At 40.9% G+C, this 144,179-nt stretch overlaps 2 protein-coding genes across 9 annotated transcripts; both read right to left on the bottom strand.

Annotated features, from left to right (window-relative positions):
- Positions 1–32,439: 32,439 nt before the first annotated feature.
- On the bottom strand, positions 32,440–101,707 carry ATE1 (arginyltransferase 1). 8 transcript variants are annotated; one of them, XM_077182802.1, is made up of 13 exons: positions 101,261–101,453; positions 100,330–100,393; positions 99,921–99,983; positions 99,343–99,446; positions 98,334–98,606; positions 95,621–95,850; positions 93,825–93,953; positions 92,795–92,923; positions 83,579–83,611; positions 77,995–78,176; positions 75,069–75,168; positions 50,866–50,986; positions 32,440–35,837 (listed from the first exon to the last, which is right to left on the bottom strand). In XM_077182802.1, exons 1-13 carry the CDS (start codon positions 101,361–101,363, stop codon positions 35,659–35,661), a joined length of 1,710 nt encoding a protein of 569 aa, XP_077038917.1. In that variant the 5' UTR covers positions 101,364–101,453; the 3' UTR covers positions 32,440–35,658. The 8 variants fall into 8 exon arrangements, with proteins under 8 accessions (XP_077038917.1, XP_054493116.2, XP_054493115.2 ...); XM_054637141.2 differs by lacking the exons at positions 93,825–93,953; positions 101,261–101,453 and adding an exon at positions 101,554–101,707; XM_054637140.2 differs by lacking the exons at positions 92,795–92,923; positions 101,261–101,453 and adding an exon at positions 101,554–101,706.
- Positions 101,708–102,609: 902 nt separating this feature from the next.
- On the bottom strand, positions 102,610–112,861 carry NSMCE4A (NSE4A component of SMC5/6 complex). Its single transcript, XM_054637529.2, has 11 exons — positions 112,244–112,861; positions 111,030–111,110; positions 110,361–110,491; positions 109,222–109,370; positions 108,810–108,909; positions 107,444–107,534; positions 106,875–106,969; positions 106,046–106,094; positions 105,295–105,386; positions 103,205–103,296; positions 102,610–102,704 (listed from the first exon to the last, which is right to left on the bottom strand). The coding sequence occupies exons 1-10, from the start codon at positions 112,446–112,448 to the stop codon at positions 103,213–103,215; spliced, it is 1,077 nt and encodes a 358-aa protein (XP_054493504.1). The 5' UTR covers positions 112,449–112,861; the 3' UTR covers positions 102,610–102,704; positions 103,205–103,212.
- Between the last annotated feature and the right edge of the window lie 31,318 nt (positions 112,862–144,179).

Raw genomic sequence — 144,179 nt, 5'->3', positions numbered from 1 at the left:
GCCACAGAAAATCAATACTTTACACTTCTGTTAAATACATGTTGTACACACAACTCACCTTGGCAGCATTCATGCCTTGGGCTCCCTTTCAGACCAATCACTCTTTTTGAAATCTCCATATCCCAAGTTCTCATGGTGAGAATTTCACAAGTGCTTTGGATGTGACATAAATCCCTACCCAGCACTGCATGGGCAGTGCTGGGAAACCTTCCCCAACCAGGCAGGAGCATTTCCTGGGCCAAGCAGAAGCAACTGCACATTCTCAGGGTGATGCTGCCCATTTGGGTTTATTTAGCTGAAACCTTTGGAATGAGGGAAAGGAATTGGGATGTTGGTGAGTGTCTGGTAAGACCAAAGTTCAGAATTCATCTCTGCCCCATTGAGACACTGCAAAAGGCATTTCATTCTGCTTTTCAGGTCCTCTCTGTAAAGGAGGAGCAGTGGGATTCTTCCTCCCAAATGGAGGGAGATGCAGCGGCCAGGTCATCACCACGTGGCAGATGCTGCACAAATGTGGACAATGGTTGCTACAGAGAAGTGCTTTGAGTTAAGGTCCTTTAAAATTCTCTTACCAAATGAAGGCTGAGATACACTTAAGGCTTGAGGAGGAAATTTAATGCAATATCTTCTAGAACTGTCTGTAGGGAGGGGTAGGACAGTTTCTCACCCATTGCTCTCATCAGGGTAGAGCCTGCACCATGGATGCTGCAGACCAGCAAAAGCTGCACATCCCTGTTCTCTGCAGAGTGGAATTAAAAGACATTTCTTGCACTTCAGGAATCGTGAACTTCAGCAGGCACTCCCTGCACTCTCAGCCTGCTGAATACCTGCCAAAAAAAGAAGCCTATCATTTCTGTAACAGCATGCATCTTTTGTTTGCCATGGTATTTTTCAGGGGGAGCATTGAATCTGCTTTAGTAAAAAATTAACATCTGGAGATTCTCAGTTTTGAAAGAGCAGGTGATGTGTTTGGCAAAGGACAAATCCATGACAAAGAATTTAATAAAAGAGGGAGACAGGATAGCTCATGGGACCATTACTCTAAACTTCCAACTGCAGTGTGAAATGGTGCTTACCAATAGCAAATGGTGGAGTACTGCTCAATGCTAATATCCTCTGCATCACACCACTGTCCTCCTATTTACATATATATTAAAATGAACACCACTTCCCTGTTTGTGCTTTCTTGCTGGAAACATTCTGGGGAAACAAGATTATTAATGGAAAATTCATAAAACCAAGGAATCACATGGAAATATAGGAGGGCATTTTTAAAATGTGAGTTCCTGACTCACAAGCATTCCCATTTTCTCAGGAATTCTGCTCCCAAGGGTTGCCTTTGTGACCAGTGTTGGGTGTTCACACAAATACACAATATATCCACAGTGATCCATTGCCTGGCAGCACACAGGAGCCTGCAGGGAAGGGGAGTTTGAAAGTGTAAGGCTGCTGTAATAAATAAACAGCCAGCCTATCTTAAGGATTTATCTTCCTTTATATAGTCTTGCAACAGTTATGATATATTTAATTTGCTTGTGGATAACATACATGGCAACTGAAAAGTTCAGTTTTGAATTTCTGTTTTGTACTTGCTCTGGACAAGTAAGTACCTTGGCCTTTGTAGCCATGGATTGTCTGGGACAACCCAAGAATCAGATCAGGCTCTTCCATCCCAAGTACAGACAATTCCTTGTGCACTACAACACAAAAAAATGTAATTTTACCCCTCCTTTTGCAGCTTCTTTCTGCTTTCAAAGGTTAGACTGGAGCAAACCTTGTGTATTTAGGAGCCTTGAAAGCACGCAGGACATGTAATAAAGATTGTTTATAAACCAAATTCATCTGGCATCTCCTGCCACAAGTGAGGAGATTTCCTTGGTGGATCCATTTGGCTCCAGGTGCCTGCAGCCACTGCCATGAGCTGAAATGTGTCCAACCCACTCTCACTCACCCATCTCCCATGTGCTCTTCCAACAGGACACTGGTCCAGTGGCCACCCTCCAAAGAAGCTGCTCATTGTCAGGGGCCACCACAGCAGAATCACACTCTTGCTGTCTGAAGGACAGGTGAAAGCAGAGAAGCCAAGGTCAAGACTTTCCTTGTCAAAGGAAAAGGTGAGAATGACATTTTCTCTCTCCCCTTTAACTGGTTTAAGGGAGGAACAAATTAACTTGGGCTACAAAATTGTTCCTAAGCCTTGGAGACCGTAGGGAAAGAGAAGGAACATGTTCTGTCATCTGAAAAACCAAATGAAGTGAAATGCTAAAACCACAAGATTTGTTTACTACAGGAAGCACTTACATTTCCAGACCTGAGAGCAGTTTCTTCACAGCCCTGATTAAAATTACTCATCAAATCATTACACAGATTCAACTTCATTTCATACGGTGTGCAATTATGCAGTTTGGGTGGAGTGGAAAATATCCAGAGTGTTATTAGTTGTGTTCAGCAGAGGCATGTGGTAAAATGTCTCCATTTTCCTGTCTAAGAGCTGAGTGCCAACGCAGACTTTTACCAAGAAAAGCAAAGGTGAGTGGGGATGAATAGGAGCTGGAAAAGCTCAGACTTTAAAACAGCAACACAGGAATGAACAGCACTGAAACAAAGAGTTTTTCAAGCACAAGTCTTGCTCCTTGTTCCTCCTATAAACCTATTTCAGAACCAAACCAGATAGACAAAATAAGTTGTGTGGTGCATGATATGAATAGCTTCTTACAGAACAAGCAGCTCTTTTTTCACAAATTCTCTTGGATGCTAGAGACAGGGTTTAGGTGAACCCTCCTGTCCTCAGCTCCTGCCCATGCCATGATGTGACAACCCCATTTGAAAGAAAAATCATGCATTTTGACTTTGATTAAGCTATGTTTGTGTCCTCCTCTAGCAAAGTCACAAGATGAGGTTCCTTACAATGCCTTTGAGTGGGGCTAAAGAAAGCTTGACAGGCAGCTCATTTAGGAAAGAGAAACACAGAAAATAGATCCAGTGCAAACTCAGGCATGGCTGGGACCTGACTCTTCTGGTGCTGCTTGTTTTAGTAGCACAGCTTGGACTGGGGCACTGTTTTTTAGGTAACTATTGAAATAAGGCACTATTTTTCTAATCCAGAATGGATTAACATTTCACCTAAGGCATAAAGGCTTATTGTCATAAATCCATCACAAAATTACAGCAATTATAAATGAGAAATGCACTTGGAGAAAATGAACTTATTTTAGGCAGGAGGGGGAATATTTACTAGGGCACCACAGCTGAAAAAACCTCATGCTGACAAAGCATGTTAAAGATTTCATGTAGAACTCTTATCATAGCCAGCTCGTGTTTGCACAGCCTTTCAGTCAAATGGGTTTTACTAAAGGATATTTGAACAAGAAAAGAACCCTTGAATCAGGCAGACACCACAGATGAAAGACTCACAATTTTGACAAAGCTCACACACACAAGCTTAAAACAAAAGCATGAAACTCCTCCAGCTTTATAGCCAACTTTATTCCTTTCATAGCACTGGCTTTCAAATACTGTGTGAAAAAAATGTTGTCATAACAATAAAGCGTGAATAGGCAAATCCATGTATTCCCAGTTGTTGTCCCAAGCAAACAAGAAAAACATTTCACACTTCACGATTAATACAATGTCCCTTTGTCCCAACACATGAAAGAGCTATTTAAAACAAATAAATAAAGAGATAGCTACATTTTCATGGAAGTCTGGATTTTTTTTTTAAATATTCAATGTATTTTCACATTTTGTTTTGCAATTGAATCCTTTCCACCAGTTCCAACCACACAATACCACCAGAAAATGCCAGAGGAGCTATAGAAGAGCAATATGTTGTGTGCTGCAGTTGCCTGTCATCAACTGAGAATATATTAAGGTAATTAAAAACCCTGCTAGGAAACCCTGGGGCCTCTGCCCTCGAGTGGTGAAGACTGGTGCCAATGCATTGACAGAATAAAACCCAGAATTTGCCCCAGGATGTCAATCTGTAAATAGTTATTGATATATGGCTTTATTGACAAACTGGCTCAGACAGGAACAGCTTCAGTCTCTTCCAGCTGGGCATTCCTGGGGTATCCACCAGCACAGCACCACCCTAAGCAGCACTTTAAAAGTTAATGTATGGCTTCAGCTGGGATTTTGGAAGACCAAGGCCCACAGGGTGACTGACAGCCCTGAAATCCTTCCAGCCTTCCATGCTGTGACCACCTGAAATGCCATTTTCTGTGCATGGAATGGTGGTGGTGGTGAATTCCCTGGAAAAACTCTGCTCTTCTGCCCCAGGAAGAGCTGAAAACCCATCAGGCAGAAGTTTGGGAAGCTGAAGGTCCCAGTGCCAACGAGGACAGGCAGAGCTTGGCTGGTTGCACAGGTGTTAGGCTTTTCTTCTTTCCACAGACATTTAAATACAAGTTTTAGTGTTCAGTTAATAAATACACACTGTTCTTTTGTTATTACTCTGCTGCTAAGCCAAACATCGGAAGGGGGATTAAAATAAAGGGATTCTGCATTTTTCTCCTACCTCTCCCTTTCTTTTGTGCCTTTGCAAAGCAAATAGCATTTTACAGAGTCACAGTGTAGCTCACCTGGGTCACAACCAGAGCAGCCAGTTCTGTGCACAGAGCACAGCTCAATGCAGCATGTGTGCATTTGTCTGAATGCTGTCTTGTTTCCTGATTTTTAACATTTTAAGTATTCAGACTTTCTTCCTAAGCTCACTCAGAATTTTTAAATAAAGATGATCCATGAGTACTGAGGAAAAAAAACCTGCTTGATTTACTACTCATTGTTCTCATTACCTGCCCCTGTGGTCCTTACTTTTATGCTCTACCTTCATGCTTTATGCTGCCCAAAGTAGCCAAAAATTACTATTGTGAAACTACACAAGCAGGCAAAGATCAGCATTGATGAAAGCTTGGCCTGCACCAATTCTTCATTCCTCATCCTTCATTTTCTTGCTCAATACAACCATTTTCTTCCTGGCATATTACTCTTACTTTACTGTGTGGTTAATGACACATTAAGTCTTACAAGAATCCAGACTTTTTTCCTTGCTCCAACATAACATATAACATAACAACATAACATTTAAGAAAATTTAAGAATGCCCAAAGAAGCTGCCCCATCCCTGCAGGTGTCCCAGGGCCAGGCTGGACAGGGCTTGGAGCATCCTGGGATAGTTGAAGGTGTCCCTGCCCATGGCAGGGGTGGAACAAGGTGACCTTTACAAGGTCCTTTCCAACCCAAACCATCCTGTGATTCCATGATAACAAACTCCATGAAGCAGTAGAGCTACAGCTTTTATGGCCACAAGACTTTATTAACATTCAACACAGATTTCCCCCCCACCAATTCTGAACTGGATCCAGGTGGAGGAGTTCAGAAGCCGGAATGAGCTGGCCCTTTTTGCCCTGGGTGAGTCACATCTCAGGGCTCCTCTGTCCCTCCTGTGTGAGACAGAAAGAGCAGGAATTCCCAGTTCTCTCCTCCAGGAGCTGTTTGTGGGGTTACACGCAGTTCCTCCTGCCCAGGCTGAAGCTCTATGAGTTAATTAAGCCTCATCCAGGGGGGATGTGGAGCAGTCAGAGCCCCAGCACCCCAGAGCCCAGCCCCCATATGGGCAGCAGTGAAAGCCCAGCGCTCAATGAAGACACTGGGAGTTCTTAAGACATCTTTTGAAAGAGATTAAACAGACCACATTGGATTAGAAAGATGATGCCTGACACATTTAGTTTCCGTTACCTTTTGTGTGCCCGCTCAGCTCGCAGACCTGCACCAAACACTGCATTATAATGCAGATTTCCCCGAATCTCTCTGGGATTTCACAGAATCCCTAAGACCTTCCCAGCAGGAAACTCCATTCTTGCTCTCCTCTGCACATATCCTGCGTAAGCTGTGCCTAAGGGCCATCTAGAGGATGCTGAGCTAACCGAAAGCGAAGGGGTCAGGGGTTTGTGGTGAGAAAAAGAACTTTAATCTCGGGTGCCAGAAAGTGGGAGTGAGAAAAGCGCCTCAGCATTCCTCAGTTTTCCCTATTCCTCCATCTGCTGAAGTGTGTTGTGGAGTAAATGAGGAAAATTCCCAGGCTGGGTTGTGTGATTAGGAGAAATTATTTGTTGCCAGAGGAATCACTTCATCTAAAAGTGACAAAGAATAGATAAGACTGAGCAAAATAACCCAATAAAATACTACGATGAAGCTCCCCTCAGCGAAAACATTTTAATGTACTTCTTTTCTACAGTGCAAGGCAAAGAAGGCTCTGATGATATTTCCAAGAGAAATATGTATTTAATAGCTCTCATGCACTTCCTTGAAGGAAACCACTCAAAAATCTGAACCCTGTCTTTTAAAAACGGGGGAAGGGGAAAGAAGTAATCACGCAAACCATTTATCTCACATGTGCTGCGGAGAAGGAACAGCTTCTGCCCTCAGCCCACGACCACAGAGTTCTTTTGAGGGAGGTCTGCTATTCAAGCCATGCTGCTCTCGTATTTTTACTGGCACTGGGGAGGCAGGAGGTTGTGTGTGGAAGGGAAAGGTTTTTGTGCCTCTGCTGGAAGTGCCAGGAGAGGAGACACGGCCGCCACGCAGGCTCCAGCCCCGCTCCCACCAGCCAGGCTCACATCCAGCCCTGGCCCAAGCAGCCGATCAAACTCCATTTGCTTCAACCAATACATAAAAATATTATAAATTTAAAGTCAACCAGCTGGCTAAATCCAAGCTTAACCCTCGGCATCTCCACATTTTCTCCCCCAAGCGCTCCACCCAGAGGGAGTCTAAGCCTGGTGGGAGATGCTCCACAACTTTCCTGCTGAATGAGCCAAAGCAAACAGGGAAGGGGGAGCTTTCAGAGCCCTCCCCACAAGCCTTGCGTAAGGCAAACAGAAACAGGGCTTTCTACACACCTCAAAATCTTGCTTTTCAGACTTTCTGCTATTCTTTCTTGCCCTTGATTCATTTCACGCTCCAAGTGATGCTGGCAGGCAGAAATGTTAGTTTAGCTGTCATACCCTGCAGGAAAAAATAAAAAAAAAAAAAGAGGCAGAGTGGTTCGTTTTCTCTACTCAAGACGCAGAAAGCTTGCCACAGACAAAGCTTTAAAAATAAAGGAGTGGACAAAGCTTTATTCATGGATTCATATTTATTCACTGCCATTAACTGAATTCAATGAGAAGTAGAGAAGTTCATTTTCTAGAGCTTCAAAGCCTAGGCAAAATCTGACAGGACAAAACAATCACAGATTTCAGTAGCTGTGTAAGGGACACTCATTGCATCTTCATTTGTTGATTCTACTCCTTTTGTACACCTTCACACACACACATTCTGTGTTCCTCCTTGGCTACTTGGCTTTAGAGGCTCTTGAGTTACTGAAACCTCAAATAAAACAAACAGAATTTAGGTGTAGTCTAAGAAGAACATAAATCTCTTAGATAAGGTGGGGTTTGCATGCTGAGAAACAAAACATGCTGTGTCTCATCCTTCTTGGCTCCCTTTAATAGGATGCTAATAAAATATAAAGAGATGGAGGGGTAGAGAATTGAAGGCGTTTCTGGTGAGCCAAGGAGAGAGCAGAGCTCAGAAGACACCTCTTCCAGCATCCCTAACCTCATGACCATTCCTGGAAGAAGATTTGGCACTGCAGTTGCTTGTTCTGCCTTCCCATGCCCTCACAAGGTTCATGAAGCTTCCTTGATAAAAAAGCATCGTGAATTCACTTTATAATTGATACTAATATAGGTCCTGTGTAAAGATTTTCCTTTGATGTGTGTTTTTTTCTGGGTGACTGGTCTTTGTGAATAACTCTTGAGCAACGTTGCCCTCCAAATGCGGATTTTGGTTTTTAAGCTAGAGTACATTGCAAATTAACCCAGTGGAATTCACAAGGGGCTTACAGGAGGTGTCAGAAGCAGAGCTATTGTATCTGGGCTGATTTATGACCATCTTTAAGGCTCCACCTTGGCTGCACTTAGCTCAGGGAAACCTGCTGTAGCAGGGAATCAGACGAGGATGCGAGCAGAAACCAAAAAAAACCAAGAGTTGAGACCTAACCTAACCTTGTTTGATACATTTTACTCCCCACAAAATCAAATAACAAAATGTGCATATGTGGAGGCTCCTTTCACTTGCAATTGCTTTGCAGGTTCAGCAGAACCATCTGGGACTGATAGTGAGTAGAAAGCTTTTGAGGATAACAAATTTTGCACTAAGCAGATACTGCCAAAAGATACAAGAATTGGTTTTTCAACCCCTCCAAGTGCTCAGTAGGATGGACAAATAACCTGTATGAAAATAGCACCTGAACCATAAGTCACTTTTTCCACCAATATCCACAAGACCTTTCCAAGAGAAATCAAAACAAGCATCCACCTGTGACCTGCATGAAGGACCACTTGGCAAACCAGAGGGTGGAGGACTCAAAAAGGGGATCCTAATTCCCTCTGAAGGCCAACCCCACATCTCCCCTCCTATATTTAATTGAATCAGCTTTGTTTTCCATAAGAGGTTTCACACTGACTCCTTATGGAAGGCTCCATGTTCCTGAGCCCACACTCCAGGGCATGGTGGAGCTGTGCCAGGAGAGAGCAGAAGAGAGAGGGGGAAATGAATAATGCCTTCCTGGGACAAAGGCCAAGATTTATTCCTTACCCTGGCCAAAAGGCAGGAAGAAAACTCACTGTTACCCCAGTGGGCATGGGCACCCCTGGGGACATGGCACTTCTGCCTCTGGAGGGGACCAAACCAGGATGCCACAGTGTGCAGCACAAATTCCAGCTCACCTGCTCAGTGATGCATCTAAGTCCTGGTCAATTCACAGAGTTTACTATTTTCTCTTAAAAAAAAAAAAATACAGGAACGTCCATCTGAATCCTGATTTAATTTTCAAATCCAAGCAATGTAGTGGGAGAACAAAGGGCACCTTCATGGTCCAAGTACTGGGCAAAGTCTCCCAGATCAATGGTTCAAGGAAGATTTAATTCCTTTTCTCTATCTATAGCCCCACAGAAGGCACCTATGGGAGCTCAAATTGGAGGGAAATTTTGCATTATCTGTGTATTTTCAAGGGACATTTGTTTGCTGCCATTCTGTTCCTTTAAGGCGCCATGGATGAAAGAAATACAAAGAAAGCTTTAGTCCAAATGGACTCTTGAGTTCACAGAATATGTCATGTGTACATTACTATTTTAAGGCTTATTTTTTTCCTTAAATAAATTGCCCTGTGGGAAAAGCTGGCTGCAAGTCAACACCACAGAAACCTAATTTTAACTCCAATGAATACGACTATTTACAAGGCCCCCTTTCTGCAAAGGAAAAGCCCTGCCACTGCTGGCAGTTTTGATGTGATATGAACACATATTTCTAAGACATTCAAATGGACTGGGCTTAACAAAATACAGTGTTTTTACTCATGCATCTTTAATGTTCAAACTGTTCTTGGCAGCTCCCAGTCAGAAGCACTGTCATTCAAAAGAAGAGAATGACAGACATTAATATGGAAACATTCAAGCTCTTAACTGAGCCGGAACAGTAATTATGCCATCCAATTTTATTTTTGAAGAGTATTGACCTTGGTTTCCACGAGCAGAAAAAGATCCAAAAGACAAAGATATAAAGAAGTGTTCAGGAGAAGAGAAGTGGAAGTTTTCTGAGCCTTGCAGAGCATCAGAACCCTTGTTTGAAACTAAAAATATCATTTCAGGGGCTACCAGGGGATTCATGGCATGACACAACAGTGAATCAAGTCTTTACTACAGGAAACACCAAAGCTCTGCAAACACTGTGCTGACACATCAAGGAAACAGCCATCGAGAGGGGAATTCAGCACTGCACAACCTACACCAGGCTTCCCCTAAATATGAATAAATTATAGCAACATGTGCTCCCTACGCTGCTCCCAGATGCTGGAAGTGCAAAGACCAAGAATGGGGAGCGAGGCTGGCAGGGAAAATCTGTTCTGAAATTCCACATTCAGGGAGCGTGGAGGGGGAACAGCTTTTAGTGAAACAGCTCACAGCACTCTGAGAGATGGGGAACAGCAACAGGGAATGCTGGAGCTGAAAATCCAAATTTTCACAGCCACAGGTAGAAGGAAGGGCCATAACCCCCTACAGTCAATGAAACTGTGCTTTATTACAGCTATAAAAGGGTGCAAGTCTTTTTTCTGAGACAATAAACAGATGGTTGTCTTATGCTCAGAGGCAAATGGGATCAGGTTCTTTAGTGCAGGCATTGGGTGCTGCTGCTATGATAAATTATGATGTATTTGTAGGAGGGTTTGGCCAGCCAGGGTTGTATCCCAGTGAAGCAGAACCTCCTGCAGCATCAGAGTGTCCATCACACTCTCCTTAACAAAAGGAGCGGGGACAAGGGGCAGGGGCATCCAACATGCAGAAGTAGCAAGGAAAAAATATCAAAAACCACCAGAAAGATTATTGAAATTAGACTGTGATCACCTTTATGATCTCCACTACACTTGCCTGTTCACAGTCCAGTGAACTGTCTGAGCTCACCCCTCCAGCCCAGCTCTGAATGACAGCTAGTGGGTTTTTAGTGCTAAGGGAGGGAAAATGCTTTCCACTGGCTTGAATTGGGCATTTGCAAACATTCTGTGCTGCCTGTGGCCCTAGTGACTGACAGTCACTTATAAACCGTGAGGATAAACCCACAAGGTAAAACAAATGAAATTTTCCCTCTGTGGGTGCATATGCTACTGCATATGTGTGTGTGCTCACAGTGATGCAGCAGAAATCTCTGTCAGAATCTGAATTATGTTTCCAAGTTGCAGCACACATTAATTTGTCAGGATTTGGAAGCAGGCACTCATCTTGTCTAGACTAGACTATCCTAACTCCCTGACAAATGGCATTTTTTCCAGCTGCTTAAACAGCCTCCACAAAAGTCCTGTCTCCTTGTGCTTTCCTCCATCTGAGAGAAACTTGAAAACACTTCTGCCTCTCCCCATTTTCTTCCCTTTTAATCTTGCAGTTTACAGACAGCCACTTGAAATTGCATATGTGTACAAGAAAATCACCAGGAGCCCAGATACTGGAGATCTTTGTGCCTGGGCTTAACCTGCAGCACAGAAACAGCAGCATTTCCCTGAAGGACACTACTCACACATTTAACATGATTAAGGATTTCCAGGATTGCAGCCTGAAGATGCAGCTTGTGCACAGGCTTGTTTTTAAACCCACACACCCAAAAGAAACTGAGGAACTGTTGCTCAGAGAGGCTCTTGTGGCACAGCAAGGCTGGGTGAGAAGAATAATAAAACCAAAGAAAGGGCAGAGTCAAAACTGAGACTTACTGACCTAAATTTTTTGGGAGCCCCAGCCATACCATGGTGCAAGTTATCACTTTTTGGATCTACTCAGCTACTCCTGCTCTTTGCCAGTTCCCTGGGGAGATGGTGGCATCCTCCAGGCAAAGCATTTCCAAGGCACCCTGGGCAGGGTTTGGATGCAGGATGTGAGCAGAAGTCAATTTTCATGTCTGGAAGTCTCTCTGGAAAGGTTTCAAGTCACTGCCATTTTTTTGCCCCAGACTGTCCTATCTAGGCAACCTCCAGGGAGTTTAAATAATTTCCTCATCATTTACTAATTCAAATGCATTCTTCACCTTGATGTGCAGCCCCAGTGAAGTCTTCTCTGAATTCCTAACTTCCTTTGAAGACATATCTCTATAATCAGCCTAAAAAGTTTCCTGACTCCTCCATGAGATGACAAACTTTTTAAATCAGCATTTCTGTCTGAGATCTCCATTGCAGCAAAGCTGGAAGGGAAAAATCTTTGCAAACACCCCGGGAGCTTCCCATGCTATAGGAATGCAGTCATCCTTTTTTTTTTCTTTTTTTTTTTAATAGAAAGACCTTACCAGACACAAACAAAACAGAGCTTCATCTTCTAGTAGGTGTGTAAAGCAAGTACAAAAGAAATACAGACAGAAAAGGGGGTAAAGAGGAAGAAACAACAGAGAACTTTGAGAGTTTGAATTTTCAGGGTGGGTAGCATTACTTCCTTTGGATGAAGAAAATCAGGTTTACTTGTCTGTAAGATTGTACTCAACAACACTACAGCAGTTTTTCCCAAAAGTTTTTCCCCCCAAAATCCCAGTTCTTAACATGGTTTGGATTTGCTTTGTTCATCAAGCAATTCTTTATTACTGGCAAAGAGCTGAAGCTGCAGGAGGTGGAGAGAAGCAGTATTTTTAGGGAATGGGCATCTGGCACCTTGCATAAAACCCTGCTAAAGTTGCAGAGCTGTGCAGAGCATCATAAAAAGGTTGGTTTGGGAAGGACCTTAAAGATTTCCCATTTTGCTGGGGATGGAAGGGCACAAACTCTGTGTCAGAGACAGAGGATCTGCCTTTCCTGCTCCTGAAAAACACCGTGGCCAGGACAGGAAAGGTTCTGCAGACAGGCACAGAGGAAAAGGAAAGGGGAAAAGGAAAGGGGGGAAATGGGTAAAAAGGAAAAGGGGAAAAAAAGGAAATAAAGGGGAAAAAAAGGGAAAAAAGGAAATAAAGGGGGAAAAAGGAAATAAAGGGGAAATAAAGGGGAAAAAAGGAAATAAAGGGGAAATAAAGGGGAAAAAAGGAAATAAAGGGGAAATAAAGGGGAAAAAAGGAAATAAAGGGGAAATAAAGGGGGAAAAAGGAAATAAAGGGGAAATAAAGGAAATAAAGGGGAAATAAAGGAAATAAAGGGGAAATAAAGGAAATAAAGGGGAAATAAAGGAAATAAAGGGGAAATAAAGGAAATAAAGGGGAAATAAAGGAAATAAAGGGGAAATAAGGAAATAAAGGGGGGAAAAAGGAAATAAAGGGGGGAAAAAGGAAATAAAGGGGGGAAAAAGGAAATAAAGGGGGGAAAAAGGAAATAAAGGGGGGAAAAAGGAAATAAAGGGGGGAAAAAGGAAATAAAGGGGGGAAAAAAGAAAATAAAGGGGGGAAAAAAGGAAATAAAGGGGGAAAAAAGGAAATAAAGGGGGAAAAAAGGAAATAAAGGGGGAAAAAAGGAAATAAAGGGGGGAAAAAAGGAAATAAAGGGGGGAAAAAAGGAAATAAAGGGGGGAAAAAAGGAAATAAAGGGGGGAAAAAAGGAAATAAAGGGGGAAAAAGGAAATAAAGGGGGGAAAAAAGGAAATAAAGGGGGAAAAAAGGAAATAAAGGGGGAAAAAGGGAAATAAAGGGGAAAAAAGGGAAATAAAGGGGAAAAAAGGGAAAAGGGAAAAAAAAGGAAAAGGGAAAAAAAAGGAAAAGGGAAAAAAAAGGAAAAGGGAAAAAAAGGAAAAGGGAAAAAAAAGGAAAAGGGAAAAAAAAGGAAAAGGGAAAAAAAAGGAAAAGGGAAAAAAAAGGAAAAGGGAAAAAAAAGGAAAAGGGAAAAAAAAGGAAAAGGGAAAAAAAAGGAAAAGGGAAAAAAAAGGAAAAGGGAAAAAAAAGGAAAAGGGAAAAAAAAGGAAAAGGGAAAAAAAAGGAAAAGGGAAAAAAAAGGAAAAGGGAAAAAAAAGGAAAAGGGAAAAAAAAGGAAAAGGGAAAAAAAAGGAAAAGGGAAAAAAAGGAAAAGGGAAAAAAAAGGAAAAGGGAAAAAAAAACGGAAAAGGGAAAAAAAACGGAAAAGGAAAAAAAACGGAAAAGGAAAAAAAACGGAAAAGGGAAAAAAAAACGGAAAAGGGAAAAAAAAACGGAAAAGGAAAGTTTTTAAGAAAGGAGCTTTAACACCTGTTTGTCTGTGCCAGTTTCCTTTTTTCCCCTGGCCTGCATTTGGACACTTCCATTTTCCTCCCTTGGATCCCTTGGCACGCGTGCCGAGGCTGGAGGGGACGGTGACTGGGGCTGTCCCTGTATGGATGTGCGGGGCAATGAAATCCCCCGTGAATTGCCAAATTCAATGGGGGATTTCATTGAAATGAAGGGGAAAACGAGGGCGTCCCTTGAAAGGGGCGTGCGGTGCCATCGCTGCGTGGGACGCAGAGGGGCAGCAGCCCCGGCCCTTTGCGAGCCCATGCGGGGGAAGATGCACAAGAGATGATGAGAAAATCCCGTGTGTGCGGCTGCAGATCGCGAATTCTCTGCCTGCAGGGATTGGGGACGCGGCTGCGCCAGGGGAAAAGCCCCAGCCGGGATTTGGGGCAGGCCAGCTCTGCCATCGGCTGTGATTAAATTGTTATTTCTATCCAGCAGCTCGCTGACTCCTGTGCGCTCATTATTCAATTACCATTCCAACAGGTTTTGGCTCACTTTTAAAGCAGCAGTTAAGAACATACCCTGAAACAATGTGTTCAATTAACTGAAAGAACATTGCTCGCTCTGAAATTCACTTTTTTTTTTGCATCCAGTCTTATTAACACGTCCGAGAAGAAAACAAACTACCTGTGATTCTTCCCACCTTCAAAAGCTGTACTACAAAGGATTAGAGGAGTGTTAGCAAATCCTGATGCTTTCTTAAATGCCACAGAGGTTTACAGAATTAAGGAAGATGTAGGGCACACATTAAAGAAATGGGAGGGAAATAGGGGAGAAATAGAGCAAGGAATATGGGGAGGGAAATGCAGAGGATTGTTAGCCAGTTTCCACAAGATGATCTTATACATTATTTCTCAAGCCCACGTGTGATGTGGCATCAGAGGGCAGATGGGGTCTTACATAGGAAGCTATGATATGAAAATCAGGATTATGTTGCCTACAAAGAGGCCAAATTCAGGTTTAGGGTAAGCACAGTCTTTGGGAGGAAAAATGGGACAGTGAGGGGACCTGATTTTGGCCTTTCTGATTTGAGTCTGATAAAAAAAACAAAAAGAAAAAAAAAAAAGAAGCAAAACAGAAGATATTTTACGTGTCTGACTGATTTAGGAGTGCAAATCCCATTCATTTCCAACCACTGCATGCCTTCCCAAATCCTGCTCTGAGCCTGAGGATGAGTGTGAATGTGTCTCAGTGTCAGATCAGATTTCCAGTCAGACCCACATAGCCCCAGCTGCCCAGGTACACAAAGTTAAGGGAATTTGCACTACATGCCATGAAACACACAATGTTGTAGCTCTCCTTTCTGAAACATGTCTCTAACAAAGTCAGCTCTCACTGCACACCTCATGAAGTGTCCTGTTAACTTCATTTTTTTTTTTTAAAGCTGTCTCCATCTGCTTTGTTGGCTTTAAAAAAGCACCTGAGTCTGTTTACAAGTCCCACAGAAAACCAGGCTGTGACAATCCCCTCCCTGCAAAGCATCCTCACGGGGCAGGAACAGAGGAAAAGGTTACAAAAACACCTCTGGGAATCAGGAAACTGCTAAGAACCCATGAGGACCACGTTAAACTGGTGACTGTGGGACAGGGCAGCTGTGAAGGGTGAGGAAAATGGAGCTGTGAGGGGGCAGAGGACACAAGTCCAGCCCACCCTGCTCTCCTGGAGCAGAGCTGCTTCTCTCAGTGTCCATCTGAACTCTGAGCATCCATCAGAACCCAGAGCTGCTCTCTGAGCATCCATCCACACCCAGAGCTGCTCTCTGAGTGTCCATCCACACCCAGAGCTGCTCTCTGAGCATCCATCAGAACCCAGAGCTGCTCTCTGAGCATCCATCAGAACCCAGAGCTGCTCTCTGAGCATCCATCAGAACCCAGAGCTGCTCTCTGAGCGTCCATCCACACCCAGAGCTGCTCTCTCAGTGCCATCCACACCCAGAGCTGCTCTCTGAGTGCCCATCCACACCCAGAGCTGCTCTCTGAGTGCCCATCCACACCCACAGCTGCTCTCTGAGCTTCCATCAGAACCCAGAGCTGCTCTCTCAGTGCCCATCCACACCCAGAGCTGCTCTCTCAGTGCCCATCCACACCCAGAGCTGCTCTCTGAGCATCCATCCACACCCAGAGCTGCTCTCTCAGTGTCCACCCACACCCAGAGCTGCTCCCTCAGTGTCCATCCACACCCAGAGCTGCTCCCTCAGTGCCCATCCATACCCAGAGCTGCTCTCTCAGTGCCCATCCACACCCAGAGCTGCTCTCTGAGCATCCATCCACACCCAGAGCTGCTCTCTCAGTGCCCATCCACACCCAGAGCTGCTCCAAGGGGAGAGTCACAGGTGCCAAACCCCTGAGGTGGCTTTAAGTCAACACCAAGCAAAGCTGCTTACATAGAAAGAGCCAATTCACTTAGCAGGAAAAGGAAAAAAAAAAAAAGAGTATTTGTTCAATTGTGTAAGGATTGCAGCGTTTGGGCTTTTAAAGGTACATTAGCACTCCTGTAGGAACAAGTGTTTACTTTTGCTGTCCACCTCATTTTCTCCATTACTGAAGATCCCCAGAGTCTTATCTAGACCCCAGTGGGTTTATTCATTAACTCTCAACATTCCATCTTAAAGCAGAGTTTTAAGAAGCCTCTCCACTCCTTACATACCAGATCCAGGGCCATAAAGAAATGTGTGAAAAAACTTTGCTTCACAAAGACAACATATTCCTGCTTCCTGACCTATGAATTGGAATAAAACCCCATGTTTCATTTTGCCACAACAAATTCTTTAAACTTGTTGGGAAAAGGATCACTCTCTTTGAAGCATTGGTTTTCCAATGCAACCCAGGGGTTTTTTCAGTCAAAAGCAGTCAAGTATTACTTTCCAAAGCAAAGTTTATGTTAGGATTGTCATTCAGGAGCAGCACAAGCTAAATTAAAATCAATGCAATCAGACTTCTTGGTTCGTTCATATGCTATTGCACACCAGAAATGTAACATTCAATAATTTCATGTATGTACCATGACATTCAAATAAAGGACATTGTCCATGAGAACAGTGTCTAGAAAAATCACTGCAAATCCAGTATTTGGTAACATATTATTTCCATTTCATATTTCCTTCCTTCCCTTAAATCATTGACAAGTAATTCAATAGTCAACAAACAGGAAATACAGATCACAAAACCAACTTGCTATTCTGCATAACATTTTATCCCTCAATCTGTTTAAAAACAGCAGAAAAATAATTCCTTATGACCTCATTTTCTACATCCAAAGTGACAGGCTTGCTGGCCTATACCCTACAACCTACCTAAATTTTTCCTCTCAAGTATTGCCAAGGAGGTGTTCATACTTTTCCAAAAGTGAACATCTCAGGCCCCTGACTGCAAGGCTGCATGCTCTGGTTAAATAAAATTAGAAACCCAGCCTAAAAGAAATCAAACATGTCACAGACATCTAGACATGATATTCCATTACCAAAATTACTTGGAAATGCTACGGTTTGGTGCTGTGGTTTCCTTCATTTAATTTAAAATTACCTCAAGAATGTTAATCATCTCACAGCAGTAAATCCAGAGGGTTTTCCAGAAATCCTGGAACTTTTTGTTCACACTGATTGGGATCTCCAGGGGATTAGGGGGTCAGTCCATAGGAAGGAAAATGAAGGAGAATCATTCAAACCAGTCCTTGAAGATGACAATGCCTCAGAATCTGCCACTGACACCACAATGGGGATCAGCAGCGAGGATTCACCTGGGCATGGTTTAGGCTGCTTTACCTGGCTACAGGTGTGGTATTTATTGACTCAAAGCATCACCTGAGGGCTACAGCTGAGCCTGCCCCCCCAGGGGCTGCACAAGCCCCAGGTGAAGCAGAGTCCCTGCCCTTGAGGGAGGTGGAGCAGCTCCCATGGCTGAGCTGGCCACAGTGGTCATGGAGTGGGCAAAATGCTCAGGTGCTGCTCGTGGTCACACTGGCTGATGGAGCAGGACATCCCTGTGGAATGATGGAGCAGGAGATCCCTGTGGAATGATGGAGCAGGACATCCCTGTGGAATGATGGAGCAGGAGATCCCTGTGGAATGATGGAGCAGGACACCTCACAGGGCTGATGGAGCAGGAGAACCCTCTGAATCGATGGAGCACGACATCACTCTGGATTGATGGAGCAGGAGATCCCTGTGGAATGATGGAGCAGGACATCCCATGGGCCTGATAGAGGAGGACATCCCTCTGGAATAATGGAGCAGGAGATCCTTGTGGATTAATGGAGCAGGACATCCCTGTGGAATGATGGAGCAGGACATCCCATGGGGTTTATGGAGCAAGAGATGCCTCTGGTTTGATGGAGGAGGAGATGCCTCTGGATTGATGGAGCAGGAGATCCCATGGGGCTGATGGAGCAGGAGATCCCATGGGGCTGATGGAGCAGGAGATGCCTCTGGATTGATGGAGCAGGAGATGCCTCTGGATTGATGGAGCAGGACATCCCTGTGGATTGATGGAGCAGGAGATCCCTGTGGATTGATGGAGCAGGAGATCCTATGGGGCTGATGGAGGAGGACAATGCACAGGGCTGATGGAGCAGGAGATCCCTCTGGATTGATGGAGCAGGAGATCCCTCTGGACCCCAGTGCACCATAACCTCCTCCCCAGCAGCTGAGGTGCTGCAGCTCATTCCTCACTCACTTTTATCCCACAGCAAAGGCAAACAATCAGATTTGGTGAAACACCTCAGTGCAGAGCAGGCTGAGATGAATTGCACTGTTCCTGCAGGAGGCCAGGAGCAGGGGTGAGGTTTGTTCCCAAATCCCTGCTGAGCCAGGGGAATTGGGTGGTGTTGGAGCCCTGGTTCCCTGTGAGCCAGCCTGTATGGTCTGTGAGTGTGGGGCTTCCCTGTCACATCTGTCCCACATCTGAGGGTCACAGACAGAGGCATGGCAAAGGCTCTCACTATTGCATCTCCTAAAGAAAACAAGTTTGGACTCAGCCACGTGGACTCAGACTGCCAAGGAACTGGAGCTTCCTGAGTGAAAACACTTGTGCAAGCAGTGGAAGCAAGAACTGACTTCACGGCTTACCAGGAGAGAAATAAAGAGGAGAAAAGGAAAGAAAAATTTCTTTCTATCTCACAAGGGGAAAGGGAAAAGAAGTGGATGATGTGCTACTGCCAGGATTAATGAGCTCTAGAACACCTAATAAAAGTGTTCAGGGACTTGTGCAATCTCAAACAGAAAGAGGCTGTAGAGAGATTTCACTCTTCACACATCCTACAGAAAAATCAGGAAGAAAAGGAAGGGATGCATACTTGCACTGCAGAGCAGAACATGCTGGGGCTCTGTCTTTAATTTGGAAGACAGAACAGTTTGCCAGACAGGGGTGGGAGTTCTCAGGAACAGAGGACACAGGAACAGATTGCCTTCAAGAGGAGATGTTTTTAAGAGGAACTGTCCCAGGCTGAGAGCAAAGCCTGTGCATTGCAGTGGCAGCTGGGTGGCACAGGAGGAGAGAGGGCCAAGAGCCAGCAGTGGGAACAGTGTGGGGAGCTGGGGTGGAGGTTTGTGGGATGGACACAGATGGAGCAGGAGTATCATGTTGCAGGAGAGTTTTCCATAGTTGGAGAAAATGTCTGGTGAAGGACTGTCAGAGCCATATCAGAGAATGAACCATAAACTGGTGTGGGTTGGGAGGGACCTTAAATCCCACCCAGCGGGCAGGGACACCTTCCACTGTCCCAGGTGCTCCCAGCGCTGTCCAGCCTGGCCTTGGGCACTGCCAGGGATGCAGGGGCAGCCACAGCTGCTCTGGGCACCTGTGCCAGGGCTGCCCACCCACAATTCCTTCCTGATGTCCCATCTCACTCTCTGGCAGTTTGAAGCCATTCCCCCCTGTCCTATCACTCCAGACCCTTTTCCCAAGGCCCTCTCCATCTCTCTTGGAGCCCCTTTAGGTGCTGGAATGTCCTAAGATGCCCCTGGAGCCTTCTCTCCTCCAGGTGAGCACCCCCAGCTCCCCCAGAGCACAGGGGTTCAGCCCTCAGAGCATCACCTGAGGGTGAAACCAGCCCTGAGCAGAGAGGGAACTCTGCTGGGCAGAGCTGCAGCACAGAGCTGAGCAGGCACAAGGACCCTGGGGTGACCCTCAGTAAACTCAGCAGCTCCAGGGCAGAGCAGGGGCAGCCACAGACTGGGGACAAGGAAGGGAGGGGAAGCAGCAGCAAGGAGAGACAGGCTGGTCCCAGGTGAAGAAAACAGGAGACAGATCTGCAGGGCTGTGGGAGCAGGGGAGGAAAACAGGGATGTGCTCAGGGAGCCTTTGCCAGAGGCTGGGAGAGCAGGGAGAGGGGGCCATGCAAACAGCCAGGGACTGGGTGTCACAGACACCTTTTATGAGAAATCCTTTCCTTAGGATTTTTTCCTCCTGAGAAGCTGAGAGGCCTCAGGAACAAAATGTAACCAATGGTTATCTGCTGCTGTGGAATGCAACAGGTGCATCTGGGATTGGGCTCATGTGGTTGTTTCTGATTAATGGCCAATCACATTCAGCTGGCTCAGACTCTGTCTGAGACACAAGCTTTTGTTATCATTCTTTCTTTTTCTATTCTTAGCCAGCCTTCTGATGAAATAATTTCTTCTATTCTTTTGGTATAGTTTTAATATAATATACATCATAAAATAATAAATCAGCCTTCTGAAACATGGAGTCAGATCCTGGTCTCTTCCCTCATCCTGAGACCCCTGCAAACACTGTCACAAGTGGCCACCTATTCCCATATCTGCACATCTCAGGGAGGATCCAGGCAGCCCAGCAGCACCTCACACTGAGCAGCAGGACAGCAAACATTCTCTGGAGCTGGCCAAAACTCATGGAGTGCCATGAGAGGCAGGAGGAGGGGGCAGCTGCACCTCCAAGCCCAGATGTTACTTGAGGGGACGTCACAGCAAGCTCAGAAGCTGAGAGAGGTGACACCACCATGAGGGCAGCCAGAGGATTTACCTGCTGGCTGGTCAGGCAAGGAAGGAGCAGAAAGTGGATGTGACTGACAGGAGGATGAGTCTGGGCAGCAGCTTTGAAAAACACAGCCCCAGGAAAATCCTGTTTGTTGGGATGGAGCCTGTTCATGCGCCCAAGGTGACGGCACAGGGAACCAGCTGGAACGTGGCAAGCACCAACCCTCAAAAACCAATCAAGGCTGACCAAAAGATGGCATGAGGGGCAGGAGAGAAAAACCCAGCCCGGCCAGCACAGGAGTTAGAAGGAGTTAGAAGGAGTTAGAAGACACAGAGTGAGCTGTGGCTCCACAGGGAGTGGAGCTACACCATGGGAGCAAGGCCCACAGAGAAAACTGCCCAGCACAGCCAGTTCTACAGGAGAGAGTGAGAGAACTAAAAAAAAAAAAAAAATAGTCACTTTCAATCCACTTCCAAAAAGCCCCTTTAAAATTCAGTTAAATCAAGTGCATCTCCTCCTTGGCTCATGAGTTCTGGGAAATGAAAACTGTTGTCATGTAAAATGGACTGTGTTTACATCTACATAACAATGGTATTTTACACACAAAACGTCAAGAAAAATACAAGTGAGAAAAACATATTGTCCACACTCTACCAATAGCAGGTGGCCACCTGACACTTCTGGAAATACCTTTAATTGCACCTAATGCATTAAAAAGGCCTCGAGCTTGGTGTGTTTGTGGCTGGGCCTCCCCTGCAGAGGCATAAACCTCCCCAGTTTCCAGCTATTCAGCAGAAAAGAGCCACAGCACAGCTAAACTGGCTTGTGCTCATTCCTGCCGACCTCACAGGGAGAATAAACACATTGAACATCAAGAGGAGTCCAGGTATTACTCCAAGCAGGCTCTATATAATTACTAAAAATAGATGCTATGGAAAATCCCTGTGCTTGAGGCACTGCAGCTTTGGGCCAAATTCCAGAGGCTGTCACAGCTGACAATGTGCACGTTTGTTCAGCAGCAGCAGCAGCACAGGCCACACTGAGCTGATTGGGGACACTATAATGTATGTTTTACTAATGAATTTAGTGCTGGCCCTGCCAAATCAGAGAGTTTATTTGGGCACATTCCTGCAGATTGTACATCCACTTGGAGCAGAACGGGAATTCTTCACTTCTGCAGCGCTGTGGAATAAAGGGGATGTGTTCTCCCCGTCAAGGAGCGCGTTTGGCACGCTGAACAAGGCTCCTGAAGGCTTTGGGGAGGGCCCACTACAGCATAATTAGAGTCTCCTGCATTTTGGAATGGACTCTTTGGAGGAGAAAATAGTTTTTATGTTGCATTTCCAAGATAATCTTGGAGGCGGGGGGGGAATAATAGAAAAAAATCTTTTTTTGCTCACAAGAAAATGTGTTTGGAGCCCAGTGTTGTGTTGTGTCCATTAAAGAAGCAGGAAAGAGGGTTCCTCTCACTGCTCCTGCCCATCACTGCCCTCCTCTCCCAGCTGTGGATAAAAGGTGATTGTGTCACTGAGGCTGCGTTGGGAGCTCTGAGCTGGGGCTCTCCCATCTTCATCCCTGTCCAAACACCCCTCCCTCTCCTGGGTGTCTGGTGGCTGCAGCCTGGCATTAAACAAACCAGGGAAACAAACCCATTGCTCATCTCACCTGTGCTGGAGACAGGAAAATGCAGGAGCAGCTGGGTGAGCAGGGATGAGCAGGGCAGGGACCTGCATTTACAGCTCTGCTGCATTCCCTCTCAGGGCTCTCAGAGCCCAGCCAAGAGAGAAAACACAAATATGATCAGGCTGGGAGAGGAGTCAGCATTTCCAAGTGAAAACTTGTCCTGTAGGCACAGTGCAAGCAGGGGAGAAAATCTCATTTCATACAATTTGTCACTCTCCTTTGATTAAGTCTTAAGTTTTCCACGTTCTTCACCCTCTGTGCTTCTCCATCCCCGTCTCCCCTTCCACAATCCCCAGACTGTGCCTTTAAACAACAATACCCCATCTGAAAGGCTATTATGCAGATCCATGAATACATAATTCAAAATCCAGCTACCACAACAGCCTCCCTTAACTTTTTTAACCCCATTGTGGGCCGGGTGGCGACGTTCAGCTGCGAGAGCCCGACGGGGAAACGCGACACACGCAGGTTTTCCCACAGCCTTTCACCCCTTCCCCAGGCTAATCCCATTGAGAGCACAATCCAGCCCCAGCACAATGCAGGGATCCCCACTGAGGGCTGGGGACTGGCCACAGCTCAGCCACCCCGTGCCAGGGGCATGCCCTGCCATGGTTTGGGGTCTGGGGGGGCAGGAAGAGCCCCTGAGCTGGGATCCAAGCCTGGCTGAGGATGGCAGAGCCTCTGAGTGAGTTTGGATGGGAGAAATGTTCATTTGTGACTGCAGAAATGTCTGCTGTGAAATGAAACACCAGAGAAACCCTACAGGGTAAATGTCCCAGTGCTCACAGTGGTTTGTTTCTGCCTGATATTTCCCAGTAAATGTCCCAGTGCTCACAGTGGTTTGTTTCTGCCTGATATTTCCCAGTTAATGTCCCAGTGCTCACAGTGGTTTGTTTCTGCCTGATATTTCCCAGTAAATGTCCCAGTGCTCACAGTGGTTTGTTTCTGCCCGTTGTCTTCCATCTTTTTAGAGAACTCTGCAAAGCAAGGGTTCATAATCAGCATCCACACACCTCCAAACCAGAAGCAGTTCTTGCAGGGGTAGCTGGGTGTATTTTGCATTTTGTCACGCAGGTAGACTGGCCCAGGGTTCCAACTGGAATCTGGCTCTGCACGAATCTGCCCCCCTGTTAACTCACCCAACAACCCAAACACATCCTCAGTATCTGTGGAGCAGCCCCTCTCATTTAGCCCCTAAACCACAATTTCTGATGAATGCCAGCCCAGTTTAGTGTGCTCAGTACTTTGCAGGGGTTTCCCAGGCATTCTCTGGAGAGCAAACAGTCACCCCCAAGGTAATTTTGGCATTTAAATTAAACCACACAGTAGCTGTGAGCCTTTTTTGCCTATTTCCAGACAACTGTAGTCAATGGCAGCACAGCTACTCTGTGTCCTGTAAAGATCCCACACAAGAGAATGGGATAACCAACTCTTCAGCCAGTGGATTAGCAGATTGTGAAAAGCCCGTCTCTAAAATTCACCACAAGCATTTCTAATGATCCATGGACTGATTTTTATTAAGTTTCCCACAAAGGTGAATGAGTGTCTTTCACTATGGCAACAGCAATAAAAGGATGTAGAATGAATCCAAAAGGTCCTGGCTGCTGGGGAAATTGGTTGACATTCTGCAAACCTATTCAAGCAGGAAAGGGTTTCAGTGCGTGCTCTTCCCCCAGGTTGGTGGCTCCCATCACGCGTCAGCCCAGGGATGGGACAGGGAGAGTCCATCTTGAAATCTCAGCCCTAGAACTGCAGAATGATTGAGGTGGGAAGGGAGGTGGTCAGCAGGTCCAGCTCCCTGTTATCCAAACATTTCCACTCAGCCGTGTTTTTCATTCACAAAAATACTCAAGCAATTTGTCCTCGAGCTTCACCTCATCTGTCATTTTCCTGATGGAGCAACTCCTTGCTGGGCTTTGCCCCACCCTGCAGCACCCACAGTGGTTCTCTGCACTTACAATCCCTTCATGGAATCACAGAATCACCAAGGCTGGAAAAGCTCTCTATCATCCATCAACCCAGCACTGCTAAGGCCACCACTGTCCCATGTCCCCAGGTGCTGCATCCACATGGATTTTAAATCCCTCCAGGGATGGGGACTCCACCACCACCCTGGGCAGCTGTGCCAGGGCTGAACAGCCCTTTCTGTGAAGAGCTTTTTCCTAATATCCAATTGAATATTCTTCTGTGAAGAGCTTTTTCCTAATATCCAATTGAAACTTCCCCAGCACAGCCTGGGGCCGTTCCCTCTGCTCCTGTCCCTGTTCCCTGGAGCAGAGCCCGACCCCTGGGCTGTCCCCTCCTGTCAGGAGCTGTGCAGAGCCACAAGGGCCCCTGAGCCTCCTTTGCTCCAGGCTCAGCCCCTGCCCAGCTCCATTCCCTTCCCTGGACACGCTCCAGCCCCTCCATGTCCTTGCCTGAGGATGTCAGAGCTCCTGGTGGGGCTCATTAAATATCATCCCCTGTTTTTCAGGAGGAGGAATGGTGCATCCAAGGGATTGAGTGGCTCAGCACATTCCTGGTGTCAGGCCTGGCCTCAACACAGCAAAATGGAGCAGCACAGCAGCTCTGGGGAGCCCTCAGTGCCAAAGGGGAGCACAAGCTGCTCCACCAGAGCAAACACCAGCAGCAAGGAGGGACCAAAGCAGGGAGAAGGAGCTGCAAGGAGTGCTTGAGGTCACAGCCTGAGAGCCCTAATCAATAAAAATTAATGGTAATCCTCCCCCAAGGAAATGTTCTGTACCTTTCAGTCTTGTTTTGTCTGGGGTTGATCTAAGCAGAGGGGAAAAGGCATTGGCTCCTGTGACTTTTATTTACTGAAATGCTCTGTGCACTGACTGTCTTAGCCCATCTTACCTTCCCTGAAATTCCTCCAGTTTGATAAATGATTTGTCAAGTGGGCCAGCATCACTTCTTCATTTTAGAGCACCATCAACAGAATATGCTCCTAAAGCATGGATCCCCCCAACAGGGGGAAGAAAACCTTCCAGGATAGCAGCTGCACACTGCATATGTGCAGTGTTTATGGAAGGAGTAAACATGAAAAACAGACGCATTTGGGTTTAATTCACTTTGACTGACCCAAGGAGTCCTCCCCAGAGATAATACTCAGGTCAGCACATAAAGTTTCAAGTAAGTGTGCATGATTTTCACTGCATGTTCAAAAAGCCAGAAAGATGTGTGGGGAAGGATTTCTGAGTACAGACACTGACACAAAACTGGTAATATTTGTGGGCTAATTCACTGTCAGGACCCAGCACATCCCTCTGGCTGTCCTGAGCAGCCCAGACCCCTGCCAGGGGGCTCAGAGACCCTGGCACAGAGCCCAAAATGCCCCTGTGGTTTTGATTATGACCTGTGGAGCAAGTTACCAACCTTAGATGGAGATCTGCAAGCCATGACAAATTAAGTAGAATGATAGTGAATTTATCACAAGGTGAAAAAGTTGATTTTGGGGTTTTTAGAATGGGGGTTCAGGAGGCAAGATGGAGAGATCTGGGCATGTCCAGCCTTTCTCCTTCTTCTTCTTCTTGGCCTCCATCTTCTGCTGTGATGTTGGCATTTTTAGATTGGTTTAGAGTAGAAGTTCACTGTCTAACATAGGTGATGGGTATTGGGAAGTAATTGTAAACATTTTACATGTAGTTTTTAGTATAAAGACATAACCCTGCCCTGGGGCAGGCAGAGTGCCTGGAACTGTCCTGCTGGACAGACCTTGGCTGGACAGGAGAAAGAGTTTTATAGATAAGACACAATAAACAACCTTGAGACTGAGAACTGAAGAGCTCTGACTCCTTCTTCAATCACCAGGCTGGGAAAAGAGACTTTGTAACTTATCTCGGGGTCCCTGTGAGCAGCGAGAGACCCCAGCAGTTCACCAGCCACGGCAGCAGCTCTGGCCATGGCCCGGCCCAGCCCGTGTGAAACCTGTGCCTGTGGCAGGAGCGCCTCGTGCCACCAGAGGCAGGAGCCAGAGGCTGAGACACAACGCTTGGAATAATCTCCTGCCCTGCAAAGAGCCCCAGTGCAGCCAACAGATGAAATCAGGGGCTCAGGTATCGTTCAACGCCGCTATCGCAACCTGAGCCGCGATCGCAGCTTCTGGGAAAGCGTTCCCACTTCTCCCACCCAGCCAACTTCCAGGCAGTTGGGGGCACACTGTCACAGAAGAGCAGATTTTGTATTAGTTTTATTTTATATTAGTCCTTTGTAGATACGAAAATCTGGAAGCAGGTCCCAGAACACGGTCCTTTTAATTATAACCAAGTTGTTGAGATGTTTTATGTCCTCTGCTGCAAGGCTGGACCTCACTGTGGTGTCCTGGCTCTCCTGGAGTCCACCTCATCAAAACATTCCTTGTGGGTTTTGCCTTAAGCATCTGTTTATGTGTTCTGCTGAGCCCAAGCCCTGCAAGGCAACTGCTCCTTTTCTTGATAATGGTGAAAGTTTCGGTGCTTTTTAAAAAGACACTTAAGTGGCCCCTAATTCAAATCTCTTAGACTGCTTTGAAATTTGAAAATCCCAAATTCACTTCTAACAGAGAGGTAGCTGGAAGCACAGGAGGACAGCCCTGATGGCCACCAATTTATCTTAATTCTCCAAATTCAAGCCAACTGCTCTCAGTATTATTCCACTGAGGAGGTGATATTGATGAAACTCAGCCAAACATGAGGGCAAAACCCCTTTTTTCAATTAGATTTTTTTTTAACATCTCCAAAACAGAGTTCCACCATGCGACAACATCTTGAATTAATTGAGCTATGGGCAATCCCAGTTCTTTTTTGTGTACTATGAAATGTAGGAAACACAGATGCTGCCTGTTTAAACTGTCAAACAAGTTTCCTGATGGTAGCTCTCGTGTCTGCTGCAGACTTGTTGCTTTAAGAAATGTTGTGGATGCAAAGTCGGAACATGTGTGCAAAATATTCCAAGCTACAAGCATCGGAATCATCAGAAACTTGGTGAAGGCTTGCACCAACTCTAACAGCTTCAGATTTTACCATTTTCTGTTTCAAACACAACCACACTCAACTGTGAAAAACCTCCTCACCCAAAACTTGCACAGAACTGCAGGCAGCTAAGTAAATAGTTGGCACATAAAAAGCCCTCCATTTTTCTTAGTTCAATTCAACAACAAAAACAATAGTGCAGGTAATTTATGGCCCTCCTTACCTCTACAATCCTTGAAAAACAGGAGGATTAACTCGGTGAGAGCATTGTGAAATCTCAGGTAATGTATCCAATGGCCAGATACCATCTCTGCACACACATTCCATAGGGGGAATTGCTGAGCAGCGTGCCAAGCATGGGATCCTGATGGACCTGACACACCAAAGGGAGCAGGGCAGGTGTGCAGCAGGAAAAGGGACAAAGCCACAGGTGAAAACCCTTAGAAAAGGGTGAAATCATGAGAGATGTGGTTATTCTACCAGGCATGTGATGTCAGAGGTAACACAATTAAGACAAACCATTGAGCTTATAAATTCATGTTCCACTCTATTTCAACTTTTTTTTTGGAGGACAAGTGTTTACAGCTTGGCTATAGTACGTGGCTACGTCTCGATCCAGAGGATTTTTATTTCCAGTAAAAACAAGATGTATAGACAATTATTAGCTGTATTTTTAGTACCACCAGAAGGTTCAGGAGATTGTAAACCTGATTTTACTTACTATAAAATACAATAATGAACATTGGTACAGAGAGGTTTGGGAAGAATCCCAGATGTTGGCTGGAAGAGGAACTGGGAAACCACTTTCTTCTTATGTCAAATTTCTTATTAAATATCCAACTATTAATGTCAGAATTGAACTTTTTATTAAATACCCAGCTATTTCTACACATCACCAGTGACTGCAGGGCTTCCAAATGAGGATGAACTGCTGGCTTTTAAAGCCACAATGTCACTTCTGCATGATGCAGAGTAATAAAAAATGAACATGCTCAGTGGAGCCCATTCATGAGGAGCCTGGTGAAGGCCCGATATGGGTGAATTTGGCTTCCCTGACCTCACTTTTAGGAAAAGTGGATTCACTTCTAAAGCCCTCAACAAATAGAGAAGGGGAGGAAACCACTCCCACTCAGCAGCCTGGATTTCAATTTCTTACCTGGCACAGGGTGACACTTAGTGAGAGGGATTTAGTGATGTTGGAAAGTTCAGAACACTTTGAAGAACCAGCAAATTGCAAAATGAGGTGCCCATGGGGAGTGCCACGACATTGAGAAGCTGCAGCTCCGAGGGATTTTTGGATCAATGCTGCTCATGGGGCTCAATGAAACCATCAGAGCCCTCCTGCTGATTGCCTTTGCTTTGCCCCACAGTCAATAGATTATTTATCCATTATCCACTGCAAATGTCACCGTGCTCCTGCTCTCTCCCAGGTCACTCTGAACAGCACAGAGCTCTTGGCTAAACGTGCTCCTGAGCTCCTGTCACTGATCAATGTCTCCCTTCCTAACAGGTCTGAAGAACTGGAACATGTGCCCAAGAAAAACTGAGGGCACAACAGCAAAAAGGAAACACAAAGGGGGTGGGGATGGAGAAGCAGCTGTTTGAAAGCATCAGAATCTTCAGGCATACAAAGTGCATTCCTCTCTGCATATGGGAGGTGTATTTTGGCAACTTCACTCCTTTGGACTGATTGGGATTTTTAAAGAGAGTTCTGTCTTTTCAGGAATGTCCATTTTTAATTTTAGCAAATATCATTTTTCTATTTAATTGTTCTATTGTTCTAATTTTTCTATTTGATTATTCCATTAATCTGCTTTTCCTCCACAGTGTAAATACTAAGTATTTATATTTACAATACAAGGCAATAAAAGAAAAATATAGATTTAATGTATTAAAATCTGACCAAAAGAAGATGCAGAAGCTCCAATTTCATCCTACTGCACTGGATTCCTGGAATATCTCCATCCCATTAAACTGGATGGACACAGGATGAAAACTTCCTGGACACAGGAGGTTTGAAGGGATCACCTGGGTGGGTTTGAGGTGAGGGGTGTCAGGAATGACCCAAGGCCAGGCTGGATGGGGTTTGAGCAGCCTGGTCCCATGGCAGATCTCCCTGCCCAGGAAAAGCAGTTTTTCACTCCCTTTAGCACAGCCAGCTCAGGAAGGAGAATGTTCAGCACATCTGGGATTTCATGGACTGCAAAAATGTCAGGGATGAGGACAATCTCAATTTGAGGACACACAGAGCAGCTGCTGCAGCCAGGCCTCCTCCAGGTTTCTGGGGGATACAATAATGTATTTGTATGAAAAATAATAATTAATTTAAAATTGGGAGCCTTGCTTTTTCAGCTGATGTGTCTTTGCTTTCACCTTGAGCAACAGAGACAAATGTAGTCACAAAACAAATGGGTTGCAGTGCCCTTCATGCAATGAAGTGCTGCAGTCTCCTGACCTCTGATTTCACTATTAGAAACCTTATTTTGACATCAGTTAACTCTCTGCAGAGGTGAGAAAAAAATCCTGGTATCAAAATAAGGTTAAGAATGAAAGAGGAATATGGATGGAGCACAAGAATAATGCACATTAGACATTGTGAATGCTCCAGCTGCACGTGGTTTGGGTGGAACATGGAAATAAACAGCACCAAGAACATTTGGGGACAGGTAAATCTGCCAACTGACCCCTCTGTAATTGTCCTATGGATCTTGATTTCAGTAATTTACTGGTACTAGAAAATATCTAATAAATTCAGCATTAAAAAAATCGAGATTATTTTTCTTGAAACAGCTTTTAATCCTGAATTTTAAATAAATTTGTGCTCCATTCAACTAAACACCACTTCATCAACTCCACCTGACAATTTTAATTTTTTTTCCTCATAGACCCAAATTAAAAGCAGAGTAAAAAATTAAACTCAGAGTGAGACGTTAATAGAAGAGACTCAGAAAATTTGGATACTCAGACAAGAAGTGACTTTAATGCTGCAATGACCTGCACAGGCTGGAAATGCCATCTGGTGGTTGCAGGTTCAGAGCAGTTGAGGAAAAAGAAAATTCTGTTTGCTGGGACAGCGAGGGTTGGATCTCCACCATCTTTTACTGAGGTGTGGTAAATAAACAGCAAAGAGGGATCTGTGTTAAACAGAAAAATCAGACAGAATAGTGATCATAACTGTGAAAAAATTTAACATTTATTTGCCAATGTAAAACACTGAAATAATTATTGCTTCAATTACTGGGGCAGCTGGCATGAGGGCAAAAAAAGTGGATCATTGGGACAATATTTAAGAAAGCTCAATAAATTATCTTAAACCCACAGATTTTGGAAAGGTAATTGGGATTTGTTTAGAGAAAACACAGCAGGATGAGCTGGCACCAGTCTCCAAGAAGGGCTGGAGCTGCTGCAAAGAGGAACCTCAGGGGTGGCTCTGCACGGGCAGCACCAACCAAAGCAGGGTCACTGCAACCTAAAGATCAAAATTGGAGAGAGGACATTAAAACTGGCAATATTTCAGTATTTACTGCTATAAATAATACTATAATACTATTTCAGTATTTACAGAATCAGTCCCAGGAGCTTTGTTAGAGATGGATGCACACAGTGAGGAATCCTCTCGGGGTGGTGGATGTGTCCTTGCTCTGCTCCAGCCTGCAGGAGACAGGGGAGAAGCAACAAACCCTTCTTGGAAGCCCCATCCAGCCCCCATTCCCTGCTCCTGTGCAGACATGGAGTGAGAATTCCAAGGGAATCCGTGTGATTTCATCCCTTAACTCAAGCCTGCTGCCACAAACGCAGCGCATTTATTAATTTATTTTCCTGTTCCACAATGCCCCATTGATTCTCCCTGGACAATGACAATCAGATGTCACAGACAAAGGGAAATGAATGAAATCTGACACATTTATTTAAGCCTGCAGTGGACTAAATTATAAATAAATCCTGCTTTTTCTGCAGCACAAAGGTTGCAGACTGACTGTCCCTGTGGACTCTGCTCTCTTCTCACTGCTTAACAGACTTTCCAACACTTTCTTTTGTCCTGATAGCAATCTCTCAGCAGGACTTTTGGCAGACACATGTATTATGTGTCAAAACTGAAGTGGAAATAACTGATGGGAAGTACAAAAATCTGATGGGAATAGTTCTAATAAGGAAATGAATAAACATCAAAACAGTAAAACATAACCAGAAAGAATCCAGCCAGAAAGCTTCTGAGCTGCTACTTGCCAGAGATCAGCAGTAAGGGCATTTTCAGAGTTAAGATTGTTCTGTATTAATGCAGAGAGCATTAATATATGCTGAACTCAGGCTTACATGTTAATTTAATTAATTCCCATTCTTATTTTAATGCTGTTAGGAAACAAAGCTCTCACGAGATGAGCTTTAAATGTACTACAAAATGCATAGAGTAGATTAATTTCTAAAACACTTTTAGAAACCCACTGACCACAATTAGCTACATTTAGGATGAGTTACTATTGTACATCTGCTCCTACCATCCTTCACTTTGACTAACTTAAAAAACCCCAAATAATTTGGAAAATGCAAAAGTAATTCAGCATTTTACACTCAGCGTGACTGAAGGTGCAGCTCTATAAATATATTGGTGTAAGATGGGGCTACAATGTTTTGGGAAATGTTGGTGAAAAGTGATGATTTCTGCCCTGAAAATTGCCTCCACCCTTCCAAATGCAGAGAGACCTTAAGGCTTGGGTAGAGAGTCTGATCAGGACAGCCCAAAATCATTTCTGGGTGATTATCTGGGACAACCATGATGAGAGGGAACTCAGAAACATTGATTGGCTGATCAGGCTGGAGCTTCAGAGTGATCACCTGGCAAGGAAATTCACAGAATCTCAAAAAGATTGATGGATGTGGACTCTACAGGAGCAATGGAACAGAAAAAGTCCCACCAACATTTCAAGCCATGCTGGTGCTGGGCTGTGAGAAAAGTCTCCTTCAGGAATGCAGAATTAGCTGGAATTCTGCCTTATTCAGTCAGAAAATGATGCAATGTTGGGTTATCTTTATGCACACAACCCACATTTCTGTGTTTGGCTGGTTTGGCTCCTCAATTCAGAGACAGGTTTTTGTTCAACCAAGCTGAATTCAAATAAATAGCTGGTCCTGTCTAGTCTCCATTTGTAAAAAGTCTCTTTATTTTATTTTATTCTACTCAGAAAAGAAGCATCAATTATATTTCATGCAATCTCTTCATTAATCTGCCTGGCTGGAACTAAAACTTCATTCCAAAACAGGTCATGAGTTTTGGACATGATTTTAAACTTGCAAGTTCTCTCTTCTAAAGGCTGCTACCCTTTGATGGATTCTTTGATTTTGCTGTTCACTGGACACTTGGTCAATCTCCAGGATTATGAAATTCCTACAAACTAATGCAGAAATCGCATTCAGAGCTATTATTTCTTATAATAATTCACAGAGACTGGAAATAACTTTATTTTCTACACTTGTAAGTCAAACAGGCCTGCTAAAAAGCACTTACAAACTCTACATGCAGGTTCTTGAATTTACTGACACGTGTTGATGCTGGACATGTGGAAGCTTCCCACTTCTTTCCAACTAAAACAAAAAATGGCATTTTTCAGCAATGGTCACAACTCTGCATTTTCTTACCACCATTTTATGCTCATTTATCAACAGATGACAGGACAAGGCAACCTTACATTGGAGATGGACTCTCCCAAACCAGCTACACACACAAAAAACTTTTATAAAATAGTTTGTGCTAAGTTAAATATCTCTAAATTCAGTAATTGTCAATTACAATATATTAAATAATATTGTAATAGTAGTGAATTTTCAGCTCCACTGAAGTCACAGGCAAAATTTACAGAACTTCATCCTCAGCCTCTGTCTCCCTTCCAAAAACAGGGATAGAGGCATCAGTCCTCAAAAATACTGCCCCAGTTTCCTTCTAAAATCACACTAAAATGAGTCAGATCTCAGCAAACCACAGGAGATGAACTCAGTTTGGAGTCAATCTCGGTGTTGCCTGGTTTTGCTTTTTAATATAAATCCATATTTGAGTTGAGCAGGGGCCAGGAGCCCAGCGTGCTGTGGTGCTGCAGTCCCAGGGGTGGTCAGAAGGTGAAAGCACCATTGCAGACTCACAGGAAATGCTCATTTGCCTCCAGTGAGTGCCCACACCAAGGACAACCTCAAGCTGTGCTCAGTTCTTAGGTTGATACTTCTCTCCCTTTCCTTTAACTGCAGTCCTTAAAAGCTCCCCAGGAGAAACAGCATCAGATAAAAGTCTAATCAAAAGCATATCAGTGACAAATAGGGGCACAAAGAGATGGAACTCTCAGTGGGGACACTAAGTCTGCTCCCTTGAAACTGAACAGAAATTGTAACTTCTCCAGGAGCTCATCATTAAATGGCTTCAATAACCTTCAAGATTTTGCAATTCATAGTGAAATTCCTCAGTGCTTGTTAACTGATTTTGTATCACATAAAAAGGTTTTCTCATTTATTTTGGTTGCAAGCCATATGGGCATCACCACTTTTCAGCACACTGTGTAGGCAGGAAATGTTACACTGGTTAACAGAGTGGTAAAAGTATTTTCTCCACAGAAAGGAACTCTTCATAACAATCTTCATGAGGATTATTCAGTGCTTCTCCACATGGCAGGAGGCTGAGGTAAGGCATGGACAAACCAGAAGGTACAGTGCAAAGAAACCTCTCAGTACCAGGCCACAGATAAACACACACCAGATATGATGCTGACGTGAATGACCATTCTGGGAGCAGATCAATTCTGTACAGCCCAATTAATAAAACATAAAATGACTTTTTAAAGTTGCTATTGAAGCTGTACTATCAATAATATTGCAATATACACTAATTTCATATCTAACAGATATGAAAAACAAAGTTAAACCTGCATTGCACTTGATTCCCCCAGTTCTTACGTCTGCTCCACATAAAAATTAATGATTAATAACAGTGGCCAAGTGTTTAAAATTAAATCAATGAATGTATGAATGACACGAGATGTAACCCTCAGAGGGTAAAACTGAATTTGTTTCCTTTCTGGGGGAAAACCACCCACATATCCTTGAATAAGAATCTTTGTTCAAAGGCTAACAGGAAACTCCAAGTGGATTCAAGGTAAATACCAGCCCCTGTTATCCAAGAAGATAAGAAGCACAAATGCATTGGTAATGTTACAATGCTGTAATACATTACTGAATTATACAACAGTGTTATTTCCCCAAATTCCTCCAACTTATGTGACTTAATGGGGACACAGACAACGCTCATATATATGAGATAATAAAGTGCTTTCATAAAGGATCACAACTTCCTGTGTTTCCAACAGAAGTATTTACTAAAATGTTATTAAAGGTGTTAACCCATGAGCTGCTGCACCAGAAACAAAACAGTCAGTAAAAAAAGCTGGAATATGGTAGTTAAGTCTTCCTGTACAATTCTACAGAAAAAAAGCACCTGCAACAAAACCCAGCAGTGGTACCTTTTGTCTTGTTTTTGTTAGCATAGTTCTGAAATGTGCACTGAGAGCTGCAGGATAAACCTCCTGAGCTCTATTTCACATCAGCCATGTGCATTGAAATACCCACTCTTGTTAGACAAAGGATAAGGCTTATACCAAAAACCACTGTGCCACTTGGCTGCATATCTTTGGTATATTTATAGTGCAACTGTTCTGCTTCTTCTCTGAAGGGAAAAGTTTTCCAAAGCACTGCATCCCCTGCCACTGAGAACCTACCACGAACTCCTACACTCACTGGGACCTCTGACACTGACTTACTGCTTTAAACAAATGAAGAATGTGCAGAGAAAATAATTCCTTCCTGTTTTTTAAACATACTGCTGAAATAAAATGGTATCATGCTGGAAAGTAATAGCACGTTTCAGTCCTCTTGCAGGATTTTAGGAGCATACAAATGCAAGCACAAATTTCACAGCAATTTTTAACAACAGATACCCAAGGTGCTATTTGAAAACATCTGTAACTTAATGATTCTTAATCTAGATTTAGTCAACCTTCATCTCTACAAAAGAAAAAAAAACCAAAACCTGTTTTTCATTTTGCTTAGATACTTAGAATGATTCATAATGCATAGAAAGGCTAGAACTACTTAATTAAAATATACTGCAAGCGTGTTTTTCTAAACTTATATTGCTAAAGCCTTGCTGTACTGTAAGATTTATTGGAGCTGGCCTTTACACACAGCACCATGTATTGACACAAGCCTGGCTATATACCTGTGCTTCAGCCTGTCTGAGTGGGCACACCAGCACACGACTATGGTACACATCACCCAGGGGCAGTGCAATGAAATGTGGAGCCATTGAAATGCCATCTCAGGGGGTTTCAGCTCCTGAACAGCAGCATTCTCTCTGAGCAGGTCTGTCCCACCAGGCTTGCATATTGCTGGACACTGGCTTCATCACTGGGCCCCTTCCTCCTCTTCTTGTACACGCTGTAAGGCATCACGGTTCTCTTGTGCAGCACTCTCACCCTGCCCAGCTCCTTCAGGCGACCTTCATCAACTGCAGAGGCAACCACAACACAAAAAAATGTTATTTACAGCGTCCACAGCACCTTAATTTATGCCCCTAACTTCAATATGCATAATGAGAGCTGCATGAAGTGAGAAATGTCATCTGCAGATGGAAGCTGGGCTGCAGAGCGTTCCTGGATTGTGGCTGGCACCAAACCCAGCCTGCAAAGGAACTGTGGCTGCAGGGTGTGGAGAGGTAAATCCTGCATCACATGTTTCTCATGGTGATGGATGGCATTTCTGAAAACACCTCTACTGCTGCATTTAAAAATTCACATTCATTTAGTGCTGCTGGAGCCAGAAGGCAAACTCTATCTGGGAAAAACTCAAACAGAACTGACCAGGAGAGACTTGTCTTTGCAAAACCCCTTGCAAAACCCACCACACCAGCTGGGACAAAGGTACTGAAACCAGCAGGAAGCCTCCAGGCTGCTTCCTCAGGTAAGCATCAGGCAATAAACCACCTTCCCAGGTGGAACTCCCTGGCCCTCCAGCCATGTCCTTACCTAAGTCTGATCCCTGAGCTCTGTAAATCAACAGGGTGAGCAGTGCAAGCACTCCCTGGGTGGGTACAACACAATTCCTCTTCAAAAATACACACACCACAATTAAAACTTATTTCCTTCACATCCAGGCCCCTTGTGCCTTAATTTATCCAGAATCATACATATAAGAGTGTGACTGAACAAGTTAAAATTTCCTTATTTTTATGAATCCCATTGATGCTCCTACTGCTGAACAATAATACTATATAGCTGCTGTGTGTCAGAAAAATTTGCACTACAGTGCTAGAAAACTCTTTAAAGAAACTCACAGAATGTGCCACACATCAGAAGGCCACTGCAGGATAAATTAGTAGAGTTATTACAAAATAATAGGAAAAGAAATCTTGGACTTTTCTGAACTTTAGGTTCAAAAAGTCACCAAGAAGAGTCAACCTAGAATCTGAAACTTCAGTTTGAGAATCCGTTTAAGCATCTCCAGTAATAACAGAGATGCTTACTGGAATGTCAGTATTTTGGGACATCAACTATGCAAAGACTTCATTTTGGATCTTCTTTCTGCTTTTAATTAATGCTTCTTTATGTTTTAAAGGAGGCCATGAAACTCTTTTCTGTGCAAGACACACTGAAGAACCTGCCCCTGTTCATCCATAGAAATTTCTATGGTCCAGAAACTTTTTTCCTGCTGACTGCCTGAATTTAGTATGTGAAACTTAATGAAGGCTGCTTTACCAAGTTTGGAATGACTTCATTACTTTTATCTGTGTTTTGATTCCAGACATGAAAGCACAATGTGTTTCTTAAGACTTAACTGGGAAAACACGGTTTGAAGGAAGAAAATCTGAGCAGTACTTGCTGAGATTGTGCTCCCCACTAATTATTGTTGGCAATTGCTTTAGATAAACACCAAGTCAAAAACACTTTATGGCTTTCTCTCCCTCTGTGAAATCCATCAGGTTTTTGATGTGTGGCCAACACCTCCCTGATATCCCAATGGGTTGGTTGGTTTTACCACCAGCCCTTCTGCCTCTTCTGTTACATCCTCCTCCTTGCTGAGAGTTCACCAAGGAAAAAATCTGCAAGTTTAGCTTCTGGAGGTGACACAAGCGTAAAGTTATTTTAACTTCTCAAATTGGAAAGTTTCTATTTACTGAACCTCTAGACTGACTCCCAGTCTGTGCCCTGGGATGGATTTAGGCCAAGCTGAGCCCTCACAGCTCTGTGCCAAAAGCATTTCAGAGTTGGTCCCTGCTCACTGATACTCACTGATTTCAAATACTCCCAAAGCCTGATACTGTGGGTGAGTTCATGTCCTGGCTTGCAGTGCTGCTGGCCCCAGGTTTGATTTCTTTGAGAGACTAAAGCTACTGTACCTTGGTTTCACTGCAGCCCTCCTGGCTCAGCTGAACTCTGTTCTCGTTCAGCATTTGTGCCCTTCCTCCACTTTTACTCCTTGCAAAGAAAAATAACATCCCAAATTTCTACAATGATTACCTGTTCTTCCACTGATTCCCCTCAAAATCAAAGCTTTCATAACAAAAATAACCTTCTGTAAAAGTACTTAAATGTATGTAACTTAAACTCCATCTGTAAAAGAAACCTTTGACTGAGATGTTAAGTAAAATAATCTCAAGTACCAGTTAAGCTTTTAGAGATGGCAAATAGGAATTTGTGTCACCATCATAACAAATCTGAAAGTCAGAACTCAGCCACTTTTCAGTTGCTGCTGGTCTGGAGGCAACATCATGGGAATTTAGGAAACTATTCCCTTTAAACACAATTTAAATATAAGCAGAATAAATGTAAAATAATTTAATGTAAAATAAAACAGATTGGGCTCTGGCACACTTCAAACAAAGAAATTATTCTTCCAATAAGAAAAATTAAATATCTGCTCCTGCTGAGTGGCACATGGTAAAATCTGCTCTCTATTCAAGATGATGCCAATTGAACTCAAGCAGGCCTTCCCTGTGTGGCTGATGCTGGAATACAGCAGCAATCATAATTCAGAATGAGACCAAATGCTTTATTAAAAAAAGCTCCTTGCTGAAAATAAGAAAAAAACCCTATCCTTTGAAGCTTTAGTGAAGAAATTTTATTTAGTGACTTCCATTTCTGGAAAGACCCTGACTGATCACATAGTGGAACAGCGTATTAGAGCAATTTTAGTCATTTCTGCAATTACTGAATACAGTACTGTTATCACTAAAAAGTTTTTTAAAAGTGCTTATTTTTTCTCCTCACACTCTCATTTTTCACCTCCTGAGCTGGTGATTTATTATAGTCTACAGAAGAGACACTGTCATTTGACACAAAAAATATACAAGGTTTCATCCCTTAATTCAGTTACATCTATCAGTATAGTCTGGATGGTAGATACACAAAATATAGAGCAATCAATTATGTAGATTGAAAGTTCCTGTAATTTTAGAAAACTGGGCAACTGCAGCTCCAACTGAAAATAGAAATATTATCCTGTAAGTCTCAGAGCTAAAAATACAGGTGAATTCTTACTGAATAAATTACCTGTCACTTCTTTTTCTTCTCCCCTATACTCCTAAAGCAGCGAATTATTTATGCTGCAGTTGCCTATTGAAATTTGAATATAGGAGAGATTTCACTTCTAATTCAACCTTGCCTCTGTGACCCCACATAAAGACTGCACAGAGGTGTTAAAATGTTCTGTTCCCAGCCCCAAAACCCTGCTAAATGGAATCCACACATGGAGGATTTCCTCTCTGAGAACAAAAAGGGTATCAGGCACGTTTCTAAATGCCAGCAGAAAACAAGGCAGGGAGCAGGAGTGACCCAGAGCCTCTCATGCAATGGTCTGCTCTGAGTTCCTGACCCAGCTCACTCATCCACCCTCGCCTAAAGGTAAAATGGTAAAAATTTGCTTTCTATTCAAGAAGGGAATTTGCTTTCTATTCTAAAGGGCAGCCTCAGCCTGCACTCACCCCAAAAAAGCTCCCCCACGCCAGGAAAGAGGAGGAACATGAGCAGCAGGAAGCCAAACAAACTCCTGTACAGTCCAGTCCTTATTTCTCTGCACAACAGAAATCAACTTCCCCCTAAAACTACAAGCTCCCTCCCAAGCCAAAACACAATTTTCAAATGCTGATAAGCATTCCTGCTGAAACACCAGCATGAAATAAGGAGGAGTGATTTCACCTTTTTTTATTCACAGCAATAGCAATGGCTTTATTCATAGCTGGACAGCAATGTGCTCTTTAAAGAAATCCAGAATTTCATGGTCTTCTCCTTACAGCTCAGGGGTGGATTAGCATTTTCCTAACGTTATTTGGGGAAGCTCACATCCAAATATTTTTATTCTTCACATGCATTAAGCTTTATTATTACTCCCTAATATAAGCTGGAGTGCAAACCAGCTCCATCTGCTCAGAGAGCTGGGTAAGCACGTGCAAAGCTGGACAAGTGAGACTCGGAGTGCAGAGTGAGCTCTGCAGGAGCCTGAGAGCCAACACCACGCTGAAAAAAGGGTGATGGCTCAAAGTTTCTGTAGAAAATATTACTAAACCAGCTTTTTGGTGGTGGCTGAGCTGGGCCAAGGGGGTTTTGATCAAGAGTGATGTGGAAGGGCAGCCTGAGCTGCAGCATCCTGTGCTGCTCCTCTTTTGAGCCCTCCTCCCCTTGGACAGACTCCTCACAAAAATGACGTTGCTTCATTTCTCAGGGGTGTAATCTAGAGATGGAAGCAATCTAACTTTCCTTTAAAGTGCTTTTTTTCCACTTATAGGAAAACAAGTGAAAAAATAATTAAAAGTAAAGTGACAAATGTATTGACTTTCCCATTTTCTAAATAGGAGAAATTTTGCCAATTTCCAAAACAACCCGCATTAGTCACAGGAAAATATTTCCTATATTTTCTGTACAGAATGGACTCAGAATTAGCAAGAAACCTAACTGAGGACTGGCATTTCTAACTCACAAAAAGAAATGTGGTACTCCTGCTAAACTCTGAAATGATTCTGTTTCTGATCATAAGTTTAATTTTCTTTAAATATTCCTTCAACTCCCTGGAATCATTAAACTATTTGGCCATCATCACTTTGTTATTCTGCATCCATACTACACAGAGAACCTGGATTTTTTCCCCCATCACAGCAGGATAAAACAGTGGAAGAAAGAAAGGAAAAGGCAAAGAACCAACTAATTCAAAAATTAAAATATTTACATCTGTGTCATTAGCTGAAACCTGTGATTCACTTTAAAAGTAGACAATGAAGGAAACTCACACTATAAATTAAATTTCCATTTTGCTTAAAAATGGAATCTCAAAAGAATTATTTTACCTCTAAGCATTAAATCCACAGAACAAAAAGTCTGAAGATAAACACTTGACAACTGCTGCATTTCCAGCTCATGGATGTGCTGGGGTTTAGATTTTGTTTCATGTTGTTTGCAGTTTTTAATTTTCAATTTTGAAGCATTTAGGATTGCATGGTTTTTAAAAGATGAGCAGAATGTTCCCATTTTTCAATTGAAGAAAAAAAATTAAAATTAAATTTCAAACTAGGTGTAAAAATGGCAAAAAGAAGCACCATCCCTTGCTGGTTACACTATGGTGATGTTAATTTTTATGAGAAACACTACAGCCTTGTTGAATATTTTTTTAAAGAAAAGCTACATCTGGTTTACATGACCTTGTCACAGTTAATGATCAATGATTTTAAAACAAAGAAACTGCAAAAGGAAGAAACACATTAACTTTTCAAATTTTATGACTGAAACATAGGAGATATTAATTACTGGAAATCAAAAATTATTTCACCGCAATCAGAAGCCAAATCTTTCTGACCTTTGAATTTAAGCTCATTTCTTACCCAATTTAAAGCATAATTTCTTTTGTTCACCAGCAAAGTATAGGATGTCATCCTCAAAAAGAAAAGGGCCAATCAGCAATACCCATTAATAGCCATATTTGTATAAAACAGCGAGCTAAAATGTGCTTTTTCTCATATTGCTTCTTTCAAACTAGACTCATACATTAAGGAATATTAAAGACCCCTATGCCTTGGGGTACAAAAATACTAACTCAAACCAAAATAAGAGTACAGTTAAAATGAAGCATAAACAACAACACAAAAAAAAAAAATCCAATGAAAAGAATTCTTAATTAAAACCAGAAAGCACAAGTCACAAAGGAAGTACAGTAAAATGCTCAGGATATTCTCAATCAGCCAAATCTTTGCAGTTACTCTAACAAAAAATAGGAACTTTTGAAAGCACTGATCAAAAAGAACACGTTTGTAAAGTATCAAAACACTGTGGATGATCCTTAAAGCAGGGGAATTACAGTTTTACAGGTATAGGGATCCTTCAAATGGGCAAAGACAGGAAGTTGCAACGAGGAGAAATCTTAAAAGCATCTTCCAACCCAAACTTTTGGGCTTTGTGCCTGAACTCCTATGAGTGGTTTACGCTGTGGAGCTCCACGGCGAAGAGCGGTGCACGTAAAACAACGTGCATGAAATTCCCAGTTTAGTTGAGAAGCTCTCATATAATACATTTATTCTAGCCTACCTCAATATATTGTCCTGGAAAAAGGTGACTAGAAAATGTCTACTGAAGGACAAGATTTAAATCATGGAAGCACAGAATCATTCTGGTTGGAAAAGCCCTCGGAGACCATCAAGTCCATCCATTAACCCATCGCTGTCAAACCCACCAAGCCATGTCCCCAGATGCCACATCCACAAAGCTTTTAAAACCCTCCAGGGACTGTGGCTCCAGGGCTGGACAACCCTTTCCATGAAGAAACTTCTAATACCCAACCAAAATCTCCCCTGGTACAACTCAGTGCTGTTTCCTCTTGTCCTACCAAGGACTGGTACTGACATTCCTCCAAGGACTTGCTTTTTAGGAAAAAAAAGCAGTGCAAAAAATATGATCTAGTAAATGGCAAGTTGACAAAGATAACTTTTTTTACTTTTAGATGTTCTTCCAGAGGACAAAATGAAGTAGTCACTTCAAAAGAAGTTGAATCTTTAATATTGTTCTTGATGACTTCAAATACGAGAAATGAGAATGTGAACTGCTAATGAAGAATATTAACTGCACACCCAGGGCACTTTGGGTTTGGGATTTTTTTTCTGTTTTAACTACACTTTTTGGTTATCTAATCAACTGCCTTCAGTTTAAGTGCACTGTGCTGACAAGGGCCCAAAGCAGGGCCACAGCACAGGTTTAACTCTGTTTTGAAGGCAGGGGCACTGTGAGATGTTCTCACATCTCTGTGATTCTCACCTTCCTGTGCGTGCTCTCCCTAACCCAGCTTTCCTGACTGCAGATCCAGGCCCTCAGCAACCTGCACAAGGCATTTTTGCAGATCAGAACTGGCAAAGTCAAAGCTTTACAGGCTCATTCATGGCCTGACCCATTTCTGATGGACCCCACGGGCATTTCTAATGCGCAACTCTGATTCTGGGGAGTTTTATTTACTCTGAGTCAGCACTGAGGAACCTGACCAAGCGTTCTGCTGCATCAGATGTGTGTCCTCCACACTTCTCAGAACCTTTGTTAGCTGAGCTTTTCTGTTCCTTGAAGCATCCAAGCTATTTAAAAGAACACAGAAATGTTCTGCATTTTGAGTTATTAATTTCTCTTCAGAGACAGGGAAATCACAGTAAAATCACAGAGAAGGGAAAATCACAGTTAAAATCCAACAAGCACTTGGAAAGAGCACATGAAAGCAACTCTAAATCACTGGCTAGAAGGGAATGAAACTGCACAGATACCTTTGCAGAGGCTTTAGCATGGGACCTGTCATCTCAGGAACATAATCAAAATGACTCTGTTACTGGTGGGAGAGACATATCAAACACATTATTAAATCTGTGAATTAATGGTTGAGAATTGTAATGCATCTTAAATGGGAAAGATTGGGGATGTTGATAAGAGTGGAGATGACAGGACAAGGGGGAATGGCCTAAAGCTGCAGGAGGGTTGGATGTAGATGGGATATTGGGAAGGAATTGTTCCCTGTGAGGGTGGGCAGGCCCTGGCACAGGTGCCCAGAGCAGCTGGGGCTGCCCCTGGATCCCTGGCAGTGCCCAAGGCCAGGCTGGATGGGGCTTGGAGCAGCCTGGGACAGTGGAAGGTGTCCCTGCCATGGCTGGGGGATTGGATGGGATTTAAGGTCCCTTCTAACCCAGACCATTCCATGACACCATTCTTCTATGAAAAGCCAGTATAAAAGACAAAAGTTAGAGATAATGCTTTAAGGAGTTACAGTTCCAAAACAATGGTGAGAAAATAGGGAAAAAAATCTGAAGGAGCGAGAGACTTATATACTATTTATTAATATATCTGAACTGCATAGAAGTGAACATGGCAGAAAGCAGCCAGAGGATTTTTCAAAAAGAAGGGCAAAGTCCTCATTAAGACTGACATGCGAGGAGGAAAAAAAACAGAGACAAGAGTCAAGCTGAGAATTACAAATGCAAACATTACCATGAAATAGGAAAAATTGAAGCAATTGGCAGTAGCTTATCAGCTAAATAAATCAAATTACAGCAATCAATTTGCTGGCTAAATTAATTAAAACATGGAATCAATTAGGTTCCATGTGAGGAGCTGGGATGATGTCACCAGAGCAGGGAGTGCACGAGGATCATTCCAGAAGGTCTGACCCTGGCACAGGTTTCCCTGGTGGATGCTGGAGTGTGGCTCAGCACATGCCTGTGGTGTCCCTTCCATGGCTGCTCTGTGCCTGGGCCTAATTACAGCTGTTAACTTTTATCACATTTGGAAACCAGTCCCACACACTCATTGTCCTCAGCACGAAATAAATCTGCATGATTGCTCTACTTGTCCCACGTTATTGAACTTTTAATTTCTGCTCTTGTGCTTCTGACACCTTCTGCATATGGAAAATGGTTTCTACAGGATTTGGCAGGCCTTGCCTTTCCCCACATTCTTCTGAAACTTTACCAAAAAAAAAAAAGTTAAAGCAGAATTATTCTGCTGGAAAATCAAATATCACAACATTCAAAAGGTGCAAGAGTATCTTGAGCATAAACCCATCTAAGAATCATCTCTTCAACACAAAGAGAAGTGAAGCATGCCAAGATATCTTAATTTTTCAAGGAATGTCCACCAAAAAAAAAAAAAAAAAGTAATTCCAAAATACATCCATTTGTTTCACAATCTCTATGATGGTCATTGTGGATTAACACATTTTTGAGAATTTTGCAGTCCAAGCCAAAGGTTTCACAAACCACACCAGAAGTCAGACAATTATGCTGCTCAAGGGGCACTGGTTTAGTCTGCTACATATATGTTAAAAGCAATCCAAACTTTTAAATCACAAATATTTATTAAAAATTGCATTTTCTAACCCCGATACCAATTCACGTTGTGGCAGTTGCTTAGGACCCACAAATTAAGATAATAACATTTCCTTTGTATTACAGAAGCATTGCATATGAGGCTAAAACCCCATGCCAGTCATTTCAATTTAATCCAAACACAGTAAAAAGTGAGGGAAAAATGTGCCTGGCTACACCTTATTGGCATTATCTTCATTGTTTAAACATCTTGTACACTCAAAGATCACACTGGATTTAGAAAGATGCATTCTGATGGCTCAAAGTGTTCATGAACTTAATTAGAAACAGAGAAACTTGTAAGATGTGTCTGTTCTAGAGAAGCTGCTAGAAAGAACTGGGATGTCTGTCTTTTTTCTTGCAGAATTCAATTTCTTTTTCTTACAGAATTCAAATTTATTACCTATAGCTGTGATAATAGTGGAAAGTTACTTCTTTAGAAGACTTTAGTTCGTGATCCATCAGAGTTTATTTAAACTGTTTCCCAACTGTCTGAAGTACACAAAACTATCTTTAAAAAAAAATAAATTACAAGCAGCAGTTGTTGCAGAGCAAAGCAGCAATTTCTCCCAAATCAGATGATTGCAAAGTTCTGAACAATTGCTTTAATGTTTTCCATCTGTGACAGTTTTGCGACCACATTTTCATCCTCTCGAGAAGTTCAGTGCATTTATCCTTGTAAACATTAATCTGCATCACACCACCCTTATAAACACTAACACATCCTGGCCTTTGCATTAATCCCTCTGCCTACACCCAAACCCCTCTGCCTGCATCCATCCCACAGAGACAGAGCCCTTTGCCAGGGACCTGAACTCTGGGACGTGACCAAATGGCAACCACAGTTCACTCACAGGACATAAATATGTGATCGTGGCTCTTCTGTTCAAAGGAGGAGGGGAACAACACCACTATCACACTAACATACTAGATTTTAAAAATATATTGTAAAATTAAACAGTCTCTGTACTGGATGGGAAAAAAAAGTCAATAAAATACTTGTGCTCAAATACATAATAAGTATAAAACCTGTTTGATATACTCTTTGGTATCATAGTGCAATAAAAATTGTACATTAAATGTTTTAAAAACATAACACTAGAAATTATAGTTATTGAAATAGTTGTGACAAACTGTTTTCCTAGTGGAAGCATTATGCACAAAAACATACATTTAAAATAAACAGTTTTGTATAACTGCACATGCCTGTAGATTTCTGGTTTTATTTAAGTTTTATTTACTAGAACTAATAACACTCAGTTGCTTGAAAAAAGCAGTAAGATAATGCAATCACTACTAAGAGGATCCAGAAGTTGTTAAATACTGGGATTTTTATTTGCATTTTGCTACTCTAGTATTTTACTTTGCATTTCACTATTTTGCATTTTACTACGAGCAGGATAGATAAATATACATATAAAGATGTATTTCTAAAAAAACCAGTTTTTTCAGCTAAAAGCTTTAAAAATCTGGTAAAACATATAATAAATGTTACAAGATTAATACAGAGAAGGACTGGAAACCTGAAGTAATTTTCTTTAGTTCAGTAACTCAGACATGAATGATCTCCTATGAACTCAGGAGGAATTACATGGAATGGGCTTTTTATAGTGATTCTTGTGAGTGCGAAGTGAGGATTTTCTGACCTCTCCATAGCCTTGTGTGGTGTTCCAGGACTTAGTGTTGGCTTGGGTTTAACTTTTGTTTTATTCTCATGGCTAAGGCTTGCATGTGAACACAGGGCAATTTCAAAAGCTTTTTGGATGTCAACATCTGTCCTTTGTGCAGCTGCAGCCTGAGCACTGGAAAGCACAGACCAGACAAATCCTCTCCTCTGGATCCCACTTTGGCTCACACCAGCTGGACACAGCTTAGAGCCTGAGCTCTGCTAAGGACTTCCACTTCTTCCACTCTGCTGGAAGAAAAAAGGTCCTCAGTGCTGTGCAGAGGTGGCAGATGCAAAGCCTGGTCTGCAGCAAGGAGTGCAAGGTGGTTGCTGAATCATTTGGCTTTGTAGTCTCTTTAGATGGTGTATCCAAATAACAGCCTCCCTTCACACCTCCACAAATACCTAGTAAGATGCTCAAGTTTGAATCCTACCACCACTTATTTCTTGCTCTTGTCAAGCCCTTCTTCTCATTGTTCTACCTGTATGAACTACAGCAAAATTCCTCCCATCCTCTATCCATGTCTCTGCCAGCTCCCACACCCTGATCACATCAGAGATCCTCACTTGTAAAGCTTCCCTCACTCTGCTTCAGTCCATCTTCACCCTAGCACCTGCAGGCAGCAATCTGCCTGCAGTTCCACCTCTGACTACAGCATCTTATCCCAGACAAATCTATGCTTTCAAGGAAACTGCTATGTGTCTCTCCATATTCTTAATTTCTCCTACAACTCTCACACTGCAAAAGATTTCTCTATAAACTCTGAAAGACAACGAAGAAACTTGCTTAGATCCCTCTCTTGGAAACTCTCCTTCACTGCAATGTTTACAAAAAGGTCAGTTCAGTCTAATACTATTTAGTCTATTAATAGACTATAATTTAGTCTACTATCATAATTGACCAGGAAACCCAGAAGTGCCTCTCTCTGCCTTTATCCCACCCTTTTGCATCCATCATGGTTTGTGTTAACCATACCCTCTGCAGCAAAGAGTGTCTTGTCTCCAAGAGCACACAAAGGCAGAGGAGCCTGTGTTATGCATTTGTTATGTGCAATTTTTTTTTTAATGTGCTGAAGAAAATACTTTCATTTTAATTAATGTATTCCATTCGGTGCCATTTTGATTTCACTCTATTATTAGATCTGCAGGAAGTTGAACAGATGTGTATTAGCTTAGCCAATTTATCAACTTCAGCAAACAAAATGGTTAAGACAGAAAAAGCACTGAAGTCCTTTTGAAGTGCAGCTCTGAAAGCTCTGCTCACACAATTTCTGCAGACACAGGAAGGTGGGAAGCAGCTTCCATCACTGAGATTGCTGTGGGCCATGCCTAAAAATTTGGATAAAGCTTTTTCACCTGGGTAACAGCCCCATGTTCACCCTGGCTTCGCCAAGTACACCCCACATTCTGTGACACAGTCATGTAACTATGAAGGCTTTGAAGCCACCACTCTCAGACTGGGGTTGTATCTGCCCTCATCTGAAGTTGCTTTTTAAACATCTTGACAGTCCAGCACTGATGGGAAGAAAGATTTGAAGTTTCCCACTAATTTAATTACCATCCCAAAAGTAGATACTTTGCTCCATGAAGATATTTTTCCCAGACTTCTCCCAGGAGCAACAAACTGAAAATCTCAACCGATATTAGAAAGAGAGAAAACACGACACTGAGTTAGTCTAGAAAATGGAAAGTGGAAGGACAAAAATATTGCCAGGATACCAAATAAATGATTTATAGATCTTTCCACAGAGCTCTTATTTCATGGGTAAAGCTGTTAGGGAAGACTCCAATGAAGTCAAACCCTGAGGAGCAGTTTTGGGAGGGGGTCAATGGGTGTGGCAGGCAGACCATGGCCAGGAGTATTTCAGCAAATGCTATCATGTGACTGACTTCTGCTCATCACTTTGATGTGTTATCAAAGTCACCGACCTGCAGAGCAACCTTTTAATTAATTCCTCTTTTTTGAGCCTATCTCCATCTGCACTTACAGCTGATGGCCATTAAATAAAGTTCAGCACTATCTCAATTTCCAGATTGCATCAGTATCCAAACCCTCCATTAGTGCACCACCTCACAAACTACTCAGTTCTAAATAAATGCCTGGCTACTGGTTATTAATATCAGAATCTTCATTAATCTCTCTCATTTATAAGATGATGCCAGGTCTTCTAAATTTTTCAAAGTGAACAGAACAAAAACGAAGAATCGGTTCCACGGCATGAATTATGCAAATTGATACTTTCTTATGCTTTAAAATAAAAAGCCACTTTTTATGAGTATCTTTTTATTTTTATTCCAGAAAAGTAAAAGTAGATTTTATTTAAGAAGGAGCTCTGCAATGTAATGTCTATGGATACTCAAAAATCCTTTTCATACTACAGAGGCTTGAAAGATCAAAACACATAACGCACTCTACTGAACCTGCAATTGGTAAATTTATTATGTCAATTTTTATGATTTTTTTTTAAAGGAAAGCACATTCAAAAATTCAGAAAATGCTGAAAACATGAATTGTGTCTCATACTAATTATGAACAAATTGTTGTGAGACAGTATTTCCCAAATTTTCTGCCATTCCAGACAGCAATAGAAGATGGCCATTGCCAGTGACTGCTTCACTGCCCCAGGCAGCAATGAAAGCCACACCATTTCTCCCAGTTGTTTACTGGCTCTGGTTATTGCCCTGGGTTTCAGTGCTGGAAGTCCCACTCCTGCTAAATCATGCCCCACTTAACAAACACCATTACAGACAGTGCCACAGAAAGCTGATTCAAGGGGAATAAAGCACACCATCATTTGTATTGCTCTTTTTAAAATTCACTGTAACTTCATTAAACTGGTATTAGTGACTGTTGCAGAGAGTAAAGAATGAGGATTTCACTGGTGAGAAATGGCTTCCTCTGAGCAGCAACCCAAACCCCCAAAGCCCACGAGCTCCCAGCAGGCCCAGAGCATCTCAACGTGCAGCTATGTTTTAATTTCCTTAAACCACAGGACACAAGCCCCAGCTCCAGTAGTGTCTGGAGTGAGATATTCTGGGCTGATAATGATGCAGAGCTTTGTTTCCTGTGGTTTCCAAACGCCTGCTATGCCACAGGGATTTCACACCATCCACAAGATGCTGCCCCTCTGCTGGCACAGGGTTATTAACACCTTCACAGGCACCAGTTCAGCACTCTCTCCTTTCTGAACGCCAAAAGTTTCCCAAACATCACTGGCCTCCAAAATCATTCCCTTATTCCTCCTAATTTTGTAATTTTTTTTTCAATTTCTCCTCACCAATCTAACAATGATGGATTTATTTGAACCTTGCTATTGTAGTTCTTCTTCTTCTTCTTACTGTTTCTATTGAGCAACCAAGTAACAGGCAGAGGGTGAGGAAATGCAAGGAACTCAACAGCATTTCTAGAACTTCACAGTCCTGCTTAAGCAGTCTTTTCAAATTCCTTTAATTTATCTGCATCCTGCCCTTTGAGCAGTTAACTGCCATGGGAATCCTACTAAACTGCAGTAAAAAGTAAAAGGATCAAACAGAAAAAAAAAAAAGTAAAAATAGTAAAAAGAAAAACATGTAAAAAGAAAGAAATAGCTGCTGAAGAATGCTGAGACTCTGTGTTAGGTGTCTAGAAACAAACCACAGTCCTTTTAACCTGAATAATGCCACACATCTCTGAATAATATCACAGCCACACTCAATTGTTACTCACAGGAGAAAGAAAACTTCAAAAAGAGGATGTTCAACAAGTTGCAATTAATAGCAAAAGTTAAGTTATTCCTTTTCCCCCAAGCACCACACTAAGCATGGTCTAACACAGCTCCCTTGGGGCCTGCCATTGGCCCACAGAGTCAGTAACTAAAGCAAATTAATGATTTTTTTCATGTGATTGCCTTGTTTTCCAGTAGCATCACTGCACTGTGCTCTGGTCAGTAACAATTTCAACCAGTCAGTGCTGGTAAATCACTAAGTACCTGCTTTACACAATGTGTAAAACTGTATCACATTATGTCAAGATGTTTAAGGTGCTTCTGCTGTTTATTGTGTTCTTCACACCCACACCAATTAAACTGAATGTTTAATTGATTTTGAAGCTAAATCTGCCACTCTGTTTCTTAACAAAAGCACCTGATGCCTTTAAGCCTCTCCACTCTTTCCACTTCCCTGTATTGATTCCAATTTAATTCCTTTATGCATTCATCCAACAGAAATGCAAGCAAGAAACAATTATTTTATTGGTTTTGTTCATGCCCAGAATAGCAAATACAATTTGAAAATAATCTGAAAGGCAGCAATATGTACTAATTTAGAACTACTTACAGCCTATAGGACAGAATATACTTAAAATGTGCATTGCTTAAAAGATAAACGTTTGCTGCAGGAGATGTGAATTGCACACTTTTTATCCTTTACAGGTAAGATTTCCATGCTGCCTCAGCAGCAGATGATTCTGGTTTATTAGAAGCAGACAGGCAAATCAGAGCTGTTTCATTTGTGCAGCCTCACCTGCTTTTCCATCCTGGTTGAAGCGCGAGTACTTGGAGTGCTCGAGCAGGGGCAGGCATTGCTCAATGGGTGTCCACACGTAGGTCTCAGGGCACAGCAGGTCAGAGGGCCTGTACTGACCCTGCCAAGGGGAGAAAATGGAAAAAAAATGGAAAAAAAGGCACCAAAAAGACAGCAGTCATATCAGTTGCACGAGAACTTTGGCTACAACGCGATTTTCCAAAGAGCAAGAATAGTTTTTAATCTAATCTACACCAAATGAGTGCTCAGTGAAATCACAGGCTTTAGTCATTTCAGCACCATCTCAGGAGCACAAACTCAACCTTGGCACGTGATAAAAATGTAAAATTAACATAACACACTTCCATGATATCCAAGATGAACTCGGAAAGTTTTGGCTTTGCTTACTGGAACTCTGTATTTAAGTTATTCTCTGGAGTTCTGCTGAGCTGGGGCCAGCACTAAAAAACTCAGCACCTCCAAAAGCAGCTCATCTCAAGTGTTGGTAATTCTACCAAATAATGGAGACCAAAAAGAAAAAAAATCTAACAGAAAAACCCCACTGAACAGTAAGCAGGACGCTGTTTTTATTACATTAGTGATGGAGCATTTATTTCATTGCTGCTTAAATAATAACACTTTAATTCATGGAGCTTTTCCTGGATTAGCTTACAGGTAATGATTAGTGAAATTCTACTATTTTTAGTTGATTTATTAAGAAGATATTCCTTACAGACATTCCCAGAAACTAAACAGCCTTAATTATTTTCCCTCCAGCTACACAGAAAATCACCACCTCAGCAATAATAACCTCCCCTAATCAGATCTTCATCTGATTTAAAATAAGATTATTCAGCAGCCTATAACTTAAGTCAAAATTCTATCTTTGAAGCATTACTCATGCAATCCAAACACTCTCAACATTCACAGCCATATGGTGGCAATAGCAAATTAATTTTTCACTTGTAAACTCATTACACAACTCAGCTTGAAAAACAGCCATACAGTAAATAGAATGAAAAGGTTTAAATATACAAATTAAAAATTAAAAAACTCGGCATTATCTGAAGTCACCTTGCAGTTGATGCCATTAAGAGTTCTTCACATCAATGACATTAAATGGGTAATTAAAAAAAAAATTAAGATTATCATCTTAAGATGAAGTTGATTTAAAAGAAAGCCTTCCATGAAGCTGAGCAAGGTTTTGGAAGGGACAAAGCAAAGTTCCCGTGGCCTGGAGGTGAAGAAATTCCTTTAGGGACACCTTTAGGCACTAACACCCAGTTCTGGAGAATCAGAACCACCAGAAATTCTCAGTTCCTTTTATGCTCTTACTGTTCAACTCTTCATGATATTTAAAGAAAAATTCACTTTTAAAAAACATTCCCCACCAAGAGTAAACAGCTGAGAAGGAAATACAAGAATTGTCTGTGATAAAAAGTCACCACTGTCTGTGCAAAAAAGATAAAAATAACCAAGTTTCATGCTGAGCCTTGTCAAATACCTGAGGTAGATTTCTGAAAAGGTCTGTCTGACTGATTATCTCATTTGCAAAACATCCAGGACTGACTTGTAACTACTACTGTTGGTTTTGTTGGGGTTTTTTTTTAATTAAAGGCAAATTTTTATATTAAATTAAAACAATATTCCTCCAATTCCATTCAGAAACTTAAACCTCAAGGCCCTAGAAAATCCTCTAAAGCCAGAGAATAGAAGTGACATTTTAAAATAAACCACTTTGAAATGTTATGCTCTCTAAACAGAAATAGTTGAAAGCTGTGTGAAGGTAGTGCTTAAAGAACTTTTAATCATCATTACCCAGATGAAACAGTTTAAGGACTTGGGGAAAAAATATGCCTTTTCAGTCATATTTTTAAAAAATTAGAACATAATTACTTGTTGATTTAAAGACATTTTCTCAACTGGCCAAGAAGGCAGAAATAGCCAAGGAACTGTCTTTCAGAGCTGTTGCTTGAACACAGAAAATACAAGTGGCAAATTAATCTTTCCTAGCAGCATGAATTTAACTCATGGCTCTAAGAAAAGACAGCCCAGGAACTCAGTTTCTGAGATCCTGCTCCCACATCTTGAAATTTATCACATTTGTGAATCCCACACATGAAAGTCACTATGCAGCCCTATTCCAAATTTCCCACTTCCTTCTGTAACATTACAGAATTCTAAAATTAACTGCATTGCAGCATTACTGGTTTGGTTATAATTTTAAAAATCCCTTCTTTAGCACTGAGTAGCATAGTAATGGGAAAAAATTGATTATCCAACCCATCACTGTAGATTCAATATTTATTTTGGGCATCAAAACACCATAATTTGGAGAGGAAAGGGAAAAAATAGTTCTGAGATGACTTCCTTTAGGTGTTTTCTTACCCCAAAATTTAGGAGCTTGTTAATGAACTTCCCTGGATGCACAGGAGGCTGTGGGGGTGGCACATCAGTGACCCAGGACACTCAGCGGAACCAGAGGCAAAAATGAAAGAAGCCCTTGGTTCTCTTTGATATCCTCCCTCCCCAGAAGTGTTTCCAAACCCACCAGAAGAAGAGAGCTCTCCTGTAGAGATGTTTTATTTACTCTGCTGCCCAAACCCACATCCCCTGAGTCACCCCAGAGAGGAAGGGGAACCCAGGACGTGCCCAGGTGAGTGTGAACAGTGTTTGCACTGTGTCTGTATTGAGGGAATTAAAAAGGGAACCCACAGGACTTCATTACATCAAATGAAATTATTTCTGAGGGCTTTTGTCCCCCCCCCACCCTTTCCATAAGCACTTACTCTCAATTTACTTACTTTCTTCAGAATACTTAAAACCTCAGATTTGCTTATATTTAAAATCAATATATTTATGTATTTGAAAATAAACCACTACAAACAAATCCACCTCCTACCCTTTTCCTCTCTCCCTTTATTCCTGGACTGCAAAACCACCTAAACCTGAGAACCCACACAGATTCTGCCTCATGTACATGAGCATCTGTACTTCAAGAAAAATGTTCCAATTTCATTACTCATTCTAAAGTACTTACATCATCTAAATAAATTGCCTCTGAGCATACTATTTATATTCCTTCTTGTTCTTAATATTGATTTGCAGCATACACCCAACATAAATCCAAAATAGAAAGGGGATCTCCTAAAAGGAAGTGCTGCAAAGGGATTTATCACAGAAGAACTTAATCAGATTTACAAAACTGATTTTGAAAATCATTTCTCTTTGCCTTCAGATTAAGTCAGCATCCATTTCAGAAGAGGTTCTGTCTATGCTAAGAGTTCACAACTGAAAACATTTTGCTTTCTTTTATTTCATTATATACAAGCTCTAACATAGAAGAACTGTTTAAGTTGTCCAGACCATGCAGGGAATATTTAACTACCAGACTTTCAACAAAAAGTATCATCTTACAGACCATCCCCAAGCACTTGTCTCAGATTTCAGCTTCTCAAACCCAATACCACCTGCAGATGAAATGAACTCTGTCAATACAAAACAACTGCACATATTTCTCTCTCTGCATCTACATTTTGCCAAGAAATATCCAAGACACAAAGTTTGCTTTTTTGAAATGTTTTTGGAATTTAAAAACTCCATGTCTTGGAGTGGAAGGTGATGGGAGTGGACGATCTCCAAGGTCCTTTCCAATCCAAACCATTCTGTGCTATCTCCACCAGACTGAAGGGAATTAAATTCTTTACAGCACTATGAGGTGAGGTATTCCATACCTTTAACCATCCTGGTTAACCTGCCCTTTTACCAATTTTGCTTTTTTTTTTCTTTGAAACAGGGCAAAGAGCCACAGGGGAAAACCTTTTAAATTGCATTGTTCAAGGAGCATAACAACCCAATGTGTAACAAAGGTACAAATTAGATTAAAGGTACAAATTAGATTAAAGGCACAAAAAGATTAGATAAACATACAAAAAGATAAATATCTGACTAATCTATCAAATGGCTTGGCTAAAAAGCAATTCTGAAAATTAGTATGGCTAAGAAATTCCTGAGCACACGGTTCCTTCTACCAATTCACCACATTGCAACATAAATGTGACTGGTTTTTAGTAAAAAATACCTGCAAGATGTTTTATTGTCACTAGTATGTGTGGCATTTGTCTTCCTACATAATAAAAAAGAGAGAACCTTCAAGGTCCTTTCCCTTATACAATTAGACATGCTGCATTTTAATTGGAAGCTTCTGGAAATAAATTTTACAGAGAGACTGCCAAGCCTAAATTAATACTTCACACCATGATGGTTTCTGTTTTACAGTTTTCAAATTACAATCAGCCAGAACTTCTCTGAACTTTTGTTCTACAGGAAGGGCAAAGGTTTTAATGAGACTTTAGTCTGGAGATTACTTTTTAAATATTTTGCAAAATCTGAGGGATTTGGTAAGCACTTGAGATGAAAAACACCAGCAGAGTTTGTTTTTGTAGTCTAAGTAAAACTTAAAATGTAAAACTACCAAGAAAGACAATAGTCTCAAAAATGAAGGTCAAGCACCAGTAGCACTGAAAAAACCAAACAGGAAGGTTAAACTCACATTTAATTCTTTTACCAGGTACAGTTTACATCTGCATTCTATTTTTTCACAATAAAGCTATTGATCTTTTATTAACAGTGAATTAAGACCCCATTTCCAGCCAGCTGCCTAAGAACAGCTCTGGCTACACAAACAAATCAACCCCAAATGATCAACAGTGACCCCTTAGAGCTGGGCAGCACTGCCCACCCCAGGTTATGGAATTCAGCTTTTCCCCTGGAAGCCCCAGCAGTGCTGCACAGCTCCCTGCTCCTTGATTTCATTCCACAAACAGAGCTGGAGTTTGTGGATGCCCAGGAGAGCCCTTGGCTGGGAACCTGACCTGCTGTGCTCTCCCAGGTGGACAAAAGCTGCACATCCCAACCCCTCTGTGCTTCCAGCCTCTCTCTCACAGGGCATCCAGCTGTGTGAGGCCTAAAGGACTTCAGAAAAACAACAAAATCCCACCCCTCCGTGCCCCAAAACTACCCCCACAAATTCACTCCCACCTCGTAGTCACTGTTTTAAACATCTTTTTAAACAAGCAAAAAACCTGTAAGCAATAGGCACAGAATGAGGCAAGCAGCTCTGTTTATCCAGGAGACATGGCTGGAGACTTCACCTTTATCATCAAAAAGTATTCAGCTTACAAGAAAATCTACACCAAACAGGGCTTACATCACTGGGTAACTGAATTAACAAGTTGGATCTCACCAGGCTGCCTGAAACTGCAGTGCCAGCATCAAACAAGCTGAGTTTGTCCAAGCTGCAAACTTTGAAATTTTTAGGATCCCAGAGCTGCATTCCTGAGAGCTTAGCCACCTTTCTGTTTCATTAAAGAATAATGTGTTGTAATCCTTAAAAGATGTTACAAATAATAGCCAGAATTTATTCTGCAGCTCACAGAACTCGAGTACATGAAGTGCCAGTCCTTGCTCTTCTGAAAGCGGTGTTCATTCTCATTTAGTTACATCATCACAAAAGCTGTGTAATGGGAATTTTACAGGCAGCCAGGGAGCTATAAGGTGCTTCCCAAAGCACCTCAAACATGGAAACTCAGAGCAAACACCCACCTTCTCACAAATTTTTTGGAATATGAAATTCCAAAGTAAATCTCCAAATTCCTGTAAGTGAAATGTAAATATAATTTGATGTTGTATTTCCAACAGAAATACGGAATCACAGAATGGTTTGGGCTGGAAAGGACCTGTAAGGCCATCTACGGCAAACATTTATCTAGATCCATTAATTACATCACTATTACTTTTAATTGTCTTTCTAAATGTTCCTCAATGATGTTAACTGACTGTTCAAAGCAAATTTCTAAATAATTTGCCAGCTTGCACCTCTTTATTATTTATTTCCCAAGTCCCTGTAATGTATTAAGAGTAATAACTGATGATAAACCCAAAGTGAAAATAGTTCTGACATTTGTTTCTACATGTCAAACAAAATAACTTCCTACAATTATTGACTATACTTGGCAGTACTTCACTAAATATTAAAAAAAAATAGCATTTCAGAAGGTTTTCATAGTGTCCCCCAGGTACACAGAATATTTCAGGTAAGTGTAAAGCAGATTAAAATAATGATTGAAAGTCAAAAAGGAAGGCAGCCAAGTTTCACATTCACTATCCTACAATTATCATGCAATTATCTGGCTATTAACTACCTGCATGTTCTTAACCCACCACAAAAGTGGAATTAAGTTTATCTTAAATTTCATTGAGATTGAAGGTAAATCTCAGCACTTTATTTGCCTAAGGTGCTCTGCAAAGAAGCACTTTTAAAGAAATGCTTCTCCTCCCCCCAAAACACCTTCAGAAACTTTTACTGTTTCTTTGTTTTCCCAACACATGCTACTCCTGAATTGTTTGGATTTTGCTATCTCCATAGCTTAGTGCACACTCCAAATAGCTGCTTTCCCCTTGTCCTCTTTCCTAGAAATGATCTGAAATATTGAACACTTTCAAGCTTGTTTTTGATACTGGGAAACAGCCAACAGGTGTCTGAAAAGGCTCATGGGCTGCCAGAGAAAAAACTGCTTTCCACTGAGGCAAAAAGGGAACATTTGGGACAGGTTTTGATGGTTTTTCCTTTTCCCCTTTAGTCTCAAAGTCTGTGCAGCTCTTCTTCCTCCTTTTTTATGCCAATATTATCTTTCCCTCCACTCACTGAGTAGAACAGGCCAAGGGAGGCTCTGGGTGCTTATGCTGAGCTCCAAGCTACAACCTGCGGCACATGAATATTCAAACACTCCATCCACAGCATCCAAGAAACCAACAAAGTGCTGCTGGAGATAAACCACATCCATGCCCACACTCCAACAGTTCTCCTCTCTCACACCACTGTATTCATCAATGAGATAATTCTGGTTTCAAGCTGTAAAGTGAGCAGTAATTAGCATGGTCGAGAGCCTTAGAGAGGGCTGCTGCATCATCTCTGCCTTATCAGCCTGGAATGCAGCTGGAGATAAGACACAGCTCTGGGCATCCTCTCACAGCCACTTTCCTGCCCTGCTCTCTCTTCCAAGACTTCTTGCTAAGAGTTTGTCCTTTGTCATTTATAAAGAGCAGTGAAGTGAGAGTTTTGTCTTTGTTCTAAGCAACTAAAGCCACTCTCTTAAAAGTCACAGCATCAAAGCCACTGGGTCTGGAATAAATCTAGTGATAAGGCTTGCACAAAAGAGAAAAAAATATCTTTATGTTCAGGAATTACATCATAAAAATTTGATGACTAGATAGACACACACATGTTTACATGAATACTTATGAAAATTTAATTGAAAGATTTGTAGTTGTCAATCTTTTATATTCCTGTTCTTTGCGCTCAGGGATTTACTCAAACCAGTGGGTGTCCAGGTACAGTGACAATTCTTAATTCAGACACAAGACATGAAATGTCTGTGCCTCCTCCCACTCCATTCCTCTTACTCTCAGTAAGAAAGATGGATAGATATATTCCCACAAATTCTACATTTGTGATTCTTAAGACTTCAGTAGCAGTCACAATTCAGATTCAACCCATCAGGCTGAATTTGCCCTGGAGATGGTGTTTCACACTGCAGAGCCAACAGTACAAACATTACAAAATGGTCCCTTCAAGATCAATAAAGTGCATTATTTACCAAGGGTTCTAGACCTTTAATGACAGCAACAGCAAATTTGTGGATTCTGAGCTGCCCTAGGATTACTGTTTATCCAAAACTGAAATAATAATATCCAAATCACAGATAAGTTTGAAGACAACTCTGAAAATGAGAAACAAAGATAAATACTACAACTATGGAGCTTACATAAAGTTAGGGCCACTTTTAAAGCATATTTTCTAAATAATTTTACATCCCCAAACTATGATGTGTCTATTTTTGCACTCTTTACATTTCCCAAAGCTCCTTTCTTTTTTCCCCCTGTTTTTATCTCCTAATCTGTGCTATACACAATGGTATTTTTATTAAAACAGACTATTGAAACAAAGTTTAACTTTCAATATTGTTGCATAAACTTTGTGTTTGATGTACACAAAAAAAAAAAGGCTGATATGAGATGGTACTTACAGGAAAACTCAACTGGATGGAATTCTGCCACCAGAATATTAAGAACATTAGAATATTAAGAATATTGTTCAGAATATGAAAAGTTTCCATAGCTTCAAATATTGCCATTTTATCTCTCCCATGCACTAATATTTAGTACAGTGACACTAAACTGGCAGAACAGCAACATCCACATGAGACTGAGATTCCAAGGAATGTTTCTAATTCAAGGTGGATTTGTGCACATTTAGAGACTGAGATTCCCTATGAACTCAAAAGGTTGTGTGTTCAAAACACTTCACAGGAAAAGTGACTTTGTGACTGTAAATAAAATATATAAAAGCAGCTAACATTTACTGGAAATTGCAATCTAAAATTCAGTTGGGAATGAGCTAATTAAAGACAGTACCACACAGATTGTTCTGGAGCTGGAAGCCAGAATTTGTCTTATCTGTAGAGAGGCTACTCAAGAATGCTAAAAAAAGCAGCACAGTTTGAGAAACTTCAGTGAAAAACAGTAATAAAGAAGAGTTAAGCCTGTACATTTGAAGGCTATTAGCTTCCTTGAATTTTAGCCAACTTTTTCAACAACTTGATATTCTTAAAGCATATTACAAGGAAAAAAAAAAGTAATATTAATTGCAATTTTATTACAAAAAGAAATCAAAGTGTTTGAGGGAATAAAAATCATATGATTACTGAAATGGACCTTGTTTACTTTGAATCTGCAGCAGACATTCTTAAGGAGACCCTAGCATTAAACTTGGAAAGGGAGATTAACAAGAACTATGACAAAAAGATAAAATCCAAGTGGGGGCCTCAAGAAGAATGCTTCATTAGAGACACACCAACTCTGTTGACTTAGGTCTATCTCAAAAGGAGTTTATTTTGGCAGCTGGAAGAAGCAAAAAAATAAAAAAAAAACCCAAAAAAATAACCAGAAAAAGCAATGAGTGCTTCAATCATGTGGATCCCATATCCTTCTCTTGAAGGGCTGCCATAAACTGACAGTATTTCTTGAATTCATTAAATTAAATGTATGAAATTAAGTGTTAAAGTTTGTTTTCTTATATTTAATATAAGATGAAATATTCACAGGAAAAATATGCACAACCTAATAGATCATAGCCGTGCTTTACCCTTAGAGGCACAGAATTGCCACGCTGATATCAAATAGCTTTAAACATTCATTAATTCATTAAACATTCATCATTAATACCTCACTAGCTGGAGTCACATCTACAAGAACAGCTTTCATCTGTAGCTTATGGACATTTGCCACAGGAAAACGAAATTAATTCCCTGTCAAAGTGGCTTCTGTTATGTAGTTATCAAAGTAAAAACACCACACACCACGTTTACTTAATAGAAAAAATAGATAAACAAAATTAAATTTAGAGAATTTAAATGAAAGTGAGCATGTTTTAATTTTTTTCTACTATACGACTACGCAGTGGGAAGCAGAAAATTGAAATTCAACAGAATTAAGAGTACCAGCATGATAGAAATGGGTGTGAGGGGTGCACAATCTTTTATTTTCATTTTATAGAAACATTGGCTGTGGTTATGAGGTGCCAAACAGTGAAGCAAGGTAAATTAGTTTCTTATTCTTCTGTGAAAATGACAAGAAATTATTTTGTGACATGAGACTCACTTCAACTGCAACCTGACTTTCCTCACCCTTTTCTAAAGGACTAAACAAGAGGAAAGCAGGTATATTCTATTATAGAATATAGGTATATTATATATATAATTTTTATTATCAGGTCTATTATATCTATTATATCTGCATATTCTATTATATCTATAATATCTATCTATTATTTTTCAGGTATCTATGAAGTCTCTTTTTACTCACTTTACTCATGCACATCTCCTGCATTGCTCTCACAATTTCATCCAACTGCACATTCCCTGCTCCTGGATAAAACTGTCCAGGACTGTGCACCAACAGGGCACATGGAAACCTGCTCTTCCTACCAGTTTCTCTGGATTTTTGACCTTTTTGACCCTTTTTTGCCAGCATGTCTGCCTCCAGAGATGTTGTGTTCTGTGCTTACTTCCAAGCTCTTTTTCCTCAGTGTCCATCAGTGTCCAAGCTTTCTCCATCTTTCCCAGTGTTTCTCCAGTGGCTCTGCAGGGAGTTTTGCCTGGAGCCCCAAACCTTCCAAAACTCAACCCAACCCTTCATGCCACTCAGAGCCCCCTTTTCCAGCTCAGCTCTCCCTGTGTGACTGCCCACACCATCCACACCACTCCTGTCCTGGACTTCCCCAAAGTCCTGCTCCAACAGGATTTAAAAAACACCTAGCCAAAAGAGAACTTGCCAAAAATCCATCCAGACTCTGAGGACAAGAAAATAAGACCTTCCCAAGGAAGTCTGGGTGAGGGTAGCCTTATACTGAATAAATAATTTCATGCTTCTCATGCCCAGCTACCGACTCAGCCTGTGGAGTATTTCAAGACATAATAAATAACAGACTAATTGACAGCTTTGCAAATTGTGAAACACTGATATTCGCAAGTTGAAATATACTCCTAATTAAGAATTCAGATGCATGATGTTGGCTTTAGATTAAGATATGCTATGTGGGGTTTTCAAACTTTTCACAATTAGATCATGTTGAAAAACAAGGTCACTTTAAAATTTGTCAGTCCAGCTTTTTTTCATTTCTAGCTGCTTTCATACATCTAAGAACAAGAAATAATATTCTGAAGCCAGTAATTCAGAACAGTATGAGATTTTTAACTTCAAGGCTTTCTACCTATACATAGTACATCAGACAAGTTTTTTAAGCCCAGCAATGAAAAATTGAGTAAAAGCCAAGTAATTTATCTTTAGTCATTCAACACTGAAATGCACATAGCCCAGCACTGAAGAAACAACCTCAAAACCACTGGCATATACAGGCAAATAGATATTAACAGTAACTTTAGGATAGGAGAAAAAGAGTGAAGCTGTAGGACAAAGAGAGACAGCAGCACAGAAAAGTTCATTAGTGAAACCTACATTTTTGCAGGATCCTGACTAAATAATATTGTGGAATTCATGGTAATGTATCCCCAATGCACACACAAACATGTTATTCAGACTAAAAAGCTGAAGGAGGAAAATGGGCAATGATAAATCTCAGTCTTTCAGTGTCTACAGTTTGTATTACAAAGATAGAGTAATGCATCTCTGCCAAAAAATCTAAACCCACTTGTCTCCCTTACATCTGCAGATTAAAAACTGAATAAATAAATACAGAGGCTCACTTTACCAGTGTTCCAAGCATGTGTTAGAACTTAAACCTTAACAGCAACCAAAGCAACAGCTATCTGCACAAAAGATCAATGAGTATCTGCACAAAAATTCCAGACCATCAAAACACGTGTGCTTTAAAAGAAGTTTCTCCTATTGTCCCTAAAAATGTTTATTTTCATAGTAAGTTTTCATTCATGAACCAAGCACTCTAATTTTAGGTCCATTTTGTTTGTGGAGGGTTTGTTAAACAAGCCTGCTTTGTTTGCTGGGAGAGGGGAATTTGTAAACAAAGGCTCTGTGTTCTCCCAGGCGTCCCTGCTCAGCAGGAGAGCATCCGACCACCTTGGGACCATCCTGGCACCTGGAGCTCCAGCCACAGGGCTGAGCTGAAGCCATCTGACCCTGCACCAGGTCACAACAGACAAAATCCTGGGGTGGGTGCAACACCAAGACAGTTCTGCCACCCCAGAAGGGATGGCTGGTGGTGTCCCAGCCTGGAAAAGTGGGGAGTGAAGTGGGGCCACGTCCACCTCCAGCCCAACCAGCTGTGAGAGGCAGCAGCCCCAGAGTCCAAACAGCCCCTACCAGCTCCCACCATCCTGCAATCACAGAGCCATGGGATGGCTTGGGTTGGAAGGGACCTCAAAGCTCAGCTCATTCCACCCGCCAGCCATGGGCAGGGACACCTTCCACTATCCCAAAATCTTGTCCAACTTGGCCTGGAACTCCCAGAGATGGGGCAGCCACAGCTTCTCTGGGCAATCTCAGAGTAAAGAATTTTTTCCCAATATCCCCTCTAACCCTGCCCTCTGGCAGTGGAAAGCCCTTTCCCCTGGGGCTGTCCCTCCATCCCTTGTCCCAAGTCCCTCTCCAGCTCTCCTGGAGCCTCTTCAGGCACTGGAAGAGGCTCTGAGGTGTCCCCAGAGCCCTGGACATATTTGCCTCTCCTCTCCTCTCCTCCTCCCCTCTTCTCTTCCACTCCAAACTGAAAACCAGGCTGTAGTTGTCAGAAAAAATACTGAAGTGAGAGAGCTCTCTGCATTCCCTCTGAGACCATGCTAGATGTAAGAAACTGATGAAAGAATCCAAGAACAGGGACACTAAACAAAGGGAGGAATAAGACATAAAACATGGCTAGATAGAGATGTACTGAATTTTTGTTAAGCTGTTTTGCAGGAAATAATAACTGCCTGAGGACACAATACAGTAAAAATAATTGTATCCTTTCAACATGTTCTTTTTGCCGTTGACTTGTTTTCAAACTCCTCCTTATGTTATTAAACTCTGTCTCCATAATTATAAACAAAACATAAAACTTGTAATCCTAGAATTCTTGTCAAGTAAGTTCATTTTTATCACACAAGCTGAACAAAATGCAATGATATGGAAGGTTTTGCAGCAGTCACTCCTTGTGCAGCTTTGCATCCATTAAGGCTGTGGGCCTGTAAAACTGACCAACACTTCTCTCAGCTGGGCAGAACACGTTCCCCATTATGCCTCCATCTGAATTATTGCCATTCAAGGTACACAAATGTCTACTTGCATGTTTAGGAAAACAGACTGTTTAACATTATGCATCCCCAAAGTCTTTGAGCTGAAACATCAACACTTCGGTTTGAATGCCAGATGTTTGAAAACTTTGCTTTATAAACACCTGAAAACTTTGCTTTATAAACACCTTCACATTGAAAAACAAGTTTGGAGGCAAATGGGCTGGAATTAGTAACTATACTATAGGCTGTGTAAGTCCTGATCATTCCAAAACCTGGTAATTCAAGGGTGTATTAAACACCCACCCAAATATAGGATTAGGGGAGTATTAAATTAGAACTCCACTTACAGAGGTTAAGCACTTTGTTGCCATTCTAACAGTTGACAATCCCTGCTTTTCAGAGTTAAAAATAACTCAAAATTGCCCAGGCAATCACCCTGCTTTATTTGAAAATCAGTAAGCTGCACCCTGTACTCACGTGCATGCATATCTGGAAACAAGAAAGCAGCTTCATGCACTTCCCTGCACTTCTAACACACTTCTAAAATAGACAGCAAAGTGCTATAAACACTTGTATGCTTAGCATACATTAGGCCAATATTTATTGGCACAATATAAGTTTAAATTACAAAAATTTTCATCAGTTTGAGTCAAGTACGTTGAATGGAGATCTGCACATCTAAAGGATAGCAGCCAAAAATGTTCCTAAATACTTCTGCCTCAAAACATACTGTAACATCTCTCCACCTTCCTCCCTTTTTCCTGAATGGAAGATAGTTAAAAGTAATTAACAAGCCACACAATGCCAACTGATAAAGACTAAAATGGAAAGAACATAAGAAAAAAAAAATCATTACATGAATTATGGATACACTACCCATACTATCACTAAGCACCCCTTGAGAACACTAGCCCTAATAGCTTAAATAAATAAATAAAATCAATCATCAGTGGAACAAAAAGCTCATCTTGTCTTCTGTCCATTCACAGAACAACAGGGCATTTGTGTTGGGACAAAGATAGATTTTGGGTGCTGTGTACTTTTGCTCCACAGATCCATTCTTCTCCAATTAATGAACAATGGAATCATTTTCACACCCTGTTTTGTCATCCCGTCTCAGTGTTATTTGTGAAAACGTTTTCATTCTGAACAAGAGAAGGGGAAGAAGCAAACAGTATCTGTTAAAAAGGATGATCTACTTCCCTGAAACCTTTCTAGTAAGAATCCCCAAATTGTCCAACACATCTAACACAGCAAATAACTACTCTGAACAGTTTCAGCCATTCCTTCTAGAACAGTTCCATTCTTCAGCTGAGAACAACTAAACAAAATAAAGTTTTTGGCAGTGGTTAATTCCCACAGGACAAGCAGAAACCTCGGGGCAGTGTCTGAAAACACCAAGGGCGACTTTGAGGTTGTTATTTTTGTTTATTTGTTGGTTTGTTTTTTGTTTTTTTTAATTTGCACTGGAAAAGGCAACAACTCATCAAGCTCCCAGGTCTCCACAATAAGGCAACATTTTAAAGCCTTTGGGAACTAAGTTTATTAGACTGAGAAAAAACTTTAAAGAAGCTGTAACAAAAATATTTCACTTCTCCTCTGACCCTCCTGCTTGGGGCCCTGCTCTGTGCAGCCTCCCAGAGCCCTCAAGGAACTTTGGGAAAACTCAGCACCACCCAAGAGCCTGCTAAGCTCCACAAACTTCAACTACTGTCTCCAATACCAATTAAAGAAAATACAAGTTTGCTTTTAAATTACTTGCATCTAAGTAACAGTGGTGGCTACCACAGGATGCCATGAAATAATCTGGTCCCCTACCAGGGATATGCTGGTGGTGTGAAAACACAATTAATTACCATCATCTGCAACCCAGTACTATCATAGCCTTGCTCTAGGTTTTAATTCTTCATTTTTTACTTTGAGCTGTCTCTTCAGGTATTTACTGTAATACTATAAATAATAATTTACTACTATAAGGAAGATAAAATTCATCCAGCAGATCTCCATAAGCACTGGAAGGAAAAACCATAAAACCCTATATGCCCTGTCAACTCATTTAATGCAATATTCTCTCCTGAAAGAAGAAAAATGCAAGTTTTAACCCAGACTTAGCTAAAGCAGAATGGACAGCAGAGAAATTCAACAGCATAAACACATTTTCTTTCACAGTCACGTAGTCACGAACCTTGACACTAAAAATAACTCAGCCCACATCCAAATTTAGCCCATTCTAAAAACTTTGTAGTTGCACAATTCCCTTTTCTTCTCCTCTTTTCCACCCTTTCCCCTTGCCTCCAGAGGTTGCTATCATCTTCAGCACAATGAAGGCAGTAACTCATATTATATAAACAAATGCTAGGAGCTGACCTCAGCAGCTCAGGACCTAATTTTAGCCACCATTCTCTAGGACAAAAATACATTGGTTGATGAAAATCTTCTAGGCTGCATTAAAAAATTACAAAAAGCTTAGAAAATGAGAGCTGGAGAAGGAATTGAGGGGTATTTTTGGTGGATGGTTGATTGGGGTTTTTAGAGAAGCCATGAAGAGACATGTTGGTAGCCAGGTTTAAAAAGAAAGGTGTTGCAAAAAACCTATAAAATTAAACACAACAACAACAAAGAAATAATAATCTTCTTCTTTAGGAAGAAAAAGCTTAGGTGAGACATTAAGAAAAAGAATTTCAGTGGGATGACCACTAAAGAACAAGAAAAGATAAGAACATGTTATATATTATATATTATTATATATGTTACACATATTATTTATGTTATATATTGTTATATACTCACACCAAGGCAGAGATGTGCAAGAGTGTGTCAAGGGAGGCCCTTGGCTCACATCCTACAGCTTTTAAAAGTTAACACAAATATAACTGAAGCTGTACTGCAGCAAAGGGATGGACTACACCATCCATTATTCCACTCTTCCCTCCTGGCTCCAAATCATTCACCTCTATAGGATTCTGGGACTTAAATTCCCATCCAAGTACTGATGTTGTACTTTTTACAGACTAGACTGTGTTTAACATCAGGGTTGAGGATAAATAATAGAACCTCATTAATATACCCTGTTCATTAATTATACTCTTACTTGTAGACTCTGTACAGTCAGCAGCTAAACAAACTCAGAGAAAGAAAATAATCATTCACAATAATGAATTCTCATCTAGACTACATGCAACACTTCAGAGGAGTGTACTGTGTAAAAGTTTACCTCTGTAAAATTAATAAGGTCTCAGTTAAACCAGGCCTCATTAAAGTATCTCCCATTAAACCTTTCCTGGAAAATTGGAGAGAAAACATCTCTTGTGTAGATTAACTGGCTTGTCAGCTAGCTCCTACTGTAAAGGCCACAAGTGAAATATGGCAGAGCCAGGAAAAGCAGGAGCTCCAGGCTTTCAGACCAAATAAATTCCACTTGACAATATTGCCTAATTAGAGCTAACATAATCAGCAAAAGAGCAAAAATAAGAGCAGCTGGATTTGGAGTTAAATGAGAGATCCAACACTCCAAGTGTTGCCATCTTCAATAAATGTGGTGCACAGATAAAATGAACCAGTTTTAAGGACTCATACTTTGGTGACAGATTTGACTTTTCTGTAGAGCACAAGAACTTTAATATTTTGTCCAACATCTGAGCTGGCCTGGCTGTGAACAGCTTTACACAGGGACTGTGTCAGGAAAAGTGAAGAGCATTATCTCCATAAATCTGTTTTCACCTTTTCCATCACAGCACTGTTCAGTGACCATCTCTGAATACTCAAATTTTAACTCACTTTTGAGAATTCTCACAAAGAGACAGTTACAAAGACAAAATTCAGAATACACGGTGTTAAATAGTGTTTGAGGACAATCCAAAATGATTAAATCAACAAAACTGAAGCTGATGAAGCAGCACTACATCAATTCATTTGCTTGATAGAAACCTTAAAAATACTCTTAATTCCCTGCATTCTTACAGTTACTAGCAAGCATTACTACTACAGTTACTAATGGGTTTGTAGAACTATAATTGGCAAATTCTGAAATGGGAATTTTGACCTAATTTCTCACATGAAGGAAAAAACTGAAGACATATAAATTGTAAAATATATTATTCTCCCTTAAAAAAAATAAATAAAAGACCAAAAAACAAAAAACCCAAAAGCACAAGAAAGCCACCCAAACAAAATCCCCAGCTCTTTTGTCTCAGCATTTCACAATTTACAGTTCTCACTTTTAACTGCCAGTGGTTGCTATGGAGTCCCCAAATGAGCCTTCAAGTAAGATTTAGTGTAAGTCAGAAATGAGCAGGGAATTTATGACTGTGCTGAGTCATGAATCAGACATGATAAATTTCCAGCAGCTACCATCATTCAGAGGATGGTTTGTCTCAGGTTTATTAACATGATCCTGAATAAATCTTTTTAGCAGCTCCCTTTGACAGAGACAGGGAAGTTACCTCTAGTAAATCTGAAAACATCCACCAGCACAGAACTGACCAACAATTTAACTGTGCCTCTTACTCTTGGGTTTTTAAGGTAGGATTTTAGCTCACTTAAACCTTACACAAATTAGCAAAATCATATTTATTAAGAAAAAAAATCATAATAATGAAGTTGTCCCAAATGAACAAGATTCCTGTAACAAGTAAAAGGTGTAGAGCACATCCCTGCTGATGTGCAAATGTAGGTAGTTAATGCCACATAAATCACATTTCTATGTTTATTCTTCAGAACATTTGAACTGGGAATCCTGAACATACAGAATATGGTTGGGTTTTCTATGGACCACATGAAAATAACTTGATCCAAACCAAGTTTATTTTCTCAAGGTGCAATAATGAGAAAGAGACTTGTTGATGTCAGAGGTCAGCTGAGACCTACAGAACAAACATCATCTCCCCCGATAAAGGCCTAGAAATAATAGTCAAACATAAACATCCATATTACTTCGTTTCTGCTACAAACTTCATCTTAAACTCCAGAAACAAATAAAAAGAAACACAGGTTTTTAACATTAGGAATATAAACATTTCCAACATTAGAAAAATAAATCCCCAGGGATATGGTCACTTCTGTCCCAAGGGAGTTCTGACTGACAAAAAAAGAAATAAAGTTAAGCAAAAAGACACAGCGGGGGTCTGTATCTGTTTCTAGAAGAAAAATGGGATTGCAGAAAAATGCTGTGTAAAATTCAGCACAGCCTCAACACCTGTACTGAGGAACAACTGTAATAATTTACCAATTATACTCAGTAAAAAACAACAGCTTACAAAAAAATAAAGAAGCAATTGAGTAATTGCATTCATTATCTTTACCTGTTATGAAAACATGGAAATATAGACAGACACTGATATCCTGCTTTACATAATTACATTTTCAGTAGAAATCCCCTGTCAGCATTCACTTATGGCTGTTGTTATACGGAATGGAGAATCTCTTTATTCCTGCTTGCTGATGCTCATAATAATGTGGTTTTCACAACCTCTCTACAAGTGTCTTGAAGAACAAAACAAACCTCAAACACTTTGTAAGAAGCTGTTAAAAGTAAAGGAGAAAAGATTTTAAATATTCATCACTAGCATGGCATCAAGAACTAAAGAACTAATAATTTTTCACCCATGGTGTTTTTATTCTGTCCCACATTCTCATAGTTGTTTATTCCAACATGTTAAGTTCCATTTATTTGCTGCAGGCTTTCAGATAAGGAAAGGTGAAAGGAAAAAGCTTTTATGGAAGGAAGAAACAAAAGGAAAAAAGATTTTAAGAGACTCTGCAATGCTGAAAAGAGCACCTGTCTTCTGACATCCAAAAACCAGACATCCCTCCCAGTCAAACACATGTGATAAAATACATGTGGAGAGATAAGGACTTTTTGCACCAGATAAACCTTGAAGGAACATTAAAGCAACTTGATTTTCACATTTAACATGTGTACATCAAGTCAATCATGCAAAATCCTTCTGGAAGTCTTGGTCACTCTAAAAGACTTCTCAAAATCCCTTTGGGTTTTAATGCCCAAACTCCAGCAGAATTCAGAGGAGTCTCTCTTCAGGCACTAACCCAGCCCATCAGCAGGAGCAGCTGGGTAAGGCCAGAGCTCTGAAGAAATCAATGCTCAATTTTAGCTGCTGATGTAGAGGAGGATCCAGGGAAGTCCAGGGAGAAAACAGAAGGAAGGCAGAAGGAGGATAAAAATGATGTTAATAAGACACACACAAAAGCAGGAATTAGCTCCTCACTTGTGCAGCTTATCATTCTCAGGACTTCACTACTGTATGTTTTTGTCTTTATTATTTGCTGTTTGTTTTTAATGGTCCTGCCAAAAAAAGCAAAACCACTGTGTTGCCAAAACTTTTACTGCTTTCTTAAATAATGGTTTTACAATGCAGATACTTCACTTCTTTATTATCAAATGGTGCTGCAAGCAACAACTTGGCACTCTATAACAAGCACTGACTTTTCAGGATATTCAGTTGACTTTTTATGACCTGTTTACATAAAAAGTTGTTTTGTGCTAATTGCAATGCAGATTTATTCCTATAAACTTACAAAATTAATCCTGGAAAAGCCAGTAGTTTCAGGGCAACTCTGGTCCTCCAAACTACTCCCAGCTAAAAATATTTTTCCCATTTTAAGGTAAACAGTAAGACCAATGAGAAAAGGAGACTAAAAAGAATAAAATAATAAAGAATAAAAAAGAATAATAAAGATGATAATAAGAATAAAAAGATGACACATGAAGGTATGAAAGCACCAGCTCTTTTTGTGTGGAACTAATGACACATTTAGCAAAGCTTTTTGCTGGTCAGTGGCAGAACCATAACAAGCATGTGCTTACACCCCCCAAAATCCCAGAGGATCACATTAAATCTCCTTCTCTCACAAATTTCACTTTACACAGCAAATCTGAGCTTACTGAAAACATTAATTAAATTCCATAGTGAGACATGGTGAAAGAGTCTGGACAGGGGAAGATGAGCCAGGCTCCTGTGGATGTTGTGGACATGGACATGCAGGCTACCACTGGATGCCTTTCACTGCTGCACGAGGAGTGATGCTGAAATTCCTGAAAGCAGCCAAAGAAATTGGCTCTCAAGTGCCATAAAATTCCAGGGGCACCACTCACAACCACAATCAGTCTGAGGTATTTAGTTTAAGAATGATTAATCACAGTTGAATCAGCCTTTTGTTTCTTTTCTGACATTTCAGAGCCCTTTCTAGTATTCCATCTATCTGAAGTCTGGCCATGACTTGATACCAAAGGAGACTGTTTGAAATAATTCCATTTACTTTGGCCTGCATACAAGTCTGGATAAAGGTTTCAGTCAAAACACCTCTTCACATCATAGAATGGCCTTAAAATGGCACAGAGAGATAACAGAGCACAAAGACATTAAATCTGCTGTGCACTTCCAAGTGCTCTGAGACTTATTTACCAGCACCACTGGGGTGGCCTCCAGGGGAAGCACATCCTTGACCCAAACAAGGAATGATCCATGCTCCAACTTTCTATCTTTCTACATTATTAACAGATAAATATAATCAGGTGTAAGTGTTCAGCAAATTGCTATCAATGTTCAGTACTCTGAAATTGTATCATCCAAAAGCAATGATACCTTTAAAGAGAAAGGGCACTACATTCACAAGATCTATGCAAGTACCAACACTGAAAAAGCCTCCCAAAACCCAGAACTAAGGAAACTCACATAGAAAATGTCACCAAATCCTTCCCAGCACAAGAACTTAGAGGAGAAAGGGATTTAAGGTCAACTGAGGCCAAATGGCTAATGCAAGGCAGCAAGTACACTTTTTATACCAGAAACACAATCTCAAAATCCACTGAACATCACCCACCACAAGACTCAAAATCAGTGTGAAAGGACTGCAATGGAAAGAACAGAAAGGACCTTAAAGAGTTCAGAAGTGATTGGAAAATGTGAATTTAGAAACAGAGCCACAGAGTGACATTTTTTACTTGAAGGATGCAGGATAAAACAGACAGAATATCAATCCAGGAAGAAAATCCAAGGTCCTCTCAAGCATTTCTCTGATATGGCTGTTTGCTAAAGGGGCTACTTTTATTTCTGTAAGTCCATAAATATGCTTGCAAATTACTGCATTTAACTGAAAACATTAACAAGTACACAGACAGCACTTAAGCACATGAGAAGCAACCCTGAGACCAACTTCATTTTCAAGTAAAATACTATGCTTAAAACTTTATCACACACTCCAAAATGCATTAGGGAAAAAGACTTTGCATCTTATGACTCTTGGAAAATTTTCCAGGAGCCTATTTTCCAATGTGAGAACTACCACATCTAACAGAGCCTGAGAAGGTTTCCCACAAGGTCATGAATTTCTTCAGAGCACCCTTTAAATCTTGTATTACCCTAACCTACACAGAAAAAATGGAACAAAGCCATTGCTTAAGGTTTTTCACTGGATTTTTCCATATTAACATAATAGGACTGCAGGAATCCTTTTGTCTCAATTTAATGTAGATTTTATTTTACCAGTTTGTAAATATTAACCCATACATGGGAAAAAATCAGAGAGGGGCTGGGAACTAAAAGATATCCTAATTTTGCAATGGAGTCCCTTCCCCCATCTTAAAATAAATTTCACTGGGACTCCACTGTCCTAAAATCACATTGCAATCAATGCTGGCTGCTGGGGAACAAAAGGAATGGGAACACTGAGTGAAAAGGGAGCTTTATTTTAAAAACCTCTGTAATTATGTCTGATCCATGAGTTAGTTGATACTCTAACCATTCATCTTCCTGCCTGAGAATCCAGAACTCTCCAACTCTTATTGTGCCACAGGAATCCCAGCTCTGGGATCTGCTTCCAGGACTTTCAGGCCTCCAATCTTCCAGTGGATTACCCTCCATTCAAACACCCAATTGTACCAGTTGTGGGAAGAGAACCCTGCAGATGAGATGGTCACACACTGACCCCAATAACTATCCCCCAAATTCTGTGCCTTCACTGGAAATAAATGCTGTGTTCTCATAAGACACTTCTCATACAGAGAATTGCTCCTGTGCTCAGCCTCCCTTTCTGAAGGTCCCAAAACGAGTAATTTGCAAATAAAATCACAAGAAAAGGGCTAGAAACCCAGTGGATGGCTTTCCAGCTCCTTCTCTTTCTTTCTTTCTTTACCTGACACCAGTTTAACATCAGTCACCCACAGCCTGTCACTCCTCCACAGCAGTATCATTAAGGGAAGGGAGCCTCTAAATTCTCTATTAAATTGCAATAAGGCAAAGTCTTTAACATGAAATGCCTCCAAGTCAACCAGGCATTACTGAAATTACTTAATCTGCAAAGTCAGTCCTTCCCCACCCTACCTCACCACTCCCAATCACTTACAGGAGCAGCAGCATTATCAAGATGCATTTCAGGGCTTAGCTTGATAATTTGGTTCTGGTGTTCTGTTTCAGTGAGGGAAAAGTGGAACTACAGAATTAATGTCAACCTGATTTTCAATTTCATTACTTTGGTCTACTTCTCAAAAAAATGCATCCAGGAAAGGAAATATAAAATAGAACAAAGGCCCTTGCAATTCATTTATTGGATTACAGTTGTCCCAGCAGAGAGCATTAGGTGTGTTCTAATCACACAGGTACAGGCTTTTCTTCTTATCCTCCCCAGTCCTTGCTTCAGCTTTAATTACCCAACCCACTGACTTGTGTAGGTTTCTGGAAGACTAAAATGTATATTCTACCAAATCACAGTCATATCAAATAGTCATTAATTCTAAGCAAGGGAAGAAAAAGAGCTTTTGTGAAGGAAACAAAAAGTAAAATACTCCCACTACAATTTAATCAATTTCCATTATTTAAGAATGAAATCTAGAAGCATTGTGGGAGTGTTCTATTCTTGATGCAATCATTTTCAAATTGCAGCACAGGCTCAACAAAACATTGCAATAAATAATAAAAATGTGGAGTGGGTCCTTTAATGCAGTGCCTCATGTATGAGCTTCATTTAATCCAAGTACACAAAGTTCATTTTTTAGTAAAGCACTATAAGCAGCTGGACCCAAAAGTCTCTTAACCATGATATCTTTCAGAAATGGGATTTTTGGGTTTTTTTTGCTATTATTGCCAGATTTATTTTTTAAGTGCCCTGGTAAATGACATCCACTCATTTTGTAAGTCTTGCACTATGCAGGCTGTAGAAGAGATAAGGGATGTTAAATTGCAGTGTCTCAATATGAACAAATCACCCCAAACTTCTAAATATCTCCAAAGAGTAAAGGAAGCAATCAAAACCTTTGGTTCAAGCTGGTGATGTGCCAGCCTTTCAGATGATTCAGATGAGAGAGGGCAGATTTTTCCAACCCACCTATCTTCTTCCATCAAACTTAATATTCTCTTTGGCCAGCAGATGGACATAAAAATTCAAATTGGCAAAGGGGACACACACACATACACACAGACACATCATCTACCAAAACAAGAGGGATTTGTTATTTTCAGAAGACAATCCTCATGGGCACCTGTAGTGCAGGCCATAATCAAGCTGAAACTCCTTCACAGCCATCACTTTAATGAGCCTCACAATTTTTGGCCATTTGAAAACACTGCAGATTTTTAGCACAGTTTGAGAAGGGAAAAAAGGAAATGAAAACACTTTGCCTTTTTCTCTAGACTTTGTCAACTTTTTATCTTTCCACATTTTTAACAGATAAAAATGGTTATGTGTAAGTGTTCAGCAAATTGCTATCAATGTTCAGTACTCTGAAGTTGTATCATATTAATAACCAAAAGCAATGATGCATTTAAAGAGAAAAGATACAACATTTCACAAGATCTAAAACCACAAGAGAGATACTCTTAGGCACTGAGGTCTGAGCCAAGGTGAAACCAGCAGGGGTTACAAGGCAGCCAGAGTGGTTTCTGTAAATGTTCTGTGGGTTTTCCTGATCGTCTCCTTGAGATCTGCTCTGCCTCAAAATCTCTGCTCACCAAACTTCTCACTGGTTTCATGGGCAGAGCCTCTAACAAAAAATAAAAAGTAAAACCCAGCCAAGCCCAAGAAGACATCTTATCACTGCCTGGAGTCACTAAGCAACAGGTACAAATATGCCAGCCTCAAAAAGGGAGAATTTTAGTGTACTGAGAGAGACACTGTAAACATGAGATAGCCAGGTAAGCAAATGACAAACATTATCTGACAGCCTTGAAAACCTCTCTTAAGCCAAGATGTAATAAATAGCACATGCAACTAAACTGGGAAAAAAAACCCCTAAGCCAAGTTAAATAGTAACCAGCATTCAAATTTAACTATATAAAGTCTACATTAAAATGCAAAATGACAATTACAAAATATTGTATTACTATGAACACTGTCAAAAGCTTTGAATAACAGCACACTAAGGAAATAAGTGAAAACACACTTTACCTTGTATCTCATTTTGGGGCATGAATGAATGTAGAAACCCATATAATAAAAACAGAGATCAGGAGCTTTTACACAAAGCTGTCTGGTAAAAGCAATTTCCCTGTGAGGGGAAAGAAAAGACTAATTACACTTGAATACAATTCTTAAAGCCATTTTACTTCTTCATATTGAAATATTTTACAGCTATCTGGCTCTTAATCTAGGACTTATAAAAGGACTAGACTTCTATAAAATAAAAATTAGCATCATAAACTCCAAACTAATGTTTTTAAAAATCCCAAACATAATAAACTGAAAATTATTACTTGGAAACCTAACAAACAAATCATCAAAATGCACAACACCATGTCAGGCTTAAAAATACTTTCATTTTTGTGTTTTGGTCTGCCAGCTGTCTGATTTGATATCTAAATACAAATGACTAAGACACCCTCTGTTTAATGTTTCTTATCAATATTTGTGTACATTTGAATTCTACAGAAACCTACTGGTATTCTGGAATTCTACTGGTTAACAAGGCTCAGGAAAACATCAGAGCATTTTTGAAAAATAAGCTTCAAGGGTAAGTCTCTTGTTTGTTCTATCATTTATGCTCCAGCAATCTGCATGTAAAAACATCCATCTTTATGCAACAAAAGGTATTTTTACCCATCCCATGCTTGTTAGTATGATTTTCTCATTTATCCTGAAAAAAAAGGTCAATGTATTCCAAAAAAAAGTTTGGTTTTTATTTTACTGGTTTTTATTTTACAAGGAAAGCACTGTTACTACAAAGACTCAGCCAGTGCTTCCTCTATAAATGATCATTTTTGCAGAATTTCTATCTGTGCAGATCACTCCTATAACAAACTGGATGAAAAATGGATGCTGGTTTTACTTTCTGTGTCAAAGGGATAAGAATATGTCCCTGCTCACTGCAGGGGAGCTGGAATAGATGATCTTTAAAAGGTCTCTTCCAACACAAACTATTCTCTGATCCAAGACATGAGTACATTCATATAGGAAGCATCTACAAACACTGGAGGCAATTTATCCCTTAAAATTAAATTAGCATTACTCAGTATTTCTTGATTTTTTTTTTCCTGTGGCAAGACTGGCATTTCTAAGCAGTTTCTTCTCCCCTTGCTCTCTACTTACATGCCTACATATTTCAAATGATGCTCAAATCCCACCCTTTCTACAACTCAGCAGCAACAATTCTCAGAGTGGCATGAAATGGAAGTGACAGCAATGCAGTCCAACCTCCTTGGAGTAAAATTGGCAACAGCTTTGGAGGTATCAGATTCCTTTGCAACTTCCTAAGTCCTCCTAACTCAACTTTTTTCTTCCCCTTTTTGAAAGAAGAACGAGGTAGGCTCCCTCCAGGACTTTTGGGAACTCTTTTTTATTGCCTTAAATGCTGCAGAATTTACAAGCTGCTTTTTCACAAGCTGAGCCATGCACTCATGGTGCAGCTAAATAGCTTTAAATTTATTATGTAGAAAATTTTAAATCATTTAAAGAATTCGTAAGCATGGATTATGTCAGTCTATTATTACATAAAGTAATGTGATATTGCAAATATTAAAAAATAATTCTTAGGAGGACTTAGTATTTTGTATGTTCATCTTGCAAGGAAAATATTAGTCTAATTTCAAGTATCTAACATTTGTAATGGACTAGTTCTAAAAATCTAAACCATTAAGAGTAAAAAATATCAATTTTTTAGGAGTTCCAACGTTTTTCCAGATTTGTTAATTCTGATTAATTCTGTAAAATTATCAGATCCTAATCAAAATCCAATCAAATTCAGATTAGACCTTTGAGATATTAAATTGCATGGGGTTTATTAATTATAGAAAAGGTTTATGAACAAATTGTGGTAAGAAGTTCCCTTAAAGTGCTGTTTGTGCTTCACATAGCCCAAACGTGCCATTTACCCACCCTGGAGGGTGGCACTGAACAAGAGCTGAGAAGGTGCCTCTCAGCAGGAGCCCTTGGAGAAAGGTGAAACCTGGATCTCCCAATTCCAGGGCTCCTTTTGCACCTGACATTGTGCAAATCCCCACAGGTGAAAAGATTCATGCTACAGCTTCTCACACTCAGCCTTGGACACAGACATGTCTGGCACCAGGCTCAACCCCAGCTGCTCCATGAGAACACCACATTTGTCTGTGGCCAGCTTCTTTCATATAAACACAGAAGCAAAAAAGGTAAGGAAAAAATAGAGTTACACAAGTATTTCCACTCATTTGGGGTGGATATTTTTCACTTAGAGGAACAATGGAATCATAAAATTGCCTGTGGAAGAAAAGCAGTAACTTGCAATTTCACACACAAGTTCTGTTCACAGCGAAAAGCAATACCCACAATTCCTACTGTTTTGCAAGGCCATGTTGGATAGTTAATTTAAGGCTTTAAAATTCATAGGATTACTCCCTCCATCAGGCTTTCTGAACAGAAAGATAATGAGATTAACATACCTGAAAAATATACTTCGTGCTAGTACAGCAGGAGAGCACTAATTCAGCAGACAACGCTTTTTAGGTACTCTGTTATTTATGATCTCAATGTGCATAAAACTATAAAAGTGATTAATTTCATTTGGTAACTGGGCTTAGAAAAAGGTCAAAGGAAAAATTATTTCTGTTCAGACAAAAAAAAGGGGCTTTTCCTGCTGAAACCAAGCAATATTAAATTATTTTCAGTGGCAATAAAAACGAGGCATTTTGTTTCTGTGTGTTTTCTTAACCTGTAAAAGTATTTAGCTAACCAGAAAGTTACATCTCTAGTCAAGGATGACAATTAAAACTTTACCTGGAAGGCAACCAACCCCACAACTATTTTGCTAAAGGTAGTGTTACTAATATATATTTAGACTAAAAATAAAACTCCAAGTTTAGAAACAAGTATTAATTCCATGCAGATAAGGAAAACGTTCTCTTACCGTAATGCAGAGTAGACTCCCAAAGATAAGAAAGAGAAGTCTGGGTCATAGTACAGATAGACTGAGGACACACAGTAGGGCAGGATATCAATTACACCAACAGCAATTATCTTCCCATCCAGCCAGTACTGCTGGTGGAAGGAGCCATAGCCACATTCTGGTCCATTTGGGGCATGCTCTGCCTAAGTAAGAACAAGAGAAGGATTAACTCCCTGACAGACTCTCAGTATGAAAATACTTTTAAAGAGAATTTCAACACCTAAGTAAATACTGTAAAAATTTTTGCTGGCCACCTGCATTTAGAAAAAAGGAAAAAAGACATTTGAAAGGCAGGGAAAGCAATGTTATTACTGGATCTTTTGTGCCCTTTGCTGTTCTCACAGTGGGTATAACCCACATATCACACATCCCAAATGTGAATTTGAAATAGCCTCTGCCATCCAGCACTTATGGTACTGACAGGACAAACCAATGTGCTTCTTCAAATTATTAATGAATTATGACATGCCAGCCCGGTGCTTCCAACACTCCCTGTCACAGCAAGGACCTCCAGGTTCTCTCCTCCACATCCCCAAGCACTGGAAGCACTTCTGCCATAGAAATTGATTTCCTCAAAGTGGCAATTAAGTTTATTTCAGATGACCATTTATAAAAAAACCTGAGCAGCTCATTCTTTGTGTGATGTATACTCTCTATAACTAACAAAACACCTTTTATCCAAGAACCTGAAACTGTGTGGCAACAAAATCTGTGGAACCTCTTCTTTATCAGCTCACATCAGAATAAATCCTGCAAGAACACCAAGGGACTGCTATTGTCGTGTGTTGTGGTTTTGGATGTGCACTGAAGTTTGACTCTGGATGGGGTAAAGCACCTCGAGCCAGAAACTGATGCTTGAAATTAAGAAGAAAATGATATCCCTAATTTAAACTGTATTACACAACCAACTCTGCTATGCCATTTTCTCCCACGTCAAGTTTACTTTAATCCTGAATTCCACTGTGCTCAACTTAATTATCCATCTAGTCATGTTTTTCACTGCACTGCCAGGTCTTCAGAAAGCTGCTTCTCACTCAATAAATCTGACAATATTGCCTGCTATTACCAACTGTTTTGCATTACATCAGCAGAAGGTGGGTTTAATCAAGTATCTTGATACAGTAGCCCTGATTGAAGAGATGATAGGCAGGAGAAGTTACTCTAATTGGTACCACATGTGTCAAAAGGAATCAATCACGTGAGCAAAAATCATTTCAACTGGTTTACGCAACCAGCAAGTCCCAAAATAAAGGCCACATAACAGTATGTTTGAATTTTTACACAGTTATATACCATAAAACTAAATGTGGAGCTACAAATACTCTAAAAGTGAAATGATGAAAACATTTGAGAGCTCCATCTGCAGTATGTGAGAACATTAAACCCAGATAAAGCATATTAAACTCAGCTTTTCTTGTTCAGGTAAAGCCCACTTATCCAACAGTTATGGTTTCATTCAGTAGCATCCACTTTTCAGCAGAGCCAAATGAAATCACATGGTCAGTGATTTTAAAGCAGGGACACAGTCAAGCAAAAGATGTTCTCTAAGGATTTCTCAGCACAGGTTAAGTTCCTTTCTCAGAGTACAGTCAGTGACAGAAAAATGAAACATCTCAAAGCCATGGGGAGATGTGGCTGGTAATGGAACACAGACTTGCTTAAATAAGCTTCAGTTAAAACACATTTTTTCTTTCTTAGTCAAAATTTCATCATATAGGATTTAATGAATGTTAAAGAAGATAGTCTAAGCCACCATGGAAAAGATTTTCACTCAAAGCAAACTCTTCTGAACTTAAACAAATGTCTGTGTGTGACCCCAAACCTCCAAAGAGCAGCACATGGATTTGGTCACTGGACCTCTGCACACTGAGCATTAACATCAGTTAAAACTTTTGGTAAAGCACAATCTGCAGTTATTTCACTAATGCAATTACAGTGAAATGTCATGAACATAAGAGGGTCTATGTTCTGGAACAAACATAATGAGCACAGCACTGATTTCAGGCAAAACAGACAGGGATCTCTGTTACATTAAGCAAATAACATTTTAAAAAGAGTAAGGTTTCCCTCCACCTTCAGAAATTCTCATACAATGTAATCCTTTGTAATGCTTGTCAGTATTACATTTTCTCCCATTCCTCAATGAATACTTGGCTCCTTTAACTCGATTTCCTGTGCACTATCCAGGCAATTTGACCTGCAACAGGTCTAGAATAGGAAACATTTTCCTGAAGCAGGCTACCCCATTTCACACCACTGACATCTCCATTGGGACTGTGTCTGTCAAGGGTGATGGAAAATTCACCAGTGACATCAGGGGAGCAAGCCCCACCAGAAAGGGCTTATCTTATCTACCCAAATTTATACACTAGCCCTGGAATCAATCCAGAAGGACCAAAGTATTTCAAATTAACAGTTTATAGTCCTATTTCAATACAAGGAATTATTATAATCTGATGATATTGAAAAAATCCAGGACAAAATGGAAACCACAATTTTCTCTCCAATGTTTACACTGTCATGAAGAGAAAAATACAACATATTCCATGTTCATTCTACCTGTCTTCATTTCCTGCTATCTAATGATTCCATGAGCACATTTGAATGCTCACATTTTATAATCCATTATTAAAATTTAAATATTTAACAGAACTGGCATTATGTATAGCCCAATTAGTACCTCCGTGTACTAACTGCTCATAATTGAACTTCAATGATTGTGAGAGCACTAGAATTTCTTCAAAGCACATTGGTAATTCTTTTACTTTAATATTAACAGGTATTTTGCTTATTATAATAATTATAAAAATGTCTATTATAATTATTATGGGTATTGTTTTATTATTATTATTATTATTATTATTATTATTATTATTATTATTATTATTATTATTATTATTATTATTATTTAATTATAATTATTTTTTGGTATTATTAAATACCAAAAATGTGTCCTGCCTGTACAATGCATGATTATTTTTCTCTGGGAGGCTTCATGAAATTTCTTATTTTCTACTTTTCCATTTTACCTTCTGCTGTGCATGGAAGATATTAAATTTATGCTATCAAAGAAAAAAAAAAAAAAAGCCAGGAAAGCCTTGAGTTCTCTGCTCCAGTGGAAATTATTTGCCAAATAAGCAAAGTGATTAATTCCAGCAGTTCCTTTCCCAATGGCACACACACAAACTTGCCATATGGTAGATTTCTATGCCTTGGTTAGCAACACATTATCCTACTTCCATTAGAGATTGGTAGGACATTCTTTACACATACATTCTGTGCCTGACTGGAAAAGTCTAGAATTTGAGCTACACTGCATCAAATGTCAGTCAAATATCACTTTATAAGAAGATGATCCTGGGAATTACAGGCTTGTAATGGTCTCACTTACTAGTTCTCTTGAAAATTAAAACATATCAATAAACAAAACAATGCAAAACAGAGGCTGATGTGCTTTTTGAAGAGCAAAGACTGAGATTCACAACCATCTTTCAGTTCTTTAGAATCCAAAAGCATCTCAGCATGGTTAATGAGAACAAATGATCACTTGCATAACAGAAAACAGATCACTTTCCATCCTGCTGGATCTATTACATTCTCCAGTGAAGACTGAATAATGCTGCAGCAAACCAAGATGATGATTTTGAAGTATTTTGAAGGATGGTTAAAAAAGAGCTGAATGTAAATAGCTCCAGAAAGATCCTGTAATACTGAGTGATCCAAAAGGCAGAGGGGACACCAAATGTTCATAAATCCATGGAGCATAAATGCATGCTGGAAAACATATTGCTATAGGCACAGCCAAAACAATGGGCATAAATCAGCAGCTCTCTCAGAGAGATGATTTTGACAACAGTTTTAGAAAATTGTCAGTTTAATGCTTAACATCGGTCAAGATGAAAAAAAAAATAAATCCAAGCAGCAATTAGAGAATATTTTGAGAATAAAACAAAATTATCCCTGAACTGCCTAACACCATGGTCCATCTGAGTGCTGAGGCTCCTTCCAGCTGCTGTTTCAGGACAAGATGGAGCAATTTGGGCAGGACAAACACTGAGATGACCATCAGTGATGCTGACACAACTGGTCCCTGACATCTTCCTCACTCACTGAGCATCAAAAATAAGGTGGATCACCCTGAACAGTCTGGATTTCCCCAGGAACTTTCTCCCAGGAATCCCCCACCCTGGCAAGAGCAGGGTCCCAGCCCACAGAGTCCTGCAGGCTGTTCCCCTGAGCTGAACCATGACCACCGTTCCACATCTGCCTGTGGGACCTGCTAAAATGGCAAATGTTAAATGCAGCCTCTAAAATCAAAGGATAAATAAAAAAACACCTCAAACAATTCACTTTACATTATGCTGTTTACTGCTAGAAAACTGCATCATTTTCTGCTACTTCATACTGTATCTTTTCTTTAAAGCATTCATTTTTTTCTGCCAGAGCCCATAGCCAAAACAGAAACTAAACTGGATAATAAAATGAGGAAGTAAAAAAGACAGGAAGAGTTTAGGTGTTCATACTATTTGCAGCTAATGATAACATTAAAAACTCCAAAAATTACAAACTGAAAACATGTAAGGTTTAAATTTTATTTTAAATTATTTTTGTTCAAAAGAGTAAACAGACTACACACTGCTAGATTTGCTTGTGGCAACTGTTTCAGAATAAAGAATTTCAAGAATCCCTTGGCCTCTGATACATAACCCCTTTTATTTAACTTCATCTAATTGAAGACATCTGTAGTGGTGCCACACAAAATTTAATTCAAGCTTGGAAATGTCAATAAAAAGTGTCTGTAAGAAACAATATGGGTATAAAGCTGGCAGGGTAGTGTGCATCAACATCTACGTAGCCATACAAAATTAAGAATATAATGGCAGTCTGCTGCACGAGTTGACGAGGTGATAAAAGCCCTTTCCCTATAAAGTCTAATGAGCTCTATTACTCTTCAGCTTTCAGGAATGCAAGGGCCAGTGGACTCAGCAGAGAAAAGCAACAAACTCTGCACACATGGATTCACTCAAAGTGCAACAGATCAAATTACCAGTGTAATTACTATAACCTGACAATTTCATTACAGTCACGCCGTCCTGAGCTCTTTGAGACTAACAAGAAAGACACTGCAAGGATTCCATGGCAGTTTGCTCACTTGAAATGAAGCAACAGCATCTCTCCTCAACTTCTACCTCAAACTGTAGTCAAATACAAGTTTAACAAGTTATTTAGTAATCCATTCTATTCTTTGCATAGAAATAAATTAAAAACCATGAAAGATATGGCCTTTTGTGCTTCTATTTTTAAATGCAGTGCTGTGAAATTCAGTGGGAACTTATTGCCCAGCAAAGGAGTCCTCAGGCTCTGTGGAAACACAGCAGAACCTTCCTTACCTGTTGGTGGAGACAGGAATTCTGTGCCAGCCACCTCCACCACCTCTAACCATGGCTGGCTGTCTACAGAGAGCAAAGAGGATACTCATATATTCATGAAACAAAAGAAATGAAATACATTCATTTCCAAACTCCCATCCTGAGTGAATACATACCTCCAGAGGGGAATCACAGAGGAATCGTGTGAACTGCACCAAGGTGGGTTCAGCAGTGTCCAAGAACATGCAAAGCAGAAAAAGAAAGAAAACCATCACCAGTGCATGAGGATACATTAATATTTAAATATACTCTTTCAAATACATATATTTGAAAAGCATCATCAGGCTTTGTTTATGGAAATTTCATTTAAACCCTTAAACTCTCACATTCTGTTTAGAAGTACAAAGAGATATAATAATTAACTATGCAAAGGACTTTATTTTCTATAAAAGAGGAGATGGTTTTTAAAAATGTGATGTGAGAGAATTGTCCCCCTGTAATATAGGTCTGTTTCTGTGTCCTTTACTTTAAATTACACATTAACCTCCTCTGGGACTCATTGCAACAGGGAGTCTTTCCCCACAGTTCCATTGATACCTCCCCTATCACCAAAGCATGGGGCCCTCATACCTCTTAACAGAAATTAATTTGCTTTCAAAATTAAAAGCAAGTTCATTTTAATTTTAAAGAAGAGGAAGGGCAAAGAAAAGAAAGAAAATCAACCTCCTGAAAGTGCAAGCATTTCAAACCTGGATTTTTGCCTCAATACAAAATGATGTGCTGCTGCTAATTACCCAAAAAGGCAATGTTTTAATGATCTGGAGCTTGTCCAAGATTCTTAGAGTAATAAAATACAATACTTATTCACTTACTATCATTTACTTATTTCATACAAATACTTCCTTATTGGTGGAGTCCACAATAAACACATTGCAGAGTTCTGGTATGTATTTAACCCTAAACATTCCCTTGTTAAATAACTACTTTAATAAACAGTTTAATCCTCCCTTTTGTAATGGCTGGGTGATTTAATAAGCCAGCAGTTCCCACACTGCAAAGTAATAGTAAATAGGAATTTCTAATTAAAATTTAGATAAAAAGAATACATATGTACACCTACAAAAACCTGACTGTTGGTAAGATTTTGTTGTCAAGAATTCCATTAAGTTCTGAGATTATTGCTGCCTCATCTTGCTGATCTTGTCCTGCTGATCTATGGATTGATGGGAAGCCTTTGGATACAGAAATTATGGAAGAACACTGAATTTCTATGCTGTAACGGTGAAGGCAGGGGATTGTACATTTCCTATAATTTACCATTTCAGATCTAGTCACTATCACTCTAAATTACTCAGAGTTTGGAAGAACAAATGACTGTGGTATCTTAATTAAATTGTAGCATTATTTTGGTTTGGTGGATAAGGGAAAAAGCCCACCAATAATATTTAAAGAAAAAACAAGATAATTAAAATTTTGAATTACTGAGTTATTTTCCTGAAGTAAAAATACAGAGTTACAATTCCTACACTATGAGTGCATCCATCCCTACAGCCAGTGGTTGTAGAAAGTGCAGGTTTCAGAAAAAATAAACCATGTGTAATTAATTTTCATGTCAGAAGACCCCCAACAGTTCTTAATCTGTAACTTTAGCTGTGGAGTGCAAACTAAGCCCTATGGTGAGAAATCTGAGCCCACGACACTTTTCAAATAGTTTTATCAATTCTCCAGGCCCTGCTGCCCAGTCCCTTGGCTCTGAGGGTGAAGGGGAACTTTTGAAGTTTAATAACTTCTGCTGTTACAGCTGCTAGAAAAAAATTCTTAACTGCACCTGAATTTGTATCACAATCTTAAGGAAAAAAACCCAAGTCTTGTTATAAATTATTTCACCTGATGATACCTGGTGAAGTTCAGAGGTTAGGTAATTTTCTTAAACTAATTTATACATTTATATAAAAAAACCAACATTAGATTCAGCTTCTAAATTAACAAACTCATCTAACACTGCAAGATTATTATGAACACAATTAAAAATTATTCAATAAAGCTTGAAAGAAACACAGCCAAAAGCTGATGTTGTATGTAAAATAACTCAATATGTCACACAAACACAATTCAAATTCCTTTCACAAAGCCATGCCTTTCTAATTTTAATTTCCAACTGATTTACATAAGCTTTTAAAAGCTTTATAATATATAAGAAATCCACATCATTTTTACTTTGGTGCAAGCTAATTACAGCTGCCAGAAGGAATCAACTCAACAACAGGGAGCAAGTTTAAACATAATTATTAAAACTAAGAAGAAACACATCACTGAGAATGAAATCAAAGCGAGAAAAGAAGGCAGAAAAATAAAAAGCAGGTTGGGTTCAACCCAAAGCTCCTTGCTGGAGTAAGAGCATGTGCACAGCTTTAAAAAGAGGTAATAAAGCAGAGTGTTAACACCTGCTCACTTTTACACAGGGGGAAGAGATTCGGGAGCTAAACTGGAATGGGTTTCACGTGGCAGCCCCGGGATTTCTGCAGGGAAATGCTCCTGATGTCACAGGAGGACACCACGTCCTTCTCAGGAACCTTCCAGGTGCCAGCAGCAGGAGCTGCACAATTATCTGAGCTATTCCACAAAAAGCATTCATTTATCATTCCCCCTTTGACAGCATTAAGGGTTTGCTCATATTTGCAATTCACTGCCAAGGAAAGCTGAGGACTTGCCCTTTTTTTTTGGGATACAGAGGGATAAGCAATGAATATGGGATGTGGGCCTTCCTTCTTTTTGTTTTTTAAAATCCAATCTCTGAATGGGATTAAAATAAACCAAGGATTTTGGTCGCATGTTTTTTTTTTGCTTTGTTTTGCACAGAGGTGCAAGGTTCATAAGAAACTAAAAAATAAAGATGGCAAGTCATAAAACCTGCAAATCCAGTGCACCACTTCTGTGCTGCCATATTTTAATTGAAATAATCTTCCTTACCCAAAACAGATTATAATCACTCTTAACCATAAAGTTGTGCAGTGAAAAACTAAAAATAAGTCAGTGCTTCAGTAAGTTGCTAACAACACTGTCCCACAGAAAAGAAAACAACAAACCAAACAATAAAAACAAACTCACTAGGAAAATACATTGAAATTGAGATGAAAAATGAAGTAAATTTTTAAGCTTTCTGTAGAAATCAGGAAAATGGGACAAAATGTAGCATTTTTACAGGAAAAGACAGTGCAAACCACCCTTGAACCAGAAATAAATTAGAGTTCAGCAGAGGAATCAGACTTATCCCAGAGCTGGCTCTATTTAGCATTTACAACAACTGCTTACAAAAATACAGACATGCAAAAACAACAGAGTTTCAGAGATATCCACAGACCTACAGGTGAAGAAAGTGCCTTCAAAACTAGGAAGAAGGATTTAAAGTTTATAATGGAAAGAGGGATTTAAAGTTTAAATGCATGTCTCAAGTGTAGTTTTCAGTGCAAGGATGGGACTAATGAAATATTGTACATTTATTTCAGTTACAATTCCTTTATAGAGTGACAAATGTCACTGTGGCTTTCTTGCTCAGAAGAAACCTCCTCTTGGTATACTGGAGGCTTAGCAGTATTACAGTAAAGATTATTTAATCTTATATGGATTTACCTAGAAAACACAGTGGCAAAATCAAGAATATAAACTGAGATGAAAAAAGAATCTGAACTGAAATAATTAGACTGTGGACAAGTTATTTAATTGTCTGGATGCCTAAATTCTTTTGCTTTTAGATTTCATGATAGAATCCATGAATCCACAGCACTGCAGTCACAAGGGCCACACAAATAGAAAGAAGACATTGGGTGATCTAGAAATACTCAAAGTCCTAAAGTCAGAGCTACCAGGATGTGAAATCCAAGTGCACTGCAGTCAGATGTTCTGCCCTGGCTTCCAGGAGCTGAATAAAAATGTACAGAAGGCTAAAAATAACCACAAAGGCTATTGATTTTTAGGCAATTCTCTCACTGGAATATAAGAGAAGAAAGTAGGTTAGGGAGACCTAAAAGTTTGCAACTGGCTGCTGATACCAGTTTGGAGCTGATCAGAACCTGCTCCTTGGCATTTCTCAGACTACTCACTCAGTTTTTTCTATTGGTTCAAGTGGATTCCTGGGAAGCAATTTAGAAAAAAAAAATAAAGGGGGAGGGTGAAAGAAAAACCCCATTCTACGTATTTCAGTAATTTTTTGCACCTTTTCAAACAGTGTATCTTTTGTGTGTCCTGAAATTCTTTTCTTCCAAGACAAATATTTAGCTAAGCACAAAGCAAAGAGAGAGTCCAGCTACTTTCACAGAGGGAACAGACAGATACTGTTTTTCTACAAGTTTGTCATTATGAAACCCTTGTGAAAAGTTAAATAATAAAACGTTTGCTTCAGGAGCAATAGCAATAAACTGTTCACTCCTGCTCTCTCTGGAAACTACTGTAGAATTTTTATGATCTTTTATGGAAATGTTTTCTAGCTTGTGTAGCTGCCACATAAGCTTGTTTCAGTTACACTTCAGCTGGGTTTCCTGAAGACAAAGACTGCTGTAAAAAGACTTGAGGTCAGCAATGTGATGCCTCTGATGAGATGACACTTCATTAAGAACTGCTAAAGACACCCTCTGTTCTATCCAAATTAGCCACTGATTATTTCATTGGGATCAAAAATTTCCTCTTCTGAATGAAAAGGCAAAAAAATGTTTTGACTTTTGTTTCATGTAAAATCTTTGATCCAGATCTCCACAGCTCCACACCTGTACCTATCACTTCATCTATCACATTGCTTCATCTAAAACACAAGAGATTCAGGTGGCAAAATGTTCTGAAATACCTATCTGAAATGATCTAAATGTTCTGAAGTACCTATCTGAAATGATCTAAATACCTACCTGAAATGATCTAAATGTTCTGAAATACCTATCTGAAATGATCTAAATGTTCTGAAATACCTATCTCCAGGTATTTTATAAATCATCCTGAAGCTGGGGTAGAGCTGGATCACAGCATTTTCCAGGTGATTTGTATTCTGCAAGATCCTCCCTGCATTTCTTACCCAGAAACAAGGATTTTTGGTGCTGAGCAAGAGTTAAAGCATTTGCAGATAAGGACTGCTCTTAGCAAAGCACAGACAAGCCATTACACAGCTTCCATAAATCCAGTGGAATTGGATCACCCAAAGAGCCAAATCTTGGGATTATACAAGACACAAGTCCATTCTTCTTATTCTCAGATCATCCTTCCATATATTAATCTACACATTTTCTCCCAGAAATATAACCAAAGGCTATTAAAAGTTACTCAATTTTTAAAATAGATCCCAAATCCATATTTATATCTTTCTCTGTGCATGAACTATTACAACAAAGCTGTAATAGCATTTATTATTTTTCTTACGAGAAATGAAAAAAAAAGGTGGACAAGCCCTCACCCACATGATTTTTTTGCATAATTATTTTACTCTTGATATGCTGATCAGCTCAATAATTTATGGTCCAGCTTAGCTTTCATTGATGCCACAGGGTACCAAGGTTATTTCAATAGAAGGATGCTCTACTCTCATCTCTCTGCTCATTAGAGGTCTCCATTTCTCAGTTTTTCTAAGCTTTCATGATTTCAATTTCTTTTTCTTATAGCTGGACCCATTTCACAAAATAAATATAACCACCACTAAGCCAGGAAATAACCCAAACAAATAAACCCTTGCAATTCATTACATTTGTGGGGGTTTTGTATGTTACAGACACAGCTCCTCATGCTAAGCATGATTACATCTTCCACTGCTTTAAAAACAACCCAACAAACAAGAAAGCAACAAAGGAAAACAAAGCCATTGAAAATAAAAAAGAAAAAGACAGCTCTGTTATCCTGGGAATGGGACCATCATTTTGAACCTGAGATAAAGAGCCACATCAAGCATTTTCATGAAGGGTCAGAAGAACTGCAAAGAATGGGGCAAAGACTAATCCAGATTGTTTCAATAGCTTCCAAAAATCAGCAGCTCAGAACCTGGCTAATTCAAGAGCAGCCAGAGATAAACTTCTCCAATAGGCAGGGATACACCTATATTCCTAATTTCCATTATTTTACCTGAACTCCTTCATTGCTATTTATACTTTTAACTTCACAATCTGTTCAGGTTCCCCCTAATTCATCTCATTTTCTCCAACAACTATAATAAAAATAAATATATTCCTCAAACAGTGGATGCCCATGCATTTACACAGTAGCTTAATAAAGTTTTGTGCTCCCACAGAGGAAAACTGAAAAACCAATTTTTCCTCAGCCATACTTAAGAGCAAGTACTATAAAGAAACCTTCAGCATGAAAATTGCCTGCTATGTTTTTCCTCATGACACCAATTCCATACAATACAAACATGCTGACATAAACATTCTTCAGTGCCAACAAGTTTGTGTAACATCAGGAACTGACTCCACTCCAAAGCACAGACACAACCAGGTCAGTTTTAAAGCTGAATTCCTGCAGTAAGTGATCCAAAGTTCTTGAGAGGGGTGAGAGGATTTCCAGGGTAAATTCAACTTCTACCAGACCAACTAAGAAAAAAAAATGGCATAATGAATATTTTAAAAGACTATGCAGAAAATAGTTGTGGCTTTCATGCCAAGATAAAAAGCAATTTGAATTTTTTTTTCTTTTGCAATCTAAATTGGTTTTAATTCCAGGAGCAAGGGAATACTTTAAAGTGTTCCTAGAATATTAACCTATTTGGCAGAGAGAAAATATATTTTTACCTTACCCAGTCCTCTCCTTGCCAGTGAAAGAGGAACAGAAGATTCTGGTGATGCTTCCATAGAAAGCAAAGTTTCATCACAAGTCTGGAACTTGGGAAAAGTTGATTTCACAAGTTTCCACCTTGCTTCTTATTAGAACAAACAGAAGTCACTGCTTCACTCAGGAATCAGTACTGCATCACCAAAATGTGCTGCAGGATTCTCCCCAGCAAAATCTCCAATTATTTTAATGAACACACTGCAATTGGTGCTGTGCAGTCTTCAGCAGGGAAACAGAAGGAAAGGAGGAAAAGGCAAAATTTAGAGAGACTCAGCATCATGAAGGGCACCAAAACACCAATTATCACTGGGCTCAAACTGGCATTAACCAGAGAGGGCCAACAAGTTCAATTCCACAATTCCCTGCCCTGACAATCCTCACATAAACTCCTGATGGAAAGCTGTATTTACATTACTGAGGGGCAGAAAGGCCTTCTCCACACTCACTGTGCAATAACCAGCTTCATTGTTTCCATATCTTTTGTTACTACTGGGAACATTTGAATAGTTTTTCCCATTAGTGTTATTCTCAAATAACCACCAAAATTCTAAATTGATTTTCAGAATTGCTTTTTAATATAATAAGGTTAATATTAAACTAGCCTAGCAACAGATAGTGTATTGTAATGCCAACAATCTAAGAATATATTCCCAAAAGAAGTTGTTAATATGTCCCATACCAATCTTTGTATGATTCTGAATTTAAATACAGGCAGGTTTCTAAATATGAAGTGTTCAGCCAAATATAAAGCTATAAACTCTTCCTAAACTAGAAACTTTCCAAACACAAAAGTGTGGAGGACCCTCCCTGAAAAAACCCCAAGAATCTCACAGAGTAGTTTGCACAAATTAAAAGTGAAAAAATCCTGGATATTTGCCAGTTTAAAGCACAAAGCAGACTTCTTCCTATCCTGATAAAAGGTCCTGTGTATAGCAGAGAATTTTATTCCCTTTGCTTAAAAAACTCCTTGGTTCCATAATGTCTGTAGGATATATTAAAAAGTCTGAAAAAGAGGAAGCAGAAAAAGTTTTGAGGTCTTACAAGCAGCATTTTCTACCCTCCCTCTCAATAACTTGGATCAGTTTTACCCTACTTGGTACCTTAGAAGTGACTCAGATAACTCTTCCCACACAAATTCAATATTAAAAAAAAGGATTCTAAACTACATGAGAACACATTTTTGTGCAAAACATGCTTCAGTTTACTTCCTGCAGAGATCAAATACAAAATGTTGATTGAAGGGAGAGTGTTACTTCCTAATTGTGAATTAAAAAACCTTCTTGTCCATTTAGTGTCTCATGGACACTAAATATGATTTACCAAGGCTGAAAAAGAACCTAAATTCAAACCCACCAGCATCAGACCAAGTTTTTACATTCAGTAGATGCTTCAGAGAAGGTTTTTATGTTTCCCCTGGAATTATCTAAGTCTGCACAAACATGAGGCCAAAGAGAGGAGAGAAAGGCAAAGCAGGGAAACCCCTATGGCAAGTAATAAGGAAAAAGAGGATAAAAATCTGTTACACTATTAGCAGTGAACAGAAATCCATCTCCTTCCAACAACAACTCCCAGGACAGCCTTTACACCTCCAGGTGGTGGAAACCTGACTGTCCCTAACACATCTTTCCAGGCTGAAATGCTTCCATCATGGCAGAAAAACCAAGTCTCTAATCTGCCCAGGTAATGCTGGGTACAAATCTAGTAAATAGCTCAGTCTCTCTTGGCATGCCTCCAACTTTTACATTTTTATAATTAAACCCACTTAGGCCAGCAATTATAAAAAGGGTAGAGACTACTACTCACTGTTATGAGACCTATTATTTTACTAAACAAAGTGAAATGGATTTTATGGCTTTCCAGAGTAGCATTACAGACATCTCACAAAAAAAAAATAAAAACCCAGCTCTCCTTACACTCTTGAACTAAAGCCAAAAATTATGATGTGGTTTTACAATTCTACCTGGAAAGCAGCCCCAGTTTACAAGGTTTCACTTCTGCAGATAGTTCACTCTCAGGAACAGAAAATCCTCACTAGGTGACCAATAATAAAGTTGCACATCTGCAGTAGACAGAGTGAGAGATCTGAGGTAGCATTTTCATTAATTCTGCCAATGAGGAGGTTGTGCCACCTGCCAGAGAAATGGAGAACTGCTGCTTGTTCAGAACCCCATGAGTATTTTTAATTATTTTTCATGTATTAGATTAGGATTATCCTCTGTAAACAGCCTTTTAGGAGCAGGGTTTATCCATATGCAACCTATTCTCATCAAGCCTCAGATGATCAGCTGGTGAGAGACTTCTGCACTATTCCTATGTAAAGGGGAGTTACAGGTGAGCAGTGTGCTCAGCAATGGAATGGGAGTAAAACTGAGATTTTTAAAACCTTCACCTGTTAAATTAAGCAGAAACACAAAAAAATTAGGGAGAAATATAAAAAAGACACCAAAGAACTTGAAAGCAGGAGATGATTTTGCCATCAAGAAAACCTCGGGAATGGCAATTTCAATGATTTAATATTTAGATTAGCATTTCCCAGCATCTGGGTGTGCATTTGAAGAAGCTGTTGGCAGAAAGGTGCATGCAGTGAACTGTACCTCGCTCTCCCCACAGTCAGAAGGTGTGTCCTTGTGTACAGACATCTGATACTTGGCAAATAAAGTGGCAGATTGGTTGAAGGATGATTTGAACTGGGGGTCCTCAAAGGAGACAGGTACTAACCTCACCTTCAGAGCAAGGGAAATAGAAGCATTCTGTTTTGAGTGCATGCCATCACATAATCTGCTTCTGAAGGTCAGGCTAGTGAAAGATCTCCTCCTATGCACTTCAAAGCCTCTGAAGTCAGTCTTCTACCTTAAACATAATAATAAAATAGCTTCCTATTTTTACTGATAGCTAACAAATTTTAGTTTTACTGCACAGTCTCAAGGACTTCTTAAAATGTTTTATTTTTAATGGCACATCACTCATTGATTGCCCTGGTTCAACAATTACTTGTTCTTCCTACTCATACTGTTTCTCCAAACTCATGATACATTTTTTCCCTTATAGAGATGTAACAGATCTGACAGTTCACTTTTACACTCCACCTATTCATTGCAGGAAGCAGCAACAAATTATAAATTCAGATGGAGTGCACACAGGTTACTTTTTAAAGGCTTAAACTGAAACTGAAGAGAATTATTTCACTCTGGTGAACCTTAAATTAACAATTTGTGTGTGTGACAAACTTTTGCTCACATGTTGGCCCTGATCATTGTATCCTTTTTATGGAAACACTCAAACCAAAGCCAAGGAGAACAGTTACCAGGCTGAGTGTCCAGCTGGATTTAGTTCTTATGGGATTTGTATTTTTAAGGCCCATCTCTATCTCCAAGGGCCTCACCCTCTCCATTTCTTACCCAACAGCATCCATAACTTTTCTGCCTGCAACTAAAACCAAATATCTGTGGCACTCACAAAGAGGTATCAAGAGTTTGCACTTTCAGGATGTTGATTTTATTGGATACAGTATTTTACAAGCTCCTGAATATACAATGGATATAAAATCCACATTTGTTTCTCCTAGAAACAGGACATGTGAAATGGAGGGGAAGCTTTGCATAAAATTAAATTTGGCCTTCTGACCTGATTTATGGTTGGTTTATCAGGTGGGTCCTTGTGAATGACCATCTGGTAACGTTTATAGACCTGGTAAGACTCCTGAAATGTGGCTTTGAACTGTGAACTTGGTGGAGATGATCTCACCACCCTCACCTTCAGAAGAAGTTAAACACATTTATTATTAAAATATCATGCAATGATTATACATTTATACATTATATAAACATCACAACAGAGAGAAATTTTACCCTCCTCCTGCATAAGGACCATCACAAATTAAACCAAGAGTCTTTTAATTCTCCAGTTCAATTTGTGCTACTGAAGGTTTTTAAATTGACACTGAATAACACAGAAGGTTTTCAAACTGCAAATTAACTAAAATGCTTAGAGAGGAACTACACAATTTTCAGGAAATAATACCAACAAATGGTATGCAGATCATCATTTTAAAGAGATTTTCTGTGCTACTTAAAATATTCTCTCATAGTCTCACACTACACTGAAAAATACTTGAAAGGCTTGGAAGACTCAGCTCTCTGCTCTTCACCCAAAACCCATTTTTATGGCAATAATCCCAAGGGGATTTCCAGGTACTTTTGAAATTGAAAAAGGAAGGTGAAGCAATGTTTCCATACTCAATTATGAGTTAACCATAACTAGGAGTTACCAGTCCTCACGCCATCACCATTAAACTCACAAAAATAATTTTAAAAAGTAATCTATAAATTAAACATTCTTCTTAGTAAAAATTATTGCTCCCTAACCAATAAGAATGCTACCCCAGAGGCAGCAGTGCATGTCTTTTCAAAAATATTTAAGGTCATATTCATTTCAAAAACTATGCAATTTTCAGAATGGTTGTATTTTCACAAAGAGCAAATGTTTTTTAATATTTCTAATCTTCTAAAAAGATGCTCAGACAAAGCCATCATTCTTCTGTTAAAGAACTCCTCAGGAAATGTGAAGGAGTTAGGGAGACAAATCAATTTTGTGGCTTCTAGTCTGCAAATATTTTCATTTCCAGTAGCATCATTGAAAATGATCAAGAAAACATTTAGTTAGCTTTCCAGCTTATGGAAAAAATAGCAGGAAAAATGGTTTTATGATTAACAAATGTTATAAAGTCCAAAAGTCTTCCAAATTACTGTCTCATAGATGTAGTGGCAACCAGTGTATTAAGCAAACTTTTTTATTCACATTTTTACAGCTTTCAAAGACATCAACACACACCAATGATGTGTGTAAAGAGCAACTACCTTGTTATCTGATTAATTTTCTGAAGTTTCTGCATGTCAAGATCCATTAGCTTAGGTAGTTTAAGTATTTATATATTGCAGACCTAAATAGTGAATTTCTCTCATTATTTAACACTTGGTTAATTCAAAGTTTTTCATTTTCAAGTCACTCTGTATGAAATTAATTTGCAAGTTATTTTAGTAACTGAACTGCTAGGACATTGCAATACAAGAGTACCCTCCTGTGGTTAAAAAGAGTGCAGCTGCACCATGACTGTGTAATTTATATAAATACATATATATACATATATATATATGTATATATACACACTCCTATGATGCATATCTATATATATATCTACATATCGATATATCTATATAACTATTTCTATATATATCTATATCTCTATATCTATATATATAAATATATATATATAAAAATATACATCATTCAGTACCACATGTATTTCAAGATTTAAGCCACAACTACTCCATAAAGCCATAAATACAGACTTAAGCTTTTCAAAAACTCCTTAACTGGACCTTTCCTTCATCTGCCCCCAACAACACTGAACAAGAGATTACCTCCAATTTGTGTCGTGCATCATCAGGGAGAGGGACAAACACAAAGTCTTCAATGTTTTTAGGCTGGTTTGTTTTAGATTTAGAGTTTTGCAAGAGGAAAGCTTGATCTCCTTGAAGTTGAGAGCCTTCTGCTGTGCCCATCTGGTTCTGCAGGAGCTTCTGGAGTTTTCTCTCTTTCCTGATGTCCTTTGCTTTCCGACACGGGGGCTTGCTCAGATCAGCTCCTTTCCCTGCAAGGGCACAGGCAGAGAGTTAAACACCACACCTGACAGCAAACAGCTCTCACCTCATCACTGGATGCAAATGGCTAAAATCACCATTTACTGCAGCCTGGGCTCTGAACTCAGCATGACCTTTCACATTTACAACCACCAACACCTGATGCTACACTGATGCAGTGATTCTTCCACAGCTTCTTACTGCAGCACTAATCTGGACTCACCTTGACCATTTCACCCCAAAGCCAAGGCTGTGCTTAAAAACTTGAAATACAATCACAAAATCACTGAGAATTGTTCTTCTGCATTCAAAGCCTGTGTGTGTGTGTGTGTGTGTGTGTGTAGCTACACCACAGACTCCTGTAAAGACACACACCCCAAAATAAAGCATTAATTTTTTTCCTCACCTGGAATCCATAGGCAGGATGTAGAAATGCTGCCAATGCTATTATGGTCATGTAATGGAAAAGGCCACAGAAGTTTGCATATTTGCTTAAAACTACCTTCAGATTGTCTGTTTTAATCAATAAATTCACTTTTTGCAGTTTAACAGATGAGTCATTTATAGAATTCTATTTGTGAAGTGGTATTTGCTAAAAGGAGAAGTCAAACCCATGCACCATTTCCCACCTTGATCCATTTGTTCCTTACTAATACAAGAACTGTGAGTTGTAAAGCAACACAGATCCAAAGACATGAGGGAATTACAGACACTGTGTGACCTGTCCTCAGGCAAACAAGTCAGAGGAAGAGTTTATTTAAAACTCTTATGATACATTTGAAGAATGATTACTTCATCCGTATTGGGATCTGTTTCATGTCTTGGATCTTCTGTAAGCTGTAAATTAGCAAGAAAAACTTCTTCAAGCAGTGACTGTGCCTACACAGATATAAGCAAACCTTCTTTTCTATCTGAAACTGTGCAGAAACAGACCATTATTCCTTGAGGACAATGACCTGTTTTGTTTATAAAGGAATAAAAATGCAATTAAACAATCTTATTACTGACTAAGTCTACATTTTCCAAGATAAAAACTAAACATTTTTCTATCTGGAAAATTTTAAACTAAATTTGACCTGTGACACCAGCTAGCATTAAAAAAAAAAAAAAATTAAATAAGCTTCTGATGCACTTATTATTCACTTCCTTTAAAAACACCAGAAAGAAGCACACTAATGAATATTTCTGCTCTGTAAAATTAAACCCTTTTTTTTCTGAAATACACTACAACATTACTTATCTGCATTTCCAGTCCTTAAAGTTTGACTCAAAGCTATTCTTAACCTAACTGCAGACCTTACCTCACCTTTTCCAAAGCACTGGCAGGTTTTTACACTCCTATTCTTTACCCAAGTCTGCCATCTGCTGTCAACAGCCACTTCATTTCTTTCCCATACTAAGTTTACATGGGCCTAAGTTTTTAATTTATTATTTAAAACAAGAGAGCTTTGAAAATTTACACAATGAAAGTCATATAAACAATAAACTATATAAGGGTTGTAAAGGCTTGTATAAGATCAAAATATAAAATACAGTTTTAAAAATTCTGTAATATTTCTATGCGGCACTACTGATTCTCTGATCAAGCATTTCTAAAAACTTTCCTTTTATTTAGATGCAAAAATTGCTTATAAAGCTGGTGAAAATCAGATCCAATAGGCATGAGTGGTTACTAAGGAAAAAATATTTTTTCACTTGAAATCAGCAATGCTACAGAAAGAGACAAAAGTACTTCCTTCTCCTAAATACTGGCACAACATGCAACAGGTGAGTGAAACCAGGAATTATTACGATGTCCCAACACAGGCAGAAACTCTAAAGCTGCAAGTTTCCAGTAGGATTTTCCCTACCATGTACCAGTAAACCACAATGATGGAAATTCCCTTTATTTGCCAGGACAGGCTACACAAAATGGGAAACAAGATCTGTAAGACAAGGCTGCCTTACCTGTAGCCACAGTTTATCAGCAATTCTACCTTAAATAAATTATTCTGGCAATAATCCACCCACCCTTTACCATCTTCCTGCCAGAAACCACCCATGTCCCAAGAGAAGGCAGAATCACAGAATGGTTTGGCTGGAAGAGACTTTTAAAAGGACACTTTCCACTGTCCCAGGCTGCCCCAAACCCCATCCAGCCTGGCCTTGGACACTTCAGGGATGGGGCAGCCCCAGCTTCTCTGGGCACCCCCAGCCTCATCATAAAAAGCTTCTCATCTGATTCTCCCCTCTTTAGTTTCAGGTCTTAGAGATTCAGTCTTACTGAAGGTGAGGAAAAGAAGATAAATATAACTTTTTCATGTAACAAAATATAAATTACAATATTACAAATAACACTCAACACCTCTAAATTTTTACACTGTAATTCCATAAACTTGGAGGAGGACAGGGAATAAAACCAAACAATTACTAATTTACTAAGCAAGATAAAAAGAAGGGATTTCAAGAAGATGTGAAATGATGAGAGCATGCTCCAATTACTACCAGAAATTACCTGGCTTGGGTGGTGCATGAGCAGCTTTGGCTGAATGTGATGGCTCTGCAGGGACTGGGGTGTCTTTGTCTGCACAGACCTGAACAGAATCCGATTCCACCTTCTGCACATTGCCCTCTTCTTTTGTTTCTCCTGAGTCCTTCTCTTCATTCTCCACCCTCTCAGCCTGATCCACAGCCAAGGGAGTCAGGTCAGACTGACTGACCTGAGACTCGCTTTTGTACAGAAAATCACACGTGGCCACATCCTCTATATGGGAATCCATTGGCTCTTCTGTCAAGAATTAAAACCTGCATGAGTGAATTTCTCTCTGTACAACCACAGTTCACACTTTCCACAACTAAAATTAATGCTAAATTAACTAGTTTCCAATTTTACAAGTGTTTTCCCACAGTATTGCAACAGTCTGAACACAGAGTTTCCTTTATGATCCCAAACTATGAACATCAATTCATTTATGAGAACAGTTTTATCTTCTCCATTAGAACTGGACAGTCAAATATTTTAAACTAATAACAACAAACAAACCTAGCATACCACACATACAAAAGAGGCAGATTATAATGATTCAGAACCAATGTAAGTTTCACCAACATGAAGAATTGCTGAGTTTGGTGCTGGAAAAATGGAGAGTGACTGGAAAAACCCTCTATGCTCTTCCTTTTCTGTGCCACCAGCTGCTCTATTTAGTCATCTCCAGATTATCAGTTTCATGATAGAAGTAAAAACAGCATCTAATTCTCTACAGCACCCAGCTAGAAAGCTTATTTTCCTAGGCATGCCCAGGAAAAATAAGCTGGTCTATGGAAAAAGTAAGGAAATATTTTCTTCAATAGCCCCAGCCACCTGAACAATTTGGCTCCTGGGTTACTGAAGTGCTCAAGACACAGCCCAACCAGGGGTCTACACACAGAATTCAGAGCCCATTTGCCATCTGACCACTCAAGCAGGTATTTAAATCCTCCTTCCACACATCAGTATTGGTTTTCAAGCACTCAGTGTTTCTTACCTTCGCTCGCTACTTTCGAGACATCTCCTTTGGAAATAAATTTCAACATTTTCTTCAGAACCTTCTTGTGGGACTTGGAAGCCTGAAAATGCAAAGCCCGGCACCTAAAAAAACAAAAAGAACATTTCTTGTCTGAAAGATTGTTTCAGGAAAAAAAAAGGTTAAGGAACCACTTACAAAAATTACATTGTAATCTCTATTTATTTCTTAAGTTTCCCTATATTGAGTGGTCAAATGTTTTATCAACACTTTTGAGATAAGGAAATTACATTGTCTTCTACTGAATACTATCAGTCCTTATGGCATGCTTTTCTGTTTATCTCTAGAATTATTAAAATACAAGTGGGCTGCTAAAGCAGTGTTTGTGGGTTACAGACACGGTTATTTCCCTACAGGAAAATATCCCAGAGCTGCTCATGTCCCTGTGCACAAACCCAAGAGCTGATATTTACTGTTCAAAGTATCATTAATAGTAGGTCAACTTCAAAACTATGATGTATTTCAAGAAGAAAACACAAATGGTGGAACATATTTGAAGTGGTGAAATCCCTTACAAAAGTGTACTTTGAGTTTCTTACCTTATTGTGTATTGAGGACAACATGTTTGATTCATGATAGGTTTGTAGACATATTTTCCACTTCTGAAAAGAGTAATAAATATGCATTGATTTTTTTTGTTGTTTATACTACAAAATAAATGAAGATGTTTTTTAATAAAAGCCACACCAAAACATTTCATGATGAAATATCAAAGAGTTCTTCAGTTCTTTGCTGACTGTACTATCCTTCTAAAATCACTGAATATTTCCCTGTTTGAAAGTCATGTTACAATAGGTAAAACAGAGCACTGGACAAATAGTTCAATTACTCATGGATATATAAGTGTATTTATAGATCTAAATTTAAATGTGGATTCTAAATTTAAATGGAGATTCTAACTGTTATATCAGCTGACAACATGGCTTTGTATTTTCCTTTTCAACGTACCTTCGCCATCCTCTGTCTATGAGATCCTGGTAATCTTGAACTGTCATCGAATGTGCCCACATACCTGAAATAAACAACAGCAGCACACTTGACTGACCGTGGTTGGGCTGTAAAATACAACAAACTCTGCAGAACTGCCTGGAGCCCCTCTGCTCTGGGACAGGCTGGGAGAGCTCACCTGGAGAGCAGAAGGCTCCAGGGAGAGCTCAGAGCCCTTCCAGGGCATGAAGGGGTCCAGAGAGGGACTGGGACAAGGGATAGAGGGACAGGACACAGGGAATGGCTTCTCACTGCCAGAGGGCAGGGTTAGACGGGATAATATGAAGAAATTCCTGGCTGCGAGGGTGGAAACGCCCTGGCACAGGTGCCCAGAGCAGCTGTGGCTGCCCCTGGATCCCTGGCAGTGCCCAAGGCCAGGCTGGACAGGGCTTGGAGCACCTGGGACAGTGGAAGGTGTCCCTGCCATGGCAGGGGTGGCACTGGGTGGGATTTAAGGTCCATCCCAACCCAAACCATCCTGTGATTCTGCGGTTACTGCAAATCTGAGTAGCTAATGGCCACTTATGCATAGGGATCTGACATATTCTTAAATATGGTAATTACTGATTTCAATAACCACATTAAATGTAAAAACCCTAAGCCCAACACAAATCCCGGGAAACAATTAACCATATTTCTCTGACCGCACCAGCGCTAAGTTCCCCTGTGTACCTCCCACTCCCCAGATATATACAAGGAAAACAACACAGAATCCCTCCTTGGTTCTGTCACACTCATTAGGGAGCACCGGGCCGTATGAGCCGTTCCAAGCTCCCGGCTGGGCGGCCGGGGACTGCTGCCTGTCCCGGCCGCCCTCCCCGGCCCCGCGCCCGCAGCCGCCGCTTCTCGGCCAGCCCGGGGCGGCTCCGCTCCCAGCCCGCCCCGCCCGCACCGTGCGAGATGTTGCCGGTGTCGCTCCTGCAGTAGCCGCAGCGGTAGCCATCCTCCCCGCCGAAGAACTCGACGATGCTCGGGGAACCGCCGCCCGCCGCCATCCCCGCCCGCCTCAGGTCAGAGCCCCGGGCCGCCCGGAAGCGGCGCCCGCCGCCATCTTTGCTGCGGGCGGCGCGCGGGCGGCGCGCACAGGAAGCGGCGCCGCCGCCATGATTCGCGCGGGCAGCGCGGCGGGGCCGAAGGAGCCCCGAGCCCCGGCTGGGCCACGCCACCACCCCCGGCCCCGCTCACCCGCGGACACTTTGCCCCGCGCCGCGCCGCAGTAGCCGCAGCCGTAGCCCTCCTTCCATCCCTTGTACTCCACCACGGCGGCGGGCATGGCGCCGGCGGCCCCGCAGCTCCGCAGCGCCCCTACCCGGCCGCTGCCGCTGCCGCCGCGCCCGGCCCCGGCCCAGCCTCCTCCGCGGGCGGATCAGAGAGCGGAGATCGCGGCCGGATCGGAGAGCGGAGATCGCGGCCGGATCGGAGAGCGAAGATCGCTGCCGGATCGGAGAGCGGAGATCGCTGCGGCTCTGGCGCTCCTCGGCCGTGTCCCCCCTCGCCCTCACGGCCTGAGCAACTTCTCGCCCCACAAACGCGCTCCAACAGCACTTCCGTGGGGATGGATCCCTGTGTACCCCCCTGAGCTGCTACAGCAGGATAAAAGGGTGGGAGAGATCCTGAGCTCTTCCACAGAGCGTTTTCTGAGAATGGAACAAGACTTCCATACAAGTACTTTTAATAAAATAATGTTCTGGCTCTATAGAGCCGGCCTGCTCAATGCCCAAAGTACCAAACAAATACAGGAGTTTGGAATAAAGGAATTTGTAATTGAGACTGAATTTCCAAACTCAAGCCTTTATTTCCAGAGAAGCAAGAACAGCAGGGCTGTATCAATTCTCCTGCAGCACCCAAAGTCATACAGGATAGCAAGATTATCCCAGCAGAGATGTTTAACCATGTGAATTCCACTTGCTGCTGCTGGGGTGGGACAAGAGAGAAAAGAAGGGACAGTGTTTCCTTTTTACCTTTTTCATGAGTGACAGTAAACTTCATATGAAGTAGCAAACTGAGCCAGAATACATAAAGAACTCTGTGACAAGTCTAAACTTTCTCAGGTTGCCCAGAGCAGCTGTGACTGCCCCTGGCTCCCTCAAAGTGTCTAAGGCCAGGTTGGACAGAGCTTGGAGCAACCTGGGATAGTGGAAGGTGTCCCTGCCATGGCAGGGGTGACACTAAATGGGATTTAAGGTTCCCTTCTGACCCAACCCATTCCATGGTTCGAAACAAAGCAGCTTGTATAAAGCATTGAGATGTTCCAGAAAAAATATATTTAATTTTACAACATATACATATAAAACAATTGTTTGAGCAAATGTCCTGATGTATTTTCTTTAAGGCACCTAAGGGGAAAGAAAAACAAAAAAGAGAAGGCAGTAAGACAACATGCATTAGGATCTGGAATTGACCAAACAACTGTGACAGGACTTCAGTCCAATCACTGGAAGAATTTTATGGAAGCAGAAGGGAAGACAGCCTGGTTCCCTCTAAGTCCTTCTTCACACTACTTTATTAACAACATGAGCTGTCAGGAAGTTAAGAACCCAAACAGAAAAACTAAGCTATGATTCTTTCCAACACTGCATCCTGAGTACAAAGTTCCAAAAAATAACTCATCACTTAACTGACCATCAAACTCAAAAACAAAGGGTTTTTTTCCCAGTTAATCTTTGCATACAAGGCTAGATTACATTTTGTTTCATGAAGAGGGCAAGAACACAGCAATTCCAGGTGTTACAGTCACCCTGCCTACAGTTCTTTTGCATTTGTAAGCCACACACAGATTCCCTCAAGTTCTCCCACATGCAGAAGGACCTCACTGAGTTTTGCTAAAAGAACTTACTTGAGTAGTTACTCTGTTTCCATTTCTTCTTCAGTGCTCTGGTAAAGAGGGGTAATCATAGCTTCTCTTATCTGAAATGTTTCTATGATCTCCTGGTTAAAGAAAACAGCAGAGTGTCAGTCAGCAGAGATGAATTATTTCAATTTAATTACCACTAAGAAAGTAATAAAGTTCCTGATACTTGTCTCTGTCCCTCTGGGAGCCTCTCAGTAACCCTGGGCCAGTCCTGAGTGGGCAGACACCGGGGGGCAGCCCTGACACAGTGGGGAGACACTGTCTGTGTGTGCCCCGAGGGTACTGAGGGCACCTGGGCTGGGGGGAGACACTCTCTGTGTGTGCCCCGAGAGGGAGACACTCTCTGTGTGTGCCCCGAGAGGGAGACACTCTCTGTGTGTGCCCCGAGGGTACTGAGGGCACCTGGGCTGGGGGGAGACACTCTCTGTGTGTGCCCCGAGGGTACTGAGGGCACCTGGGCTGGGGGGAGACACTCTCTGTGTGTGCCCCGAGGGTACTGAGGGCACCTGGGCTGGCAGGGAGACACTCTCTGTGTGTGCCCCGAGGGTACTGAGGGCACCTGGGCTGGGGGGAGACACTCTCTGTGTGTGCCCCGAGGGTGCTGAGGGCACCTGGGCTGACAGCAGGGAGACACTCTCTGTGTGTGCCCCGAGGGTACTGAGGGCACCTGGGCTGGGGGGAGACACTCTCTGTGCCCCGAGGGTGCTGAGGGCACCTGGGCTAGCAGGGAGACACTGTCTGTGTGTGCCCCGAGGGTGCTGAGGGCACCTGGGCTGGCATGGAGACACTCTCTGTGTGTGCCCCGAGGGTGCTGAGGGCACCTGGGCTGGCAGGGAGACACTCACTGTGTGTGCCCCGAGGGTACTGAGGGCACCTGGGCTGGCAGGGAGACACTCTCTGTGTGTGCCCCGAGGGTGCTGAGGGCACCTGGGCTGACAGCAGGGAGACACTGTCTGTGTGTGCCCCGAGGGTGCTGAGGGCACCTGGGCTGGCAGGGAGACACTCTCTGTGTGTGCCCCGAGGGTGCTGAGGGCACCTGGGCTGACAGCAGGGAGACACTGTCTGTGTGTGCCCCGAGGGTGCTGAGGGCACCTGGGCTGGGCGCCTGTGCAGCAGCAGAGACACCAGAGACATCGGGAGAAGATAAAGGGCCGACTCTTAGCAGGGGTTAATCCAAGGTTTTATTCTAGGAGTCCTGAAGGAGCCCCTACACCTCAGGGCCCTCCTGCCGAGAGCCCCAGGGAGATGTGCCAAGGTCACATTTAAAGGGAGGTGGAAACCAAAAGTAGATAACATTTTACCAACCAATGAGTGACTCTAAGGGATGGGTACTGGGGCATGGACATTTAGGACAGCGTGTGGGGCAAGGCTTGGGGGGCTGACTCCCAGCCTCTGGCTGATCACTCAATGACCTGGACAGAAACTTCTGGATGGAGGGGATGGGATGCTGAGTGATTGATAGAGAGCCAGGGTGGGGGTTTGGGGATGATCTCATCCCGGAGAGGGATAACACAGGTAAAGGGAGGGGGCTACAGTTTGGGATAAACCATTTGGGAAAAATATAGGAATACAAAACAAAACTACTTCAAAGTATTACAAAATATAAAAACACACTACAACAGATGCTAAAGCACTATTTCAAATTACTACATTTCTCCTTCACATTCTGAGTGAGGGACAAAGGAGAAGTATGTGTACTCAAAACTACTTTTTGTCTAAGATTTATTACAAACAGTGAGGAAATTGCATGGATAACTCTGCCTCCAGAGACAAGTATTGTACATCAGGGAAGAAACAGATTCCATATTTACCCAGGCCTTGTATAAAACAGTGAAGCCAGTGCACAGCTTCAAAGCACTTAAACTGACCAGGCTTCAGGAATCAAAGATGGAATCACAGCCCAAATTCTCCATTTTCTTGCAGCTACAAATATCCCTTAGATCTGTGATTGTTCTGGCATCTATAAGGTCAAGTGCAGTGTTTCTGTACACAGAACACCTGCCCTCCCCAGCACAGCTCTCAGAGGCTTAAATAAAAAAGAACAGATGCAAAGTATGAAGTGCTCTCCATGGTACCTTCCATTCTTTCTGGTCCAGACTTATGACCACCTGGTTCCGTGCTGCAGCTCTGCTGTCCTCCTCCCCTCCCTCGCTGGGTTTTATAGGCTCTGATCAAAACACAGCACTTTCAGGATTTATACTTGTAAAGTCAGTTTCCCCACAAAAGCTTCACAAAAATCAGATCAATCCTACACATTCCACCCAGTTAGTCTCTATCAGGAGCCTGTACCATGTACTGCTTGAGATACTTCCTTAGTCTCAGGTCTTAAAAACTTAGGAACTAACTTTTTTCAGAAGGACCTAAATATTTCCTTCCTTACAATATCCCACCAAAGCCTTAACCCCACTGATATCCTGTGGGAATGAAAGCCAATCTTGTATGAAGAATGGAGAATGAATTCTTCATTCAACCTTGAATGAAGAATTTCCCTTCCAACTGTTCTGAAGCTGCAGCAACTCTGAGACAAGAGAGTTCTTACACCCAAAGATATCTTTATTAGGCCAAGTGTAATAATGTTCATTTACTTATTAGCAAAAATATATCTTGAAAGGTAATAACCTTTGATTTCTATTAATAGAATTCATTTGTATGGTCTTTTTCATATATTAATATTTGAAAAGATTCAATCCTTTCAGCTGCTCATAAATCTCTTCATGCCTTCAATTACATTCACTGCATATCCCCAGTTAAAAATACACCTAAAACTTTGTGAACATGTAACATGTAATGTTGGTACAATTAGAGTATTTTAAAGCTGTATTTTACCTATTATTGGCAATTCATCTTCATCCAGCTTTATTTTTGCAAGACCATCCTAAACAATAGCGGGATTTAAAGTTTCATCACTTAAGAGTTTTCCAGTTAGGATAATGCACAGAAATTTCATATTTTTACTTATTACATAATCATGAACAGGTACATATACTGATAAAGAATCTTCACTGGCATACCACATAAGAAAAAACTAGTTTAACACAGCACTTATGCATAAAGAAGGCAGCCCATATGGCAACAGTGTGTAACTGCTGGATTATAAAAGTTATGCTTTATTAAAATTGTTGTTATTCTCTAAATATACTTGAGCTAACCCTTTATAATAACATTTCTATTCAATAGAAAACCTGAATTAGTCAAAATATCCTTGGCAGTTTTTGTCTTTTCTATAATTAATTTTATTTATTAGACAAAGTAAGCACAGTTTTGAAGTGTAAATCCATGGATTCAAAAAGAATATAAAACCTTGCACTAATATAGTGTTCTACAGCCTCAGTAACTCTTCCATACTCTCTGAGAATTTTTCTACATGTGCAGAAAATGTGAGCCAGAATCTTTTTTGATAAACATATTGACTGCAAAAATATCACTGTTGTTTTGTTGGTAAATCGACTGCAGTGCAAAAAAATAAAGTCAGTCAACTCTGTTACCTTTTTAATTTGATTACCAAAATATCACAGACTGCTTGCAGAAAATAAATTCGTATTCCTCCTATTTAAATCCTAATTCTTCAATATCAAAGCCAGGAAAAAACACAGGCCAGTACTTCTAGGAAATTCTAGTATCTAAAGGGATATTTTAAAAAGATGTCATGCCTTACCCTGCTAAGGAAGGACACATGAAACACATTTTCCACCGTGCGTGCAAACGAGTTCGGATCAATCACAAAATCAAAGAAGGAAATGGGTGTATTAGCTGGGGATGCAAAAATACCTTTGTTCAAACAAACAGGTGGTATACACAGAGCTGACAGATGTAAATACAAACTTAAGAGAGCCAGTGCACCTTTCAAAAGCTAAAGGGATGTTTTTCAATTTAGTTATAATCCAGAATTCCCAGCTGCCTGCAGTAACAGATGTTCTACAGAGTATATTGTATAGTAGATTACCTTCTTCCATCATTTCCCCCACACAAACCCATACATTTGACTATTTAACTGCCATTTAAAAGTGGCAGAATTTAATCAGGGGAGAGGATTTACATTTACTTTGCAGTCAAACAAGAGCTGATTAGTGTTCATAAAAAATACATAGTTGGTGTATGTGCTTCACCAAAGATATCTACTTGCAGACTTCATCTCATTTTGTCTCTGTAGTTTTACCACTCCACATTGTAGGAGACAGAGAATATTCATTTTCCCTAGTGAATGCTTAATTTAATCATACTTACGATCATTTTCAAAATGAGTTTGCAATATTCTCAAGATCCTCTCTACTTCTTTTTCTGTAGCTTCTTGATGAGACTGCTCCATTTCTTTTAACTGGGAAAAAGAAACAGACATTCACCTCAAATGAATGAATTGAATTGTTGAATTACCAGAATATGCAAAGGGCTTCTTTTGAACGTGTAACATAAAAGTTGAATTTTTCTCCCTACATGCAAACATAACAAACACACTTATGCAAACATGAGATAACTTTGAAGAGCTTTAGGTTTAATTCCCATCTTACAATGTCAATCTGAAAGGCCATGGCTTGCATGGTTTGAACCTGTGTACAGGTGTACACACTTACTTTTCAACAGCTCTGAGGAGCTGGGTTACACAGTGCTACAGTCTGTGAGTTTAATGAAGATGAGCATTTAGAGCAACCCACAAACCCTCCAGCTCCTCTTCTTCCCGGTACAAACTGTAACAAATCCTTTCTATCACTATTTGGATTGAGCAGGCTGCCTTTTAAAAAGCAGCAATCAGCCATTTGCCTCTATATCTTTATCACATTATCACAGCTGAGGCTTCCCTGTAACAACATGGATTATATTTGCAGTTTCAGATGTAAGCCTCTTTCAGTATTCCCAGACTTTTGCTTTTCTGCTAGTGTATGACACAAAGAATAAGAAAACAGAAAGCACAAAAAAGTGGTTATGTGAGCTAATTAGCTGCTGTTATTAACCACATTTTAGTGCAAATGCCACATCCTGTTAGATGAAAGAAAAATGGGCACCACACTAATGTAAAGAAGTTTCTTTTTTGTTTCCTTCAAAGCAACAGGCAACAGAAGAAGTAAGCTCATAAGTTGAAAATCAGTTTGTAAACCCTCCTTCTGAACATGAAATTGGTCTGTAAATCTTATTTCCTTCAACTCAGTGAAATACTGCAGTCCACACAAAACAAATCAGGAAGCCTAATAATGGAGTGTGAATCCTTTAGTAGAAGCTCAGAAGGAAAGGGGCTGGTGTGTGTGTCTCCAACTCCAGCTGGATGGCTGTGGAGCCAACGAAGGATTGTTAGCAATAAGCACCAAGGAGTGCTGGTAATCACACACTGTGAGAAACAACAGGGTACAGCTGGAGAAGGAGCCATAGGAAGGGAGGGCAGCACTTTTCTGGGACAAATGTCCTTGTTCTGGCTCCTGGAGATAAGCAGAGCACAGCACAGCACTGAGGAACTTGGATGCTCCCCTCCCCTTAAGGGTGGGATGTCACAAATACTACACAGTTTATAATTGCAAAACCCAAAACAAACAAACAAAGATTTAAAAGTAATTTTTAATAACTATGCCAAACAAATGGTTAATAAAGATAACACTTAACAAACCTGAGCAGGCATTGCCCGTTCTGCTTTCCCTCTGCTAGCTTTCTTCTGCCTCTCAATCCGCTGCTTTTGTACAGGAGGCTCAGACTTGAAAGATCCCATCCTAACCAAAACACAAAGAACACACACATGCAAATCTGGTTTACACTGTATGCTTGGGAATCTTTATACCAAGCAGTGGATCTCCTCAAGAAAGGGCAAAGTGATGACTGATACCTAAAGCTTCATCACATTTAGAGATTTCTGCAAAGAACCAGCCCCAAAAGTTGTTCCAGTATGTTGACAGCCTCATGCCTTGTCAACACTCTGCTGTGACTTCAGTTTAACTCAATTCAAGCCATGGCATCAAAGACAAGAATCAGCCAAGGCCATTACCTTGAGCTGCAGTACACACTATTTCCTTGAAGAAACTTACATGTAGTGAAAAGTAGGTGCTCTCCTGAAGTACTTGGGTGCTTCTTCCCCCATTTTCTGCCAGGCATGACTGGGTAAAAAATCATCTGGAACATCCTCAGAGTCATCAGTTTCTTCCACTTCTGTGCGATTTATACCCATGAAGGTCAGCTGCAAAAGAAAAAACGCTCCAATAAGAAATTACTTAGAGGTAAAGCAGTAGGTACATTCATGGTGATACAGTGGTGGTGTTTGCCTGATAAATTAGCATTTAATACCACTGCCTAGGAACTTTGACTTTCCTGAGGATGCCATGAAAACAGATAAACACTCAAATTCACCCGTGTGTTCAGCAAGCAATGAAAGCCATAGGTAAACAAAACTGCTTAGATTCCAACACATTTTCAGTGATGTATGAAGTAGCAGAACATTACTCATATTGCATTTCAGAGCTCAGATGTCTCACAGTTTTTGAACACCACACACTTGCAGGAAGCCCAGCCCCTCAAATATCACAGGACCTTATCTGGCCTATCCCTGCATCCACCACTGCACACTAACCCAGGAAAAATTTTAAATTGAACTTTATGTTTTTTATAGACTTAAGCAAACACTCATGATTCCTTGTTGATCTGCTGTAACATAAGGAAGCATTTTCAAGGAGCAAAGAAGCCAACAGGCTGGTTAAAAGCTGTTCTGATCCAACTCTTCCCCCAGTACAAAGAGACAAACAGTCTGAAAGCATTCAAGTCTCCCAAAGTCCCATTTCATGTAATTGACACAGGGCCTCAAGAACTCTATCCAAAAACAAAGAAGCCAGTGGACATGATAAAGAAACTATTTAGTTACTGAGAAACTACAGAAGAATGACTGAAAAAACAGCAGAAGACTTTAAGAGCACAAACTGACAGAACCACGATAAAGCAGCAGCAGTGCAATAATGGGGGCAGTGTTTGCATTTAAAGTCAGATTTTCCCCTATTGCAAGTGCTTAATAGGTAGTTTAAGACAACAACAGTCACCAGAGAGTTTATCAAAGAAACTGATAGGAAGAGCATTAAATTCCACCAGAACTGCCAAGTACTGCCTGACAATCTGAGGCTTTATGGTACAGGACAAACCTCCAGCAGAAATGTTGGCCAATTCAGAGCCTGGAACTTACCAAGTCTTCTGCAAATGCTGTTGAATCAAATGCTGACATCTCTGAGTGTAACTCATTGGCCTTCTCCTTTCCTATATTGGATGCTATGACAAGGAACTGGGCATCCAGTGCAGCTTCTCGTGCCCGGCAAACTGTCACAGAAAGGATTTTATGGTGATTAATATGAAATTGTCACAAATAGAATTATCAGATTCAGCACAGGGACTATCTGGGCTTTAGTGCTTTGGAAATCCTTTTATTGCAATGACCTCTAACACACATAATCCTCATAACAATATTTATATTTAAAAAAGGGAAAGAATGACAAACCATGGAAAAGTAACAGATGATCTTGAACAACAAATCCATTTTTTATTGACATGTTTTCCACCATTCCAAGTGAAATGAACCCCTCTACACTGCTATCTTTTATGTGCATTACTGATATGCACTGTTCCAGCGAATCAAAATAAAGCAAGGAGTTATTTCTAAGAGTAAATAAACTGTAATGACATTTATTTTCTCACATCAACTTACTCAACCAATCTTCAACTTAACATATCTATTTTAACTTATATAAAAATTCTGATTAAGTACTTGGACCTCACTCTTGCCCTCTTTTGTTTGTAAGGCATCATTGCCTCACACTTGGCCAAACACATCAATGAAAGACCACAGAATTTGTTTTACCTCCATCAAAAAGTCTATTGGCTTCTTCCAAAGCTTCTGTCAGCCTGTTGCTTTTTGAATTTAGCATGGATTCTCGATTTTCTGTGGGAAAAGACACAAAGGAAACCCTGAATTACTGAAACATAGAAGCACTGAGAAACCCTGCGCTTGTTTGATGCTGACCGGAGGCCAGGTGCCCACCAAAGCTTCATCACTCCTTAATTGGGCCAAGGAGAGAAAAGAGAACCAAAAGCTCATGGGTCTAGATAAGGGAGAGATCACTCAACAGTTACCTCACTGGCAAAACAGGCTTGACTTGGGGAAATTAGTGGAATTTCCAAGAAAGAAGCTAACCAGTCCCTAAAACTGTATGCATAAAGGTCACTTCTATAAACAGGCTGATCACCCATAAACTGCACTGTAGCCTCCTGTAAAACAACTGAACAAATTTATCAGGAATTTACTAAACAACTAATCCCACGTGTTGCCTGAAATTGGCAGTGCTATTGACACAACCATGCCCACATTTTTGTAAGGAAAACAGCACAGCTCACTCAAATGCACATAGGAGAAGGACTCACACCTGTCTGGAGAAATGCTAAAAGCTACATAGCATTTTTTGGAAGTCCCAGGAATAACTTTCTGGTCCAGGCACATAATGATACCTACAGTTTCAAACTAAAGCTCAGACATCACAAAAGTGAAATTAAGGGATTTCACCGCATCTCTAAAGTTCTCCTGCACCAGCGCAGGCACCGCATGTGTGTTAGTGCAGCTGAATCGCTCGTAACCTATCCCAGGGGATGCAGGAGAGGGACTTGGCACAGGACAGGGGGAATGGCCTCACCCTGGAGAACCTTTAGATACAGGAAGTGTATCCACAGGGCGCCCAGAGAAGCTGTGGCTGCCCTTGCATCCTTGGAAGTGCCCAAGGCCAGGTTGGACAGGGCTTGGAGCAGCCTGGGGCAGTGGAAGATGTCGTTGCCACGGCTTGAACGAGAATACCCGTAAGGTCCCTTCCAGCCAATCCATGATTTGCGATTCCCTGCTTCCTTGGGAGTCAAATTTCGATCTAAGTCCAAACCCAGAGCATCGTTAGCCCGAGGAACCGGAGTTGCCAGGAACGCTCCCTCGCCCAGGCGTTTCCCCACACGCCCAGGAGCGGCCGCCAGCCCCGGAAGCCCCCCCGGCCGCCAGCCCCGACCGCCCCGGCGCTGCCCCCGCCGCCTCCTTACGCTGCACGGTGGAGATGAGCTCCCGATACTGGCTGCGGATCATCCTGTTGTGCTCCCTGTCGTCGCCCTCGCCGATGTTGAGCTGCCGGAGCCTCTCGCCCGCCGCCTCCGCCTCGGCCGTGTCCTCCTCCTGCGCGTGTGGCCGGCGCGAGCGGCGGCGGCGCAAGTCCGGCGAGGAGTCGCCGCTGCTGCCGGTGTGCGACATGGCGGACGCGGAGCTGTCACCGGGAACCGCGGGATGCCACCGGGATGACGCCGGCCCGCGTGCCTGCCGTGCTTCCCGGGATGCACGTACCGAGTCGAGCCTGCGCAGTTCGTCTCAGAGGGTCTTGGTGGAAGGGTCTGCGGGCGCCGCCGGTGATCGCTGAGCCGCTCCGCTCAGATCGCGATCTTCCATCTTGGCGCTGTTCGCCGCCCCAGTTCTGTGCGGCCCCTTCCTCAGCAAACAGGGTTGGGCCTTTCTGACTGGCCGCAGGGGCGGTTACCGATCCCTCAGCGCTCCTTTGCAATCTACTTCCTTCCCCGGAGTTCCGGGCGCTGCCCGGGGCCGGGCGCTGTGAGCAGCGGCGGGCGGTGCATGAAGCCGGGCGCGGGCGGGGCCGCAGAGGCCGCTCCGCTGCGGGCGCGGCTCCGCCGCCGCCTCGGGAGGGCGCTGCGGGCGCGGAGAGCCGCGGGCCGTGAGGAGGAGGCGGGGACAGCCAGCTCTGAGGGGAGCGAGGGGAAGAGAGAGGGAAAGGAAGCAACTTGTGAGTGGAGCGGGGAAAAGCGACAGGGAAAGGAGCCAAGTTCTGAGGGGAGCGAGGGGAAGCGACAGGGAAAGGAGCGCTGCGCTTGTTCCAGCGCCTCTCATACAGGGATGAGTCCGTGGAAACGCCTGCGCTCGTCCCTGAGCAGGGATCTGTGCTCTGGCAGATGAAATAAATGACTGGGCCGTAGAATGGTTTGGGTCGGAAGGGACTTTAAGGACCATCTAGTTAGAATCGTGGAATTATCAGGGTTGGAAGTGACCTTCGAGATCATCCAGTCCAGCTGCCCACCCGGCACTGCACTATAACCCCTAAAGCACATCATCTCCCAGCTCCTCCTGAACACCCGCAGGGATGGGGACTCCACCACCTCCCTGGGAGCCTATTCCTAATGCCTAAGTACCTAAACAGTGAAAACAAATTTTCTGGTATCTAATCGGAATGTCCCCTGTCTCAGTTTAAAGCCATTTCCTCTGGTTGTCTCACTGCAGGCCCAGCAGAGACCGGTCCCACCTCGCCGCACTGTCCTCCAGATCACCGATGAGGACAGCGATGAAGGTCCCCTGAGCATCCTTTTCTTGAGCTTAAAAACTCCCAGCTCCCTCAGCCATTCCTCAGAAGAGCTCTCTGGAAACTCTCCAGCACCTCCATGTCCTTCCTATAGTGAAGGGCCCAACTCTGAATGTACCACTTGAGGTACAATGCTGAGAATAGAGGGATCATCAATTTCCTGGTCCTGCTGGTCCCTGCAAAATGGAAATCATAACACTTAGCCCTTCATTGTTGATTAATACTATTATGTTGTTCTAATTGTTGTGGTAGAGGTTTGAAAGTATTTTTGGAAGTATTTTCTTTAATATCTTCATAGATCAGCTTGACTCAGTATATAGACATGGATCTATTTCAGTTTGCCCAAACCAGTACTTCAGCTGGACTACAGACTGCAACTATGCACAAGCTACTTTTCAAAATATATGTTTAAAATATGTAATACTTCAGTTTAATATTAATAAGTTATATTTGAGCTCTTGAACTATTTTCTATTCTTTGTGTGACTTGTAGAGTGCTGTCAAATCTGCATTGCAAATTCAATATGAGTAATTTGCTTTCAGATGCTGACACAGAAAGGCTAAAGAGAGGATCCAAACAAGACCAGGGCCCATTGTACACTGCAGTACATAAACACATGGTAAAAAATACTCAGGATGCAAATACATGCTTAGCAAATGTGAATTACAATTTTTTACTGTCATCTCACTATGCTTAATAAAAACTCAACATTCCAAAATACTGCAATATATTGCCCTGCGTTTTTGTTTTGCTTGTCCAGATGATCAGATCTGTGCTTTCCTAGCTATTACTGTGTGTATATGTCAGTTGTTACTGTCAACAGTGAAAATAGTAAGTGAAAAAAGTGTCCTACATGCAGCTAACTGCAAGATTTTCCAGTTGTCTTCACACACCAAGACTATTTTTTGTCTGATGTTCATTCAGTTCTCATTCATGCATATACATAAAACCCTGTTCTCATTGAAGTGAGAAGAGACACATAGAGGAATCCTAAAATAAACACTGCAGATCTAGCAGGAGAGTTTCATTGTGTGCAGTTTTCATCATTCCCTCTTTTGCTCCTCTCAGGGAGCAGAAATGAATGTAGAGTTTCTGGCATTTAGCAGCAGATCTCCAACGGAGTTTTATGTAAAATTGTACAATTTGTATATACCATGATCATACAGATGCTGTATTTCAGCAAGGAAAGGTCAGTTTCCATTGTCACCACATACAGAGCAATAATGTGATATTTTATGGGGCTGAGCAGTGAATTACAAGAGGGATTCCCAGTGCACTTCAGCTTGGGAACTGCCCAGCGTAATGGTGCCCTTATCTAGAGCCCCTAAAATGTGGATCTACCACTATTTCATTTACTGTCAAATGTATTCACTTGTCCAGTTCTGGAAATTGGCCTCCTGATGTGAGCATCGCTGATTTGCTAGCAGATGTTCCCAGCCATTAATGGAAAAAGATTTGTCTTTAAATGAGACCTTTTAGTCACTGCCCAGGAGTGTTGCTTATGATTTTAAAGCATAAACCTTTTTTCATTTCCCTTGAATACACCAAAATAAATGCTCCTGTTCAGGATGAAGAGATAAAGCAAGAAATTAGTTGTCTAAAAACATGGCAGCACAGGATTGAAAACATCAGAAATAAAACATCTGAAATATTTGGCATTCAGCTGCCAGCTCTGCAAGCAAACCCAGATGAGGGAAAACTCTTTAAATGAGTATAGCTAATGAAAAAAAATTGTTTTAGTAATGCAGAAGTGTGAATTAGTATACTTGATTCTTGCAGCAGCTTTTATTTCTGTATTTACAGATAATCCTGTGGGAGGTGAAAATCTGGCACCAGATATTCCCTCAGCAGTGAGGATTAGGTTACAGCCCATCACATCACCATAGACATTGTGCCAGTCTAAAGAGGTATTTTCAGAGACATACAAAAGAACAATTATTAATAGAACTGTGAAAAAAAAAAAGGTCCCAGTTTGGTGAGATGTCAAGGAAAAAATCCTGTTAGGATCAATCCCTCATTGGCACCAGGAACCCTTTCTTTTTATGGACTTGGAAGGTTTCATTAAGTGAAAATCTGACACCAGGTTGCTACTATAACAACATGTGGAAGCCATGCTGCTGGAGGCCAAAATGCTGAAAACCTTCCACTTTTTCCCTACAATCAAACAGCAGTGTAGAAAAATAAAATAAAATAAAATAAAATAAAATAAAATAAAATAAAATAAAATAAAATAAAATAATCTTTGCAAGAAGGAGTAGGAAATATATACATATATCAGTGGTACCTCAGAGTGGAGAACAGCCAGACTGCTGCAGCCTTGGTGGTCCATCCAGAACATCTTGAACGGAGGAATAAACAAATTAAAAGCAAATGTGGAACAATGTCAGATTTTTGCGAAAGCAGAAAGCCAATAAGTGTTATAAAGATCTGTGCACATATTTTGCATAACTGCACGGCAATTTTTTGGACATAAAAATTTTAATGTGCTAATCATTTCTGTATTCACAGAAAATTCATAAATTCACTATTTCTTATAGCAATCTGTAGAAATTATCACCTCTTAGACCTTGCCAATACCATGCAAACAACTGACTTAAGCCTAAGCACTTCTGGGATAGGTTTAATCCTATCCCAGCATATCATATCTTGTGCTGATGTGGATATGTTTATATTTATGAGTTTAAAGGCCTGTAACTCACAGCCTATTAGGAAAGCAATGTTTTTTTTTTCCTTTTTGGAGCAGTGTATTCCAAGGGAGGATTTATAAAAGTACCATGTAAGTGAAAACATGCTCTGCTTAAAGGACATTTCTGGGATTTGTGTGGGTTTCCCATTGCAGTGCCATGTGCTTTGGGGTTTATGCTTGAGGCAGCTCTGTGCTGAGGTGGCAGGGGCTGGCTCCCTGGAAAGCTCACACATCTCACACTCCAACCACCCCGTGCAAAGCAGTGCTGAAAGCTCCATCTCATCCCACAAGGGAACACACAAAGCTGCATTCCCTCTCTCCTGCCCATGTGGGCGAGGGAAAACTGAACTCAGGCACAGGGATGAAGAATGCAATGGGGGCAGAAGATTTCTTTTTCCTTCTCTCCATCCTGCCAGGTAATCTGCTAGCATTCCTAGGCTTTCAGTGTTTATCCTGAGCTCCAGCAAGGCATTCCTTAGGAAATATGCAGAGCAGTGCTGCCTTGCAGTGGTTTCCTTAGGGCAGCCGTCACTTTCAGCAGTGCTGTTGTTATTTACATTTATCACGTGCTAAATTGATCACTTTTCCCAACCTTTGCTTGTGAGGTCAGGTGAAAGGGACAGCCTGATACTTGGAAGTTAGAGTGCTGGAGTAAAAAGCCAGATAGAACTGGTAGAATCCCAGTTACATTGGTTTAACCTGGAACTTGTCTCCCTGCATTAAAAAAAATCCATATCCCAACAACAACAACAACACGGTGCCAATGTGCTGCACCCAGTGAACAGGACCTGTCCCTTGTCATTCCCATCCAGCAACTGAGAATTCCTGTGCAGAAGTGATGTGTCATAGCCCCACAGCTCCCTGGGTCAGATTCCTTACACTCATAGCTCTCCAGCATAGTGTTCTCAAACATCAGCCAATTCACATTAATAGAACACTTTCATGTGATCCAGGGAGAAAGGGGATCCACACACCAGCCAGGAGGGAAGGAGTGCAGAAGGTTATAAAAATCAGGGACAGAGTTGTGCATTTTCATTTTTAGTCTAGAGGAAAATTGGGTAAGTAATTTTTTATTAGTTCTTTAAATTTAAAAATGTCTAGACTCAAAACGGTTTACTAATTATGTTTTAGACATTACAAAAAGGCAAAGGGAGTGTCTGACAAGTAAAAGAATTTTTTTTCTCTGTACCAGAAAAAAAGAGTGTCTCCTTTGAGGTTCTATAGTTTCATGATCTCTTGTATAACTCGTTTTACAATCCCATACCCTATATAGTGTGTCTACAGGATGATGTCTTGTTTAGTCAGTATCTCTCTAAGACCAAGAGACTGATCATTAAATGTGCATGTCCTAAAATAGCTGTTTTAAAAACAAGTTACAACATTACAGACTGTCATAACTATTTGCAAATGCTGGAGTTGTTAAATGTGGCTCTCTTCCACTTGTTCTTCTTTTTTGCAGAAACAGTTCTGAGGGTTTGTGTCAAAAAGGATTGCTTGTTGTTTTGAAGTTGCCATGTAACAACAAGAATGTGTGTTTCTCATGCAGAATTTCAAGGATGAAATGAGCTGGCTGCTCACTAGACAGATTATGCAGATGTTTGATGATGTTCTTAAGTGGGAACTGTCTACGATGTTTTGTCTTTCATGCATAGCAGAGTTTGTTTCAGGCTGTAAAACACAACACTGAGCAGCTGTAGGTACAATATTGCCTCTGGTGACCCAAACCTTATAGATCTTCAGGTAGGTGAAGTTAGTTTCAGTCTTACCCACTAAGGAGAACCAATTAAATCAAAATAAAATGAGCAAAAATTTAATTGTTACTGTTTTTAACATTGATGACATGACATTGAAATCTGTTGTCAATGTGTAAGTCTGTGGCCACTTCAGTTATTTCAGGATTTTATTACTGAGCAGGGTTTATATTATCATAATGTTTTGGAAACTGTTTTCCAAGCTTTAAAAAATGGGTTTATCTTCAGGCAAAACTAACAATCTTATTGATAGGCAAAGGATGGCAGGCATGCTTCTGTCTGTATTATAAAGCAGGTATTTTCCACAAAATCTGATCTTACCTTAAAAATAGAGTGTTTATAGCTTGAATTTTGTCCTTGTGATTCAACTATTCAAGATCAAGATGCTAATAACTTAGGAGCAGACTTTTTTCCCTTTACACAGCCCAAAAGATGGATTAGAATCTTACAATATACATGTAGGAGTTAAAAAAAATCTGTCCCTTCATGTCAAAATGTTTTCCTTGTAGATTCAAATTTTAATTGAATGCTAATACCTAGAACCTATAAATCTTATTTTATAAGGATTTTGGACAGGAAAAAGGATGGTAGTTGACCAGAAAAGGCAGATGGTCCTATGGGTGGATGATCTCAGGCTTAGTTCTAAGTAACATGACATCTCCATCTGCATCTGCATCACATCCAGTCATTTTCCCATCTCTAAGGCAGAGTCCTGTGACAATGACAGGCTTGGGTGTCCTGGCCCGAGGAGATCAGAGGGCACTTTGCACATGCACGAATTTCCTAGTGAGTGTTTTCATCCAGCATTGTAACATTGTACCAGCATTGCTGTGGGAAGCAACCCAGTCTGGGGAAAAGCCAATCTGAGCTGACCTGAGTTACATTATAGTGGAGTTTTATCAGTAAAGTCCATAACAAGTCTGAAAAGAGTAACATTTTACCCTACTTCTATGATCGAGGCTTAATGCTAAATGGATGGCTTAAGTGCAGTTAATTGATTCCACATTTAATTGCAGAAACTAATGGTTTGAAGAGCTGCACTTCTGACAGCCAGGATAAGAGCTGAGCCATCAGAGATTATAGTTTCTCTTTTTCTTGACATAATCCTTTTCTAAGTACTAAAAATCACATGGTGAAACGCAGTTTGATTGAAGTTTTGTATGTTTTCATTAGAAGTTCTTTAATGCAGGATCCTATGAAAATACAGCAGTTGGTCAAATCCATATACAGAATATACAAGCCTCAGCAAGCTTGACAAAATACTGAACTATATCTTCTTGCCAAATTAAATTTGTCATTAAATGCTAGTTAGGACTTGACAGACTCATTTACTTCCCTGCTTTCCCAGCAAGCATAAGATCCAACCAGCCCTCTTTATTCTTGGTCAAACCCAAGCTTCAGCCAGCTCTGAGTCCCTGCAAATGGATTCAGATATTTATATTTATTTGCTTCATGTGTAAACAGTAGTGTGCTGCAGGGAACTTGGTAGGACTTTAATGGGTCTGTGCATAAATATAAGGTAAGAATGATTTATTTTATTACCTAGATGAAATCTGCTTTTCTGAGTATAAGTAATCAGAAAAGATTTGCTGGTTCATGGCAACCTGACTGGATGAAAACAGTTTTTTCCTGCTACCAAAACATACTGTGATTAATATAGTGCTAATATTTTTGTTTTGATATGAACAGCTGTCATCTTTTCTACAGGAATATTTTAGAAGGGAACATGAGCAGCAGAATTGTGAGTAAGAAAGCAGGATGATGAGATAATCTCCCTAGAAACAATGAAATAAACCAGAAAACTTTATCAGTGAACCAACACTATAGATGTTTCTGCAGAATAGATCTGAGGAACTGACAAACTGAGACAAAGGAATTCTTTGGTAAATATTATTTCAGAACATTTTGTCCCATTCCCAAAATGTGTAAAAAATACCTCTTTTGGGGAGATGCTAAAATAGGGAAGGATTTGTTCCTCAGCTCTGTTTTCTGTGATTCTGTGAAGTGTCAGCCAAACAGCACCATTTCTGTGCACTGAGGGTTCACTGTCAGATTTTCACAAACTCTCCAAAAAAGGCAGAGAGGATCCTCCTAGATCTTTTGAAGCACCAACGATTTTTGGTGTTGACAAACTGACATCATAAGCAACTCCTTGTTGAAGGCAGAAACACGACTGCTGCAGTAAGGGAAGGGGGGAAAAAGTACAAAGAAGCTGTTCATGAGTATCAAAATTCCAGTTTTCACAGCACAGCTTCATAAATCTGCAGGTTTTGACCTCATCTGCCCATATTTTAATGTGTGTTTTTATTCTCCAGCACTTCAGGGGGACGTGTGTGTTCCATTATGCAAAGCTGTCAGTTCTAACAGCAGTGGGATCTGTTGTCTGTTTTTCTGTGTCTGTGTTTTATATCTGCAGCATATTGACACTATTGAAAATACAGTCATTATTAGAATCTCTTGTGCTCAGCTGCATGCCTACTTTTTACTTTTTGCTGTTACTCACAGTTTCCATGCAACTTGCAACTGTAAACTGAAAATTACACTTAACCACTTTCTTGATGAGAAAGACCTGATTTTAGCCACACTTTTGGAGCATTGCACAGTTTTATTGAACCCATATGAAAATCTCTGCATGATGCAAGGGGCAGGAGGTTTAAATTCACGGCCTGCATAAAGTGGGGGCTTTTTTTACAGTTTCTTTGGTGGACTCTTAAATCACACAATGCTCACACCAAGGGGTGAAATGTGTCAGGAGCACTGATCATGGAAATATTCTTGAATTCTAATAAACAAGGCTTAACATTTCTTAATTGTCCTTATATGCAATATTTAGTTCCTGCATGAAGACTCACCAGCCCAAAACAAAGATTTCAATTGTGGCACTATTAAACCATTTCTGCTGGCAAAAAGATCTCAAGAGTTTCAAAAATTATACTTGATCCCTTTGCACCAATATATTGTACAGTCTCATGTTATCATTTTGTGGCAAGTTCTGTTCTTATGTATGAAGAGTTTTGAAGAGTCAATCTGTGGGCTATCAGACTTTTCAGAGAAGAATATTACTCCTTTCCAGATGCATAGGAGTTCACCAAGTAATCTTGAAGAGTTTTCTCAAACAAGGGCAAAAGACTCACATTTGGGTACTAGAAGAAACCTAAACCTTTATTCACATGAACTTTAAACTGGACAAACAATTCTAGGCCTTATTTTGTGCTCATTCCACTGGCTTGAAATATGCTTAATATCCATGTTTTGGTACTGGTGACTGGTACTTAGCTGCCTGCATGCTGTCATGGATTCCTCTTTAAAGTAGAATTTTTATATACTCAAGGTTATAATCCCTGCTTAAAAGTGCCAGTGTAGTGCATAATTATGTATAACAACTATTTTGTGAGCCTGGTCTCCAGGGAACCCTCCCCAAACCAAACCTGAGACTGAGTTGAGGTACTGTAAAGCCTGCAACTGGCATAGTCCTTAATGATGATGAAATGCCAATGAAAAAATACACCTGTAAATTAAGAGTGAACTTCTGAAACTGGATATTGTGGAAAATGGGTGGAAAATGAGAACATGAATATAAATAGTGGAGACCCAGCTGGGGGAAGGCAATAAGTTATAAGAGTTTAAATCTGTCATTAGGTGAAGCTGATTAGGTTTAGGTCTGTCAGGAGGATGAAGAGTTGTGCCATCTGTAACAACAGTGAGCAGCTTAGGTAACTTTATCTCCACCAGGGATCACCAGGACCACTTCCCACCAGCACAGCATTAGATCATCTTCTAAAAAAGCCACTGCCACAAAGGCAAACATCAAACCTGGTCTGGAGGGGGATAATGCAGCTCAGGCACCATTTGTTGTCACCAGGGCATCATAAACACATGGAAGACTGGCTGTAACTGACTCCTCTCAATCTTGTTTTGCAATCCTGCTCAGTTGAATCAAAGGAATCGGGGGAAAGTAGGTTTATAATTTATAGGTTTATAGGAAAATAGGTTCATAATTTATAATTTATATATAATTATGTTTATAGCATAAACATTAATTCATTACAATACTTTTAACATGTTAACAGGTATGAAACTATTGTAATGTCTGTAAGGAAGAATTCTTATTAGTATGCAATTATTATCCTTTGGAAAAAAGAACATAAATTTATTTTAGCCTTAATGCTGGGTTGTTGTTTTGTTTTGTTTTTTTTTTAATTTATGGATGATGTTACTCTGCACAAAACTGTTCTCATGACCTTACAAATAAACCTGAGGAAACATTTTGGTCCTGATTAGCCTTGAAATCTGATGGAGTCTTTTTTTTTTGTGTAGGGTTAGATCATACTTAGAAAAGTCCATAATCCAGGGAATATTCCATGTCAAATATAATCTCTTCTTTTAGAAAAGTCACGCCACATCAAACCAATAATCATCTTCATTCTGTATCATGATTCTGAGGGCTGAACACCAGCTGTGCTTTCCTGCCTAGCTCAGGATTACACAACATATTAACAGCCTGATCACCCCCCTGTGCCTCAATTTCTGCTTTTCTAAAATGTCAGCAGCATTCTCCTGCTTTGTGAGTTGGTGAGGAACTTGCACAGTAATCCAACTAAATGCTCAGAGTACACCTAGGTGTTGTGTTTACTTAATCTAACTTTTTCAAGGTGCAGAAGACTGAAGAAACTCAACAAATTTAGTTTCAAAGTAAATATTTTTTCATCCAAACTCAGGAGTCTTTGTAAACAACTTATGAGCACTATCTTGACTACAATTTCAGAGGTCAGTGACTCAGTTCCCAGAGTTAGTCCTGCAAAAACCTAATACACTTGCTTGGACCAGAATATGAAATCTAACCCCTGTCTGGCCATTAACAACTTGTCTTGGTGTGCAGCTCTCCAGAGAGGTTTATTTTCACAGCCTGCTCTCACTACTGACAAAACACAGCATTTCTGGAGTAAGAGTATTGACAGCTGCAAAACATTCAATAGCTGAGTTTTTATCTCATTTATTCTCACTCAGTGATCGAACAGCTATCATGAAATTATTAAAAACAGCCTCAGGCTCCATGGCCTCTAACTGAGGATTAAGGATATAATCTGCATAAAATATCTGCATTTATATATATGGAATATTTCATATATGCATGTGTACATATGTGTGACTGTGTGGTAGGTGGCTATGTACCTGTGTTGTGTCAGCAGAAAGAAAACCAATAAACATCCTGAGGAGAGTGTCTGAGTGCTGGAGGCTTTCCAGGAGCCTGAGAAGAGTTCTCCTCTCCTGGGATGTTTGTGTGGGCACGGAGGGTGTGTGAGCACAAAGCCCAGAAAGCAGCTGCAACCTGCCAAGCCTGACGTGTCAACACACACCTCAGGCCAGGAAAGTGGGAGATTAAATACTGCTGCCATCCACAGTAGGGAGAGACAGGTGCTGGCAGCTGGTTCAGACCCCAGAGCTAAAGCAGAACAAGCAGGAAGGAGCCCCTGCCCCTGATCTGCCTCTTCCCTGCCTTCCCATCAGCTCTCAGAAAACCAGTGCCTGTGGCAACTCTGCTCTGCCTTGTCTTTCCACTCAGTCTCGTGGAGAAAGGGAGGGGAAAAAAGGGAATGCATGAACAGAAGAAACAGAAGGTAAACTCAGAAGGGAAAGCAAGAAAAATGATTTGAAGGAGGAAGGACCTGAAAAGAGGCAAGAAGGGGCTTGGAACACAAATCATGTAAGGAATGGCTGAGGGAGCTGGGGGTGCTCAGCCTGGAGGAAAGGAGACTCAGGGCTGCCCTCATCGCTCTCACAGCTCCTGAAAGGTGCCTGTGCTCAGCTGGGGCTGGGCTCTGTCTCCAGCAGCACTGACACAACCAGAGCACTCAGCCTCAAGGGAAACACAGGTTGGATAGCAGGAAAAAGTTTTTCACAGAAAGGGTGATAAAGCTCTGGAATGGCTGCCCAGGGAGGTGGTGGAGTCCCCATCCCTGGGTGTGTTTAACAAAGCCTGGATGTGGCCCTGGGTGCCAGGGTTGAGTTGAGCTGTTGGGGCTGGGTTGGACTCCATGATCTTGAAGGTTTCTTCCAACCCAGAGATTCTGTGAATTCTGTGAAAGAAATAATTCATCCTGTGCTGCATTCTTCCCAGGCCCTACATGTGCCTCTAGACATGTTAAACCAACTGATCCCCACCTTGTTTCTTCCTCTGCCTCACATAATGTGGATTTTTATCTCTCTGAGTCATGTCCCACCATTCCCAGTGCTGAGACTGGACACCAGAGCAGGCAGACCAGTTTGAGGAGCAGAGAGCAGGCTCTAAAAATCCTCCCCTCACATCAGACCTCCCACCACCACTTCCAGAATTTTGCCCCAAGTCACAGGACATGTTCATCTCAGCTTTAGGGAGAAGATTTAGGAACAGAAATTGGGAGATTTAGGAACAGAAATTCCTCACTTTGAATGACTTGTTTGCATTTAGAGTGTGAAAACACATGTAAACCTTGTCAGGTTGGCTATGGACCTGATTTATACAGTCATATATGTCTCATAATGCAAGTGTTGGGTAGATATTGTTAATAAATCATAATTAGCTGCTTATAAAAGCCCAGCAGTAATAATAAGGAAATATCTTGCAGTCCTGCACAATGATAGGCACAGACTGACCAGGTGAATTATGTAGGTCAGCCTCCTCTAAAGCTCCCAAGCCCTATCAGCTGGTGGTGTTCAAAACTTAAATAGGAATCTGTGTGCAGCTCTCCATGGCTGGAATGTGCATGTGGGCATGGAGAGAGAGTGCACAGAGCTGTGTTTTGTCTGCATCCACAGCCTCCCCACTGACTGAAGTGCTGCATATGGAATCTGCTGAAAAACTGCTGGTATAAATGTGGTTTGGAAAGAGAAATGTTCCAATGCTTGGATATTCTTATTTGGATCATATATATTTTATGAAACACTTTTGGCATCACTTTAAGGACTAAGCCCTATGCAGTACTCTTGACATCTGCAACCAGAGCAGCAGAAGGGAATGTACGTGACCTGAAAACATTTAATGCTCAATGCACAAGGGAAAGATTATTGAGATCCACAGATGTAGGCACTGAGCACCATTTTAGGCACCCTGAGATGGCCATGACATCCTCATGGGACTTGCAGATAAAACACAAAATTATCTGAGACCCACGTCTTCCAGAGAGGCAGTTAGGGGATAAGTACAATACAACAGAATCACACTTAAGATTCCCATAATCACTTTTATTTATTATTGCTTGAAACTATATAGTATTGGGAAAGTTCTGTTAAGAGCTGAAATGATAGACTTTCTTTTTTCAGCTGGGTAAATATTACTAGATGGAAAGTAAAGCAAAATTATTTAGCACCCCCATGTTTCCTTAGGAAAGGCACCTCCTGATGGAGGTTCCAATAACATTGACTCAAATTCCAGCAGAGTCTGGTAACTGCAGCATGCTGAGGAAGCCAGTGCTGACATCCTAGTTCTGCCACTTGGCCAGCTTTTTAACCTTGGGCAAATCCATTAATCTCCAAAGAAATATGTGTCTTCTTCTGCACTTTTGTGCCATAAAACATAACTTAAACATGTGAAGGATGCAGGAGTGCCCTGAAGTGCCACATGGGGCTGATTAGAAGCAATGGAAGTATGTCATCAATTGGATTTTTTGAGGCCAGGTTGAATCAGGTTTCAATCATCCTGATTGAAAATAAGCCAGAAATGGGAAGAATAATTATTAGCTTTCCTAACCTGTTTTTTAAAACATACTTTCATGTCTTAGTGGCAGGCACTCAGCATCCCTGCTTCTTTTCTTTCACACTTGTACATGAAGTGGGGCACATCAGCCAAAGCTGGGCTGCATCCTCTGCTGTCCTCTGAATCTGAGTCCTACATGGGCTCAGTGATGTGATCTCCATAGGCAGTCTCTGGTTTTTTGGGGGGAAGGGCACGAAAACACAATTTCACAACTCTCCCAAAAATCCAGCTCAGCTTTCCAAGCGTTGCCAAGCGACATCACGGCTTTACAGCAGCTCCAGCTGCTGATGTTACCAAGCAACCTCCTCCCCCATCAAGTTGTGCTCTTGAAAATCATTACTTGTTTATTAATTCTCATGGTGGGCTATGGTTCCCCCCCCAGATCTTGATATTTGCTCTTCTAGAGTTTGTGAGAAAGCACAAGACAAAGGACTGTCGTAGGGCGGTTGTTCTTGCAGATCTCTGTGATATTGTTGGAATATGCAGAAATTGGGAATGGTTTTGCACTATTACATCAAGGCTGGAGAAGAGTAAAATTCTGAACACCTTCCCTTTCTTCTCTTGCCTATGGGAACAGCTGGTGTGTAATAGTATGCTCAGTGCTTCAGCAGAACTTTGCAATGTTTTATATGTAGCATCAATCATGTGAAAGTAAGGAACATAAAACATTTTGTCTTAAATTGGCAGTATTTGTACCATAAAGTAAAATGACCTCAACCCAAATTGTCTTCTACAAATACCTAAGGTAGCATATCTTCAATATACAAGAAACTAACATATCTATGTAGTATATATATATACAGTATTGGTAAGTGTACCCAATACTGTATGTACTGGGATTAAATTTGATCACTCATGACAAATTATTTGGATATTACTGAAATAATAACTTATTAACCCACTACAAAGCTTACCTTTAAGTCTGAGCTGTATTTTCCCCTAGTTTAAGTCTTCCAGTCCTCCTGTGTTAAATCCTGTTTTGACCAAGAAAAGACAATCTCTCCCTGGATGAGCATGAAGAGTGGATGAGGAACCACAGGGGAAATTCCAGCAACAAGAGCAAAGCAGCCCAATGTGAGTACTTCTTCCCCCACCAGTTCCATCATAAACTCAAAGAGAATAAATAGAGACATCAGAGTATGGGGAATTCTCTCAGAGCTGGTGGTTTACACTTCAGACTGGAGCAGAGCAGGAGATCAGCCTCTGCAGAGGTGGGAACAGCTTGCAGTGAAGAAGGGCTGCTTGGGACAGCTGGGGTAGAAGTGAATTAGTGAATCCTAATTTAGGGATTAATAGGGAACTGACCCAAAGCTACAATGCAGTGCTGTCAGTCAGGGCTGTTGTGGGCTCACAGGTCAGAGCACAGGTGGCTGTGCTGGTGTCACTGCCCTCATTTCCCAGGGCTCACAGTTCTGGCACCAGTGCAGGAGTTGCCTGTGTGGCTTTGCAAACTTTACACAACTCAGCCAAACAGAGGGATTCTGCTTTGCATGCATGCTGGTAAAAACACACAATCAGAAATCATCATCTACAGATTACTGAAGGTTGTTTTTCCCCAAAGTTTCTGCCAGACAATTGTTTTGCAAGGCAGCTTCTTCACTTTCACTTTGTGGCATTTTCTGGCCCTAGCTTAGACATGGAATAGCCCCAAATGTGAGTTCAGTTGTTTTGATGAGGAAGTAATGCAGCTAGCAGAAGTGAGGATGTATTACCAGGCTTGTGTTTTCCCGAGCTCCCACAAGATCCCTGCTCCTAAATTCATGGCAGAGAGCCTAAACAAAAAACATTGCATAATTTGTTGTCTATAAGACAATCAATTGTGCAATGCCCCCCTCTTGGGTTTTAAAAAAGAACACATTAAAATTTTGAATTTATGAACTTCAGATTTACTGGATTCTGATCTGGGCTGGGGAGACCAGAGAATGTTGGATCACCAACTTCATAAAAAAGGAAAGATTTAAAAGGCAGGGCTATTCATTCAGCCCTTGATCTTGCAACTGTGCATTCCAGCTCACAACAGGCTTTATGTTTCCAAGTCAGGAGTTTACAGACCAAGATTTTGTGCAACAAAAGTCAGCAGACAACACATTGCTGCTCTATGAAATCCTGCCCTTTAGCCATGTCAGGTATGACTTCTCCATGCTGCATTCAGCAATGCTGCCTCACTCTCTTGGAGGTGCAATAAACCCACAGTGCACCATTCCTTTGGTTTGTGGCCCCAAAAAGCACCACTGGTGTTTACAGAAACTCGTTAATCCCTTGGAGTTACCACTAATGAGAAATACTCTTGTCTTTGGTTACCAGCTGTGTTTCTGAGCAGCCCTTTGTGGAAGCATTTCTTGTTTTGTGGAAGCATTGCTGGAATGGACAATCAGGGTTAATAATAAGAATTAGCTCGCCCATAAACCAGTACTTCTTGCAACATCACATTTCAAAGGGTTTTTGTCACGTCCCCACCCTTCAGGATGATTAAATGGGAAATGATTTCACCATAACCTGAACAGGCACATCAACATTTGCTAGCAGGTATTTCTGACAGCTTTCAAGGGTAATATGAGAAAATGAAAGATGAGCTTAAACACATAAACAAACCTGGACACAAAATGCAGAATAGATTTTTTTTTTCTTTCCCCCAATTGCTAATTTTCCCTTGAAAACAACACATAACTCCAGTGTGTCATTGACACAGTTTCACTGAACCACTTTTTGCAAGAAGCACTGCTTATGCCACATGCCAAGAAACGGTAGAAGTGAAAGATGTTTGACCCAACATTGATGTTCCCTGGGGTTGCTTTTGTGGAAAGCTGGGTTTCTGGCAGGCAGAGAGGCTCAGCAGCCTGGCAGGAGCAGGGGGAGGCCGGGCTCAGGAGGTGTAACTTGTTCTCCCTCTCGCCTGGGGTGGAGGCAAGTTGGTTGTTGAGCAGGTTATGAAGGTGGGTCCCGGAGAGAAAGCCTACATTTCATGAGGCTGAGGAGAAGTAGGAGGAAAATCAGGTGAAAACTGGTGAGGTGAAGATGGAAGGAATGGTTTGAAGACAGGCTCTGAAAGCGTCAGTGAAGCCAAAGGTGCCAGATGAATCCTGGAATGTAAGTGCAACGTTAAACATCCTCTTCTTTGCTTCCTCTTGTTCAGCTCAAAAAGCCATGCCAGAAAATGACTTTGGGGTTGTGCAGCTCAAAAGTCTCTGCAGGCTGAACAGACCAATTTGGTACCACTGAGCTGTTTCTGAGATATGTAGCGTTCAAATCATTTCAATAATGACATGTAAATTGTGAAAGATGATGAATATTATCTTTTGGTTAAGCTATGTTTATTTAATGGATGGATTTTTAGCATGTTTGTAATGTTTATTTGAAAGTCTATACATATGATAAAGCACTTTTAGTTTGCAACCTAAGTAATGCTTGTGCATTGAATGATTTAGAAATAATGTTTGTAAAAAGGATTACAGTAACACTGTAATCTAAAAAATTATCTTAGCACTCTGCAATGTAATTCACACTTTATTATTATTATTGCTTGTTTCATTATTGGAGACTCTATAATGTCTTTATTTCCTATTTATGACACTTATCTTCATTATTAAGCAGATGGTAATGTGAGAATTGGGTGAAAATTGTGAAATTTCATGCTCTAGGGAAAGAAAAGAGTGGGTAGACAATATGATACGATGTGTTAGTGGAGATTTTTGACAGCTGGCACTTCTGCTGTGCTCTTGTCATTTTCTACTTTGATTCCTGTGCATTTTAATTTAAAAACTGTAAAAAAAGTACTGTTATCTTTCAACTCAATATTAGAACTTTGGCCTCTATTAGCAGCTGCTGTCCTTAACAGTCAGTATGGCTGAGCTGGTGCAGAAATATTGACAGTATATTATGCACTGGTGAATTTTAAAGTGAATTTACTTTAAAATAAATAGGACAACACTATGACATACATTGGCTAATCTGTTGAAGAACTTGAAGAGCAAAATCTGCATTTTGCACAACTGATATACAAGACCCCACCCCAACTAACTAAAAACTCCATGGGGATTTGGGAGATTTCATCCATTCCCCAGTTTATGTTACTACTGCAAGTGCTTGTGAGGGCACAATCTGAATTTTCAGGTGTTTTCACATGATGTCTGTAGGGACAGAAAAAGATCTGGGAAGAGAAAAGCTCAGCAGGTCAGGGGAACAGAAATGCCACAATATTCACTCTTGAGGAATTGTGCTGGCTGTTGGGGGAAGCACATGGCTATAGTGGAGCTATTCTTTCCCTCCTGTGCATTTAAACCTTAGTCAGCAGCTCTAGCAGTGTGAGAACGCTTTATTATATCAATACACACTTAAAATATTATAATCTTAATGTGTTGTGTTGGAACATTTCACTGGGCTGGGCCTGGGAAGATTTGTGTGTGTACATTACTCCATGATGGAGTACTTCATACTTGGGGAGCAGTGATTTTGTAAATGTTATGTCCAGTTTTCAGCACAGCTCAGAACTGTTTTAAAACAGTTCTAAAACTGTTTGAAACAGGAGAGGCTTTGGCAGCAATCTCAGCAGATAAAACCTCACGCTGCTAATTAATCACTGGAAGTGCAATCCTGGCCCCAGTGGTTTCCACAGGAGCAAGTTCAAGCACTGCTGTATCCCCCGAAGACAATCAAGTTTAAACAGAGCACAGCTTAAGAGCACAGCACCAAACTTCCCTCTCCACAAGCCTCCTGTGAAGAAAAATAATATTTCAAGTTTTAAAAAATGCACTGTAGTAATAAGCTAACAACATTCCTTAAAAAGTTGGTTTCCTTGGCATTTAAAGTGCAATCTCCCTTTTACAGCCTAAGCTTAATGGAGTTTTTCTTGACACACATTGCAGAGCAATCCCAAATTCTTTGGGAAAAAAACCTAAAGAGACTGTAATAATGTGTAATTTTCACTTATTCAATAATAATATTGATACAATATTCAGTCATACAATAAATACAATGAATTTCAATGCATGAGCCCCCACATAAAATGTCTAGGACTAGAATGTCTGTAAGTGAATCTCTGGTGTGGACTTTTACTATTGAGTATCATTTAAAAAGAAATATAGAAATCAACGATGCCTGGGGAGACACTTAACTAGAACTGCTCATAGATTTTTTTGAAATTAAATAATTAGAACTGAACTAGTATAAAACCAATAGTAATTATGGTAGGCAGATCCTCTTAAGTTAAAGGAAGTTGTTTAGAACACAACATTGTAACAGAATAATCCCTAAGAAAAGCAGGGAATGATGCCAGTGATCAGGAAAAAATATCCATTTACTCTTTCTCTGAGTGCTTTGATTGAAAATTCTTTGTTACAGTGATATTCAGGTTTAACACCACAGTTCTGACAATGTGAGAAGACAGCTTGGTCCAGGAATTTCAAGTAATAAAAATGGTTTGAATGCAGTTAAAACAGCAAGGTTTTCCTATGGGCTGTCCACCCAAAGTGACTTTGGCAAGGAAAATGTCTTTCTTTGGCATGTTCAAATGTCATGGGATAATCCAGAGTAACAAAGCTGAATTTCAAGGACTGTCTTTCCAGAAGACAGCAGAGAGACATGAGGAAATAAAAACATTAAGAGTTCTTTTCCCCCAGTTTGTGACTTAGAATCATTGTAAGGCTGAATGTCAGGAGGGGCAGCTGGCTGTGTGGCAGAGATGGCAGCCCTTCAGAATTTCCAGGAGGTTTTGTTGTTTTATTTTGGTTTGGGGTTTTTTTTTTTTAACAGCACATTAAGAGCTTTTTCTTTTCTTCCAGTGATCTCTCTTTAATTGCTGTGTGATCCTGGACATCAGAGTTGAGATGGGCAACGAGAACAGCAGTGCAGAGAATGAGGTGAGTGTGACAGGGCAATTGTTTTTCCTCCCCTCCTAGCCTAGAGCAAACCTTTCAGAAACTGCTTCCACGGGCCACTTACCCCATATTTATCTTCTGCTCCCCATTACACTCATATTTAAGTATCATTAATGGTAATTGAAAGCAACTTGGTGTGGTTTTTTTCCTTTGGCAATGACAGTGCTCCAAAGCATCAGGGCACGGTTTGGGCAGTAGAGTTGTTACTGACATTTAGGAGTTACTACTGGGAAAATAATCACAGCAAATATTTCCTTATATTGCCTCCCCACTTCACATTTAGGGAAGATTTTACCCTCAAAAAATAACATCAAATTCAGGACTGTGATTCACAACTGGAGTCATGAACCCACAAGTGACCACTGCATCTCTTCTCTGCTTCTGTGATTGAATTGCCACCTGATTATCAGCAAATTGACATAGTGTAGGGTTTTTATGGGATGTAGGTGCTAAAAAAGGAAGACTATTTCTGTTAGCAGGGTTGGCTCATCCCAGCACTCCAGCCTGGGGCAGCCCAGGCATCAGGCACATCCCTGAGCAGAGGGAAGGGCCCAGGGCCAGCACCAGAGCCCTATGGCATCACAGGGGATGGCGCCCCTGGGGAGGCTGAGATGGGGTCCTGGGCCCCCATTTCAGGGCAGGCCCTGGGAGCTGGGCAGGGCCTGTGGTGCCCTCAGAGCCCTGGCACACAGCAGCTGCTCCTGGCTCAGAAATGACCTTGCACTGTCTGTGCTCCCATCCAGGACTTGGCACCCGTGCTCCCAGGGTGTGCTGCTAATGCATGGTGCTCTTTGGGGGTTTATTTTTAGATTTTCAAAAGGAAGGCAGTGAAATGCTCTGGCTACTGGTGTACTGTTACATTAGAAGTTACTGTGTTGATACAAGTTTAATAACAGTTGTAATTCATTAATTTCAACAATTAAAACACTGGTATGTATTTTATCCTCTCCTTTTCCATATGTTGTGGTAGCTGCTGAAATGCATTAGGATTCATTTTGGTTCCACTTCAGGAATCAGCAGATCTGCTGCACCTTCTGCATTGCAAAGTGAGGCCTCTCAAGGCAATCAGTATTACAACTATTACAGATCTTTTAATAAATAATTTTTAGAAGAAAAATCTTCCATAGTTCATGATCATTCCTGCCACATTTTATTGTTAGCCCAAGATTTGGTCCCAGCTTTTCTCAAGGTTTGGGAAGAGGGGAATGCCTTAATTTCTATAATTAAGTAAAGAGAATTTCTTCTCCATAGTGTACAGCTTGCACTCAGGAAGCTTTTGGAAATCAAACATATTTGTTCAGGAGTCATCCTGAGGCTGAGAAGACTTTATTTAAAAATGACTGAATTTATCAAGAAATGTAGTAAAAAAACCTCTTCTAAAAGGAAAGGAAGCTTCTGGTCTCCTTTTCAGACTGTAAAAACCAAAACAAAAGACAACCCAACGCCCTCCAAAGCAAAGCAAAATATGCTAAGAATCCAAATTATTTTAAAAACCACTATTAACAGAGAGATAACAAGAAGTAGCAACAAAAACTTAAATATTTTGATTTTCAGTCAGAAACTCCCCAATATCAATAAAGACATCCTTATACCACCAAGCCGAGGAGCACAGCAGGTAGTGGATGATGAACCTGGTTTGCATGGTTTGCATTCAAAATGTTGGCTGCTCCTTTTCTTCTGCATCTGCTTCTGGCTTTTGGGTTTTGTGACACTGACTGCACATTTGCAAGGCAGATACATTTAAGTTTTCAGCAAGTTGTAAAAAAAAAATCTGGTTTCTTTTAACTTTTTTTCTTTAGTAGCAATCAATGCTTTAGAGAAGCAGCCTGTGCTTGACCCCCTTTGCTGGCTGCCTTTCCTTCCAACCCTAACACCACTGAAATAGCTCAGTTGGGGTTGTTCTTATGCTCAGAACCAGTTGGTCTGAGTTGTTTTTATTTATGTGCTTATCAGAGAACACCCCTGCATGGCTCATGCTCTCAGTGAGTCATTTGGAAGCCTCACACATGGTTTGCATTAAAGCTGGGAGGGCCTGTGCTAAGTTTAGAACTCATTTAATGAGTGGGAAGATCTGTGGAATAAATGTGCTACTAGGAAGATTGTAGTAGACACTTGGAGAAAAAGTAAATACCCAATCTGTCTTGTAGAGACCAGCCTCTGAGGAGAATATCAGCTAAATTGAGTGGCAATGAACAAAGCAAATGCTTGGGTAAAACGAGGCTGGGGCCAGCAGTGTGTCTAACAAAGTGATTTCACATATCCTGATAGTAACCATGCTCTGTTCTGCTGTAAAGCACACAAAATCCAAACTACTGAGAGATTTTAGGATTGTGCCCTGCTGTATTGCAGTGGCACAGCTTGTTGGGCTTCTGCTGAATTAAATATAAACTGTTCCTATGATGCATTTTCCTTGAATAGTGAAACTCCACATGAAGAGAAAGGTCTTCAAATTGACAAATAAACATTCTGGATGAACAGATACTTTGACCCAGTTGGATGCTTGAGATCCAACCCTTAGCAGGACAAATGCAGTGAATTAATGGATGTGTTCTTTAATGGGAAGCTGTGGGAAGTGCTGCAGTTTAGGGAACTGTACAAGGTCTCAGCTGTTGTGCTGCCCATCAAAAAGATCTTTCTTAATCCACCCAAAAAAACCTGGGTGTCGTGGAGGAATGACATTGTCTCCTTTTCCTTGACTTTTCTGGACAGCCAAACGTCCAAAAATCATCCACATGATTTAATAAATCATAATATTAATAAAAGGAAAACCCTCACTTTGACAGAGGTTGATGTAACTGCATTTCCTCAACCCTGCACCTCTGGATAGTCTGGACTCAGGTGCCAGCTCATAAAGCCACACTTAGAAATGAGACCAAGCTGAGCAGGACCAACAAATCTGCTCCCTAAAATGTCAGACACAGTCAGGCACATGGTCTGTGGGATGCAGAGTGATCCCAGATGTGTCCCAGCCTCATCCATGCTGCTCCAGGGGCTGTGCAGAGAGCTCAGGGACAGCTCCCAAAGTGACTGCATGTTACAGGATTATTATTGACTTCCCTGACTGTATTTTATCTTTATTTTCACTAGAATAATGCCATTATCAGGGCAGTTTTGCTCTTACTTTAAAGAGGTGGGTGGAGGATATTAAAAACAGAAAGAGTTCTTTATAACTAGAGACATGAGCATAAAATTTTGTAAAGCTTGAATAGGCTGGATTTTCTAATATGGAATACTTTTAACTCAGGGTTTTAATTCTTGCCACTCAGAGTTCTGAAGAGGAGAACTGTCATATTCCACTGCCTTTCTCACAACTACAGAAAAGTAAAAGTCACCAAGTAATTTAAATGTGCTTTGAAGGTGAATTGAAGTTCCAGTAATGCATCTCCTGCCCCAGAGCTGAAGGGGGAATTTCAAAGTCAGTTAGACATAAGTTATTTCTACATATTTTGCTTTATCCTTTCTTCCTCTTGGTTTTCTGAAATAAGCAAAAAAGCAAACAAAGCTGGTTATTCCACATCTCTATTATTGTTCATTTCTCTTTAAACATAGATCTTAACGTGTGGTTATCTTTTTGTTCCTGTTTTCTGCTGTGAAATGTGGAAGACAGGCAACACTTGCCAGAGGGGCCACAACTTCTCAGGAGTCTGGAGCTGTCTGGAGTTGTCCTGCTGTGATCCTGCTCAGATTTCCCCACTTATTTCTTAGGAACAAATCTGACTGCTGAGCATCCTGCAGCTAATATTCTGCATTGTTACTCTTCCCATCTTCCAGCTGATTTCAGTGCCTCTGAACTGGTGGCTCTGGTTAATTGCTGTGGTAATGAATCTCCCTGCAGACCCAGGGGTCAGCAAGGGATGCTGGGCTCAGCAGCAGCTCTGTCCCAGCATCCAGCCTCCAGTCCCACAGATGGGAACTGGGCAAACCCCTCTGAGCTCAAACTGGGTGTTTACACACTTTCTGAGCAGTGCAGTAACATCTGTATACATTCCATTGTTCATGGTCAGCTGGGAACAAAAACTCGTCCCCAGTTTTCTGTGCACTAATTTTGCCTGGAGCATTTCAATGTGATTCTCTGTTACTCTACAGGGGCTCTTCTCTGGGTCTGTTGTGTCCACTGGGATTCACAATTTTTAATCCCTGAATTATGATTCCCTTTCATTTTTCCTTCCATTTCATCCAGTGCATATCAGGATGTTGCTGTCAGTTGGCTGCAGTCTGTTCCTGATGCTTACATAGTCCTGACAGACCTCCAGCCACCACTTCAATTAATTAATTCTTACTTCCAGTGGTAATTACTGCTGGTCCAATATTCCATGGTGAATAATGTCAAGTATTTCTTTGAGTTTACTCAAAAAGAACATTTTTTTTCCCAGAGAATTACATGTCCTTTCATGCAAATGCAGCAAATTCTGGGACACTTCTCACTGCAATGAATAATTATTATTCACATTATTATTTTCATCTTTCCTGTGAGTGAGGGAGAGGGGATGAAAGAAGAAGATTCAAAGTTGTGGCAGAGTTCTTAATTTGAAAGTATAGTGAAAAGGAGGTTGGGAGACTGGTCCTTCTCTTCTGAATTAATGGTTAAAGCTTCCTTCACAACTGTAAAGCCATCACCATTTCTCAAAGGGACGTGAATTTATGGGTAGAGATTAAAAGGAAAAATACATTATATTCATAAAGTTCCTCTGTAATTATTTACTACATTTCTCCATTTAAAAAAATAGTGTGAAAATGTTGGACCTGCATTTTCCACAGCTCTGAAATGACTAGGCAGGCAAACACTGTTGGCTGGGAAGAACAACAGAGTTTGGGACTCAGCCTGGAGATTGATTTCCTATAGTGCTTTATTAAATCAAACAGCATCTTCTCAAGTCATTTATTGCCAGGCTGCTAAGGACCACTCAGCAGAAAGCTGAATTAGCTAAAACTATACTGACTGAAAATTGCAAGTTAGGGGATGAAGATTTTCTTCCCAAATTCATCAACTTTATTCTCTCTCTCTCTTGCTGTATCTCATGCACCTGCCATCCTGAAGAAAATAATCCAGGCACTCCCCAAACACCAGGAAGGGGACAAAGGAAAACAATTGCAGCCAGACTGTGAAGATACAAAGCTAACCCTGAATTTTCCTTTGCTTGCTGACCACAGATCACATTAGGCAGGTGGGAAGGTGAAGTTAAGGAGAGCCATGGAGGAGTTACTCAGCCAGGCTCCATTAACTCTGTGCATATTCCTCAAACACAGCAAGGATTCTCAGGTGGTTGAGAAGACACCCATGTTGACATTACAAGAATCTAAAGAATACAATTTGGTGCCCTCAGTGGACTGGAATAGTCATAAACACAAGCACTGAAGCCTGAAGGTTTGAATTGTTCCTGCTGTGGCTGTGTATTCTGGGGAAAAAAGCTAAATCAAGGATAAGAGGGTGACTTTGAATATATAAGTATACACACACACCCCTACACACAGCAGTGTTTATTTTTGTGTTCTCAGCCAGAGTCATTTCAGTAGGTGTTTCTCAGGAGGAAAAGCAGCCCTTTATCTCTAAGAGAAGGTCATGGGTGCTTACAATCAAAAGCTGTAAGAATGTTTCAAATGCCATTGTTACCATATCACAATTTACTTTGCTTCTTGTATTTGTGAGAAGCAAATTAAATTAAATGAGAAGCCAGTGCCAATTTTTGCATTCCTGCCCCTTTGAGGGTTTTAATTAGAATAGGTATGAACTTAAAATTCTCCTCCCGTGAGAGACAAATAAACCACGCCAGAAGCAACAGCAAATTACACCATTACTGATTAAAGGAAAAAATCTACTGTAATTGCAAAATTCTGTACAGAGACTCCCTCAAGGATGGAGTCTGCTCTTCCTATCTGATCATGTCATAATTACATCCAACTGATTGAGCAGTCACAGTGTTTGGGAAGAAAAGCCAGAAGAGGTCATGACAGGCATCCCCTGCAAGCTGCTGTAGCCCAGCCACTCTCACAACGGGGCAGCAAGGCACCAAGTTGTTTCCTAAAGTCACATTTAGCTCCCCTGAAAGGTGATGAAACTGAGTTTTAGTGTAATTCTTCAGATCTGAAGTGTCACATGGAGCTCAAGCTTGGCTCAATGTATTAGGCAGTAATGTGCTACTCTTCTGTGATGGCTCACTGTTTCTGCTGACCACTGTTCACTGATTTTAATGCAAAGTTCCAGCTGTTAAAGCAATATCCCCTCACTATCTACTTATTTATTTTGGTACCACTTCTCCAAACAAGGGAGAGACAATGACTCTCCAAAGATATGAAGTTTTAAAACTCTAACTTACAGCTTGGCTACTGTTCCTGCAGAACAACAAAAGCCAGAAGACTGAAAGGGTGGTTTCAAAAAAACCTTTTCTGTCTTCAAAAGTTTCAAGAACCATTTAAAAACCCTGATTTCCCAACCATGTGAACAACCTCTAACAGACAGACTGTTTTTTAAAGAAAACCTGTTCAAACAACTCCCCCAGCTTGTAGTGGAAGGCATGGAGGACAAGGAAAGGCAATTTCTGGTTTATTGCCTGAGATTTGTAAAGGCTTGCTCCAGCTTCCCCTCCACGAAACCAGAGGGAGTTGGAGGGGATGGAAATTCAATGTAACCCCTCAAAGATCACTCTGAGCTCCTCAGGGCTCTGGCAGGTCCCAGCAGTGCTGGAAAAGGATGAGCTCCATGGGGGAATGTGGCAGGGGCAGGAGGAAGAGGAAGGGGAGCCAGGCCAAGCTCACCTTTCTGAGGGCTGGGTGGGAATGCAGGGGGCTGGGGGCAGAGCTGGGCTGTGCTCTGGGGGTGCTGCTGGGCTGGGGAGCTCCAGCCTTGGGCTGTGGACATGAGGCTGTGCCTGGGGCTGCTGGGAGCTGGGGTTTGGGAGCTGGGGTTTGGGAGCTGGGCTCTGCACAGGATCCCAGGCAGCATTAAAGGCATTTCTTTCTGCTGTGATAACTCCAGTGCAGCAGTGCACACAATCCCTTTGGCTGCAGTGTTAATGGAGTTCTCTTCCTTTTTTCAAATTTTTTTTTTTTTTTTTATTTTTTAGCATCCTGTTCAAAGTCATTGGGAAAATAAAGTGATCCTGTAGATTTACTTTGTGTTCTTGCAGACTCCAGTGCTTCTGGAAGGGTTTAATGGAAATTACATTGCATATTTCAGGAGAATCACTTGTATTCATTTAAATATAGTGCTGCCTTAAAGGGGAGAAAAGTATGAGCTGTTTAGTTTTCCTCCTGTTGTTTGTATGCTCTCTGTGACAAAGCTGGTTGGTCTGTTGTTGGGTTTTTTTAATTAGCCTAGACTTAAAAATGCTGAGAACCTCTGTGTTCTGGTTTTTATAATAATTATTTAAGTCTTCCAGTTAAGTAACTCTTTATAATGAGAATCCTTTTACACTTGGAACAAATATAGAACAAATTTAGCTGCAAGCTTCTGTAGTCAATCACTTCAGAGGCTGCATGTATTGGAACTCAAAAGTAATTTATTTAACTGCAGCTGTCTGATGGTACTTGTGAACAAAACACAGTTGTTATAATTGTTTTCACACATGTTAATTAAAAATTTTAAAAGCTTACTTTGCAAAGCTAGTTCACCACCTGATTTGCATAACTAGCTTAAATTTAAAAAATTTAATCGAAAAATCGAATTATGTTTTTCTGTTGTCTGGCTTAGATTCACAAAGCATGTGCTTTTGTATGATTACATGAATACATTAAGTGCAGAAAACCAATATATGAAGATTTTCAATATCTTGGCATATTAGTAGTTCATTTTGCATGTACATATCTCCATTAAGATTTATTTTAGATTATGGCTAAAATACTCTTTTGAGCTTCTTTTGAACATATGTGTGTGCTTTTACTTTACTAGGTATTAGAGCAGCTTTTTGATCATTCAAACATCCAACAGAAAGAAAGAAATGAAGTGTCCACAGTTCAGACTCCTCTGCTTTAACAGGGCCTGTGCTGCTAAGATTGTTTTAATACTTGTTAAATTTGGTAATGAACTGCAAGAACAAGAGTCAGAATTTTCTGTGGCCAAAGTCAGTCACTGAGGGGATCATTTGGAGATGAACTATAACTTCTTCAACATTAGTGCCCTGAAAGCACAAAGTTATTTAAAAACAAAAAAAAAAGTCAAAACCAATCAACCAAACAAAAAAATCACCAGTCCCCTGACCTCAAACAATCTATGGAAAATGTTAAATTTAGAGAAGGAGACAAAACATGCAGCTCTTCATGTCAGGAGAGATGTGAGGTGTTCCTCCTGCCTGGCACCCGGAGCAGCTGGAGAAAATTTGAGGTGGCAGTAGTAGAAAGGAGGAAAAAATGAATAATTAGTTCTCACTGCTCTTGCCAACTGGACAATTTAATAAATTGGACTAATTTCTTGGGGTTCTCCATGTGGTTCTCCCAACCCTGCCTGCCCTGCTGGGAAAGTAAAGGAGGTCATTTCTGTCTGCAAGGGGCCTGAAAATGATTTTTTAACTTGGCTGCTACTGTGAGGCATTTGTCTGTGTCCCAGCTTTGCATCTGACCCACCTGTAGCTCTCAAGATGAGACAGGATACAGGGACTAAGAGCACGGCACTGTGGCTGCCTCACCTGCCTGGGTGGGAATTTACCCACCCCCTGATTGGGGATTTTTTCCTGGTAATTCATTTAATAACAAATTTTTTCATAACTCTTTCTCTCTGCACACTGAAATAAACTCTCCAAGCAGATTTCTCATGCAAACAAAAGCCAAAATCAAAACAGAGCCCTGTAAGCTCACTCAGCTCTGTTTTTTTTCCACTCTGGCTGAAGAAAACAAATTTCCTTGTATAATTTTTGATGTTTTATTTTTTTTTTTTGCCATATACTCTGGGTTTGCAGCCAACATATATACTTAGATAAATATTCTGAATGCCAGATGTCAGCACATGCTGGGTAAGTGCTTCATGATCATGCAACCAAGAGCCCTTGGTCTCTCCCAGAGGAACGTGCAGAGATAAAGGAGAGCAAAGCTTTAGTGAAGGGGCTCCTCCAGGGAAAGGCAGAGGATATGAGAGTTAATCAAGTTTATCTTAAGTATAAAGGCAGTATTTTTGTATTTTCAGCGTGCCCTGGCCTTTCCAGTTGCTCATTGCACTTTGCTTGTCCACTGGGTGTCTCATTGCTGGCTCTGAGCTCCAGCAGCTCTCGGCTGTGTGGGAGCACACCATGTTCACACAGAGCAGGGCAATCCTCTCAACAACGGCTCTCTGCAATTTACTGACTACTGAGAGAACAAAACAAACATTAAAAGGAGGGAAGGAAACCCCAAGAGATGAGCTGGCATTGTGTGATGTGCTTTCAGTCTCTGGTGTTGCCCTGCAGTGGCTCTGCCATTAGTAAATACACTTATGTGTCTTTAGGTTAAGTGTGCCTTAGGCTTCTCACAGCTAGAATTAAGAATTAAAACCACAGTAACTTTATGTGAAGGGTGGTTTAGTGAAGCAGCTTTCCTTCTTTTTAACTATTGCTTGATGTGCCAGAGGATTTGATAAAGGCCTTCATTCAGACTTTTTTCTTTTCACTTGGTTGTTTCTCTCCATTACTCCAGTTCTTTTGCTATGCTCAAAGAACATCCTCAGCTGCTGTTCAGGACAGCTTTTTCTAGTTCTTCTTCATGTTCTAAAGAGACTTCTTCCAAAAACAAATTCAATTGGAAGGTGCCAGTCACTACCTGATGTAACAATCTGCTTGCCCAGGACTCTCTTCCTCCCTGCAGCAAAACCAATAATTTGCAATAAAAACAAAACAAAACAAAAAAATCCACTCATGTAAGGCATGTCTCCATGGATGGAGATCCCTGGTAATTATTTCCCTTTGAGAAGAGGTGATGCAGCACAGCCACAGTTGTGGAATAGCATTTCTAGCTGTCACTAGAGAAACTACAGCATTTCCTGTCACTGTTATCAGAGAAGGGCAGCCTGGTGAAGAATCAAGCCCTCTGTTTCAATTCAGAGGCATTCTGAGCTTTTGTTGAAGTGGGAGGGAAGGAATCTGGACTTTGATTCAAGTGCCATTGGTTTTATCTCCAACTTAACTCCAAAATATGCTGCTAATATTATGAGTGCCCAAGTTTATAGGCTGTTTCCATCCTTTCTCATTTTAAACTTGCTCAGCAAGGAAGCATTTGCCAGGCTTGGAGGAAGAGAAGATGATACCCTCCTTGGGTCAGTAAAGGCTGTGGCTGCTTCAGAACAATTGTTGCATTCTTCTCTCCCTCTTCTTTTCCTAGTACTTAATTTTGGCCCAACCACTTCCTTCTGTTTTTCTGCTGTTAAGAAAAAAAAAAAAATGGCTTTAGAACCTGCAAGTTCCATCAAAGCAGGGAAATCCACCACAGAGGTTGTCTGTCTGTGGGCAGAACAAAACTCCTTAAGCTTATGTATTCCCCAAAACAGCAGCAGCTATTTCATTTGTTCTCTCTTTTCATTCTAGAACACCCCACAAGACTCAGAATCGGGCCAACCTCCTGGTAATGGCCACAATTTCAAAAGGAGCCCTGAGAAAAAGAGCACAGCAAAGTCTGGAGGTCAGGGGCCCTCAGATGCTCTTGCTGCTGCTGTGCCACTGGCTGAGCAGAGCTCACCCCCATCCACTGCAGGACCTGCAAGGTAAGACATGAAGTTTCCTCCTGGGAAAAACACTGGAGCCCTGATGCTGTTGGTAACTGGGGGGAGATCTGTCATCCTGATGGATGATGGTGGTGATGATGATGATGATGCACTCCTCAAAATAACCTCACACCACCAGACTGCTCACTGATCACCAAACTGATTTTCTTGCCTTACTGCAGAGCTGTAAACCAAGCTCCAGCTGTTGTAGTAACCCTTGACCCAACCTTTCCACGCTTTTTGCTTGCACTAATAAACTCTCATCTGAGACAGAGCAACAGTGAAGAGTCTTTGTTTTAACCCTTGGTGAGCCCTGAAGTGCTCAGGCAGCTGGATCATAGTGGCTCCCTTCCAATATCCTATTCTATTCTATTCTATTCTATTCTATTCTATTCTATTCTATTCTACTCCATTGTAGTCCAGTCTGTTTTAAAATTATTTGATATTTGCAACAGTTTCTGGCAGTTGAAGTCCAAATGTAGGTATTAAATAAGATCATCATTGACCACATTGGGGACATTTCAGGGAAATTCAGACACATGACATAATCTAAAAGGATTTATGAGAAAAGAACAGCTTGTTTTCTGGAAGGGACAGTTTGGCTGTGCTGTGGAGCTCTTACACAGGAGGATTTTTGCTATTAATTCTATTTCTTCTGACTGCCACTTGCACATCTTAATTATCTACTGAAAATAATGGAGTCTCAGCAAGACTAAGACTGCTAAGTCAATTTACAGTGATAAAGGTATTTAGGCATGAAGTTTAAAGTGATGGAAGGTTGCACTTCTTTCCTGGAGATGCATGGCCTAATCACTCTACTGTTGAGCACCAGGTCCACACATGAAACACCTTTTTCTTGGATGAATTTCTCCTGTCTTTGAGTGCCTCTAATGAGGGAAGCCATAGATGTCATTCCCAGTAGTTAGGAAAAAAATCAAATATTGGAATAATGATGTAAAATTGGACAGGGTGAGATTTTTAATGTGCGTTTTGTTTGTTTGTTATTTCAGTTAACAAATACCACATGTATCCTCTAGTTTTAGTTCCTCTTGATGGTATTGTGCATAACCACTGCATTGTTTGTGAGTAACCATGCTGTCCTACTGAAGAAAACATAATTATTTTATAAATTAGGAAGCTACCTAGAAGAATGATGCATTCTGATTTGTTACAGCAAAGCAGTAATTTTCTGCTATTCTAATCAGTATGCAGATTATGGAGAGGGGGGAAAAGAGAGGAAATGATGAGTGCTGCTAAGTGCTGATATTTACCATAGATTTATCATAACTAACATTGCTGCAAACTGGAGTTGTTTGTGGAATTTCACAATATCAGACAGCATTTGTACCAGAATCCATATGGATTCTCTAAGAGTGGAGACTCCTACCTTGGGCTTGGAACATTTGTGGCTTGCCTGCAGCAAGTGCACTCTTGCTTTTTATTATTATTTTTTTTTTAACATCAGCATGGTAACTTTATCCTATTCTGCCACTAATTTGCATTTTTAAAAATGTATTGTTCAAAAATGGCAGAAGGGCAGTTCTGTAGGGGTTCCTTTCCAAAATGCGAGTACCTAGAACACTTAGATTTATATTCAAGCTGGCTAAAACAGCTTTGCACTGCAGCATGCAGAATTCTGACTCGTGGGAGATGAATGTTACATGGATGAGTCAGCTTGAAAGGATTCACAGGATTCTTGTTTCAGGAAATTTACCAAATGGGCGGGAGCTCAGGCAATGACTCGTTCTTTAGCCTCACTCCTGAAAGCGCTGGCACATGCCTCTTCTGGGTGTCTTTTAAGTTACATCCTGCCAAAATAGAAACAAAGACAATGAACGGAAAATCTTTGAAGTTCCACATTCCAGCTGTTTATTTTTAACCTGCTCCCCTGTGCTGCTTTGAGCGCATCTTTTCCACCCCG

The sequence above is a fragment of the Agelaius phoeniceus genome, chromosome 9 (assembly GCF_051311805.1).
Source record: "Agelaius phoeniceus isolate bAgePho1 chromosome 9, bAgePho1.hap1, whole genome shotgun sequence".
Classification (NCBI taxonomy): Eukaryota; Metazoa; Chordata; class Aves; order Passeriformes; family Icteridae; genus Agelaius; species Agelaius phoeniceus.
The sequence above is the reverse complement of the archived record's forward strand: the minus strand, read 5'-3'. Positions and strand labels throughout refer to the sequence as shown.

Coding starts and splice junctions, on each gene's coding strand:
- ATE1 (XM_077182802.1), bottom strand. CDS start 101,363: ATGGCGGCGGGCGGCGGTTCCCCGAGCATCGTCGAGTTCTTCGGCGGG. Junction 99,984..100,329: donor ATAGACAGAGGATGGCGAAG/GTACGTTGAAAA, acceptor TACTCTTTTCAG/AAGTGGAAAATATGTCTACA. Junction 98,607..99,342: donor CTCGAAAGTAGCGAGCGAAG/GTAAGAAACACT, acceptor AATTCTTGACAG/AAGAGCCAATGGATTCCCAT.
- NSMCE4A (XM_054637529.2), bottom strand. CDS start 112,448: ATGTCGCACACCGGCAGCAGCGGCGACTCCTCGCCGGACTTGCGCCGC. Junction 108,910..109,221: donor GCACCTACTTTTCACTACAT/GTAAGTTTCTTC, acceptor TGTTTTGGTTAG/GATGGGATCTTTCAAGTCTG. Junction 105,387..106,045: donor AGATGAATTGCCAATAATAG/GTAAAATACAGC, acceptor TGTTTTGATCAG/AGCCTATAAAACCCAGCGAG.